Source organism: Mauremys mutica, chromosome 9 (assembly GCF_020497125.1).
Source record: "Mauremys mutica isolate MM-2020 ecotype Southern chromosome 9, ASM2049712v1, whole genome shotgun sequence".
NCBI lineage: Eukaryota > Metazoa > Chordata > Testudines > Geoemydidae > Mauremys > Mauremys mutica.
The window spans coordinates 45,363,410-45,503,954 of NC_059080.1; the positions used below are offsets into that span (position 1 = coordinate 45,363,410).

The following is a 140,545-nucleotide window of genomic DNA, read 5'->3' on the forward strand; positions in this document are numbered from 1 at the left end:
GAATATCACCTTGAGGGGGCACTGGGGAGTTGGTTTGTCCCTGCTCTGCTGCATGGCGATTTGCAGGATTATCAGACCCTTTGCAGGGTTGCCCTTCAGCCTTCCCTGGAACAGAGCAATCAATTCTCCCACTAGAGCCCAGCAGGGTGAGGGAGCCACCTCCCGCTAACACCAAACAAAGCCATGAACTAGACACATTGGTTACCAGGGCAGGGTCAGGATTACTGCAGGCAGCTGTCCCTCTGGCAGGGAGTGACTGGGTGCAGTACCCTGCAGGGAGCTGCTGCTAGTGATTTCAGGCTGAAGTGCCTGGGTCCAGCCCCAGTTAACCGTAATGACTATTAGCATTTCTCTCTGCTGCTAGGGCCCTCTCCTCTCCGCTTCACTCCTCTGAGCACTGCTACATAGTCTTGAATGTAACCCTGGAGGTATTACACCATTATCCCTATTTTACAGATGGGGAAAACTGAGGCACGGAGCAAGTTAAGGGCTGGATTCACTGTTGCCCTAGAATCCATTTGCACTACCTGCTCTGGCACAAAGGGGCCATAGGGGAGACATGGGCCCCTCTCAGTGAAGGATCCTAGCATGGACCTGCACACAGCTCTGCTAAAGCAGCCCAGGCATCGGAGGGCACGCTGGGTGGGCCAGGGTACTCAGTGATTCTCGGCCCCTGCAGCTGCCCATTGGCAAACTACCTCCCTGTGGCTGCATGCTGGGATGAACTAGACCTCATGTGACTTGGCTGAGATCCCACTGAACTTGTGGCAGGGCCAAGGCTTGATTCCAGATGTCCTGAGTCCCAGCCCAGTGCACCATTCACAGGCCCATGCTTCCTACAGCACTTCCCTGCTATAGAGGCGGCCATGGCCAGCTCTACATTTGTGCAGGGATGGAAGGACACCGGCTCCTCAACCTCATTGAATATCAGTGAGCAGCTCCCTAGCATACCTAGCTGGCAGTGGCAGGATCTCAACATCCACTGATGGTACTTTCCCTGTGTCCCTGAAACCAGCACCCTTTGCAGACTGCCCCCCTCTCCCTCCACCCACATGCCAGCCAAACCGCTGGCAAGGTGGGACAGACCCAGTCTGACCCCCTCCCTGACCGTGTCCTTGGATTCTCCCACAGATTCCTGGCCCTATAGGAGCGGGACAATCTGACCAGCCTCCCACCAAATCATCTGAACCATAGATCCAACCATTCAGCTGCCACAGATATGGCCAGCTGCAGCAGTATTGCCCTTCCACTCTCCCTTGGCAACCCCACGCAGCTGCCAGCCAAGGCCAGTGAACTGTGGCCCAGTGGCTAGGGCCCTGTACTGGCAGCCAGGAGATCATGGGGAAGTCATAGGGTGATCAGATCAGATGGGTGGGGGGGTCTGCCGGCAGAGAGAACAGCACCCCCCCCCACCCCAAAACAAAACCCAGTGCTGCTGACAGAGCGAAATATCAGGACGGTCTCCTAGGAAGTCACTCCACACCGATCCATGGAAGTTAGGAGGCTCAATATCTCTGAAGAGCTGGGCCTACCCCTCTCTGTACATCACTTTCCCCTCCCACCCTTTCTCTGCTTTGCCGGTTTTGGCTGTAAACTCTTTGGGAGTAAGGACTGTCTCTTCCAAGGTGTTCGTGCAGTACCAGACGCCCTGGGCACTGAATAAAGCTGAAATAGAGCAATGGGAAGCCAGTTTTAATTCTGTGCTAATATTCTCCAAACAGTCTTCCCAGCATGCAAAGAGTTCCAGTGGGAAGTTAGCACGTGGATTTTCAACATGATCGTCCTCACACAACATGCAGGCTCGTGCATCCATCCTCCCCTGAGCAGGCAGGGGGTAGATAAGCTGCCATACATATATTTTCTTCTAATCCAAACCCCTTGAATCTCCTGGATAATAGTTCAGAAAAACTCAGCAGCAATCAGCATGATGAAAGTCCATGGCACTACCTCATAGCCACTAGAAAATGCATCACCAAGCCCTGACTCACAACACCCACATTGGAGATATGACTATGTACTCCTTTCTTCCACAGGACAGAAGCGACTTTGTCTGTACAAAGTACAAGCTGGTCTCCATATTGCAAGAGAAGATTTGAGGTCTGGAGCAACAAGAATCGACCCTGCGTTGCATATGAGAAAATGAAGATTTCCTGGACAGACGTCTAGATATGCTTCTACGGGCACAACCTTCTGAAGAATCGGAGCAGGCTGTGCAGAGGGGAGAGAGGGACAGTGAAGAAATTTGGCAGCATGTGACGTACAGAAGAAGAAAGAAGAGCATCCGTGTACCAGCAATGGAGATACAGGTGAGCAACCATTTTCATGTTCTCTCCACAGGAGCAAATGCGGAGAGTGGACTAGATGATACATCTGAGGGAAGGGAGCAGAAGGAGACTCTACCGACTGGAAGGCATGTGATGCACTGTCCTAGGGATGGGTGTTCCACGACCACCACTCCCAAGAGAAGGAGGCGGATGGTGGTGATCAGGGACTCCCTCCTCAAGGGGACTGAGTCATCTATCTGCCGCTCCGACCGAGAAAACCGAGAGGTCTGCTGCTTGCCAGGAGCTAGGATTCACGATGTGACAGATACTGCCAAGAATGACCTTGAGCGGATCACTGCAGACTACGTGGCTCTAGGAAGAAGGATAAAGGAGTTTGACATGCAAGTGGTGTTCTCCTCCATCTGCCCTGTGCAGGGAAAAGACCTGGGTAGAGACCGTTGAATTGTGAAAGTCAACGAATGGCTATGCAGGTGGTGTCGGAGAGAAGGCTTTGGATTCTTCGATCACGGGATGGTGTTCCAAGAAGGAAGAGTGCTAAGTAGAGATGGGCTCTACCTAACGAAGAAAGGGAAGAGCATCTTCGCAAGCAGGCTGTCTAACCTAGTGAGGAGGGCTTTAAACTAGGTTCCCCAGGGGAAGGAGACCAAAGCCCTGAGGTAAGTGGGGAAATGGGATACCGGGAGGAAGCACGAGCAGGAGAGTGCAAGAGGGGAGGACTCCTGTCTCAGACTGAGAAAGCAGGACAATCAGTGAGTTATCTGAAGTGTCTATATAACAAATGCAAGAAGCCTGGGAAACAAGCAGGGAGAACTGGAAGTCCTGACACAGTCAAGGAACTATGATGTGATTGGAATAACAGAGACTTGGTGGGATAACTCACATGACTGGAGTACTGTCATGGATGGATATAAACTGTTCAAGGAGGACAGGCAGGGCAGAAAAGATGGGGGAGTTGCATTGTATGTAAGAGAGGAGTATGACTGCTCAGAGCTCCGGTATGAAACTGCAGAAAAACCTGAGAGTCTCTGGATTAAGTTTAGAAGTGGGAGCAACAAGGGTAATGTTGTGGTGGGAGTCTGCTATAGACTACCAGACTAGGGGGATGAGGTGGAGGAGGCTTTCTTCAGGCAATTAGCAGAAGTTACTAGATCTCAGGCCCTGGTTCTCATGGAAGACTTTAATCACCCGGATATCTGCTGGGAGAGCAATACAGCGGTGCACAGACAATCCAGGAAGTTTTTGGAAAGTGTAGGGGACAACTTCCTGGTGCAAGTGCTGGAGGAACCAACTAGGGGCAGAGCTCTTCTTGACCTGCTGCTCACAAACAGAGAAGAATTAGTAGGGGAAGCAAAAGTGGATGGGAACCTGGGAGGCAGTGACCATAAGATGGTCGAGTTCAGGATTCTGAAAAAAGGAAGAAAGGAGAGCAGCAGAATACGGACCCTGGACTTCAGAAAAGGATCTGTCAGGGAACTGATTGGCAGGATCCCCTGGGAGAATAAAATGAGGGGGAAAGGAGTCCAGGAGAGCTGGCTGTATTTTAAAGAATCCTTATTGAGGTTGCAGGAAAAAAACATCCCGATGTATAGAAAGAATAGTAAATATGGCAGGAGACCAGCTTGGTTTAACAGTGAAATCCTTGCTGATCTTAAACACAAAAAAGAAGCTTACAAGAAGTGGAAGATTGGACAAATGACCAGGGAGGAGTATAAAAATATTGCTCAGGCCTGCAGGAGTGAAGTCAGGAAAGCCAAATCACACTTGGAGTTGCAGCTAGCAAGAGATGTTAAGAGTAACAAGAAGGGTTTCTTCAGGTATGTTAACAAGAAGAAGAAAGTCAAGGAAAGTGTGGGCCCCTTACTGAATGAGGGAGGCAACCTAGTGACAGAGGATCTGGAAAAAGCTAATGTACTCAACGCTTTTTTTGCCTCTGTCTTCACGAACAAGGTCAGCTCCCAGACTGCTGCTCTGGGCAGCACAGTATGGGGAGAAGGTGACCAGCCCTCTGTGGAGAAAGAAGTGGTTCAGGACTATTTAGAAAAACTGGATGAGCACAAGTCCATGGGGCCGGATGCACTGCATCCGAGGGTGCTGAGGGAGTTGGTGGATGTGATTGCAGAGCCATTGGCCATTATCTCTGAAAAATCATGGCAATCGGGAGAGGTCCCAGATGACTGGAAAAAGGCTAATGTAGTGCCCATCTTTAAAAAAGGGAAGGAGGAGGATCCGGGGAACTACGGGCCAGTCAGCCTCACCTCAGTCCCTGGAGAAATCATGGAACAGATCCTCAAGGAATCAATTCTGAAGCACTTAGAGGAGAGGAAAGTGATCAGGAACAGTCAGCATGGATTCACCAAGGGCAAGTCATGCCTGACTAACCTAATTGCCTTCTATGAGGAAATAACTGGCTCTGTGGATGAGGGGAAAGCAGTGAACATGTTATTCCTTGACTTTAGCAAAGCTTTTGATACGGTCTCCCTCAGTATTTTTGCTGGCAAGTTAAAGTAGTATGGGCTGGATGAATGGACTATAAGGTGGATAGAAAGCTGGCTAGATCGTCAGGCTCAACAGGTAGTGATCAATGGCTCCACGTCTAGTTGGCAGCTGGTTTCAAGCGGAGTGCCCCAAGGGTCGGTCCTGGGGCCAGTTTTGTTCAATATCTTCATTAATGATCTGGAGGAGGATGTAACTGCACTCTCAGCAAGTTTGCAGATGACACTAAACTGGGAGGAGTGGTAGATACGCTGGAGGGTAGGGATAGGGTCCAGAGGGACCTAGAGTAATTAGAGGATTGGGCCAAAAGAAACCTGATGAGGTTCAACAAGGACAAGTGCAGAGTCCTACACTTAGGATGGAAGAATCCCATTCACTGTTACAGACTAGGGACTGAATGGCTAGGAAGCAGTTCTGCAGAAAAGGATCTAGGAATTACAGTGGATGAGAAGCTGGATATAAGTCGACAGTGTGCCCTTGTTGCCAAGAAGGCTAACAGCATTTTGGGCTGTATACGTAGGGGCATTGCCAGCAGATCGAGGAACGTGATCATTCCCCTCTATTTGGCATTAGTGAGGCCTCATCTGGAGTACTGTGTCCAGTTTTGGGCCCCACACTATAAGAAGGATGTGGAAAAATTGGAAAGAGTCCAGAGGAGGGCAACAAAAATGATTAGGGGGCTGGAGCACATGACTTATGAGGAGAGGCTGAGGGAACTGGGATTGTTTAGTCTGCAGAAGAGAAGAATGAGGGGGGATTTGATAGCTGCTTTCAGCTACCTGAAAGGGGGTTCCAAAGAGGATGGATCTAGACTGTTCTCAGTGATAGCAGATGACAGAAGGAGGAGTAATGGTCTCAAGTTGCAGTGGGGGAGGTTTAGGTTGGATATTAGGAAAAACTTTTTCACTCAGAGGGTGGTGAAGCACTGGAATGGATTACCTAGGGAGGTGGTGGAATCTCCTTCCTTAGAGGTTTTTAAGGTCAGGCTTGACAAAGCCCTGGGTGGGATGATTTAGTTGGGAATTGGTCCTGCTTTGAGCAGGGGGCTGGACTAGATGACCTCCTGAGGTCCCTTCCAACCCTGATATTCTATTATTCTAAATACCTCTGCAAATGCAGGCTAAGCAACAAAATGCAACTTGACTCAAGCAATCCCAGGGCTCATTCGATGACAGAGGGATCATGGCAAACCATTACTTCATTACTTAGGAGAACAACAGTCAAGAGGCTTAAACCCCGTGCCTGAACACTTCTACAATGGACTCAGTTACACATGGAAATTATAGGCCATACTCTGGACAGGTAACTTTTGTGCACCTAAAGAAGCTGCAACTTGCTGTGCACCTTTGAATCTCTGACTGTACCTGAATTGAATATTCACCTGTAGAGCTTCCTAGATACTTGTGGCACCTTAGAGACTAGCAAACTTATTTGAGCATAAGCTTTTGTGGGCTAAAACCAATTCATTGGATGCATGCAATGGAAAATACAGTAGGAACATGAACACAGAGAACATGAAAAAATTCCAACTATAATGAAACTAATCAATTAAGGTGGGCTATTATCAGCAGGAGAAAAAAAAACTTTTGTAGTGATAATCAGGATGGCCCATTTCCAACAGTTGACAAGAAGGTGTGAGTAAGAGTAGGGGGAAAATTAGCATGGGGAAATAGTTTTACTTTGTGTAATGATCCATCCACTCCCCGTCTTTATTCAAGCCTAATTTAATGGTGTCCAGTTTGCAAATTAATTCCAATTCTGCAGTTTCTCATTGGAGTCTGTTTTTGAAGTTTTTTTGTTGGAGAATTGCAACTGTAATTGAGTGACCAGGAGGTTGAAGTGTTCTCTGACTGGTTTTTGAATGTTATAATTCTTGATGTTTGATGGGTGTCCATTTATTCAGGGAGGCACAGATAGCTCAGTGATTTGAGCATTGGCCTGCTAAACCCAGGGTTGTAAGTTCAATCCTTAAGGGGACCATTTAGGGATCTGGGGCAAAAAAAAAAAATAGTTAGGGATTACTCCTGCTTTGAGCAGGGGGGTTGGACTAGGTGACTTCCTGAGGTCCCTTCCAACCCTGATATTCTATGTAGAGATTGTCTGGTTTGGCCAATGTACATGGCAGAGGGGCATTGCTGGCACATATCACACTGGTAGATGTGCAGGTGAACAAGCCTCTGATGGTGTAGCTGATGTGATTAGGTCCTATGATGGTGTCCCCTGAATAGATATGTAGACTGAGTTAGCAATGGGCTTTGTTGCAAGGATAGGTTCCTGGGTTAGTGTTTTTGTTGGGGGGGGAGTCTGTAAGAGAGGACTGGCCTGTCTCCTGAGATCTGTGAGAGTGAGGGATCATCCTTCAGGATAGCTTGTAGATCCTTGATGATGCACTGGAGAGGTTTTAGTTGAGGGCTGAAGGTGACAGCTAGTGGCATTCTGTTACTTTCTTTGTTGGGCCTGTCCTAGAGTAGGTGACTTCTGGGTATTCTTCTATCTCTGTCAATCTGTTTCTTCACTTCAGCAGGTGGGTATTGTAGTTTTAAGAATCCTTGATAGAGATCTTGTAGGTGTTTGTCTCTGTTTGAGGGATTGGAGCAAATGCGATTGTATCGTTGAGCTTGGCTGTAGATAATGGATCATGTGATGTGGTCTGGATGAAAACTAGAGGCATGTAGGTAAGTATAGCGGTCAGTAGGTTTCCAGCATAGAGTGGTGTTTATGTGACGATTGTTTATTAGCGCTGTAGTGTCCAGGAAGTGGATCTCTTGTGTGGACTGGTCCAGGCTGAGGCTGATGGTGGGATGGAAATTGTTGAAATCATGGTGGAATTCCTCAAGGGCTTCTTTTCCATGGGTCCAGATGAAGGGGTCATCAATGTAGCACAATGGGATATATGCCATCATGTGCCACCAATGCCCCTCTGCCATGTACATTGACCAAACTGGACAGTCTCTACGCAAAAGAATAAATGGACACAAATCAGACATCAAGAATTTTAACATTCAAAAACCAGTCAGAGAACACTTCAACCTCCTGGTCACTCAATTACAGACCTAAAAGTCGCAATTCTCCAAAAAAAAACCTTCAAAAACAGACTTCAATGAGAAACTGCAGAATTGGAATTAATTTGCAAACTGGACACCATTAAATTAGGCTTGAATAAAGACTGGGACTGGATGGGTCATTACATAAAGTAAAAACTATTTCCCCATGCTAATTTCCCCCTACTGTTACTCACACTTTCTTGTCAACTGTTGGAAATGGGCCATCCTGATTATCACTACAAAAGTTTTTTTTCCCTCCTGCTGATAATATTCCACCTTAATTGATTAGTCTCGTTATATTTGGTATGGCAACACCCATTTTTTCATGTTCTCTGTGTATATATATCTTCCTACTGTATTTTCCACTGCATGCATCCGATGAAGTGAGTTTTAGCCCACAAAAGCTTATGCTCAAATAAATTTGTTAGTCTCTAAGTTGCCACAAGTATTCCTCATTCTTTTTGCTGATACAGACGAACATGGCTACCGCTCTGAAACTAGATACCTGTGTAACTGGCATGTATAGCTGTGATCCTGTCTACTCAATTATCGAAACAATCCTTTCAAACCTGTCCATTTGTGTTTCAAAGATCTCAGTGCACTTTACCAAAGTGGATACCAATCATTATCCCTATTTCTACAGAAAAGGAAATGGAGGCAAAGGGAGGGGAAGTAACAAGGTTACATCATGAGTCAGTGGCATGAGTCCTGACACCCACTCTGATGCCCTGCCCTGGACCAAGAGGTCCCATATGACAGATGCTTGTGGGGCCTCTTGGCAATGGGTCAGACTCAGTCCCATTCCTAGTGGTGTGGTTTTCATCTGTAATTGCCCATGCAGGCCCTGTGTCCTAGGTCTGTGCAGGGCTATACCACTAATAGCACGCTACAGATAATCGCAGCATGGGTTGGGCAGTTTGCTTGGCTCTGGTCCATCATTCTGAAGACACAGGACTTCAGACCAGTGGTGGATTAACAAATTTGGCACCCCTAGACCCTCAAAAAATTGCCCCCCCCCAGCTCACCTCTGCTCCCCCATGGTAAGCCTGGAGGGATGGGGGAGAAGGGGAGTTGTGGTGCACTCAGGGGATGGCAGCTGTGGAGTGGAGGTGAGCTGGGGGGGCCAAGAGTCACTCCCGGTGCCCACCGGCCCCAGCTCACCTTTGCTCCGCCTCCTCCGATCATGCCGCTACTCACTTCTCCTCCCTCCCTCCCAGCGCTTTCGCACGGCAAGCCTGGGAGGGAGGTGGAAGGAGGGAAGCATGGCGCACCTGGGGGAGGAAGCGAGCCGGGGATTTGGGGAAGGGGCGGAGTTGGGGAGGGGGCACGAGCAAATTTGCCGCCCTAGGCCTAGGCGATAATATGCCGCTGCTTCAGACACCAACACTCTCAATGCAGCACCTTTCACCCAGGCTCCCAGCTCTTTCTAAACAGTTGGTCACCACCTCGTTCATGTGAAACGCACAGAGTGCCTGTGTAAACCTACGACTGGCTAACCAGGCCCTATCCAGACCACTGTGTGGCTCCAACAGTTGCCTAGACCAGCTGCTTCACAGGAAGGTGCAAGAACCCCCTTTTTGGATCAGATGACATCAGAATAACCTGTGCCTAAGGGAAGTTCCTTCCCAACCATCAGTAGCTGGCTGAGGCCCTGGAACGTAGTCATTAATTTCTCCTGGATTTCACTGTAGATTTTCCCCACCATTCAGGGTGGAGATTGCCTGTCTTCACCCATTTTCAGCAGTGGGAAAACAGTCCTTCCTCCCTCCCCGAAAGCCACTTGGCCTTATAATTTGTGGTCCTGGACAACACCAGCACCCTTTTCTCATACTTATCCATTTCACTGGCATAATTGAGGCCATAAGAGCTGTGATACCCCCTATTGGCAGAGGGTGGGGTGACACCTGTAGGATGCACAGCTCAGGTTCTGTTCCCTGTGCACTTCCCCATTTAACCCTGTCCACGAGGATGTCATGCAAGAGATACAGTGCTCTCCCTCATCTGGATACTTGGTATTTGTTCTTCCTTTGTCCATTTTCCCTAATGTAGCATAGAAGCCACCTTGATGGGAAATGCATGCTTTGTGAATGGAAAGCAACAGTCTGCCACCTCTGTATGAGCAAGCTACAGCAGTATGGATCTTTATTATTATTTATATTACTGTAGCAGCAAAGAGTCTCCATCACAGCCCAGGTCACTGTTGTGCAAGGTGCTGTACAAAGACTTGTGCCAAAGAGCTTGCAGTCTAACTATACGACAAGAGAGGAATACAATGAAAAACTGACATCTAAATAGATGCAGAGAGCTGGGGGAGGGGGAGAACACAGCAGCAAGTGACCATTGTGATGGCAGCAAAGGATAGGTTAGTTCCACAGTGGGAGGGTTGGAGAGGGTTAGTTAGCAAGGGATAAGCTACATAGAAAGAAGAGAAGGAGGGAGGGACAGGCAGGGTGAAGTGAAAGGGTTAGAGGAACATGGAGCAAACAGCTGATCAGCACAGGGCAGAAGCAATCAGAACTTGCTGCTTTGAAGTGAAGTGTCCCCAGCTCCCTGCACTGACTGTGTCTCTGCTTGCTGGATCAAGCCTCAGGCTGGCTCCTCAGCAGTTTTCCCTCCAAGGCCACATGGCAAAGGGGAGGAGAGACACGACACCCCCCACCACAGACTCTGGGAGACACTAGGGGCAGATTCATTGAAGTTACAAGCCAAAATACCTTTGAGGATCTGGCTGCTAGTGCCCCGGGGAGTTTCCCCTGCACAGTTCTGGGTCCAAAATCACCAGCCTGGCCAATGGGAAAGGAATAAATCCCCTTCTCCCCCCACCCCCAATACACTCTGAAGGAGAGCTGGTATTTGTGTTGCTCCCTTGTCCAGCTGTATACCTGCATTGCCCTGCCTCTGCTGGTCAGTTTTGCTGCCCCAAAGCACCCTGACTGAGCACTGCCAGTCAGGACCCATGCCAGCTTGACAGACCAGAGCTCAGCAACACACCTCTGCATTAATACTGATTGGTTGAATCTTCAAAAATTCAATGACTCATTCAATAGCTGCCTAAAACCAGACCCCCCCAGAAAGCTGGGATGACTTTACACACAACCTCTGTGTTATGAAAACCCATTGATCCATGGGTACTGAAATTCCACCCGAGGAGGGGCAGCCCTGTGCAAGCCAGCTACCCCCTGCCTGCAGCCAGAGGCTGGGGCCATAGCCACAGCCTCCTGAGCAGCGACTCCCCTTCCAGCCTCAGCACAGGGATTGCCACATCTAGTCAAGCAGCCTGTTTCCTCCTACACTGGCTGGGGCATTTAATGCAGCTCAAAGGGGCCCAGGATGGGGCAGGCCCTGGAGACTGAACTCTGCTCACAGCTGCATGGGTGCAGCTCAGGGAAAGCCTGCCACACACAGAGTGGAGCACAGGGATACTTCACTGCTGCCTCTGCTCGGAGGGACAGAAAACTGCAGGCTCCAGGGCTGGCAGCTCAGGGCCTAGCACCATTGTACAATGCACACTGTTTAGCCTCTTCTGCATTTCCTTAAGGTGGCCAAGGGCTAGCAAGAGATTATCCTGGGCATGTAAGGCAAGAGGGAATCTGAGTCGCCCTTAGCAAACCATGTCACCCCACTCAGACTCACCAGTTAGCTCTGCAATTGTCCATCTCCTGGCTCTCTTCACAGTTGAGGAGACACCCCCATCCTGCTGGGGAGAGGCTGTGGGCAGGTTCAGAGCCACTCTCTTGCCCTCAGCACTGCCATTGATCCAGAGTGTCCTTTGGCATAGCCCAGCTTTGGATATGAGCTTTGAAGCTTGGGCCTCAGTCTGTGGGTAGCCACCTTTGTTTCCTGGGTGCTGCATAATAGGGGCACCCCCCTGCTCCAGCTGCTGGGCATGTCACTGTGCCTGGTCTATGTGCTAGCTGCCATGCCTTCCTAGCTATCCCAGGAGTAAATCCCCTCACTTGCAGAGGAACGGTGTGTTGTAGGGATCTTTGCCATAGCATTCCATGGCATGGCCTTGAAATGGTGGCCAAAAATCCACATGCCAATGACCTCCAGGGAGATGAAAGAATAGTGCCACCCAAATCAACTTCCACTTCCAGAAACACAAAGCTCAGCAAACCCTCTGCCAGGGAAGCAGTCACTAACTATAGTGTCTAACTAGAGACAGCAGCCTTGGAATATGCTGAAAGGGAAAGACTAGACAGGGGCCTGGACTCAGCCCATGGGAGCTACATAGCAAGATGGGGGTCTATTTAAGAGGATGAAGATAGAGCTTTGCTTGCCTGAAGTTGTCTGCCCCCAGACTTGGATTCTTAACCCACTCCTTGCTCAGTGGAAATCTGCCACATTAGGGGTGGTTAGAAAGACCTGCCACTAGAGGAGGACAACAAGTCGCCCCCACCCAAGAATAGGCTATGATTCTCTTTAGCAAAACAAACCAATTTATTTACATGAACACTTAAATACAGCATATAATAAATAGAAAAGATCCAGGCTGTAACAGGAATTCATTAGATTATGGCAGGCTACAATCCATTCACAGAAGAGAAAGTGAAAGCCACGCAGCAGTGTAACCAGGGTTCAGTGGAACTGGGGGACACTCAGGTTGGTGCAGCAATAGGCAAAGAGGAAAGACTAGGAGAAAGGTCTCTGGACTCTGCTTTTAAGGTGCTTTGAGCCAAAGGGAAAGAAAAGAAAAAAAAAGGTTGCATTAAAGACTAAAATCTCATCCAAGTTGATCTGGGGGAGTTTTGGGTTTCGGGTAGTTCCAAGAGAGTCTAAAACACAAGTGTCTAGTAAAGGTGGGCAATTTACTAGAGATCCCAGTGACAGGGGATTAGCCAGAACTTGCTGGAGGCCTTGCATGACTGGGCCCTCGTGCTAGGAGATGAGTTGCATCACAACTCCATCAGGCCTTGCAGGGGGTTGCCTTTTTAAGCTTTAAAAAAAAAAAAAAAGTTTAGCGCTTCACTTGAAGTGTTCTTTTCTGTTCCTAGAGAAGGTCTTGTAAAAGCCACCCTTCGCCCCCCCCCCCACCCCACCCCGAGCCATGGCCCAGAAGGACACAGGGCTTTGAGAAAGTGACTTTCCAGATCCTGCACTCCCCCCATGCATTGTCTCTAGAGCCCTCTGGCCAGTCCCTATCTCACACAGACCAACAAGCTACTGATGCTGACTACAAAGGTATTTATTTGGACAGGTCAAGCGTACATGCTATCTACTGGGATTAGTGGCTAACACCAGAGCTGGGGGGGGGGGGGCGCGTGGGAGGAGAGAGACAGAGCAGATACAGAAGTCACAGGACAGTGCCAGCCTAAACTCAAATTAAGTATATGGAAGCCCTTAAAGTGAAGGGCCCACACAGAACCCAAGTCAGCACTGGTGAGAGGGAGACATTGACCCATAGGGGGAAGCCTTTGAGCAATAGAACCAATTGGTGTTATCACTCCCTGCTCCACCCATTTTAGGTTCCATTTGCCTGCAGAAGATTTAGCTTCCCTGCACCAAAATCTTCAGTAGAAGAGGCCCAAGCTCCAGATCTCACCCACAACTCCAGCCTAGCTACTAGTCCTCTAGAGAGTTCCGATAAGCACATTGCCACCTTCTCCATGGCCCCTTAGTGTGTTGGAGCCATGCCCAGTTCCCACCTGGCCACGTAGCTATTCTCAAATGGAGCAGTCTCTTCATACAAGATGGACCCAGTTCTACTTCACAAGTGGAAGCTCAAACAGCATCAGACAAAACCCAGATGGCATGACAATTAGCATGTTCTCCAGATGCCAGTCCATCTCACCTCCCTGCCAAAGGTTGAGCCATTTGACTGGTTATGGGGACTGGATGGAAGAATGAAGCTCCCTAGCAGGAAGAGGAGTGCCCCAAGGAGAAGATACAGAGTGGCAGTCCTTTAGTACAAGGCCCAGCAAACTCTTCCCTTTAAAAACTGCTATTCCACAATATTTGCATAAAAATCCATTTGTAAAATGTCCCAGCAGAGCCCAGTGTCCATTGTGCAATGGAGGGTGGAGGCAGAGGACCAAACAAAAAAAAAAAAGTTGGACAACCTTTCTTAAAAACCCAGATCCTTTTGTGTGTGTGGAGGGGGCTGTCAAAAATGCAAAAAAAATTTAGAGGCACATTGAGCTAACTAATTCAGACAGCTGGGCATCTGGTTCACCAGAGACTGAGTTGATGTGGGGAGGCCGGGTGAAGGATCACCATGTCTTCATGCAAGCACTGATGGTTGTTAGACATGATGAATGGTTCAAATGCGGAGGGCTTTATCTACAGGTGCAGGACTCTGCTATCATGTCTTCATACTCTTTGTAGAGGATGCTGCCACTAGGCTCGATCATCAGCACGCTGATGGGGCTATACTTGTAGGGCACACAGGAGGGTCGGGGGACGCTCTGGTCCACCAGCTGGTTGATGAAGTTCTGCACAATGGCATGGTTGGGGGAGTTGTAGCCATAGCGCAGGATGCGGGGGCATGTGCCCTTGCAGTACTTGGGGTTGTACCGGTGGGGGGCTATGATCCAGTGGTCCCAGCCCAGCTGGTTGAAGCTGACCCGGAAGGAGCGGAGAGCACACTCGTCCTTCTCAGCGTTGGTCTTCTGCGAGTAGCTGGGGAGATCCAGAATGAGGTTGCCTGCCTGGCGAGCTTTGCGACTCAGCACTGGCCCATCAGGAGTCTCCTTCAAGCCAGCTTTCCCCATCTTGGCCCGGAAGCCTTTCCGAGTGTCATTGAGGTAGAGCAACAGGAAAGGGTCATTCAAGGAAGCAGTCTTCTCCCAGCCAACTTCAGGCTCTGAGCCATCAGCTGGTCCCAGCCGGATACACACATGACTAAGGCGGAGCAGCTGGCTCTTCTTGGAGTCCCAGGCCCAGGGCAAAGAGTGGGAGGTGATGTCCCTCTCCTCCCAGCTGTCCATCCTAGAGGAGACAAGGGCATTCCTCTTGCCTCTTCGAGGGGGTGAGAGCTTTGGAACCCCAGCCTCCCCATCCAACTGAACCACACAAAAGAGCTGGGCATGAGCCAGCAGCAGAGTCTTCGAATAAACCACAGTGGCTCTCACCAGATGTTCCATTCCTGGCTGGACGTTCAGGTGGTAGTCGAGAGTCTGCATGTACCAGGGACCTGTGGGGGGAGGGAGGAGATGGGAGTTAGTTTTCCCAAAAGCAAGACAGAACAGCCTCAAACTTACATACAAGCAATTTTGGTACGTTTCTGCCCACGCTCCTGGAACAGCTAGTTCCCCTTTTCACCCTCCCCTCCTGGAACCGCCCACACCCACCTAGGAGGTAGCTTGAACACTCCTATGCATCTCCCGAAGGCCTCAAAGAGGCACTAAGAATGACCTGGATAGATAGGGGCTTTCTGCTCAGTTTGCTTCTTAGAAAAAGGGCCACAGGTTGTTGTTTTTTTTAAATAAATAGTTTTCTTCCTCAAGTCAGAAATTCAGGTAATTTCTACCTGGTTTTTCCTAGAAGGCTGGACAAGTGGAGATGTTTACAAGATTACAGAAATCAAGGAATTGCAACTTGATTGAGAGGGGAAGCTGTTTTGGTTAATGCCTATTTAACTCAAGTGTCCAAGAAATTGTTGGAAGAATGTTCTGTATCAAGTCTCCAGGCTGCTCCCACAGGTGCCCCAGAGAGGTCTCTAGTGAGACAGAGCCATATTCCTGATCTTCTGAAAGAGACTTTATTCCTTCTAAATTGTTCAGGCTCTTTATACATCAGAGAGTGTGCATGAAAGATTCCCCCCTCCCACCCCTCGATTTGGGAAGCATCAAGGTCACATGGAAGGCATTAGAGAAGTCCAGAAGATACAAAGCCCCAGGCAGGAAGCTGCAAGAACCAGATTAGCGTATCAGAGCATCTTGCAGCGTTGCCTGGAGGAGCAGAGACAGATGGGGAGGGAAGGGGCATGCCTGCCGGCACAAGACAAGGCTATGGCAGAGCTCAGAAGAACCTCAGCCCTCACCAAGAGGGCAGGAGTTTCCCTTGAGCCAGTGCTGAGGCACCATCTCACATGGCCTCTGGCTGAGCCTGAACCCCCCTTGCATGTGAACACCAGCCATGGCAGGAGACATGTACCATTATCCACCTGAGGCAGTAAGGCCCGTGGTTAGGACAGGAGTCAGACCACCTTGGTTTCATTCTTTAACACGCCATGGTCTGGTTGTGTGACCCTGAGAAAATTATTTCATTCCTGGGCCTCATTGCCCCGCATGGACACAGGGCTGTTCCAGGAGCACCTCACTGGTGGGGAGAGGAGCCTGCTCACTGCAAAGCATGGCCTAGGATGGCCTGACTGATCACATCCCCTTTACTAGAGGCCTGGGAAACAGCTGAGCTCTCCTGGCTCTCCATGGCCTCCTTGGCAATGGGAACAGCAGGTGCTCTGCTTGACAGATTGAGACAGCAGCCAGACTCACTCATTCTCCAGCCACAGACCAGCGGGGATACAGAGCTGTCAATAGGCTGGGCTCCAGCCCTCGAGGAAGGGGGCAGCACCCAATATCTCTTTATGGCTCCCAATTAGAGAGCTAACAGGAAGCACTGTCCTTCCTAGCCCAGACTCTGGGTTTGTCCCTATAAATAGCTGAATGAATGAAACAAGTCTCTGCTCTGGGCCTCTCCCCAGCAGACATCAGAACACACCCCCTTCCCGAGGCTCCATTTGACATGCAGACTGGACAGTCTTAGTGTGAAGCGTTACGTTCCACCCTCCCCCACAGAAGCCCCTGAGAACCAGAGTCCCAAGGTAACCAGGGTCCCTGAGCACGTGCAGCCAGAGAGCAGGAGGAGTGGAAACAAACAGCAGTTGTGTGCAGGAGGGAGTGAGATTGGCAACAGAGAGGGGACAAGGCAAACTCCAGAGTCCACCTCCTTGGCCAAGAGTACGGTACAGTTCCCATCGCACACAAGCTTGACCAACTCCAGGGACTGCAGGCAGGTGCTTTGGGCTGGAGAGGGCCAACACCCTGCAGTAACTAACATGGCTGTTTGTGCCAGTGTACAGGCCACTGCAGAGAACATAAGAACGGCCATACCGGGTCGGACCAAAGGTCCATCTACTGACAGTGGCCAATGCCAGGTGCCCCAGAGGGAGTGAACCTAACAGACAATGATCAAGTGATCTCTCTCCTGCCATCCATCTCCATCCTCTGATGAACAGAGGCTAGGGACACCATTCTTACCCATCCTGGCTAATAGCCATTTATGGACTTAGCCACCATGAATTTATCCAGTTCCCTTTTAAACATTGTTATAGTCCTAGCCTTCACAACATCCTCAGGTAAGGAGTTCCACAAGTTGACTGTGCGCTGCATGAAGAAGAACTTCCTTTTATTTGTTTTAAACCTGCTGCCTATTAATTTCATTTGGTGACCTCTAGTTCTTGTATTAAGAGCACAGCATCCCTGGAGGGGGGAACTCCCCTGTATCCAGCCTGCCCCCAGCCAGGGGGAGGCTCACTAGAACCCACACGGGAGCCAGTTCTGCACATCAAGGCCTGGAGCAACAAGACTCTGCAAGGCCACCTGCTGCTTGGGCCCCATCTGCTGCCAGAAGATCAGCTCTCCTGTTCTAGTGCCAATGGCCAGAGCAGGAGGGAGTTAAAGGCAGCATGGAGAGGGAGGGACCAGGGGTGGGGAGCTCTGGCAAAGAAGTAGAATCCTCTTGACTGGTGCCTTTACAGGCACAGTCAGGGGTTACAGTAGCAGGGTTCCCAGCTCCCTACAGCTGCCCTTCCCACTGCCATCTCCTTCAAGCCCTGGGCACTACACAGCCCAGTGCCCCCTATTCAAACACCAGGCCCCTGAGAACAGAACACACACCCCCAGCTCCAGCTATCCCCCCACCGGGTGGCTTCACGACCCCAGGAGACCCACCTGCCCACACCCCTATGCCTAGTGACTCACCTGCCCCAGGCTGCCTTGTCTTGGTAAAGGGCCTGACCAGGCGCACAGCATTGGCACCCAGCTTACGGTTCTGGCGAGGTCGCCCAGCCCGGTCTGCCACATTCTGGTACAGGTTGAGCATGTAACGCAGCGGTTGCCTGCTGGTCAGCTGCTTCCGGTGGCAGCAGGGCCAGACACTGGGGACCTGCTCCAGCAGCACCTGGATGAGGGGCAAGGAGGGTACCCTAGCCAGGGCACTCAGGGCAGCTGGCTCCTTCCCTTCTTCCCCCATACTCAGCTCCAGAGGGAGTAGTGCAACGAAGAGGAACAAGCTCCCAAGGGAGCAGAGAGGACCCACTGCAATCATGGCTAAGGGGTGGGCAGCAGGCTGTGGCTAGGTGGTGGGCAGGGAACTCTAGAGGGCTGGTGCTATGGGAGCCACAGAGTAGGGGGAAGCATTCTTCTCCCCCTCCCCCCACAAAGGCAAGCTCTTTCTCCCTAGCAAGGGCAGGGTCCCAGGGCTCTCCTGCTTTCACTCAGCTGTTCCCAGGCTGGGCCTTTAGGCAGCTTCCTTGAGGGTGGGGAAGTTTTGAGGTGAAATCAGACAATTTCTGCTCCCTGCCCTATTACCCTCCCTTGAGGGCAAACCCTTCAGGATTAAAACCAGCCCCCCAGGGACCTGGCACTAAGGGGTTCCTCTGAATGCAGTTTAAAACCCCCACTGGCCTGGGGGCCAAGCAAGGTCAGCAGGACCAGCACTCAGCAGGGGGGAGGTTAAAATCCTTAGGACCCAGACTAACTCCAGCCCCTCCTCTCTGACCCAGTCCACTAGGTTAAGAAGTGCTCAGTCCTCACATCCATTTTAAAGGCCCTGTGTTAATCAGGATTTAAAGGGCCAGGAGCTGTTCTTCACCTGCTCCCCATGCTCAGCTCTGCTGGGGCAGGTGAGGGATAGACAGATCTAGATTACAATACTAGGTGCCAGGCAGAGGAGAATAGGGTCCCCCGACTCTGACTAGCCAGAGCTCCCCACTGCTCTGCCACTATAGGAGCTGCCAGGGGAGTTGGTACAATGGGGGCAGCCATTTGCAGATTGTCCCAAAGGCATACTGGGGCCAGCGACAGCTCACGAGACAGCCTAGTTAACAATAATTGACTCCTCTCTATGGGGCTGCCCCACAGGGTCTCCCAGCTCTTCAGCATCTGGGGGAGGATCATTAGAGGCTAAAGCTTGGGTAAGGAGACCTCAGTGCTGTTCCCCACCTGCCACAGGATTCCTGGGCCACTGTCGGTGAGTCACTCACCTCCCTGCTCTGTGCCTCAGTTTCCTCATCTGGAACATGGGTTTGAGGATCATGAGCATCTCACAAGGGGTCAGGAGGGTAGATGGGCCAATGCCTATAACATGCTTGGAGATTCTTGGAGGGGGAGTGCTGTGAGAGTGGTGTGTGTTATTGGCCTTCTAGAGGGGAAGTGACTTGTCCAAAGCTACTCAGTGGGTCAGTGGCAGAGCTGAGAAAAGTTCACCTGAGTCCTGGTTCCCTGCCCCAGAAAGCAGCAAAGCTGCCATTCCTTTCCCCGCTCCCACTGATGCAGTGTGCATGGATACAGCTTCCCCACAAGGATCTCAAGTGCCTGTGAGTCTGGTGCTGGGTTTCCCATGCTGGTGCCAGGGCTGATGCCAAACACATGGAGAAGGGGGTGGTGGCAGGGTTTGCTCTCAAAGGTCCACTGCCACTGCTGTGCCACCAGACCCCATCCCAGCAGCAGTTGCCTCTCTGAGGCATCACATACTGTTTGCTTTCCTCCCCACACAGACCCCCTCTCCCCATCCCTCCAGCTTCACAGTGGGTGGGGAATCAAGGCTTCCATGGGAGGACTGGCAGGGACAGCATGAACCAGTGGTTAGAGCACTACACTGGAAGTCTGGACTCCTGGGTTCTATTCCCAGCCCTCCACTCACTCTCTGCATGAGCCTGGGCAAACACTGTGCTTCAGTTTCCCCTGCTGTACAACAGGATCTGTAGACATGCCCCTCAGGTGGAGGTGACATGCAGATTATTATCTGTGCTGCCACGAGCTCCCTGGAGAGGTCCTTAGCACAAGCCTCCTTCCCCCAGCCCTAGGCACTGAGGGCAGTGCCACAGGCCTCTCATGCCAGGGGAAAGGGGCGGGCCATGGGAGAGCATGAATGAAGGGCTGGGGACTGGTCCCCACCCACTCAGGGAGGATTTTTCCAGCAGAGTTCATCTCCTCTCAAGCAAGCATCTGAGGCCCCATAGCCTTCATCTAGGGCTGTCATTTCTCCTCCACTCACTGTCAATAGCCAGGGTCTGAGGGCATCACAGTCCTGCTGACACTAGGTGGGAGATGCTCATGCAAGTCATCACCATGTTCTGACTGGGACAGCGCTGCCTTCCCAGCAGCCACGTGAATCTTGGATGCTGCTCCCAGCCCCCGAGCATGTCACACCCTGGGTTGCCCGCAGAGTGGTGGGTCCCACATGCTCTGAGCCAGTTTAAGGGTTGAGGTCAGTGCTTTCTGCAGTCGGGGCAAAGGCCGACCTAAGCGTTAAGGCCTGTCCCAACCACAGCCCCAGCAGCAGCCACTACCTCCAAGCTTGGAGGTGGGGGATGTCTTCCGCTCCAGGACATTTGAGTGTTTCATCCGTCTCCATGTGACTGCAGTTGACCGGATTCTCCAGCAGAGGTCACCGTAAGCATTTTCAGTGATGGGGTGGGAGGAGAGGGGCCGGATTAACCTTTTGTGGGCCCGACACCAAACTTATTTGTGGGGGCCTATGGGAGCAATGGAGCATTGCACGGGGAGGTCAGTCCCGAGAGTGAGGGATCAGACAGGGGCAATGGGGCATGGCATGGCAGGGGCGGCCCAGCTACGCCCAGCCCAGTGCGAGGGCAATATTTACATACTGGCAGTTGCCAGACACACAGTGGCCTGCCCGGCCCTGTACTGTCAGCGTGCCCCTTCCCCTTGGGGGCAGGCTCATGCTGCACCACACAGCCCCCCCACCCAACATCCTCCTGACTCCCTATGGTCAGAGCCCCCCAGACCCTACCACACAAATGCCCAGCGCCCTGCACAATACCACCTCTGTCCAGCGTCTCCCTGCCCACAGCCCAATGACAACTGCCCAGCACCCTGCACAGAACCCCCACTCCCTAGTGCCCCCCAACACACACATTTTCCCTGCCCCCTCACAGCCCAGCACTGCCCCCACAAGAAACCCACTCCCCCACACCCTGCCTCCCAGCTGCACTCACTGGCCCTGCTGGGAGGCAACTGTGTCTGCCAGGCTGAGCTGGCAGTGCAGCCAGAGCTGGTCCCGGGGCGAGGAATCACTCTGTGGGAGTGGATTGAACCAGGGATCTCTGCATTTTAAAGCATGAGCATCCCCTGCATCAGTGAAAAGACCTCGCTCTGCTGGCTCATCAGCCTGTGTTTGTGCCCTCAGACACACACCAGAAAGGGGACAGAGCACCACGTGCAGTGAGTGTGGCATGAACCAGTCAAGTGGCCTGGACTTGGGTCCTTAGGGAGCCCTTCTCAGAGGCTATAGCAACCGCAGTGGTAGGGCAGCATCCCCTCCTCCTCGCCTGGTGCCATGGGAACTCCCCCTACCCCTAACTCAGGCTGTGTACATGGCTGGCCACCAGGGGGGCTCTGTAGAGATACATGGGCCTGGCAGGCAAAGGCTGAGGATCGGGGCTCAACTAGAGGCACCTGCATGATATCGTGAATGCTGCCCCTGCCCTGCTGGGCTGGCTTTGACCCCTGGGATGAGGGGGCATAAATGGCCAGAGTGGGGCACCAAGCCCAGGGCTGCTGTCAGGGAGGTCAGAGGCAAAGCTCCTGTGGGCCCCACTGGGAGCAGGATGTGCTGGCAGTAAGCGGGTCAATCCATGGGGTGGATGTGGCGAGGCTGAGAGACTGGCCAGTGCATAGACCTGGCCCAAGGTTGTGTGTGTCTGGGGTGGGATGGGGGACTTTGCACACATCTGTGTGTCTGCAGGTATGAGCAATGCTTTGTGCACCTTTGCATGGCATGGAGAGAGCTGTGCAAGGTGGGTGTCTCTTGGTGTGTGCGGGTGTGTAATTGTGCATTGGTATTGTGTAACGGTGGGTGTGATTATGCTGCGTTATAGAAGGGGATGTGTTTGGGGGTGGTGCAAGGTGTGTGTGTGAAGAGTGTGTGTATGATGTGTTAGTGCTCACATGGGACTTGGGGATTTGAGGGCCATGATATTTGGGGGCTAATCAGCTGAACATGAGCTCCCAATGTGATGCTGTGGCCAAAAGGGCTAATGTGATCCTGGGATGCATCAACAGGGGAATCTTCAGCAGGAGCAGAGAGAGTATTTTACCCCTGTATTTGGCAGTGGTGTGACCACTGCTGGAATCCTGTGTCCAGTTCTGGGGCCCACAATTCAAGAAGAAGGTTCAGAGAAGAGCTGCGAGAATGATTAAGGGGTTAGAAAACCTGCCTCATAGTGAGATACTCAAATTGCTCAATCAATTTAGCTTAATGCAGAGAAGGTGAAGGGGTGACTTGATCAGTCTGTATCTATGTGGGGAACAAATATTTAATCATGGGCTTTTCAGCCTAACAGAGGAAGGTCTAACATATCCAGTGGCTAGAAGTTGAAACTTAGAGAAATTCAGACTGGAAATAGGGCATACATTTTTAAAGTGAGATTAATTAGCCTCTGGAACAACTTTCTGAGGGGTGTGGTAGATTCTCCATCACTGGGCATTTTAAAATCCAGACAGGCTGCCTACGAGATCTGCCCTAGGGATTGGGGTGGGGGGGGCAGTTCCCTGGCCTGTGTTGTACAGGGGACTCTGGTCCCATGGCCTTGGAATGGGTGAATTAGCCCACCGAGTCCATTCTGCAGTGTTTCCCCAGCTGACTCAGCCCTTGGAGGACCCCACGTGCTGGGCTGGGTCTGGGTCTGGGTCTGGGTCCAGGTCTCCCTGCTGGTGCTGACAGGATGGGGGCTGCTTGGCTGCCCTGGGCTCCAGTGCTTCTTGTTTCAGACAATGCTGCCAGGCCTGACCTGTGCAAGTGGGAAGGCCGTGCTGGAGTGCTGTGTGCTGCTTAAATGGCCATAAACACGTCAACAGACCATAAATCACGGCAGAGCTGGGGCAGGCCCTGAAGGTGTTCTCCCCAGGGTTACTGGCTGGGCTCTCCCAGCAGCCTCTCAAAGGCACACGCAACCCCTCTCTGCTACCATAAGCCAGGAAATTGGCAGGAACAGTAACAGAGACAGGCTGACCCACAGCTTCCCATACCCCTGAGCTTTGGGCTAACCAGGCTTGGATCGGGGGTCTGGGCTCAGGTCCCTCATACCTGCACACCCCAGCCCAGATCAGCATCACCAGCCCATTCCCCAGAGTGGGAAACTGAGGCACAGAGAGAGAGGGGAGCTGCTCGCCCAGTGAGCCAGTGGCACTGCTGGGTAGATGAGAACCCAGGTGTCCTGGCGTGGAGTCCTGCCCATCACCTATCAATCATGTTCCCACCAGCAGCGGTTCTCCTCATTTCAAATGAACCTGGGCAAGTTGTCTGGGGCTGTGCTAGTCCTCAGTCCCACTGGCCACATCTAGGAGTGAATGGCCACCTAAATGCCTGCACTTAACCCCTGGGTACCCCCTTCCCATTAATGCCCCATGTGCCCACACAGCTACTCTACCCCAGAGGCATAGCCACGTGGCCAGTAGTTCTGTGCCAGCCCCAGAGGCATCACCCTCAAACACTCAGCAGATGCAGAAATGGGGTGGATAACATTGGGGTGCCCTAAACTGTTAGAGGGCTTATTCCTTTACCCTTTTACTTCCCTGGTTCTTTTTGCATGAACAGAGCAACAATACCCGAAGTCTGAAGGTGCAAACAATTTGATGTTTATTGGGGTGAACTTCCAGCAAGCATGATTCCAGTTTCCTTCCTCAGTGTCCCCCTTCCCAGTTCTGATGCCACAGAGCCTTGCCTGTGACCCTGTTCCCATTCCCCTCCCCCTTAGCGAAACATGTTTTCAATTCTCCCACCCCCATTCCCTGTTCCCATTCCCCCCTTACTTCCTGATTGACTGCAGACTATATAGTAAAATTTGAGTTCTGCTTAGCTATACCTTAACCAATTATTTTACTGAAATTTAAGTAACCAATCCTAACACATTGTAACATAATTATTTAACCAATTATATCCCCCCATCTTAATTGGTTTACACCCAACAAAATTAATTATACAGTAGACAAACAATTACAGAACCAGACCGAGATTATACAGACAAACAATAGGGAAGTGGAGACTACAGTGATAGAACAATACAGAAATGAGGATTTTAAACCACTCCGAGACTCTCCCCCCTTGATACTGGGCCCGAAGCTGCACAGCTCTCTCCAGGATGGCCACTCAGGCATTTCCATGGGGATGAGCTGTTGGTAGGGTTGCCAGGCGTCCGGTTTTTGACAGGAATGCCCAGGTGAAAAGAGACCCTTTGCGGCTCCGCTCAACACCGCTGACTGGGCCGTTAAAAGTCTGGTTGACAGCACAGTGGGGCTAAGGCAGACTCCCTGCCTGTCCTGGCTCCACACGGCTCCTGTAAGTGGCTGGTATGTATCTGCGGCCAGTAGGTGCAGGAGTGGCCATGGGGCTCCACACGCTGGCCGCTGTCCCCGCCCTGAACTCCAGCTCCGCAGCTCCCATTGGTCAGGAACCAATGAGAGCTTCAGGGGTAGCCCTATGGGTGCAGGCAACAGACGGAGCCTCCTGGCTGCCCCTGAGCCAGAGCCGGCCACTTCCCGGGAGCCACCTGAAGTAAGCATCGCCTGGAGCCTGCACCCCAAACTCCCTCCCACACCGCAATCCCCTGCACCAGCCCTGAGCCCCCTCCCACACCACAAACCCCTCATCCCCGGCCCCACACCAGAGCCCGCACCCCAGCCGGAGCCCTCACCCCCCTATACACCCCAACCCCCTGCCCCCACCCTGAGGCCTCTCCTGCACCCAGTAAGCCTGCTCCTCTTTTGCTGCTGGTAACAAAGACACAAGCCCTGTCCTGTCCTGCCCTGCATGGCTGTCCAAGGGAGGGTTGCTCGGGCTCATCTGCACTTGGGATGGAGCTGGGCTGAGAGCCAATGAGCCAGGCTCCTTTTCCCCAGCCATCGGCTAAGAACTGTCCACTAGGAAACAGTGGAGGGGCTGGTGTGGCTGGCTGGGGCACATCAGGCAAGGCATGGCAAGATGTGCTACAGCTCATGCTGCTCGCCAGCCTGGCTCCATTCTCAGCGGAATTGTTTCTCCAGATAGCAATGGAGCAGCAGCGAGTGCCTGTCAGCTGCTTGCCATGAGCTGGGACCGGGCCTTGGGACATGTCAGGGTGTCTCTCAGAACCCAGCATCTGGGCTCCCTTTGCTCCTCTGTCTGAATTACAAAGCCCCAGCCTGGCCTGGTGCTGACTGTGTGTAGTGCCAGGCCTGCTTCTGGGGGCAGAAAAGGAGTCTGGGCCTGGTTCAGCTCTATCCACGTAGCAACAGGACTCTGTGTGGCCTCTGCTGCAGGGACCTGCCTGGGGAAGGTCCTGCCCAGCTCCATTGCTCTCAACAGGCTGGCAGAGTATGGAAGGGTGGCGGCCTGCTGCCACCTGGCACTGGGCTGGGAATAATTGGGTTCATTTTTTAGCTCTGAGACTAGCTCCCAGCCCCCCGGCTTGGTACTGTGACGTGGTCACCGAGGGCGGATCACTCAGACTGGAGGATGCAAATATAGGAACTTACATGATGAGGGGGGAATGGTGAGATGGGCATATGGAGCTCTAGCCCAGCCTCAGCACACATCCGCTGCAGCACCATCACCAGAGTGCAGGGCACTGGAGCCCCCTGGGACAAAGGTGCTGTATGGAATATGGGATTGCCAGGGTGATATGCTGGTGTGGAATATGTGGTGGTTGGATTAGATGGGAACTGGAGCACTGGCAGTTGGCACCCATGGGAATCGGGGCCCCGGGCATGTACATATGGAGCCCAGGGGAATTGGGGCATGTCATAAACATACAGCTAAGGGTAGCATAAAATCCCTCCTTTACCTGTAAAGGGTTAAGAAGCCCAAATAACCTAGTTGGCACCTGACTAAAAGGACCAATAAAGGGAGAAGATACTTTCAAATCTGTGGGGGAAGGTTTTTGTTCTGTGCCCTCTTTGTGTGTCTGTTCTCTCCGGGTCAGCGAGGAACCAGGACACGGAAAATACATCTCCTAAAGCCATATCTGAACTAAGCATCTAAGATTACAAATTGTAAGTAATAGGAAGGAAATACGTTAGATTATCTTTTGTTTTAGCTTGTGGATTTTCCCTAGGTTAAGAGGGAGGTATTCCTGGGATTTTTTTGTAACTTTAAAGTTTTGCCTAGAGGGGAATCCTCTATGTTTTGAATCTGATTACCCTGTAAAATTACCTTCCATCCTGATTTTACAGAGGTGCTTCTTTTACTTTTTCTTTATAAGAACCTGATTGGTTTTTAGTGTCCTAAAAACCCAAAGGCTGGCCTGTGCCCATCTTGTTAACCTATTTGGTTGGTATATTATTCTCAAGCCTCCCCAGGAAAGGGGGTGAAGGGACTTGGGAGGATATTTTGGGGAAACAGGAATGCCAGGTGGTCCTTTTCCTGAATCTTTGTCTAACTCACTTGGTGGTGGCAGCGATACCGTTCCAAGGACAAGGAAGAATTTGTGCCTTGGGGAAGTTTTTAACCTAAGCTGGTAGAGATAAGCTTAGGGGGTCTTTCATGCGGGTCCCCACATCTGTACCCTAGAGTTCAGAGTGGGGAGGGAACCCTGACAGGGCCACACACAGAGCCCAGGGGAATCGGAGCGCCAGGGCATGTGCACATGGAGCCCAAGGGAATTGGGCCCCCTGGGGTATGTGCACATGGAGCCCAGGGGAATCGAGGCCTGGGACACGTGCACATGGAGCCCAAGGGAATTGGGGCCCTGGGGTACATGCACATGGAGCCCAGGGGAATTGGGGCCCAGGGCACGTGCACATGGATCCCAAGGGAATCGGGGCCCTGGGGCACTGGCCTCTGTCACTGGAACATGGTGACGTCAAACACCAGTTCCCTGGAGCCCTTTGTTATATGGGGGTGTTTGGTGTCCCCAAGGGGTGGATGCTGTGTTTCATGGTTGGCACCTGATTTGCTCAAGGGCTCCCTGCAGTGCACTGCCTGGAGTAGCTAACCGTGAAGCAGGTTCCTGTGCGGGGCTCAGGACAGTGCTGCCCTATGGCCATCTCCATCCCACAGAGAGGATCTGAGCCCTAATAATGCCAGCTCCTGAGGACTCCCCGTCCTGTGAGTGGGAGAGAGGTGACTTTGGCAGAGCATTGGGCAGGGAGACCCATTAGAATAACTGAGATGCTGCAAAGGGACATGGACAGAGCTGTGTGAGGATGCAAAGCAGGGGGTTGCGGGTTGGGATTGAGGGGCATTGACAGAGCTGTGGGGGAGCCCAGGGCTGGGAGAGGGATAGCAGGGGGCTGCAGGTTGGGATTGAGGGGAATTGACTGAGATGGGTTGGTGGAGCCCAGGCCCAGGATAGCAGGGGGCTGCATTTTGGGACTGAGGGGAATTGACAGAGCGGAGGGTGGGTGAGAGGGGACGGCAGGGGAGCCCAGGGCTGGGAGAGGGATAGCAGGGGGCTGCAGGTTGGGATTGAGGGGAATTGACTGAGCCGGGGGTAGGGGGAAGCCCCTGGCTGGTAGGATGGCTGCTATGGGCCAGCACTGAGGTGAATCGGCAGAGCTATTTGGGGGAACTCACGCAGCCCCAATGTACTCGCCTGGGGACTGTACTGCCAGCCCCTCCCTCTCAGCAGGATTGCCTACTGCTCGGGGTACAAATGTTTAACAGAGGCAAAGCTCACCCACAGGCTCTCCCTGTCCCTTGGGGTTACTGGCCACATTACCTGCCTCCTGCCATGTGCTGGCACTCACTGGCTGGAGCATGGCAAGGGCAGGGCAGCCATGCCATAGACCAGGGCAATCCCCTGGGGCTGGGCTGGGCCTTGTGGCTGGAAAGCAGCAGCATCTGGACTCCCTGGTGGGTTAATGATTAGCCTGGTCTCATGACCTGGGGAGGGCTCTGCAGGTGGCTGGCAGTTAATGGGGTGTGTGTGTGTGACAATGGTGCTAGTGGGGCCAAGGGGTTCCATGTGGGGACCCCTGGCCTCTCCTCTCCTGCTTGACAGGCAGTGGGGCAGGGAGCTGGGGGCGCTGTCACCCCTGCCTGAGTAGCGCATAGTTATTAATTAGTGTCTAGGACCAACTGGGAGCAGTTATAAAACTGCCCTTGTTGTTGATCCTTTGCAAACCTGGGGAAAGTCCAACTCCCTGGGACGCAGGGGGATAATTAACAGAGCAGGCAGGACACATGCGTCTCCCAGGACAGCATGGGGCTGGGAAGATGCTGAAGGTGCCAGGAATTTGCTCCCCTGGACAGTGGTGCCCTACAATGCCCCGGAGGGTTTGGTATCAGACAGCCAAGCCCTGGGCTCCGTGCTGCGGCCCCTGCCTGCTAGGCTGCATGCTCTGCTCTCCTTGAAGCAGGCTCCAGAGATTAGCGGGATGGGCAGGGAAACCAGAGCTTTGTGCCAGAGGCATCCCCAAGAAGGACCAGGAAAGGACCTCAGTGAGAGCTCAGAGCCCATGGCAAGAAGGATTCAACAACCCTACATAAACAAACCCACCTTCCTGGGCAGCCCTATGGTGACAATCCTGGTGGCCTGACAACAACACACCTGCCTTCGCCTGCAGCCCTACAATAAGAAACCTGCCCCACAAAGCAGCCCTACAATAACAAACCAGGCAACCCTACAATAATATGCCTGCCTTCCTCTGCAGCCCTACAGTAAGAAAACTGCCCCATGGAGCAGCCCTACAATAACACAGCTGGCAACCCTACAATAACACACCGGCCCCATGAGGAGTCCTACAATAACAAACCTGCCTTCCCCTGCAGCCCTACAATAACAAACCTGCCCCATGAGCAGCCCTGAAATAACAAGCCTGGCAGCCCTAGAATAAGAAACCTGTCCCATGGAGCAGCCCTACAGTACCAAGCAAAGATGTATTTGTGCTGGGGGGGGGGGTAGTTGGTAAAGGAAGCCAATGTCAGTTTGCAGCTTCCTAAAGCCTCTGAACAGGAGAGTGATAAACAAGGCTTGCAGTGTATGGCAGACATTTTGATAAAGTGCATTCAAAAGCCCTGAGCTGAGCTACAGAAGTGGGAACGGCGGGGACGCAGTCAAATGATTCCCCCAGGCCATGCAGCTTTGAGATGGAACACAACGGCCATCCCCTGCCTGATGGAACAGTTGCAGTCTGCCCCACTCCTGGCTCTGTGCCATCCTAGACCGCATGGTGCTCCCGTTCCAGAATTCCCTCTTGGGGTTGGCACTTCACATGCCACAATGCCATTTCGGAGCAACAAGAGCAGGCATCATCCCAGTGAGCTCCTCAGGCTGTGGAGTGGCATGGGGATACCCTGGGCCAGTGTTGCTTATCCATCCAATATACCCCGGAAGGACATCTCCTTGGCCTTAGCATACAGATCTTCAGGTACTGCTGCTACAGGATGTATTGACTGCAGCTTGCAGATGCCTAAAAGTCTGGGCAGTTCCACATGGGTTCAACTAGCCTGTGTGATTAGTGTGATATTTCCCATCAGTCAAGCCCTCCAGCCCTCTAATCAGTGTTCCACAGGATGCAATATTCCTTGCCATGGATGGATTTGAATGGGGAACCTCCTAAGTTAGCTCCCAGATCTTTATACAGACATGGGCAGCGAACAGAGACACAGGGACAGGTGTGGGTGCGCTTGCTGCTGATGTGCATTTGTCCACCTGGCACATCAGAGCTTGGCTAAGATGCCTTGAGATCCTGGGCTGCAGCCTGCTGGTGATGCATAGAAGCGAGATGTCTTGTGACTCCAGTTGTCTTCAAAAGCGCAGGGAGCACAATGTTGTCTCTGCAAGTGAGGGGAGAGGAACTCATCGTCCCTTTGTAAATGCAGCTGCAGACGGAACGTTTACCAGCTGGAAGCCAGTTGGTTTCAACACTGAGTATCTGAGAACTGCCACAATCCCCTGGGTTTCAAAGTGCTGTGCACAAAGGACTAACCTTTAATCTCTGGCCCTTGGTTCAAGCCTGTCATGAGGCAAAGCAATCAAAGGCCTAGGAGGAAGAGTCAGCCAACAGCAGAGATGGTGGAGGGTGAAAAGGTTCAGGACCGTCACACAAGGAGTCCTGGGCCCAAGCTAGTGAGCTGCACTGAAGTCAAGACTGTTCTTTGGAGGGCTAGGTCCTGAAATAAAGTCACCTTTATTTCTGAGCAGAGATCAGAGCCTGCTGCAGGAGCTGGGTGAGGTTTGCTTTGATGGCTGAGCTAATCAGATCAGGGCTTGCAGTGTCTGTGGGTGGGGTGGGAAGGGCCCCGCAGTGGGCTGTCATCACCTGAGGGCAAGGCCGCCCAGAGGATTCAGGAGGCCTGGGGCAAAGCAATTTCGGGGGCCCCTTCCATAAAAAAAAGTTGCATTACTATAGAATACTATATTCTCATGGGGGCCCCTGTGGGGCCCGGGGCAAATTGCCCCACTTGCCCCCCCCCCCCCGGGGCGGCCCTGCTGAGGGAGCTGTGTTTAAGTTCTTCATTCACTGGCCACAGCTTTTGCCGAGCTGGGCTGATCACACTGCAGGACACAGGGCGTCTGAGACATGAATGCAGCTATCTAAAAAGCCTCAGTTTCCTCCTGTCCCAAGGTGGACATGACATGTGGATGTGAGGTTGGAGCTGGACCTCATGACTGCTGTATGGTACTCGGCATGATGCAGTGGCTCTGTGCAGCTGTCTCTGCACCACACTTCCAGAGAATTATTAAACCTCTGACCCAGCCACAACTTCTGTGCATGACAGCACTGCATTACACTGGCCATTGTGTATGTGGAACTGCCCAGCTGTGTGTCATAGGCCCTATCCTGTTAGCACCCAAGGAGATTCTGCTCAGACTCAAGTGGCTGAGGCCTGTGTTTTCGGAGTTGGAGTGAGTGTTGTCTCCAGCCAGATTCCAGCTGTCACAGCACAAAAACACCCATGAGATGCTGGGGCTGTAGATGAGTTATTTTAAAAACACAGCGGGAGCAGTAGGAATTGGGGAGGGGTGGAGGTGGGGAACTGGAGGGGTGGACAGAAGGCTCATGAGATAGAAAGACAGTAAGGGAGGCCAAGTCACTGAAACAACATAGCCCTCCTCCAGGACCCTGTGCTCAGCAGGCCTCCACTCCCATGCCCAGAAGAGATGCGGGGCACTCGTTTGAACAGACAGAAGCCTGCGGCCCAGAGGTCAGTGGTCCACACTATGCAGAATGACCCTCTGGCAGCTTCTGGTTTCTGTACAGCATCCTCCTCCAGCCAGAGGACACAAAGTAGCAGAATCTCTAGCCTCATCCCCGTCCTGCAGCTTTGCCATCCATACCCTCCAAACAAACAGCATCCAACAGGGCAAAGCAACAACCGCAGTAGCTGGTCTGTCCATGAAGCCAGACACTATGGTGTCTGGGCAGCAGTTTGTCACTCTGAGGACGTAAACACTGTAGCTCGAACAAGCTCCAGATGGGACAACCTGCAGCAGCTCATCAGATGTCCCCCAGGTGCCACACTGCTGGATCCAGGTCCAGACCTTTGCCCTGCTCATCAATGGGACTGGCCCCTGTTACCTGAGAGCTGTGGTCTCTCCCTCCGCAGCCATGACCCCTCTGCTCCACTGGGCTGCCAAAATTGTCAAGGAGGCCCAGGAGAGCGGAGACAGGGTGTGCACAGGAGCCTGACCTATACCCCTGAACTCCCTGTCACTAGAGAAGAATTGTGCTTGGCCTCCCTGTGGGTAAATACGCAGCTGTGGAGAACACCCCTGCCACTCCTCTCATGAGCATGGTCCAGCCACCTTCTACAGGCCTGAGCCTAGCAGGCCCAGCTGCACCTGACTGGGTCAGCATGGGGGGCCCCTCCCCGCTGGGTCTCTGAACCTCCTGCTGGGAGTTAACCCCACACACTGCTGGCTGGCTGGCTGGGGCCCCTCTCCTAGGGGCCATGTTCGTGTGAAAGGCATTAGCCATCTGACGGCAACACCATGCAGTGGGGCAGGACCAGGATAAAGAATCTGTGTCTCGGTGTAACTGCAGAAGTTGTAGGGAATGATCAGACTAGCCAGGAGACCTGGGCTGGCAGGACGCTCTGTGAAAAGCATCCTGGGGTCTGGAATTACCATACCTGGACAGGTTGTGATTTTGGTATCCCCGGACAGCCAGCCTCTCCCAGCACTGGGCTGGGTGGTGGGTTCAGGCCTGACTCAGAGGGAGGAGCACCCTGCTGAGTCACTCACACCATGTCCTGCAACAGCTGGGGATTTCCCAGTGGCCTCCTGTCCCAGCACTAAGCAGGCCTGGTATTGCATAATTAGCGATAGCTAACAGCGAGACACCCCAAGGCAGCATGACTGCAGGACCAGATCAGTTTTCCCCTGTGGTCTCCCACACATCGGCATGTATTCCTCTCAGCCTGACGTCTGGCACGTCAACCCAAGGAGCGTCAGAAGAGAAACACGGTTTCATCACTTCCCCATGGTTTGGCCAAGATCATGAGAACCAGACAGGCCTGAGTGTTAATGACAATGCAGTGACCTGGCCAGGGGCACTTGGGGAGACAACAGCACCCACTAGCCAGTAGGGGGCACTCTGTGTATCCATGCACACCCATCTACCCTGAAGATGGGGAACACAGAAATGGACCACATGAGGCTGGGCCCCTTTTTGCATGGGGAGAGGTTTTCAAAACCTTGGCCTATTTAATCTGGAAAGGAAATGAGTAAGAGCAACAGGCAGGGGGCAGGACCCTGGCTCTGCTACTGATTCACTGTGTGGCTTGAGGCACTGCTCTGTGCCTCAGTTTCCCCATTTAGAAAATGGGGATAATGACACTGACCTCCCGCATATGGGTGCTGTGAGGATAAATGAACTAATGTCTGGGCTATGCTCTGAGATGCTCTGTTGAGAGGGCTGAGAGAAAGGCAAAGGATTATTATTTATGAATGAAGTCTGAGAGAACCATATATGCACTAATAAATGGCACAGCAAAAGCGAGCTGGGTGCTGCTATTTACCCCCATCCCACAATGTACAAAGGGGCAGCTGGCAAAAAGAAAAGGTGACAGTGGATTAGAATCAAAGGAATCCTAGAATCAGAGAGGAAATACTGGTAGAATTCACCTGTGGAACCTGCTGCTGCTGGATAGCACCACATTCCACTTGAGACCTTGCCAGACAGACCTGATTTACCTGGGCAGTGTTCAGATGCTATGGGCACTAGAGCAACCCCTGAGATAGACAGTGATTGATTAGGGTCCAAATCCTTTGCTGGTGAAACTCCATTGAGCTCAATTATATTACACCAGCAGAGAATTTGGCCGTAGACGTTGATCTGGTATTAATCCTCATGCTTCAGGTTTAAGCCAATCTGTGTGAGACTAGGATGAGACCTACTGTCAGGGGCAGATCTGCTACCAGAGGGCTCTCATCTCTAACATGGAGGGCAGATTATCCCACATATGCTACTGTAGGGGGCTCATACCTTCCTCTGAGGCATCTGGTATCAACCACTGTGGATACTGGGCCAGATGACTCTTGGATCTGATCCAGCCTGGCAATTCCTATATTCCTGTGAATGAGAGCAGCACCTTGCTAGGACAACCATTACAAAGGCTCTCAATCTTCATGCTTCTGGGTATGCTCTGATCCTCTGATGGGCTCAGGAAGGAATTTTGACCCCGAAGATATATCACAGGCTTTTCCAGCTTCTGCTAAGGGCCTAGCATTTGCCACTGTCAGAGCCAAGAGACGGAGATGGACCTTCAGTGCATCCAATACATCATTGGTCATGTTCCTGTGCTAGTGCACAGTGTGGTGAGTTGGCACTCTATGCTCCAGCCGTGTGATCTGTCAGCTGGAGGGTGTGGCTTGATCCCAATTCACCTAGTGCATGTGCTGGGACCTGCTCCATCCTATCCCTGTGGCTTTCAGCCCATGAGTGGCCCCACAGCGCTGCTCTTCCCCTGCTGGCATGTGGGTCTCAGTGAGGTAAGGGCAGGGACCTGTCACATGCTTTCAGTTGGCCAACCCCCTGCTAATGTGACCATGAAGGATGCAGGCAGGTGGATCAACCACATCAGAGGGACTGGAAGTAAATACTTCTGGGGTGGGCGTGGAGTGTGCTCGAGCTGGTGATGTCTCCCTTTTGCCCAGATCCTCCTGGGTATTGAACTGAAGTGAGGAGCAGATGTGCCCCTGAATGTACCACCTTGAAAACATTACTGTGCAGCGTGACCTCCCGCAGCACTTTCCCATCTCCCTCTGAGAAAGGGTACGGCCAATGTGGGAGCTTTCCTGCCTGCCAGTCACTCAGGCCTGAAGCCAAAGCAGAGCCACGTGCTAGGATCCCGTGCTCAGCAGGCACTCGGGAGAGTGAGATGATTGCTGGCTTGGGGGGTTTCCCCACCCCCGGGAAGGGCCCAGCACATCCCCAGAGAGCCCAGCTGGAGATGCTCAGGCCCGGGGCCCATGGCAGCTTTGCTAGTGTGTGGCTCACCCCTCTGGCTCCTTTGCAGCCTGTTGCCCAGGGCAAGTGGATTCACTCCACCTCAGGAGGAAGGGTGGGAAGTTTTCAGGCTGCTCCAGTTGCCCTGACAGCCCCAGGATGAGGCAATTGCTTGGTATGTCCTGAGAGCGACTCCAGGCAGGGCTGAGGTGAAGCACTGTGCAGCCAGCAGCAGAGAGTTAAACTGCAGGGGGAAACCCAGTGATTTTCAGGGTGGCCTGTTCAGGGGCACATCTGATCCTAGCTCACAAAAATGATAAACTTAATTGAAAAGAAATTGCAGAGAGGCCAGGCAACAGGTCCTGGTAGCTATGGCAACAGCATAGGGTCATTAGCCCCTGAGGGAGAACTAATGTTAGAGAGGAAGGATGGTCCAGTGGTTAAAGCCCTTGTCTGTGAGTTGAATGACCTGGGATCAGCTCCGTGCTGTCACAGGCACCCTGTGTGCCTGTGGGCAAATTGCCTAGCTGTACAATGGAGACAATGGCCCGGCTTCACTTCACAGGGATGTGGGAGAATGAATCCTTGGTGGCAGGGAGGGCAGGTACTATGCGAATGGGGGCTGGGTATGTAAGTAGCTAATTTATGCTGGCTGGCCCAGGATCAGAGGAGCATGAAGGAGGTTTGGTGCAGCATGGCCTGTCTAGGGGATCTGGGCAGGTTTCTTTCCTTCTCCAGTCAGGATTTGTTTTTGAAACTCACCGATTAAAAATTGACCAAGAAGCAAAAATACCCAGCATTACAAGGTAAGGGCCATGTTTAGAATACCACAGCAGAAAGGCAGCCTGCAGATGAGGTGTTGCCTCTTTCAGCTGGTTCTGTTTTACTCCCTGCTCATGGCCAGCTGGGACATGCGCATGCAGGATGTTCTGAGCAAGACAGTGAACATGCCATTGCAAAACCATGCGGGCGGCCAGCCTGGCAGCTGGGACTGAGTCATTATTTGCATTCCAGTAGCACTTAGACTAGACCTCAATCAGGGTGAGGGCTCCATTGTGCAAGGCACTGCAGACATGTGGGGAGGAATCTTGGCCCCATCGAAGCTCTCCCTGGGGCCAGGATGTCACTCCTGGCCAGAGACAGGCGCTGCCTTGCAGCATTTGCAATCTAATGAGAAGGGGGGAGGGAAAACAGGGCACAGAGAGGTGATATGACTTACCCAAGGACACACAGCAAGTCAGTGGCAGAGCCAGGATTAGCCAGCCCCAGGTCTCTTGAGTCCCCTCTGCCCCTGCCTGCCCTATTCACTGAACAATGACTGAGCCTGCTTCCCAGAGGTGGAGACTGGACAGTATACGAAGCGGAGATTGGTTTTCCAAGCACATACCTGCAGGCATTCCTATATATCCACACACATATATCATCATGGGGGTACACACAGTCACCTGTCAAACTTCTATTCACCTGGAGGCAGCATTATAGGTACGTGCCAAGTATCCCTGAGATGCAGGCTCTCTCCTTGCGAGGCTGGGTGCAGCCCATGGTGCACTGGAGAGGGACAGGAATTGTTCTGAGGCATGAGTAAAATATCAATGGCTTTCTGGTTATGGCCAGTTCTCCTGAGAAAGGCAGGACAGGGGGATTAGGCATGTTTCATGAGCTGTGCAAGGCTGATTTTTACACACACACACACGTGAGGATGTGCAGACGCACATGCATCCTGCAGTATACATCTCTAGACAGCCGTACCCACACAGAGCAGTGTGAATAAGGAGGTACCCACGTGCCCAGGTACATATAGCCACATGCACACATGGCCATGCACTCACACACATCACACGTGTGCTAAAGCTCCCTATGTAAATACACCCCAGGCCACGCCCGCAAGCGGAGAGCGTGTAATAGTGAGGCCGGGGCCAGCCCCGCGCCCCACCCCGGCCGCGCCTCATTGGCCGGCCCCCGGGGCTGCCTCAGCCCCCGCTAGGCCCGCGTCTCCGTCACGCTGCTGGCTGCTCCGTGTCATTTCCTCCTCCTGCCGCTGGAGCCCGAGCTGGCCGGGGGATGTGGCGCGGGGGGCCGCGGCGCTAGCGGCCATGGAGCCGCCGGAGGAGCGCACCGAGAGCCGGCTGGTCTCCTTCCAGTACGTGCACGTGCAGCTGCAGGGGGGCGCGCCCTGGGGCTTCACCCTCAAGGGGGGGCTGGAGCATGGGGAGCCCCTCATCGTCTCCAAGGTAAGAGGCGGCCGGGCGTGGCCGGCAGGGGGCGCTCTGAGCCCGGGAGGCGCCGGGGTTGCCTCGTCCCGCTGGAGGGAGCCGGAGCCGGCGGCGGGCCGCGCCTGCTGGAAACTTTTGTCTGAGAGGCGGAAAAGCGGCTCGGCAGCGAACCCGGGGCGGGGGCTCCCGCCGTGACGGGCTGGGAGCTGGTCCCTGCCCTGCTTTGTTCGCCGGGGGCGCCCTGGCAGGGGCGGGAGCGCGGGCTGTAGCGGAGCCGGGCTCCCGGCGGGAGGACGCAGGGAGCTTGGCCAGGCCTGGGGATACGAACACGCGGGGTCGCCCTGCAGAGCGGGGCGCCGGGAGGAGGCTCGGGACGGGAGTGGCCCCGGGACGATCAGACAGGCCGGGGAAGGAGGGAAGCGGCCCCGGCCCGCGCTGCGCGGCGCTGGAGGCGGGTCTCCAGGTAGCTGGGGCTGGGGGCGGCCCGGGAAGGCTAGTGGCGGCTCCGCACTTGTTGCAGTGTTGGCGGCGCGGGGAGCAGCCCAGTCCGAGCGCCCAGGGAGGCGCTGTACGGCAGGCAGGAGCACCCAGCGCTGGGGTGGGCCAGGCGGACCCTCTGCCCTTCTCACGCTGGGTCTGCGCTCTGGGGAAGCGGGGAAGAGACTCGTCACCCTTCAGAAGCGGTGCGCGGCTTCCCACCCCCCTAAGCTGGCTGTGGCAGCCCCTAGCCAGGCCCCCCTGCAGGCTGGCCTCAGGCCGCCCCTCCACTCTCAGCTCGCCCGCATAGGAGAGCTGTGCCAGGGGCTGTGCAGAGCGGGGTGGGGTGGGGTCGGCTGGTCGGAGGGCTAGGGACACTGGGGTTGGGGGAAGGTTTCCTGGGGTTGTGGCACCGGGCTGCGCTTCACTCCCTGTTAACAGGGCAAAACAATTCAAACCCCAAAGTGTTTTCTCCTTTCGGAGCCTCTCGGGAAAGAAGGGAGCAGGAGCTGGGGTGGGTGCCGTGAAGATCCAGGTCTAAGCTCTTGTCAATGCCAGAATGTGGGTGAGGGATAGATTTTAAAACAAGCTGCCCTCCGCTGCTCTGGGAACAGTGTGTGTCTGGCACGGGAGGAGGAAGAGCTAAAAGAGACTAATCCCTCCTCTCTGTCCTGTGCGAGCCGTTGCGAGGCATGGAGATGGTTGCCAATGGCTGTCTCACATGCAGTCTGCTGTCTAGCTCCCTGGGGCTTGGACAGTTTACCAGAGGCAAGGGTGAAGAGCACAGGAATGCATGCAGAAGGCCACGGTTGGGTGGATGGGACTGCTCCCTGCCACCCATGCCTAGGAATGACTGGGAACTCATTTCTGCTTGTTGCATGGGGGCTTTGTCCTTTGATGAGCGCCTCTGGGTAGTCAGTGTTTGAAGCTGAGCTTCTTTAGCTGCTTTAGTGGAGAAGGGACTTTTTCTCTTTTCCTCCTCTAGATCTGAGCTGCTTGGAGGGAACAGGGGTCTCTGTTACTCACCCCCTCACCCTATTCGCCATTATTGTGGGTCCTCCTCTCCATGTGCCTAACTTTTGATTCTGAAAAAGATGTGGGGGTGGGGTGGATAATCAGCTGAATGTGAGTTCCCGGTGTGATGCTGTGGCTAAAAGGATGCTGTGATCCTTGGCTGCATAAACAGGGGAATCTCAATTAGGAGCAGGGAGGTTATTGCACCCCTGTATTTGGCACTGGTGCACCCCCTGCTGGAACTGTGGCCACTTCTGGTGCCCACAATTCCAGTTGAATTAGAGAGGGGTCAGAGATTAGAAAAGGCTTAGAAAACCTGCCTTGTAGTGAGAGATGCAAGGAGCTTGATCAAGGTAGTTTAACAAAGAAGGTTAAGGGGGGAGCTGATCACAGTCTACAGGTACTTACATGGGGCACAATTATTTAATAAGGGGCTTTTCAGTCTCACAGAGCAAAGTCTAACACGGTTTGGCAACCTTTCAGAAGTGGTGTGCCGAGTCTTCATTATTCTCTCTAATTTAAGGTTTTGCGTGCCAGTAATACATTTTAACCTTTTTAGAAGGTCTCTTTCTATAAGTCTATAATATATAACTAAACTACTGTTGTATATAAAGTAAATAAGGTTTTTAAAATGTTTAAGAAGCTTCATTTAATATAAAATTAAAATGCAGAGCCCCCTGGACCGGTGGCCAGGACCCGGGCAGTGTGAATGCCGCTGAAAATCAACACATGCCTTCGGCATGTGTTCCATAGGTTGCCTACCACTGGTCTCACGATTGTAAGTTGTTACGGTCTGTAAGTTGAGCCTAGAGAAATCCAGACTGGAAATAAGGCGTAATTTTGTAACGGTGAAAGTGATTAATGGAACAATGTACCAAGTGTACCAATGTACCAATGTACCAAGTGTTGTGGTGGATTCTCCATCCCTGACAAGTTTTAAATCAAGATTGGGTGTTTTCCTAAGAGATTTGCTCTAGGGATTACGACGAGGAATTCTCTGGCTTGTTTTACGCATAAACTTGATGATCACAGTGGTCCCTTCAGGCCTTCGAATCGATGAACTCCATTACACCTTACCCAAGCCAGCTGCCTCAGGGTAACATTGATCATCCCAGATGGCTCTGAACAACAGCAGTGAAAATGACCAAAATCTTGTTAACATCACTGCAAATGTGGCAAAGCCATGAGGTGCTGCAGAAGCAATGGGGCTGTTTGCAGACTCAGGAAGCTAGCACTGCATCCGGTTCTGCTCAGCTCAGCTCATATGTGGAATGGTACTTTGGCTATCAGGCCAGCAGCTCTATTTATTTTATTTTTTTAAAGGAAAGTTTAGATTTAGGAATCTGGTCCCGTGGTTCCTCAACATTAGTTCCATGCGGATTGTAATGAGAAGCTGCCTCTGATCAGAGTGGAAACTTACGTAAAGGGTGCTGAAAGGGAGGTTAAATAAACCCCGAATGCTGCTCCTGGAGCGGTGGGCACATGACTCTGTTAATTCCCCATTCAGGGCTGGGCTAGCTTCCCCCCCTTGCAGTGGAAATAGCCAAACCTACTAATAACCGTTCCAGCTGGCTGATACTTGAGCTTTCTTTATTACTATTTAAAAATGCATAAGGCTACAGTGCAGGTCAGGCTGTTTAAGTGCAGTGCCCCGGGGATGCGAAAGGGAGCAGGGTGGATAGGTCCACCCGGTGGCCGCGCTGTCTAGAATGCATGTGTCAGGGGTGTCTGGGCTGCTGGATCTGAGGAAGATGCGGGCACGCAGGAGGGGGAGTTGAGAACAAAGGGACAGAAGAGGCTACCGGGGTTGATCTGGGAGTTGGGGTGGAAAATGCCCCAGTGTGGATGTCGAGCTCCCTAAGTGCCTCCTAAGCTGGGTTGGCAGCGACAGGAAGCTAAACGTGGACAAGCGAAATCCCCAAGGAGGTTAGGTGACTGGTCTGGGCTAGAGGGTGTGATGGGGGAATGGCACAAAGCTGAAAAAAGGAACAGTTTGGCTGGGTCTCAGGAAAACATTCTTACTCGTGAGATCTGTTAGGCTGTGGCCTGGCCTCTCCCCAGGGGTTACCCCTTCCTCTTGCCCCAGGTTGAGGCTAACAGTGTGGTCCCCCTGGCCTGTGTGTGGGGTAGAGAAGGAGTTTGCCCCCACTCTCGTTGGCAGCCCAAGGTGGTGGTGCCAGGGAGCAGTCTGGCAGGATTTTGGCACACACTGAAATGCCTGGGACCCGTGAGCAGGGCTGGGGTTGGGGAGGAGGCCACAGTGGTTCTAAATATCAGACCATTCTGGTTCACAGTGGGCTGCGCTGAGCCGTGTCCTCGCTGCTCTTACCCTCATCCTTGCGGGAGCCATCCTAATGAGACAGGACAGTGTCCAGCCAGCCACATTGTCTGCCTGCCCCGCAGCTCTGAGGAAGGGCAAGAGCTTCCATCGTGCACTTAGTCGGGGAAGCATCCCCTCAGATGGGGAAATGTCCCCTGGTGCTGCCTCTGGGAGCTGAAGTGGGGCAAGAAACATCCCTGCTGACCATGTTGTGGCCCCTCCACACCAGCTGCTGGCTATGTTAACAGTGCATTACCTGCAGGCCATGTTAAACTCCTCTGGGTGGCACAGCATTCCTGCAGGCATGGATGGGCCCCGGGCTCCAGGCAGCTGATGCCTGTTCTCCAGCAGCCTTGGCCCTTGCATCTCGCTGGCCATGTTCGCTGCCCTGGGTGTGACAGCAGCTGTTCTTGCCAGCGGCCTTGCAAAGGGGACTTTCTCAGGTGGGGTCCCCCACAGCTAACAACTGGATTGAGTGCATTCAGCTCTGACTGGAAGTGGACTGTAAAATTAACGTAGTGTGGGGCCCAGGGTGAGCTCTGCGGGCTTGGGGTTCTGCTGGGTTTTCATTCTGTGGGCCAGTTCCCCAGACCTGCGCTTCCAGTGTTTGACCACTGAGGAGATCCGAGCTCTGAGCCCCAATCCATGGAGTGCAGGGTCATGGGCCCTTTCTTCAGAGCCTCACTGGCGAGGAAGTGGCTTGCCCTAGTTCTCACATGTTTGTATTGCAGACCCAAGGGTTGCTAGCCAGAGCCCTGGCAGGTACAGGCAGCATGGGGCTTGGTTTCCTAAGGGGCTCGTTGTCCTGTGAGGCTCCCAGAACTTGAAGGGGTCCTGAGGGCAGGACTGGGAGAAAATCACATGGGTGCCTGCAGGTCATGGGGAGCCATGGGCTTGGTGTAGGACTCTGGGTTTCTTAGGGTCCTTCCAAAGCCAGGCCGTTCTTCTCCCCCTGGGACCTATGGGGTCTGAAATGGCTGCAGGAGCTCAGCTCCTGCTCTCCCCATGGCTGTGCTGAGCAGTGGGGCATTGCCCTCTCTCTGAGCTCCCAGGGCAGTGGGAACACAGGAGTGACTGGCAGTAGTGAGGACCAGGGCAGCCCCTCAGAGCCCCTGCAGATGCTGGTAGTGCTGTAGTGGGAGGAGGCTGCTCATGTTCACATGGGGGTGATCCAGGGCTCCTGTGCCAGTATGCTGCTGCTGCACCCCTCCACCCCTGCTCCTGGTGTGACGGAGATTGCTGGTCCCCCCCAGCTCCGTGGCCCTCTCCCCTGGCAGCGTGGCTGTGGTCTGTAACCCAGCTGCGGGCTCCCTAGCTGTGCGAGGTTAACCAGAGCCAGCGTGATATCCCCCTACGCTGGCTGGGTGAGCGATCAGCATTGGCTGCCAGAGGAGCCTCTCCCAGCTGCCTCCGGCTCCAGTTACACTTTCCCTCCGTCTTGCTGGTAATGAGAGCCAGAGGCCTCCAGGGAGGAAGGAACTTTGCAGGCCGAGGGTGTGTGTGTGTGTGTGTGTGTGTGTGATATCTCGGCATGCAGGCAGCTCAGGTCTGAATTCAGTACCCGCCCTGCCACAGGCTTAGCCTGGATGCACTCTGGAGAAGTGAGACCCATCTCCTCCCCTGGGAAGCTGTTGCCTTATTCAGAGGGGCTGCTCTGGGCTCAGGTGGGGTGTGTTGCCCTGGGGTCTCCTGACTGCCAGAGCAGGATGCATCCTCCACGTCTCCCCTGAGCTGTGCTGCGGGATGAACTGGCAGCTATGATGGGCTGGCAGTTGGCCCAGGATCTTGGCCCTATGGGAGCGGGCAGGGCTCTGGGCTGATGTACTGGCAGCATGTCCTGCACAGATGCTGCTCCCTCTAGGATAGTTGCTGGGCATGTTGGCTACTTATGCTGATCATCTCAGCTGGTGATTGCCTCCTTCCCAGCCCACCCCAGTTAGAAGCAGGGCCCTTGAGTCCAGTTCCAGGGGTCTCTTGGCTCCAGCATGCTTACATCTGTCACTGTCTATCTAGGCTGTGTCCTGGCCCTGTGACTGCTGGTGCCCCTCAGACCCAACCTGCAGCCCCTGTTATTCCAGCCTTGGGCTTCCCCCCCAGCTCCGCTGGTGCCCCTCAATCCTGACATTCAGCCTCCCAGGCGTTTCCTGTGCACAGGCTGCCGTTCATTTCAAACTGTTTGTCTTTGTGCTGTGGACAAATCTCATTATTATTTCTGACCTGGGAACAGCACTTGAGCAGTAGATGGAAGGTCAGTGTAGGAAACCTCTGCCCTACCTAGAGCCTGGTTGTTCTTGCTGTGCTTGGCTTAGTGCTAGTGAACAAAGGGCGCTTGTAACAGCACTGTGTATTCAGTGGAGAATTCCCTCCAGGCACCCTGGCTCTCTTCTCTTCCCCCCCCCCCCCCATCAGGCTGTGCGGAGCTGTGGGGTGATACCTCTTCACACTGCTCTGGAGGAGGAACTCCCCAGCATTCCTAACGCACCCCGGTGCAGGGGGCTATGTGACCCTCTGGTACAGAGAAGGGGCATGTGGCCATAGGTACTTCAGCAACAGCCCTAGGCGGGTTGGGGGAATGGGAAGCAGCGGGAAGTGGTGGGGTCAGGCTGCATTTGTCCAGCAGCAGGGGTACTGTCTATGGCCTGTCACTGCAATATCTGAGCACTTGGCAGCCACTAATGAGTCCCCCCAACACTGCTGTGCATGAGCCCTTTGTTCCAGGTGGGAAACTGAAGCACAGAGTGGTGAAGTGACCTCTCAGGAAGTCTGTGTGTGGCTGAGCCAGGGACTGAACTTAGATCCCTTGAGGCCCAGCCCTGAGATGGGCCGTTCTCTGACCGGAGATACTCTCCATTCTAAAAGGGGTCGTGCTGGACGGTGCAAACCCCGGGCTGAGGGTCAGCACCTTCCATCCCAGTGTCAGGGCTGTCTGTCTTCTGGGCCCTGCTTGCCTGGCATGGGACCCCCATTATTAAATGAGCCCCCTGAGAAGAGCCGAAGGTGGCCTATGGCTAGTGTAACCCCAGGTGCTCTGCTCCATCAGTGCAGGCTGTCCTGTCCGTAGGAGCCTTGGGCAGCTCTGCTGGGCTGGTGCTGGTCCTCTGTGATGCTGGAGGCATAGCCCTCTCCCAGGCCTTTCCCTTGCCCAGGGTTCAGTCCTGGTGCGGAGCTGCTGGCCTTCGTCATGTCTGCGAGGAAATGCCGCTCTGCGGACTGAAAAGATCTGGTTCCTTTGTGGCTCTCTGCTGGTGTGGGGCCCTCCAGAGCAGCTCAGGGCTTTGCTGGAACTGCTGCCTCCTGGCAGCTCCCTGGGCAGAGTCGGCCCTCACTCCCTGTGGCGGGGCTGGAGCTGGGCATAGATCCTAGCTGGCTCCACTGTGTCGTGTGCTGCATGGCCAGCGCTGTCCCACTTCTGCCCAGCCATGGCTCTTTGCACCCCTGTTGGTGGAGGGTTGGTCCTAGGGGTGCTGGCACACAGGGGTCTGTGCTGGGGAGCACTGAGTGGCTGCAATGGTGCTGGTCTCATGCCATGTCTGCCTGTGCCACTTCCTCTGGTGCTGGGGTCCCGGGGGTGAGGGTGGGGTGAGATGGGGAGGCCAAACTGAAGGCCAGAGCTGTGCTGGCTGGGAGTGATTGCACCTGCTGACAGTGACGAAAGGAGCAGGGTAGGGTCTGGGGAGCTGACAGCCTGTGCCAGGGGTGATGGGTAGCCCCATTCAGCATAGCCAGATGTGCCTGGCAGCTCTGGCTAGGGGTCTCCATTTCCAGTAATGCTATTCTCCCCTGTTCTCCAGATGTGCATGAAGCCAGCAGGAACGGGCCTGGGGCATGGCTGTGCTGAGGAGTGTGGGGAGACTGGATCTGCTCAGGGGGGCTGGGGCCAAGGTCTCCTGGAGCTGGGTGATCAGAGCTGAGAGTCATCCCTGAGCTGAAGCTGGGGCCGCTCTCCCTGGACTGGAGTGTCCCTACTGCGGAGACGGAGGTGGGGAGTGCACCCATGCCCCGGGAATTCCAGAGCACTGCTCTGCCTGCATCCAGCAGGGACACCCGCACTGAGGGCAGCAGATGTGATGTGTGCGGGAGGGGGCAGGGCCAGCCTTGGGGGTGTCTGGCACACTCAGCCCTTTCCACTCAAAATCATTGGCAGCTCTGTGGGGAGGCCCAGCGTCAGGGTGAGGGGCCATTGGCAGCGCCTGCTCCCTTGACTGCCTGGTGATGCCCTGGCTCTCTGGCCCCTGGGTGTGGTGGATAAGGATGGCTCTGGGGGCTGGAGCTGGCTGGTGCTTGGCCAGGAGACCTGTCGGGGAGCCCATAGTGGTACAGAGAGGGGCGTCCCATCCCAGGGCAGTGGCAGGGGGCGCTGTGCTGAACCATGCTTTGGGTGAGCTGTGAAGCTGATCCTAGGGGTTGGTATGAAAGATCCTGCGGCTCAGGGGGGAGAGGGTTGAATTCCAGTATGGGGGCCTGGGTGTGTGCTGTGTCCTCAGACTGCCCCTAGCAACAGCACGTCCGGGACGCTCCTCATGTAGTTGTGCTGCGCTGCTGTGGGAGGCTGAGCTGAGGGGAGAGGAGTTCTGGGTGCATGTTGTGGGACGGGGGGTTGTGCGCTGGGAACATGTTGCAGAGGGGTGGGGTGTGTGTCTGTCTGCATGCTGTCGGGGAGGGCACCCTGTCAGTGGGCAGGTCTCTGGGCAGAGGTTTGTCTCTAAGGCCCAGCCGAGCTGGCAGCTGAGTTGGGGCTGATGGTTGTGGGCAGCCCAGAGAAATGGCAGGCACTGTGGGAGGGGCCCTGGGAAGGGAGGGGGCAGAGAGTGGTTCTTGCCTTGAGCTTGCACAGTGGCACCGAACTGCCCTTGCAGGCTGGGTGCTTGTAGTGTGACCCCCACACTGCCTGGGGGGCTTGGCTGGAGGGTTTGGGCCCTGGGAATAGCAGGATGAGCATGTTAGCCACCTGCTCCCACCACTATGGTCAGCAGTGAAACAGTTAATGTTGATACTGAAATGCAGGGCCAGGTCCTGCTGCCAGGGAAGTCAATGGGACTTTGCTATTGACTGCTGGGGGAGCAGGCTCTGCTCTTTAAAGTGGCATTATTAGGCTTCAGTGATCATGCTTGTGCTGTGTTCGGAAGGGTTTCTCTGCAGCCGTAAGGGCAGGCCTGGGACAGAGGCTTAGGGGTGGGGGATGTCTATCCCTGGCCTGGGGCGGCCAGGGGAGCAGGCCTGCATTGGGAAGCCTCTTCCCTTCAGTACTGACGTCATTAGTGGCATAGGCAGAACAAGCCCGTTTGTGCCGGAATTGGCCCCTGCAGCAGGGGTGCCAGCCCCCGACCCTCACCCAGCGCACACAGCCCTCGTGAAACTTGCCAGACAAAGCGGTGGCCCTGTCTGGGGCTGGGCTCTCCAGCCTGCCGGAACAGCCAATGACTCAGTCCTGTTAGGTTCCAGCTGCCCTCCCTGCCCATCTGTCACAAATAACCTTCAGCTTCAGCTGGCGGAATCCTGGTATTTCTCTCTGATGGGTCTGTGCCCTTGGGGGGCGGGTGCAGGGCCAGTTGCCTGCCTATTTCCGCTCCTCCCTGGTCTCATGCATCCGGGGAGAGTTCCTCTGGGCAGCGTCCGCTGGCTCCCTAGACATCTTTGAGGAGCAGTGGGCACAGTCCAGGGTTCTCTGCCCGCCCACCTCCCAGGATTCCAATAAGGCCTGCCCTGGCTCTCCCAGCTGGTGCCAACCTCCCTGCTGCCCTAGTTAGGAAAATGTTGGGCAGGCACTAGGGCTCCTTTCTTCCCACCTGCCCCTTCCCATTGACTGCCTGCCCCCCATGAGCATGGTGCACCTGGCAGGAAGTGGGGATCTCCCCGTATGTGTGCACACGTCAACACTCTGCAGGCAGACGAGGAAATAAAGTAGGTCCTACCCAAACGGTGGCCATTGCCCTCCCCTTGCAGCTGGTCGCTGGGTGACGTTGCTTATCAGAACAGGTGTAACACAGAGATGGTCCTGTGTCTACCATACCTGACTGTGCCGCCCTTTGATCATGAGATCCACACAGCCCCAGTCCAAGTAGGAGTGCAGCACTGCTGAAATGCAGCCATCTCTGGGGTGGAGGGCAGCAGCCAGCCAGGCACAGCAGCCGGGAGAGGGGAAAGTACTGCCTGGGTAGATAACCGAGGGATTTTAGGTCATTGTCTCCCAAGGGGCTAGCAGCTCTACCTAGGGGAATGTCTGTTGGCTCCCACCCCCTGTCTGTGGCCCTCTGTCTCTGGGGCACTGGTTGGCCACGTGTGACACCTGCTCCTCTACTGCTGTAGCCCTTGGGTGGGGGCCTTTGGCGCAGCAACCTTGGGGAGCCGTAAAGTGAGCACTCCCCCTCCTCCCACCCCACATGTGTGAGAGCAGAGGCCTTGGCTCTGCCCGCCGGGCCCCATCCTGACACTAGGGCTGGCTATGTTCCCAGCAGGGGAGCTGCCGAATGCTCTTGCTGCTCCTGAGTGGGCTCTGTCCCCCTGCTGCTGGGCACAGCTGGCTTCGGGGGCAGCGGCAGGGCCGGTAAAGCAGCGTGGCTGGAGGGGAGAACATGGGCGCTGGATGCCTCCACCTAGTAACTTGCTGCTTCCTCAGCTGTGCAGAGAAATGTGAGTGTGGCTTAGCCCCCTGGAAGGGGCTGGCTGCCTTAGACCCCTGGAAAGCTAGGCACGCTGGTGAGCCGAACTGCGGTACTAGGCAAACTGGGTGAAACGATAGCAAAAAGCAGAATGATCAGACGCAGAGATGAACACAGTTTGTTGGGGAAGAGTCAGCCTGGTGTTTGTAAAGGGAAATTATACTTCACCAATCTGCTAGAATTCTTTGAGGGGGTCAAAATACATGTGGACAAGGAAGATCCAGTGGATATAGTGTATTTGGACTTCCAGGAAGCCTTTGACAAGGTCCCTCATAAAAGGTTCTTACACAAAGTAAGCTGTCATGGGATAAGAGGGAAGGTTCCCTCGTGGATCAGTAACTGGTTAAAAGACAAGAAACAAAGGGTAGGAATAAATTCAATTTTCAGAATGGAGAGAGGTAAATAGTGGTGTGTCCTCTGGCTCTGTACTGGGACCAGTCCTATTCAACATATTCATAAATTACCTGGAAAAAGGGGTAAGTAGTTAGGTGACAAAGTTTACAGACAATACAAAATTACTCAAGTTAGTTAAGTCCAAAGCAGACTGAAGAGCTACAAAGGGGTCTCACAAAACAGGATGACTGGGCTGCAAAATGGCCGATGAAATTCAGTGTTGATAAATGCAAAGTAATGCACACTGGAAAACATAATCCCAACTAAAACGTACAAAATTATGGGGTCTGTATTAGCTATTACCACTCAAGAGAGAGATCTTGGCATCATTGTGGATAGTTCTCTGAAAACATCCATTCAACAGGCAATGACAGTTGAAAAAGCGAACAGAAGGTTGGGAATCATTAGGAAAGGGATAGATAATGAGACAGAAAATAGCATATTGCCTCTATATCAGTCCATGATATGCCCACATCTTGAATACCGTGTGCAGATCTGGTCCCCTCCATCTCAAAAAAGATGTATTGGAATTGGAAAAGATTCAGAAAAGGGGCAATTAAAATGATCAGGGACATGGAACGGTTTCTGTATGAGGAGAGATTAGAAAGACTGGGATTGTTTGGCTTGGAAAAGAGATGACTAAGGGGGGATATGATAGAGGTCTATAAAACATGGCTGGTGTGGGGAAAGTGAATAAGGAAGTGTTATTTACCCCTTCTCATAACACAAGAACTAGGGGTCACTCAATGAAATTAATAGGCAGCAAGTTTAAAACGAACATAAGGAATTACTTCTTCACACAATGCACAGTTAACGTGTGGAACTCCTTGCCAGGAGATGTTGTGAAGGCGAAAACTGTAACTGGGTTCAAAAAAGACTTAGAGAAGTTCCTGGAGAATAGATCCATCAATGGCTATTGGCTAATATGGTGAGGGATGCAACCCCATGCTCTGGATGTCCCTAAGCCTCTGACTGCCAGATGCTGGGAGTGGGCAACAGGGAATGGATCATTTGCTAAATTGCCCTGTTCTGTTCACTCCCTCTGAAGCACCTGGCAGTGGTCACTGTTGGAAAACAGGACATTGGGATGGATGGACCATTGGTGTGACCCAGTTGTCCATTGTTATGTCCTGCCATCTCCCCATGTAGGATTCAGCCTTTACCTTTGTAGAAACCCGCATCGCAGCCCCCACCCCACTGCCCACCCGCCAGTCCTACCGCTGGGATCTCTGTGGCTCCTGCCACCTTGAGTCTCTGCTTCAGCAGAGGGTGTGTGGCTCAGTGCTAGAACTGGTGGGTCCGGAAGAGCTGGGTTCTGTTCCTGTTTCTGACTGGCTGTGGAAGCTCAGGCAAATTGCATTCCCAATCTGGGCCTCAGTTTCCCCATGTGTACAGGAGGGGGGGATGATACCCAGCTGCCTGGTGGGACAAGGGCTCTGGGGGCTAATCTGAATGAGTGACAGGAGGCACTGGGGAGGGACAGAATTGACTGACTCTAGTCCCACAGAGATCTCAGCTGCATGTCTCCCCTCCCAACTCTGCTGGATTGTGTACGGCATTTGGGGCTGTGCTTTGCAGGAGAGGGGCTCTCTGGAATGAAGCCAGCCCCACCGTACAGCACTGCAGGCCACTAGCTTGCTCTCCATTCAAAGTCCCAGGGGTGGGACTGGCTCTGGAGTTGGGTCTCGCTTTCCCTAGGGACTTGCTCAGGGGCTCCAACACGACCGAGCTGGGCTGCTGATGGCATGGCTAGTTGTCAGGGGCCGGGAGGGGCGTTGGCTGGGGTGCACCCTGGGCAGTGTGTGGGTTCTGTGCAGGGTACTGGTGGGTGACTTGGCTCCCAACCTCTGGAGATCTGTGCGCTGAAGCTTTCCCTCCACCAAGGGATCATGTCTTCTGGGAGAGTGTGAGCTCCTGTAGCCCCTCTGTCAGGCTCTGCAGCCAGCACCTGAGGGTTCGAAGTGCAGAGGTCTTGCTAGACAGCCCTAGCTGTGCTTTTGGTGTGGCTGACTGGAAGCAGCGGCCCCACAAAGAATGCTGATCGATTCAGCCACGCTATCTTGTGGGGTGCAGTGGGATCCGTGAGGAGCTGCGTTCTGCTCGGCTGGGTTAGCTGATAGGGCTGAGATCCTCACTCGCTCAGAGGACATGGCAGACTCTGAGCGAGCTTGTGGACGTGGAGGGCAGGAGCGCCCCCAGGCATGGCCAGGGACTGTAGGGGCCTGGAAGTGGGGCAGAGGCCGGCCCAGAGCCGGAGATGCTGGGAAGTTGCTCTTTCCCGGAATTGCAAGTAAACTGGGATCCGCTGTGCTGAAATGAGCAGGCAGCAGTGCAGCGGGCAGGGTGACCAGTGAGTTTGGAGAACAAGCCAGCCAGAGCCACCTGGGGAGCTGGTGAAATGCCAGGGGCTATGGGAGTCTCTGGCCACTGGGATCCAGGGCCAGATTGGGCCCGCTTGGAGGATCCTGGTCCACTCCCCTTACTTGGCTTCTGGCTTATAGCCCCCTGCGCCCTCTGCTAAGGTCAGGGAGAAGCTGGGGGCAGGGCATGCCCAGCAGCTGGGTGCAGGGAGTTTGTGACACTGGCTGTCTGGACCGGAAGGAGCAGCTCTGAGCTGAGTGGGCATGGGGCAGGGGGTGAGGACTCGGGACTGACTTGGGATGCACGCTCAGCCCAGTGCTTGGCTGGTTAGAAGAAATCCTTAGATGGGCATTTCTGAAACGACCTGTCGGGGCCTGTGAATGCAGGGGCTGTACCTGGACTCTTGGCAAAGCGGATGTGGCATGCGCAGATAGCACTGACCTGCCTGCACAGTCACTCAAGGCAGAGGGGGTCCTCTGTACTGAAGGATCTCTGGCCACTGTAATTCTCCGCCCAGTACAGAGACTCACTTTGTCCATCACTGAAATGCAACCACCTCTGGGCTGGAAGGCGGCAGCTGTTTAATAGCCCACAGCAATGCTGCACAGCAATTTGACAGGAATTGAATGATCCAGGGGGACTTGACCTACCCAAGCTGGAGTCTGGTCAAGACAATAGAGCTTTGGGGGTGCAAAGCACCTGTGGCTGTTTCTTAAAAGTCCCTGTGTGCTCAGGGACTCCCTGCTGTGCTGTCCAGGAAGGCAGTGCATCTGGCCCAGCGCCCTTGTGCCGCGAAGTGAAGAGCGCTCCCTGCTGCATTTCTGGCCCTCGCCAGGCTGGCTGTGAAGCGACTGGGGCTCCGCACTCCCCTGGAAAGTGAGCCCTTTTTACTGACCTTCCCCCCCCCCTCTCAAATCCAGCCGTGGCTGAGAGTCTGGGGCTGGCTGGCGGAAGAGGGGGGTGGGGAGAGGGGGAGCATGTAGAGCTGTAGGAGATCAGCTCCTAAACCCACCCTAATTAAGGCAAAGCCACTTTCTCCTCCTCGTTCCCAGGTGGGAAGGTTGCTGGGCCGGGCTGTAATTGAATTACACAGTTCCCAGGTCACCGGAGAAGACCCTGGTGATGACGTCAGCGCAGCATTTAGACTTGCCTTGTTCACTGTGTCCCACTACGACTGCCACTGGCTGTGCTTGGCCAGAGCCAGGCCTGGGTCAGTCACTCTCCCAGCCACCTCCCTTTGTCCTGGGGCTTTGGGGTAGGGGATTCTGGCCCGGGAGCTGTAACCGCTGAGATCTGGGGCCTGTTGGGGACCCAGTGTTCCCCATGGCTGAGCCATTCCGTCCCTAGAGCCTGTTGGATGGCCACGTCAGTTCTGCTTTAGTAGGAGGGGCGTGGCCCGGTTGTGTGTTTGCCAGTGGTATATGGCAGATGAGGGTGGGGGGAGTGCAGGGGACCCTCTGCTGATGCAGGGGCGGCTCTAGGCACCAGCAAACCAAGCTGTTGCCTAGGGCGGCCAAATCTAGGGGGCGGCAGGCTGGGCCGGTGGACCTGCCGCAGTCATGCCTGCGGGAGGTCCACCGGAGCCGCGGACGAGCGGACCTGCCGCAGGCATGACTGCGGAGGGGGCGCTCGTCCCGCGGCTCGGCTGGACCTCCCGCAGGCATGACTGCGGCAGCTCAAGCGGAGCCGCCGGACCCGCGAACCGTCCGCAGCCGTGCCCGCGGGAGGTCCGCTCGTCCCGGGGCTCCGGTGGACCTGCCGCGGGAGCTCAACCGGAGCCGCGGGAAGAGGGGACCCGCCGCGGGACCGAGGAAGGGCGGCGCAGCACACCGCGCTGCTTGGGGCAGCCTATTTTCTAGAGCCGCCCCTGTGCTGATGTGTGCCAGGTGGCCTGAGCTGTGTTTGCCAAGAGCGAGCCCTGCACAACGGAGCGGGATGTGTGATGGTGACTGAGCTGCTGTGGGGCGTGCGCAGGGCTGTGGCGTAGGTTGCAGGGCCCCAGGTCCTGGCATTGCTGAGTTCGGAGTGGGACATGGACCGTGCAGTGCAGCTGGGACACCAGGCAGAGGTGTGAGGAGTGCTGGCTGCAGCCCCCTCCAGGCTGGGGGATGTGTATGAGCCGGCACCAACATGACCAGCTGGGGGCAGCACAGATAGCCTAGCTGGGGGTGGTGGATGGGCTGACTTCGGGGACACCAGCTCATGGTGCGTAGGGTGAGGCTGGTCTGCAGGGCTGGGCCACAGCAGGAGGGCCAGTTCCCCCAGCAATGGGAGAACTGAGTGGAGCTGATCTCTGGGGTCAGGTGGATGTTGGTGGGGCTCCAACACCTGTGAGCACAGCAGGTATGGGAGATGGGCTGCCTCAGTCCTGCCTGTTTCGAGGGGGTCCAGTGACCCCCTGGCCAGTGCCTGACACCCACCAGCATCCAGAGAGACAAGGCCGGCATGTGAGTGGCACCTTGGCGGAGATGGCTGGCTCCCTGCATGCAGCAAACAAACTGCAGAGCAGCCCCCCCTCGCTGCTCCGTCTTCACTCAAGTGCTCAGGGCTGAGCCAGGGGGCCCTGCCCATGGGCATTGGAAGCTGCCCTTGGAGTGGTACTAGGTGACCAGCCAGCTGCAGGTCCCAGGCGCCCCTTGGCTCTGCCCCCCTACCGTCACAGTGTGTGGTGGGTGGGGAGGGCTAAGGTGACCAGATGTCCCTATAAAATTGGGACAGTCCCGATTTTTGGGTCTTTTTCTTATATAGGCTCCTATTACCCCCCCACCCCCATCCCAATTTTTCACACTTGCTGTCTGGTCACCCTAGGGAGGGCACTCGCCAGCATCCGGGGCCCCGAGAAGCTGGGGAGCTCCTAGGAGCTCCGGCAGCTGCTCTCTGAGCCCCCTTGGCTGCCCTGTGTGAAGCACCATTTACAAGCCCACGCGAGATCTGCGAGTGCTGGTTCTGTTGCACATGCCTGTGCTCCATCCCCAGGGGACTGTCTCCAGTTGCCATGGGCCCTTAGGTGTTGGCCCTGCACCCTATTGTGCCCAGGGGACCTGCTCCCCACCAGGCTCTGTTGGGGATGGGCCTGGTAGCACTGAGGTGTGTTCCCGAGAATGGGGCAGAGCTGGGGGAGGGGCAGGAGGTCAGCTGGCTGGCCTGGTGGGGAGGCAGGAAAAGAACCCAGAAGTCATGAGTCTGTGCCCCAGTATGGCTCTGTGATGACCTGAGTGGGCTCCCTATTTAGCCAAGCTGAAGGGCAGCTCACGCGCTCTGCCCTCGATGTGGATGCTCAGGAGTGGGAGCCAGGGAGCAGAGGCGAAAAGCTGCTCCTGCTGGCCAGTGCCCACTTTCCTGGGCAGTGCTCCTCATGTGGTGCAGGGTGAAATCCGATCCATGGCTCCCAGCGAGTGGCACATGTCCCAGTTTGGGTTCCTGGCTGCAGCTCATGGATGACCTCGGTCAAGCCACATGATCTCTGTGCCTCTATTTCCCCATGCGGAGCCTGGGAGGGGTGGGGGTGCGAGACCGGGATCCCTGGGGCAGGGGGAGCTAATGATCTAACAGCACCAGTAAAGCCCAGTCTGACCAGATCTGCCCCTCCTCATCCCAAGCCCTCCCCTGCCCTTGCTGTGAGTGCCTGGCTAGGGGCTCTTCCTCCAGGCTGCTGCTGCTCCTTGTCCTGCTGCCCTCAGTGCATCCCTGCGGCTGCGCCCGGCTGCTCCTTTCCCAGCTCTGGGAGGATGGGGCCATTGGGCTGCTGTTTCCTAGTGGTCAGAGCAGAGCATGAGCTGCCTCAGGCCAGGCTGTGTCCCTAGCTGGGTCACTAGCCGCCTGATGCTGGGAGTCGCTTTCCCTCACAGTGAGCTGGGGATGCTGCCTCAGAGGGAGAGTGGGGGCTTTGGCAGCCAGTGTGCTGCTGCTGAAACAGCCCTGGAGGGGGAGCAGCCTCCCGTTGGCACCGAGAGCAAAGGGATGCATGGCTGTTGCCTCCCCACGCAGTTACAGAAAAGACGGTGCCTGCTTTTCCTGCAGTGGAGCTGGAGTGTCCATGCTGTTGCTCATGCCAGTGAAGGGCTCAGAGCCAGCCTCTCCCATGGGCAGGGTCCCGCATGGGCCCCCATGCTCGGCAGTGCTTGTGCCTCTTGGAGGGCAGCCACCAAGACAGCAGAGGAGGCCCCAGGCTGTGTTGGGGGCTCCTGTTGGGTGCAATGCCCTGGAACCATCCCCTGTGGGGCCCAGGTGGTGACAGGGAGTGTCTGCTCTCTGCCCACAAACAGAGCTGCACTGCTCACCCTATGGGAGCAGTCTGCCAATTGGAGAGTGGTTCCCTTGGCACCTCTGGGGGCAATGTGGGGCACTGGTCCAATGTCCAGCCTGAAGAGCTTGTGTCACCATTCACCAGCTCCCCTCGGTGCCTGTTTCACCCTCTGCCCACTCATCTGCTGGTTCATGCCAAATGAGCCTTTACAGTGAAGGGTGCTTCATGCTCACTGGCATGGTACTGCCCCAGCTGGCTAACAATCTACCCCTGCTTCTGCTCCCTCCCACAGTGCCCCTCACCGCCGACCTGGCAGCCCCCGCTAGCCCAGCCCTGGGCTCCCCTTGCAGGTGTCTGGCTGGTGGATTTTGCCCACATACTCAGGGTCTAACTGGTCACCATGTTAGCAGTTGGGAAGCAATTTTCCGCTGGATCAGATTGAGAGAGACCCTGTGGGGTTTTCACCTTCCTCTGCAGCCTGTGGCACAGATCACATGCAGGTTTAAACTAGTGTCAATGGTGGAGTCTCTGTAACTTGAAGTCTTTAAATCATTATTTGAGGACGTCAGTAACTCAGCCAGAGGTTCAGGGTCTATTACAGGAGTGGGTGGGTGAGGTCCTGTGGCCTGCAATGTGCATGAGGTCAGACTAGTGTCACGGAGTCCCTGGGCGATGCTCTGGAACTGCTCCCCACAAAGCCAGTCAGGACTTTGGGGAGCCTCCTCTCCCTCAGAGCAGACTGTCTTCTGGGCAAGAAGCTCACACGGCTTCACTTTCTTGGATCTCTCCTTGCAGCATTCATTATGTGCCCTTCCGTGTGCTTCCCACAGCGAGTCTGCCCAGGCAGGGTCCTGGGGAAGCCAGAGGGTCCCGCACCCCCACTTCGCAGTCAGACGTGACTCTCAGCCAGCCAGTAAAACAGAGGTTTATTAGATGACAGGAACACGGTCTAAAACAGAGCTTGTAGGTACGGAGAACAGGACCCCTCAGACGGGTCCATTCTGGGGCCCAGCAAGGCAGACAACCCTGTCTGCCCTCACTTCCCATCCCCAGCCAGCTCCAAACTGAAACCCGCTCCAGCCCCTCCTTTCTGGCCTTTGTCTCTTTCTGGGGCCAGGAGGTCACCTGATCTCTTTGTTCACCTTTAGCTATTCCCTTGCGGGGGGGAAGGGCCCCAGCCATTTGTTGCCAGGATACAGAGTGTCGGCCATTTATGCACACTGGAGACTTAAGAAATGCATAGGGGAAACTGAGGCACCCACACAGTATTCAGAGGAAACATTAAGGACAGTCCCACTTCATCACAACTAGATAGTCACGATGGTCCCTTCTGGTTTTAAAGTCTGAGCTCTGCCCATGCCCCTCACTCCCAACCTGCAGCTCCCTGTTAACCCAATCCTGGGTTCCCCACGCCCCCTGCTCTGCCGTTGCCCCTCAGTCCCAATCCGCAGCCCCTCTGGGTGTGTTGGTCCTGGCCCCTCTTCTCCAATTTGGGGTCCTATGGAATCGGTGGGATGTCTTCCCCCCCTCCCCCCTTTTCCACCCCCCAGTGATTCCAGCCATTCTGGGAGAGTTGGTGGCTGAGCTGTATCTGCTGAAGTGGTGCTTAACATTGTCCTTGGGTCTCCCTGTTCCCAGGAGCAGCCCTGTAGGGGGATGAATGGGAGGCTTGACTGTGTTCTGTCCCCACCTCTGCCCAGGACAGGCAGGGAAATCCAAGCCCAGCCCCATCAGTTCTCCTGCCCTTGGGCCTGGCACTGCACTTGCACCACCCCCAGCCCAAGAGAACAGACACCTCAGATAAACCACCTTCCATGAGCCAAAGTCAGCCCTGACCCCTGTGCCTGCTTGCCTGCCCACGGGCGCATCTCCGAGCCCCTCCTGGCCTCCAGGCATTTGTGGGGAGCTCCCTGGCCTGCAGCCTGAGCAGGGGGGACATAGAGTAGGTGAGCTGGAACCCCTCTGTCCCCCCCCTGGAACCTATCTCTCCCCCCCCCAAGCCCTTCTCTCCCCCGAGGGGTTCAGCCAGGGCAGCCTGGCTGGGGGAAGCTTGTGCTGTTACGATCTCTGGTCTGTGGCTCAGCCGAAGCGGGCAGTGCCTGGGGGCAGCACCCTGGTGCCTTGTGCGCCAGGGATGGCAGTGCTGGGACCCTCTTCATGGGCTGCACAGAGCCCGGTGCCTTCTGTGACCTGGGGCTGGTGTGCAGCTCCCTCCCTGCCCCTCCCCCCAGGCTCTGAGATTCCTCCCTGTCTGGGATCTGAAGGATGAGGTGGGAGCTGTACTGGGCTGTCCCCTCATCTGGACTCTATTTCAGCAATGTGCCAGAGATGGCAGGAATCCGGCACTGGGAACTGGAGCTATATTTATTTTCTTTTCCAAATCCCAGCTCTGCCCCGGTTGGTGTGGATCAGGACTTTGTGCTGAGGCAGAGGCTGTGACTTGCTGCGCTCTGTCAGTGAGCGCCGGGGAGCAGGGCCGGCTTTAGGGCGATTCCCCCAATTCCTGGGAATCGAGCCTCGCGCCCAAGAGGGCCCCTTAGCATCCAGAAGAGGGGCCCCGCACCCTCCGCCAAAGTGCTGCCAGAAACTGCAGCAAGTGATTGAGCTGCCGCCGAATTGCCGCTGTCTTTGGCGGCATCTTGGCGGCAGCTCTTTCAAATTGGGCCCCGCGTGTCCTAAAGCCAGCCCTGCCGGGGAGCCCTGGGTGTTCTGGGGCCAGGGGATCCTGCTGTGTTCCTGGGGCCAGGGGAGCCTGCTGGGGGGGGGCTATGGGGAGCCCACTACATGCCAGGGGGGCCAGGGGAACCCAGGCTGTTCTGGGAGGCTGTGGGGAGCCTGCTGGGCCCCATGGGGAGCCCCTGTGCACCTGTGGGGTGCCCCATGGGGAGCCCCTGCATGCCCAGTGGGGGCCCCAGGGGGAGCCTGCTGAGCGCCTGTGGGGGCCCACTGTGTGCTGGGGGCCGTGGGGTTTGCGGAGCAGACATGGCCAAAGCTGCAGGAGAGGAAGTGACAAGAAACACACCTCGTCTCCTTGGCTCCTCTGCAGCTGTAGCTCCTGCTGGGCCTTGCTAGCTAAGCAGGGCCATGTCTGGTACCTCCTTGGCTGGGAGTTGCTGTCCCTAGGGACGGCTGGCATGCGTGCAGGAGCTGGCATGGGCAGCTCATAGGGGGTGCGCTCCCCTCTGAGTAGGGTGACCAGATGAGATGAAGAAAATATTGGGACACAAGAGGTGGGGGGTGTCCACCGGTGGAGCAAAAAAACAAACAAACAGTGCTGCCAGCGGAGCGAAATATCGGTCGGGACGCGGGACAACCACCCAAATATCGGGACATCTGGTCACCATACCTCTGAGTCAGCTGCCCTGGGCCCCAGTTGGCAGCACCAGGTGAGGATCTGGGGCAGGGTCTCCCCAGGCCCACCTGGCTCTGTGGGGAGCATGTGCTGTATGGGAGTTGCATTGGCCTGTAGCATCCTCAAGCCCCGCATTGTACTCTGCCATGCTGGGGCCCCACAGCCCATTCCCAGGGGGCTCGGGAACCCAGCTCAGGTTCTTTGCAGCTCGTGACAGAGCAGGGCCTGGTAGGTGCCCTGGCCTTCAGTGCAGTGCTGGGGACCACAGGTCAGAGCCTGCAGCAGCTATGCTGTCACTTTGAGGGGGTCAGTGATGTGGGGGTGCAGTAGCGAGGGGTGTTGGAATGGCCCCATGCTGCCCCTCCCGGGAGGGACTCAGGCAAGGTGCCCCTGTGGGAGCAGAGCTGGTTTACCCAGCTCCATCAGCCAGAGAAGGATCTTCAGCCTCAACCACATCCTGTTTAGGGATGAGCCTAGGTGTGAGCCAGTGGCGGGGAGCTGAGCCTGTCCCTCCCTGGCAGTGCCCATGAATGAGCTGTGGAGGAGCAGGCTGATGTGGGTGCTCTGGCACCAGAACCGGGCACGGGCAGGTCATTCAGAAGCTCCCCACTTACCCCATTTGTGCCATGGCACTGGGGGAGCTGTGGGCAGCCCTGGCCCATGGGGCGGCCCCACCCCCTACTCTCCCAGATGGAGCCCAGTGGGTGGGGGAAGCGAGTGAGAGGCGAGCTGCTGTTGTGCTGGAGTCCATCGGCTGGCTTTGGCACCGAGCATGGGATGAGCGTGTGGGATGTGGCATGGAGCTGTCCCTGGCATTGCTTGGGGATGGGGGACATTCGGCCTTCTGGGCTGGGTGGGCAGGGTGTTCTTCCTGCCCAAAGGGGGCTGGGCTTGTTGGAGATCCAGGGCAGGCCAGGGGAACAGAACCGGAGACCAAAACACAGGCCTCTCACCTGTAGGGGGCTGTGGGGTGCCCTGTGGTGGGGGCCGCTGTACCAAGAGGCAGTGAAACTGAGTAGGGCACTGGACTCCTGACTCTTTCTGTGTTTGTCACATTGGGTAAGCTCCTCCCTGTTTGTGCCTCAGCTTCCCTTGCTGCAGTGGGGCTAGTGCTACACTCCTGCCTGCCTACGGTGCTTTAAGCCCCTGAGGTGATGGTGCTGTGTCAGGGCTGGCTTCTCCCCACACTGTTCCCCTGCACAGCATCCTCTAGTGATGCACATGCACCATGCTGGGGCATGGTAGCTCCTGCCAGGGGCACAGTGGCCTCAGGGCTTGCAGTGGGCGCAGATAATAGTGATAGCATGGTGGTGCTCAGACTCCCCGCTGGGTGTTGTGCTGGGGGCTGTATGAACGCAGAGAGGAGGCCATCGCTGCGCTGCGGGCTTCCAGCCAAAGGACAAAAGTGGGCTGGGAAGGGGGTGCAAGCCAATGCATCTGGGTGAAACCTGGCCCTGCCTGGCTAGTTCTGGGGCTTGTAGCTCAGGTGGCCATTTCCATGGGGGTCACGCTGGGGGGCAGGGAAGGGGAATATAGAGCCGGGAAGAAGTTTTCCAGTCAAATTGTTGTCACAAGAAGCCTCTGCTGGCCACAGGGAGGATCAATAGGCCTCCCATTTCCTGTGAAAATGGCACCGCAGTGCCTCATGGGAACTGTAGTTCAGGTCCCTCTGGCTCCAATTCTCTGTGGATCAAGTGCTCTGGCCAGACTACATCTCCCATGGTGCACTGTGGTGTGGCAAGGGGTGCCTGTCATGTGCCCACTCCCCTTACCTCAGTGCATCATAGGAGATGTAGTCTGGATGCAGCATGGCCAACCCCAAGTGTTCAGACATCACAAGTCAGTCCCCAAAGCCAGGAGCTTTCGAATACAGAGTAAAAGGTGGGCTCTCTTGGTTTGGCTGCTGGTTGCTGAGCATCCAGGCTGGTCTGGTGAGATTTGCCCTGCACTTAGGAGAGCTAGAAGCATAGGGGGTTTTAAAATGAAGGCTGAGATTCTCCCCTTGTCACAGGACTCCAGGTGCTGGGGCTTGACTAAAAGCACCAAGTATTGCTGGGCGAAATCATGAGAGTTAGCAACCCTGTGAACTCCAGTGCCCATGAGGCACCACTGGGCATTTGGAATTGCTTTATTTGGGGGGTTCAGACCCCGTTTCCGAGAAGCTCTAGAGGAACTTGCTGAGCCCCAAGGTCAGGAGGCTGGGCTCTGTCAGCACCGTGGCTGCAGGGATCCTTACAGAGGGATCTGAAGGTGGAGGCGGTAGCAGCTGTTTGAGTTTCTTGGTGCAGAGGGGGCAGCATGGGAGCCAGCACAGTGGGATCTGGCAGGCAATCCAGGTTGGGAAAGCTGCTGAAGCAGCAGCAGGCAGTTGCTTGCCCAGATGAGTGGAGGGGGCTTTGGGCTGTCTCCTGACCCCTGATGGTTTGATGCTGGCTCTCCCCTTGTGTTGGGAATGCTCTCAGCTGCTCTGTCCCAGTCTCACTTCCTCTAGCTCCATGCTCCGGGTTTGGACTCCAATTTGTGCCCCCCTTCAGCCTCCCGCTCTGTGCTGGGCTCCATGCATCTATTACTGGTGAGATCCAGCATGCCTTTGCTACATTCCTGCCAATGCCATTGCTCTGTGCAGGGAGCCACCAGCCACCTTGCTGCGACTGTGGATTCGTCCTGCCCAGGGATTTGTACATTGGTTTACTTCAGTGCATGTCTCCCAGCCCCAGGGGCAGTCTCCTCCCCAGAGCAGGTGCAGCATGGGCATCCCCTCCGTACATACCCGGACGCTGCCCTGGGCTCGAGGGACCCCCGTGCAGGGGACAGCAGGAGTCCTGCCTCCAAGGCACGTGTAGTCATTGGCCTCTCTGTGGAGATGGGCAGCACTGAGAACCAGTCTGTGCCAATGTGGGGGCGGTTTCTGTGCAGTGACAAGGAGCCAAGGCCCCAGTCCGCGCTGCCCTCTGATCAGCGAACAGGGCTGTCGGGACCAGCACTTTCAGCCACTGATCTAGGCTGGAAATGCGCAGGAGCTGGAATGCCCAGCTCCCCTCCCCCACAGAGCCCCTTGTTCTACACCCACCACGAGGTGGATGTGCTGATGCCATGGACAGGGTGGCTGGGAGCGCTGGACGATGGGCTGGCATTTCAGCCACACAATGGGCTCTTGTGCTGCCCCGATGCCGCTGGGGAATCTGCGGGGAGAGTGAGAGACATTTTTCAGTTTCCTTTCTTTGCTGTTGAGATGCATGTGACTGGGGTGGGGGAGGGAGGCCACGCCAAGCCCAGCTGGGCTGCTCGGCTCAGCGTGCCTCCACCCCAGCCTGGCCTGTCTTGGGAACACCTGGGCCCCCTGGGGCAGGAGCCTCCTCTCCCACAGCAGATCCCCCAGGGTTGACTCGAAGGCCGCCCCAGTCCAAGATCCAGCTGTAGCCAGGTTGGTTTTGTGGGCCCGGGAGCACTGGACCCTTCGGAAAGTGGTACGAGCGTCCCTGCTGTATAACAGCCTGGTCCCTAGTGTGCTGCTTGAGGGGGCAGGAGGGGGAACCCGGCTTTCCTGCTTGGGGTTTTTAAGCCCACCAAGCAGGGTTGGGTCGGGGTGGGGAAGGGGGACTCAGCTGGTTCTGGGGGCATTGAGATGGAGAAGAGGCATTGATGGCTGATCCCCTTTGCAGATAAAGGAGCAGCACCGTTGGTGTCGGCAGAGTGGGGGGGTCCTCATCTGGGAGCGGTCCAGGTTGTGGTGTCCTCCCAGCAGGGAAGAAGGTTAAAGTCCTGGGGGACAGGAGTGCCAAGTTGATGAGTGAGGAAGGGGGCATAGTGGGGGGCGGGCACAGCTCTGCCCTTTTCCTGCTTGGCGGTGGGCTGGGGAAGGGGCCTGGGCTGTGACTGTGCATTCCTTGGAGGCTGGAGCATGGGCACCATATGCCATGCTGTGGGCAGGGTCTGTGCCCCTGCAGAGGCGGCATGTGGAATGATGGGGTGGGGTGTGTTAGCCTGGGCATCCCCCACAGGTAAATGGCAGATCCGGCCAGACTGGGGCGTGCAGAGCGAGGGCTGGGACAGGAAGACCTGCCCTGTCTAACCTGCGCAGCCTGTGCTGGGGAAGGGGGGGGTTGTAGTCCTGGGGCGGTGCCAGGGTCTGAAGTTGGGCACTGCAGGGGCTGTGTTGAGGCAGACCTGCCATGCCTTGGTCTCCTGCAGAGCAGTGAGAGCAGGACTCAGACACAGGACTAGACCTGCTGCGTGATGTGCAGGTCGGCATTGCCCTTGGTGGGTGCAGCAGACAGTGGCAGCAGCCCTGACAGCCCCCTGGGGGAGCAGGAGCACCCCGTGGAGCCGATCCCTGGCTAGGACTCAAGGCACCTTCTGGCTTCTCCAGCGTTTGCCAGAATCCCAGCTGCGCTGGTGCAGCGCGTCAGGAGGGCCAATACGGTAACACTCGAAGGATGGTGGGTGCCCACGTGCCATGGTGATGGGCACAGAGGCAGTGCCTAGCAGTGTAGAATGATGCTGTAAGATGGTGTGTTGCCAGCCAGGCTGCCAGGAGCCACGTGGGGCTGGGCCCAGGGACGAAGAGTTGGAGGGTCACTGCTGTGTTCTGCATGGCCTTTCTCCCAGGGGGTGGGGAAGGCAATACAAGGTTGTGATCCTGGCGCTTCGGGCCAGGTGGGCCTAGCCTGCTGGCCTCCCAAACAGCCCTAGTGCAGGGTTACTCACTCTGGCAGAGCGAGTTTGGGCGCTGCTAGCAGCCGGAGTCGGATCAGATCCATAGCTCAGGAATCCCAGCGGCCAGACCCGGGGAGCTGCCGTCCTGGGGTGGGAGTGCCATGCGGGGCTGGGCTGCCATCGCCAAGCTGCCAGGCTCTTTGGAGCATGCCCATCTAGCTAAGTATTGTGCTGGCCTCATGAGTGGGCACAAAGCCACCCCCACGCACACTGGTGTTAGGCAGGGGGCTCCATGGCAGCCAGGATGGGTACCCCAGTGTGAGTGAGGGGGCCTAAGGGCCTGGTCTGCCCTGGGGAATGGGGCACGTTGGCTCAGACTGACTTCCCCGGGGCAGGAGCCCTGGGCTTTGCTCTGAGGCGGCTTGTTTTTTTCTGTTTGTGCTGCAGTCATTGCATACGTGTTCTCCCCGCCTGGTCTCTATTAACCCTGGTTCCCGAGGGCTGGGTGGGGTCAGGCGCTGGCAGCCAGGTCCCCCAAGGGCTGTGTGTGGCAGAGTGAGCTGGTTGGGAGCTTGGGGCTTATGGTGGGGGCAGAGCAGGAGGGAAGTAACGTGAGCATCCACAGCAGGCTGGGGGCTAGCAGCTCCATGTGGGCCGGGACCCCCATCCACTTTAGGCCACAAGCCAGCTCTGGACAGGCTCCCTGGGGTGTGTTGCTGATGGCTGTGGGAGTTCCTACAGCTTCCTCCTCAGCCACTGTTCCTGGCCACAGTTTGAGGGGGGCACTGGGCCTTGGTTCTGATCCAGCACAAAAATCCCCATCCCCTAGAAAGCTGGGTTGAGACCCAAGACCCCCATCGCACCAGCAATCCTCTCTTGAGGCTCATAGCAGGGTGATTTTCCTTAGTGAATGTCACCAGCTAGGCTGTCCTAAGGTGGCCCATCACCATGGCATCTGGCTCCAGAACAGATGGCTGGTATAGGCTGTCCCAGGTAGAGATGGAAGCTTTCTGGCTGTGGCCCCTTCTAGCTCAGTCTCCCTCTGGGCACCTGCACAGGGGAGGCCAGAGATGGTCTTGGTGGGGTGGGCTGTGCCCCTTTAGGAGCTGGGTTGTGAGCCTCGGGCCTCGCCCGGCAGCTGTGTTGTGGCTCCAGGCAGGATGCTGAGGCTCGGCAGCGGCACCCTCCTGAGCTGGCTGGGGTTAATAGCAGACAGCCTGGGAGCTGGTGCTGGGCTGCCATGCCCTGGGGCACGGGTGGGAAGGGGATCTGCTGAGTGACACTCAGTGGAGCCGCATGCTCCTGGCTGGCCATGCTCCCAGAGGAGCACTCAAGAATGGCCTGTCCTGTCAGAGCCAGAGGAGGGGTTCCCCCAAATGGCAGTCTAGTGCCCCATCAGCCAGAGGGAGCCAGCTGCTGCCCCTCCCCCCTGCTTGCTGTGCCCTTTAACCTCTTGTGTGCCAGGTTCAGTGATAGGTTCAAGCCAAATATGACTGGGATTGAGGGAAAACCTAGGGCTGGGGAGGAGGAAACCGGACTCCTTTGCCAGAGGGGGGTGCTGTGGGCGGGGAGGGTGTCCAGCCTAGCCAGTCCATTTAGCTGTGTCTTGGTCTTCTGCTGGCTGTGCAAGGACACATTTCCCCAGTGATACGCTGGCGCCTTTCTTCAGACTAGAATGGGCCTGTTGTGCAGCATGCTAGGAAGGGGTGGGTGTGTGCGCGGACGGTGTGACGTGATGTACCAGGTGTGAGAGATGCACCATTTTGGGCTGGATTCCAGACACGTTCTGTGGACCTGGCTCTCCTGGGTTTCTTTGTTTGAGGGCTGGGTGCTTCTAGCAGCTCCGTGGTGGGGCCTGGCTGGAAGGCTGGCTCAGAGCTTCTGCAGCCGGGGGTCCCTGTCCCCTCCAGCTACCCTTGGGCTGTTGCCTGCCTGCTGCTCAGCTAGGCCCTAGCCTCAGCTGGACGAGACACCTGCTGCCAGACAGCCGGTCTCCATGTGCTGTGTCATGGCGGCATGGGTTGGGGGTCCTGCTGCTGCCTCCACCCCAGGAAATTGTCTTCCCCCATCCCCAGCTTGGATTGGCAAGCAGGTGGGGAGTCAGGGAGAGGAGCTGAATGTCATCGCCGGGATGGGGGAGGAAGAGGAATGTGTTGGGGGGGTGGATTTTGTTGGCGATGGATGGGTAGGGTTGCCAACTTTCTATTTGTAGAAAACCGAACACCCTTGCCCTTCCCTGAGGCCCTTTCCCCACCCCTTCTCTGAGGCCCCCTCCATCCCCCCCCATTGTTCACTCACTCATTTTCACCAGGCTGGGGAAGAGGTGTGGGAGTGGGTGAGGGCTCTGGCTGGGGCCAGGGATGAGGGGGTTGGGGTGCAGGAGGGGTCTCTGGGCTGTGGCCGTGGGGTTTGGAGTGGGAGAGGGGGCTCCAGGCTGGGGCAGGGGGTTGGGGCAATGAGAGGGTGTGACTCTGGCTGGGAGTGTGGGCTCTGAGCTGGGGCCGAGGGGGTTGGAGTGCGGGAGAGGACTCCAGGCTCGAGTTTGGATGCAGGAAGGGGCTCCGGGCAAGGGCAGGGGGTTGGGGTGTGGGAGGGTGTGAGGGGCGTGGGCTCTGGGTGGCGCTGCTAGTCTCAGGCAGCTCCCAGAAAGTGGCCAGCATCTCCCTCTGGCTCCTAGGCAGAGGCACAGCCAGGCAGCAACATGCGCTGCCCCGCCTGCAGGCGCCACCCCTGCAGTTCCTGGCCAATGGGAACTGCAGAGCCAGCGCTCAGGGCAGGGGCAGCGCATGGACCTCCGTGGCCATCCCTATGCCTAGGAGCCAGAGGGAGATGCTGGCCACTTCCCAGGAGCTGCGCGGAGCCGGGCAGGCACCTTGCTTGCCCCGCTGCAGGTGGCCAAACAGACTTTTAATGGATTGGTCAGCAGTGCTGGGAGGCCTTCATGCCCTGACTCCCACAGTGACTTTCCAGCCCCCACAATATATGCACCACCCTGCTCCCTACCTTACAGGGTCCTTGTGGGACATCTCTATGGGCATGGTGTGTTCCAAGCTCTGGACTTGTGGCCCCAGCACCACCACCGTTTGGTGCACCCCCAATCCCATGAGACCTCTGTCTCGCAGTCGCTGGGCCTGGGGCTCCCCTCAAAGGCAGACGGGATGCCGGGGGCGGGGAGGTGTGGTGAGGGCTGGACAGCCAGATGTGTTGAAACAGGTTCCCTGCGTCACTGGCCAGGGTGCTGGGGCATTCCCAGAAAGCAAGGGCCTGGCTGCCCCACACCCCTCTGTGCGCGGGCACGTGTGAGCACAGTGCCCGGCCCATCTGACCATCCGGCTGTCTTGGATCTGTGCCTAGGTTGAAGATGGGGGTAAGGCGGCCCTGTCCCGCAAGATGCGGCCTGGGGACGAGCTGGTGAACATCAATGGCACCCCACTGTACGGCTCCCGGCAGGAGGCGCTCGTCCTCATCAAAGGCTCCTACCGCACGCTGAAGATGATTGTCAGGAGGTAGGAGAGTGAGGCCCTGGCTGGGCTGTCCTCGCCTGGAGAGCGGGTGAATTGTCCTAGAGTCAGCCCCACTGGGGGTCTCCAGGCACTGGGGAGGGCGCCACCCTATGGGCAGAGGGGAGAGCTGCAGGAGAATCCTGTTGGCAGCAGTGTGAGGAGGGGTCTCCCCCGCTCCAGAGGTGCTGGGGGGCAGCGAGGGGCTGAGGTGACTGGGCCACGGGTTGGCATGTCTGGGTGCTGCCAGGCCCTGTCTGGCCCAGTCAAGGGAGAGAACAGAGCAGAGGGGTTTCCCCAGCAGCCTCAGACCCCTGGCACTCGCTACCCAGAGTTAGGGCTAGAGGCTGCATCTGGGGCTGGCTGGGAGCTTATGACCGGTGGGGCTGCCTGGCTCGCTGCCTTTCTGTGCGGGGGAGGGGGGGGGCATGGGACCCTGTCTCCCTTCTCTGCTGGCCCCTGCCAGGCCGCCTCACCCAGGGGTTGGGGAGGAGACGCTCTGAGCGGGGCTGTCCCAGCAGGTGAGGGCAGAGGGTTGAGGGCAGCTGTGGGGTGTGTGTGTGTGTGTGTGTGTGTGTTGGGCTTTCCCCATTCACAGAGGGGCAATGAGATGGGGGACCCCTCCCCTGGGCGTGGAGCCTCCTGGCCCCAGTTTGGTTCTACTGGGCTCCCCACAGCAGGCCCAGGCTCCCCTGCTAGCTGGGGGCAGCTCAGGGACCCTCCACAGCCCTTCCCCCCGCCCCCAGCCTGTGTCTTTGGAGGCACCTGACCCCCAAACCCAGAGAGGGGGAGCAGTGGGGGTTGGACCACCCCTTCCTCCAGCAGTCAGGTGTGTCTGGCTCCTCTCTGCCCTGAGAGCCCCAGGGCTAATCCCCAGCACCACCTTATATCCCGACCCCCGGCGCCCTGCCCTGTTTATCTCCCAACTATTTGGGGTGGGTGAGTCTAGCTGTGGGGGGTCTTACTGTCTTGGGCAAGGGTCCGGGGAGCTGGGCAGAGCTGACAGCAGACCCCCTGCCTGGCCCCCGGGGCGCTGGAAGCAGTGTGAGGACATGGGCAGGAGGCCTGGCTGGAGCCAGGGACCTTTGCCCCCTTGGGCCTCCTGATGCCCCTGCTGGGAGGGAGGCAGCCTTGGCTGAGCTCCAGCAGCAAGCTCTGGTGCATGGGGGCACAGCTGGGTCTCTGCCAGGGCAGCCCCCACAGCTCCCTGCCGGGACACAGTGGGCTCTGGGCTGTGCAGCCCCAGGGAGCCCTAAAGCCTTTTTACTGTGATGCCAGATACCCAGATGATGGGCCCTGGAAGAGGCTGGGCTGGGTGTGGATTCCTGTGTGCCGGAGACCCAGGAAAGGCCCCTGTTCCTGGCTGTAGGGGGCCCTGGCTCAGTAGGGAACCCGCCCTCCTCCCACCCGCTCCAGGCGGGGACTTGTGGGGACGTGGGCCCTGCTGTCCTGTGGTGCTCCTGGCCTGAGCTGCTGCTGCCCTCTGGTGGCTGGAATGTGTCTGTTTTCTGCTGGTGAGAAGTGCCTGGACTCAGGGCATGGGGCGGGGAGACAGCACCAGGGCCACCCAGAGGATTTAGGGGGCCTGGGGAAAAGCAGTTTTGGGGGCCCCTTCCATAAAGTAAAGTTGCAGTACTATAGACTACTATATTCTTGTGGGGGCCCCTGTGAGGCCTGGGGCAAATTGCCCCACTTGCCCCCCCACCCCCCCCGGGCAGCCCTGGACAGCACAGCCTGTTGGCCCCAGAGCCCTGGCGGTGTCTGGGATGGCTCCATGCTGAGCCCCAGACCCTCTCCAGGGGGGTTATGCCCTGGCACTCCCAGGAGGGGCTGTCTTCCCTGGGGCTGGCACCGAATCTCTGGCCCAATAGCCACCTCCATCCAGAGCCTTTCCTGTGCATTGCGGCAGCCAGGCTACTTGCTTGGGGAGAGGAGCCCCTGGACTTGGGGCAGCCCATTGGCTTCTCCTGCCAGGGCCAGGACAGCTTGGATCCCCATTCCCCAGCACTCAAACGCAGGCAGGGAGGTGGCTGCAGAGATGTGACACTGGCTGGGAGGGGATGCCCCAGGGGACCCAAGCTCTCTGAGCACGGTGCCCCCCTCCAGAAGGTCTCCCCGATGAGCCCAGATCAGCCCGCAGAACTTGGCGCTCGCTGCAGCTGTGGGGCCACTTGGTGCCAGCGACATGGGCCGGGGGCTGTGCCCCGGAGTATCACATGGGGCCAGGAGATTGGGGGAGGATGAAATGACCCTGGCCCCAAGCTCTGAGCTGAACTGGCTTTTAAGGCTTTGGCCATGTGTTTCCTGCCCGCAGCCCCCAGCCAGGGCTCCCCTAACCCACCTGGCCCTTCCCAGAGCCGAGGTTGCAGGGCTGCCCATTCATAGAATCATAGAAGATTAGGGTTGGAAGGGGCCTCAGGAGGTCATCTAGTCCAACCCCCTGCTCAAAGCAGGACCAATCCCCAGACAGATTTTTACCCCAGATCCCTAAATGGCCCCCTCAAGGATTGAACTCACAACCGCGGGTTTAGCAGGCCAATGCTCAAACCACTGAGCTATCCCTCCTCCCCTTGATCTCTTCCCATCTCCACCCCCCTGTGACCTCCCTCTTCGTGGGCTCTTCCCACGGCTTCCTGTGCAAGGGTGAGGGCCGGTGGTGGTGGGGGGGGGCGGCCAAGCCCAGCTGCTTAGGGCAGGGAAGCGGCTGCAGCTGTTGTGGTTTGTTTTGTTGCAATCAGCACTAGCTGTGGAGCGAGCCCCTGGACGGATCCCACAGGCTCCCTGACTCTGCCCAGCCCTGGCTGGGGTCTGCCCAGGACAGGGAGCTGGGTGCACCCCAACGTCAGGGCCTGGACGGCCTGGCTGGCCGGGAGGTGACCTGGCTTCTTCATGCTGCCACATGGGGCAGCCGTGGCCCTTTGCGAATGGCTGCGGGAGACTTGGCAAAGGCACCCCTGGGCATGCCAGCTGGAGACCCCTTCTCTAGCCCTGCGGCCCTTGGCATTGTGGGAAGCAGCTACCAGGGGGAGGAGGGGAGCACTAAGGCCAGGCATAGGCCCTGCTCTCCCCTGCAACTGGAAACGCTCCCTGATCCCCAGGACAGCCCGCGGGTGCAGGGGTCGTCACCCTTCCTCCGGGGTGCCAATGATGCTCGGGATCTGAGTCCCTCGCGAGGGGCAGGGCAGGGCTGACTCAGTGTGCCCAATGGGGCCCTGCTGTCCCATTTCCTCCCTGTGACTGCTCATGGAGCCAGGAAGCTCTGGGATGCTCTCCAGCCCCAGCCAGCTCCCTCCCTGTTTTCTCTCCCATGTGGCAGCAAATTCCTTGCTGTCCGGAGCTTATCTCCCCTGAACATCGCTTCCTCACTCCCTTCCTGGCTGCTGCGGGCGCCTGGGAGCAGGTAGACGATTGGCTGCTGGGCCTGGGGGTGGGGCTCTCAGGGCCAGCAAAGACTCTGGGAGAGCACTGGGATCGGGGTCGGCAGCCACGGTGCTAGCAGAGGCTGCCCAGTGTGGTGCAGCCAGCAAGTGAGGGCACCATCTCTGCAGTCTGACGTGGCACCCAGGCTCGTGGCTCCACAGCACGGGGGACTTGGGCTGTGCTTCTATGGGAGGCGTTAGGGGCAGCAGGTCGGCCACGAGGGACGCAACGCTCTAGTCTTTGGGGTCGCCCAGCCCAGATCTCTCTGGAATCCCCCATCCATGGTGAGTACGGGGCCTTAGGCTGGTGGGGCTCCACTGGCTCCTGGCACTGACAGCCCATCTCTGGGAAGCAGCCTGGTTTGCCCTGGAGGGAGCCAGGCCCAGTGGGACAATGGGAAGGATGGATGCCCTGCTCCATGGCTTGTGCCTTGTTGAAGGTGGCAACTTCTGCCAGGAGATGTGGGGCACAGCTTGGGCTCCCCAGCACCTGCAGTGCCGCTGCCCCTGCCAGAGCAGAGCATGCCATCCATTTGCCCCTCCGTCCCCAGCACTGCTCATCCTGCGGGGTTCAGACACCTCTTCTCTGGGGCCCTGCATAGCACCTGCCCCCTCTCCCACTGGAGTGTGCCTGAATCCTGACAGAACGTCTGCCTCCTGTGACTCCCACGCTGAGCACACAGCTCTGCCAGTGCCCCTCACTCCTGACCTGCAGCCCGCTGCTGTCCCAGCCCTGGGCTCCTCTCTACACAGCTCTGCTGGTGCCCTTCAGTCCCAACCCATAGCCCCTGCTCTCCCAGGCCCCTGTCAGAGCCCAGGCCCCCTCTCCACCCCCCACCCCCCCTCTGTCCCAGTCCTGCCTCCCACAACACAGAAGCAGCTGGTCTTGCCCAGTCGTGGGACAGCTTTGTGATGTAGCCAAGTTCCTGAGGTTCCTAAGGCTTTTGAAGTCCATTTCACTCGATGCCAGTTCGGGTGAAGTCAGGGTCTCCCAAAAAGTGGCACATTTCCCTGCAATGCGCCCCGTCCCTTCAGGCCTGGCAGGGGGCTTGTGGCTCCCCCATGGCCAGCTGCTGCAGTCATCTCTGTCTCCCCTCACACTCAGGGTGCAGCCTGCAGGGCTCAGCAAGACCCCTTATGATTGTGGTGCCGCCCTCGACTGGGCATCTCAGCCTTATCCCCTGAGGGCTGCAGCTGGATGAGGGGCTGCCCTCACATATCAGACCAAAGGCAACGTATGGGGCACGCAGCTGCTTGGAGATGCTTAGACTGGGCGGCTACTCCTGGGGGAGCTAGGGGCTCGGGGACAGCACTGGGGCTCCAGGCCAGGTCCCAGCAGGGGTTGTGCTCAGTGCCAGCTAACGGTGCTGGTGCAGGGCTCTGCAGGGACGGGTCAGGGCTGTTCGGGTCTGAGCCCCCAGCTCCTGTGCCATGGCACCATGTGGTCTGGCACAGTTTCCTGTGCCCATCCCTCGCTGAGCTGGGCTCCTGCTGCTGGGCTGGGCTGCCACAGAATGGCAGGCTACAGCTAAGCCCTGCAGGTATGGTGGCCCTGCTCCCCCAGAGCCAGGGCTGACCTCAGTGTGGTGCTGAGGGGCGCTGTGCTGCTGAAGCATCATCTTCCAGAGGAGCCATAAAACCTGGGTTCCTGCCCACCTGCGGTCACTAAGGTCCCGGAGCACTTTAATGCCCTGACTTGTCCGTAACCCTGGTGTCCTGGCCACATCCTGGCACTGGAGCTAGCTTCTGTTAGGACAGGCCATGGTGCAAGGAGTCGTGTCTGAGTGGGTGTTGCTGCAACCCTTGCAGAAGGGGCTCCGAGTGCTGGGGAGCGGCCAGTGTCAGGTCGTGGAGCCAGGGGACTGCTGGATCAGGGCACTGTGAGTTCTCAGGGGCAGGGATGGGGTGAATCCCACACCCAGACAGGGCCCCAGGCCTGACTGGGGTCTCTGCACTGCTGGTGGAGTTGGGCCCCTGTTGCGCTGGGCATTGCCCCAAGGATCTCACCATCCGAGAGGCCTAGGGGAACCGAGGATGCATTGGCTCTCACTGCATCTGACTAGTCTCCTGGGGCCACGACACCCCAACTCTCCCTCTAGAGAACTGGGATCACATGGTACAACTGAGCCTGCCCTCTGAGTTTCCTGGGAGTGATTCTGACCCCCCACATGGGATGCCTGCCCGGGGGCATGTATCTCCCCGTAGGAGCGGGCAACTGTGCAGCCCTGCTGTGCTGGCCTGGCACCAAGCCTGTGGAGCCCATAAATCCTGGCGTTATTGCCGCGCTATCAGCGTGCAGTCCCTGACCCCCACACAACAGCTTCCTCTGCACTTGTCGCTGGGGCACTGCCTGCATATCGGGGACTCCAGGATTGGGGTCCCAAATCCCTCGCCCCTGAGAGCAGGAGGATGGCTCTGCAGAGCCCACTTCTTCCCTGAGGGGCCAGGCTGCCCCTGGCGTGAAGCCATTCTCCCCCCCGGCTGCTCTCTCCAGCAGCACTGCGCAGCCCTGTGCTGGGAACCTGGCTGGTTCCACTCCCAGCCCTGTCCCTCTGGTGTCTGTTTCCCCTCACTCTGGTTCATTGCAGTCGCACCCTGCTGGACCCTGGTTTCTGTTCAGTCCAGCCTGGGCCGTGGGGCTTGTGCTGAGCCAGGGTGTGACGCTGCCGTGTAGGGCTCTGAGCCAATTCAGCCAGTGCATAGTTCATGCTGACTCCGCTGCCGCCTGCCAACCTGACTCCTTCCCTCCATGCTACTTCATTCCCCAGCTGCTGGGACACTCAAGCTAGGGCAGCGGTAACGTGCCATCACAGGGAATCCCTTGGCCTGGCTCTGGGAGCCTGGGGTCGAGTCCCATCATTGGCCTGTGAGTGCGATGCAGGACCCTGTACGGGTGGTGGGGAGCCTGTGTGTGCAGCCAGGCCCAGCTAAAATGCCCGTTTGCTCTGTGGGGGCAGGGTGCTGCCAGTCTGGGTGCTCTTGGGGGTGACAGTTTGGCTACCTACCCTGGTAGCCCAGGGGCAGTCAGAGGGCTCCCAGTCTCTCCATGGGATCGTCCAAGGCTGTGAATTACTGGGGGTGGGGGGAGGGAGGGCTTGCCTGAGTTCTGCCCCACTCCATCCAGACGGAGCCAGCAGCAGAGCCAGGCCTGGGCTAGTGCTATGGGGCTGGGATCTTTATTTAGGGCCCTGCCCTGGCTTCCTGGCATGAGCCAAACTTTCCAAGTTGTCCTACGTAGGATGCCCATAGAGGGTGGGGGTGGGGCTGCCTGGCTAATCCCCAGCACTCAGCCAGTGTGAGTCAGGCCCCCAGAAATCTATAGACTGGCTTAAAACTCAGGCGTTAGACCTGAAGCTGGTTCCTCCATCTCCTGGTGTTTGAGCCCGGTGGGGCCCCTTAACCAGCTCTTCTCCCCAGCCACCAGGGCTAGAAACCTGCTTTTTAAAAATCCCACACTGATGGCCGAGCATAATCCCATGACTCTGGGAGCTGGGGCTTGAGGATAGCCCAGGCTTTGGGGTACTGTGCTGGAAAGGGAGGGTGCAGTGCATGGGGAGGGTGGGGACTGAAATCCTCATCAGCCAAAGTGTGTGGGTGTGAGCATTTAGCCCCATAGCGCTGGACCCTCCTCTGCCTATTGGAATGTCATGGGGGGAAGGGGTCCCCGCATTGCTTCAGTCGGTGGGGGGGCGGATCCCTGCTCCCTGCCCCCGCTGGCAGAGAGGCAGGAGTGGGGAGTGCCGTGAGGGGCAGCCCAGAGAAAGGGCTTCCATGCCCTCTGTGGCTTCATCCTCCTGGTGGAAGGCAGCTGCTCCCCACCCCTGAGTGTCAGCAGCTCCCAGCCCTTCGCTCAGAGGAGCGTGAGATGCCATTCTCTGGGCTGGGCAGGCATGGCCGTGGGGGAGATGGCCCCCAAAGACCCCAGTGAGCTAATGGGGAACTCCTCCGGGATGTCCCCTCTGTCCTGCTAAGGAAGCCTCCCTGCGGGGGATGGGACGGGAAGCTCTCCAGGAAGTGAGCTCAGCCCAGTGCCTCAGCCTGGTTTCCTCTCCATTCTCGGCTCTGTGCTGCTCTTGGCAGGAGGAACGTGCCCGTCATCAGGCCCCACTCTTGGCACCTGGCCAAGCTCTCCGAGGTCCGGACCGAGGCTGCCACCATGCACTGTCCCTCTGATGCCTTCAGCTTGTCCTGGCACTCAGGATGTGACTCCAGGTGAGTCCCACAGCAGCTGGGGTGTAGCTCTGCCTGGACTCGCTGCCCTGGGGCACCCGAGAGCCTGGGCAGGTGCCTGGCTCTAAAATGCCCCCTTCCTGGAGCAACCCAGCCCCGATCTAGTTGCTCCCCAACCTTGGAACCCCTGCATTGGGCCGCCTCTGGGCCTCCAGTGCCGGGCCGGGGCCCAGCAATGGCCACTTGGTTGTCAGCCAGGCATTGGTGGCCCTGGGTTGACTGAGGCTGATTTTGGGCCTGGGTTCATTTGTCTTCCCTGTTGGACTGCAGAGGGCAGAGTTAAGGCCAGCCATGCTCCCCAGAGCTGCCCAAGTGCAGTTCCCTTAGATCTGAGCTTTGCTCTCACCCTGGCCCTTGGGATAATGTAACCCGCCTGTCACCGTGTCTTTAGCCCTTCAGTTCCCTGGCTGATCTCTGCCTTAGCGTTCTCTGTGCCTCGGCTGTGGGGAAAGCAGCCTTGTCCTGTTGGGACATGGAGGGCTTGGACCAGAGGGCCACATGGCCCCTCTGACGTGCCGTTGCTGGCTCTCCAGAGTGCACTTTATCCCAGCACGAGTGCATGTCTCACCCTGGAATTTTCCGCCTTGGGCTGGGTTGTCTCCAAGCCCAGCACGTTCTTCCCTTTGCTGGCTCGACTGGCTGCTGCCCTGTCTCCCACTGGGGCACTGCCGCAGGGCCCCCTCAGCCTGTTCCGATGGGAGGAGCTGCCCTGCTCCGTGGCTGAGTCTTCCTTTCTTCCCTGGGGATGGTTTCCCTTTTTTTCCAGCTTTGGTTTGTTCTGCCGAGCTCCAATTCCTGAGCAGGAAGGGTGGCGGGCCAGAGCTGGCTGCACTGTGAGCATGGAGCTAACAAATTCCAGTCCTCTTGGACAAGTGAGGGGCTGCGAATGCCGGATTGTCCCCAGTCCCAGAGGACAGGCGAGAACACACTGCAGGCCCAACGGGCTCCCCCCACCCCCCGGCCAAATCCTGCCCTTGCTTACATGTGGTCATTCTGGCCGCAACACCCCCCCGACCCCATCACCTCGGAATAGGAACTAGCATCCTGGGACTGGGCAAAGGGGCAGTGAGACGAGTGGAGCTGGGATCGACAGCTCACCTCTCTGGGGAGCATCACCTGGCTCTGCCCACCACTGAATCCACCGGACAGGGAGATTCCCTGATGCACTCAGCCCCTGCCCAGGGGACTAACTGTCCCCAGCGGGGGCAGGCGGGAGGCCCCAGCCCTTATTGCACTAGCTTCTTGCCCCGCTGCTGCCTGGGTCCCTAGGGCAATGCCCACAGGGGAGCAATTCCTTCCTGACCATAGCAGAGGAGCTGCCCAGGAGCTTGCCAGTGTTGTGTGAGCTTGCAGAGCTGGGGTGTTTGAGGGGTGCACTGGGCCAAGGAGCATCTGGTCTGTACCTGGCCTGTGAATGGCACCGCACGACACAAGCTGGGTTGGTTCTGCCCATGGCGCTGGGGCGGGGGCGGGAGGGTGTTTTCCCGGTGCTGCTCACACTTGGTGTCTCTCTCTCCAGTGACCTGTCCCTGCAGTGGGCCCAGCTGTCTCGCCATTGCAGCACGGAGAAGAGCAGTTCCATCGGAAGCATGGAGAGCCTGGACCCACCCGGCCAGACCTACTATGAGGGCAGCCTCTCGCCTGTGGACCAGAGCATGTACCAGAACAAGCGGGACTCTGCCTATAGCTCCTTCTCGGCCAGCTCCAACGCTTCGGACTATGCCCTGTCCCTGTGCCCTGAGGAGACCTCCTCCACAGACTCCATCCTCCAGGGCCTGGGCCCCAGCCGAGCCCATGAGGGGCGCTACCTGCAGACGGGTAGCGAGGGGGCAGATGTCTCCCACCAGCTGTGTGGGCACCTGGCACCCAATTCCAGGCCCTCCTCATGTCCCCACGAAAGCAACCTGTCGGGCTCCACCAAATCAGGCGCCCCTCCCCAGCCCCCCGTTAGGAGGGACAGCCTCCGGGCCTCCAACCCCCAGCCGGCTGGCACTGAGCGACGCCGGGCCTCTGCCCCCGCTGATGCCCTGTACTTTCCAGGCAGATGGACCTCGGACACCTCGCTGTGCCTGCGAGACAAGGAGCCTGAGGGGGTGGGAGGCCACCCGAAGGAGCACCTGTCTGCCGACCAGTACTACATGCTGAGCTCCCACCTGGACAGACGCCAGCCCAGCATGGAGCCGCTGTTAGGGGAGAGCACAGACCATCCCCAGGGGGCTGCCCAGGGGCAGTGCCAGGACAACAGTGCCCACGAAGGACAGCCAGGCACCAACGTTGACCCGCTCCAGTCTCCTCGGAAGGGGCACCGGCACAGTGCCCCTGAGCAGCTGCTTGCATCCCAGCTGCTCTCTCTGAATGTAGCCACGGGCAGCAGCCGCTGGGACACCCAGCTGCAGGACAGGCACCAATGGACTGTGAACCCGCTGCACTTGGAGCAGCCAGGACTCGGCCAGCAGACAGAGGATGCCAAAGAGCAGCCATGCGGGGATCCGGCCACGGGCACAGACTGTGCTGATGACCATGCCACACAAGCACAGCACTCCCCTGGCCAGGCCCAGGACTCCTGCCATAGCCAGGAGCCGTACAGGTGTTACCCAGAGCTGGAGAGATCCTGTAGCACCTCCAGCAAGTCAGCCATGCCACCACAGCCTGCCAGCCTGACCCCCGCATGCAGCTCCAAGGCACTGGTGGAGGAGGGAAAGGAGTCCGGGCAGAGCAGGCCGAGTGCCAGGAAATCGGGCCCTTCCCATCAGCGATCAGCCCAGCTGCGGCGCCGGAGTGAGCGCTTCGCTACCAACCTGCGCAATGAGATCCAGAGGAGGAAGGCCCAGCTGCAGAAGAGCAAGGGCTCTGTGGCTCTGCTGTGTGGGGAAGAGCCAGTGGAGGAGACGGACGAGCCGTGCGAGAGCCACCCCAATCCCTCAGCCCCGCCACAGGGCAGGCTGCCTAGCTCAGGGGACAGGAGCTCTGTCAGCATGGCACAAGCTAGAGCCAAGTGCCTGAGCCCCACACCAGGCACGGCGCCTGCTGGGGAACATGGCAGGAGCCCCGGCCGCCCAGCCAACAGGAGCGCCCCCACCCCTCAGCCTGCACGGAAAGGCCCCAGCACCCCTGCCCCCGACAAGGAGAAGCAAAGGGCTCCGGGGACTGGGGGCCGGTGGCGGTGGTCTCCAGAGCACAAGCTGCAGCGGGCCCTGAGCCCTGGGGAGGCGTATGCCAAGGGGCCAGAGGCGCCCGCCTCCCCGCTGCGCCTGGCAGAGGATGCCGTCCTGCTGCCCTTTGCTGACCGGAGAAAGTTCTTTGAGGAGACCAGCAGATGCGTGGCGCACCTCCCGGCCCGGCACAGCAAGCCCCCCAGCTTTCGGCCAAAGGCAGCCGAGTCGCACGCCTTTCAGTCACTGGGCACTGAGTGTCGGGAGCTGCGGCGCTGTTCCGTGGACCAGTCCTACCCGCCCCTGTCACCGGGGCGGCAGAATCTCCCCACCTATGCCGAGTGCTGCCTGGAGCCACCTGTGTGCTACGCTGGCCTCCCGCGACATGGCGAGTTCGAGTACCTGCGGCCCTTTGCCCGGGCCTGTGCCGGGACGGCCCCGGTGCTCCACGAGTCCTGCCTCTACTGCTCTGGCAACATGTGCCCCGCACTGCTGCAGAGGAACATGCAGTCCAGCCATCATGGCTACCGCTGCCACCCACATCCCTGGGTGCCGCGGTGTTCCGACTGCTGCTGTTCTGTTCCCCACAAGGCCCTGGAGGAGACCGAGCCCTGGCCTGGGAGGAAGGCGTTCTTGCCGGTAAGAGATCCTCCCTGTAAGCTGCCCCCGGTGCCATGTGGGCAGGCCCCGTGGCTGAGCCTGGCCCGGCTGAGTAACAACTTGTGAAGAGGTGCGGGGGGAGGCTGTCAGAGGGATCTGTCTGTCTATCTGTCCCTGGGGATGGAGAGCCAACCCTGCTTAAACACCAGGAGCTGCTGCCTCCTTCAGCCTGCCTCACCCTGAGCCCTTTGCCTCATGCAGGCCACTGGCACCAGGAGGCACCAGTCCCCTCCCAGGCTGTTCGAAGCTGTGGGGGGGGAGGGGGTGTCAGAGCAGGGTGTGTGGGGAGCAGGGCGGGGGGCAGAGTTCCTGGGAGGTGGCAGGGAACAGGGTAAATTGTGTATTGCGTGGCTGCATTGGATCCCCAGTGGTTCCCCAGCTCAGGGAAGGGGTTCTGCCTGTGGCTCTGTATGTCTGTTTGGCATATGCCTGGTGTGAGTGGGAGGAATCATGTACCCCTTGCCTGAGACCTGCCCACCTCTGCCAGGACAGCGACTGGCATCCCCTGCCATCTGTATTGAACTCAACCTTCTCCAGAAACGTGCCACGGGTACCCCCTTGCACCCCGCCACACATGCCCCTGCCAGGCCTGGAGCAGCCAGCTGATGTCCCTCTGGCACCCCTCAGTGCTGCTCCTACACTGGTGGAGATGGGAGGGTGAGGAGTCAGGCTCCTGGCCAGCAGAGTGCTAGTTGCGGGCCAGGGAAGCGGGAGCCTGGGAAGGGCAGTGGTGGGTCTGAGCCAGGGCAGGATGGAGCTTTGTCTCTCCTGGCCTGGGGGCACAGCTGGGGAGCATTAGCCAGGGTTTACTCACAAACAGTGACACTGTGCCCATCAGCTCTTCCTCCTCCCACCCTGCCATGTGTCCCCATGCCATTGGGGTGGCATGAGCAGGGGGGAGGGCTGTACAGCAGCCCATGTAGCCGCTGGGCACCTTGGCGTTGCTGGCTGGCAGAGCCGGCTGGAGAACGAGACTCCGGCACATGAAGCATTGTGGTTGGTGTTTATTTCCGTTAAACCCAGTGCTGGCTGCAAACCAGAGCCTGAGAGAGCCGCAGCCTGGCCTCAGGACGCTCACCGGCGGGGACCCACGTTCAAGGATGCCTGATTCAGAGCAGCCACTTGAACCCAGGTTTCCCACATCCCAGGTGGGTGCCCCACCCACCGCGCTGCTGGCTGTTCTGGCCTCTCCCAAATTCCATCCTGGACCCCCAGAGAGTTTCTGCAGGATGTTTTTGTTTGTTTGGCTAATATGCCTTTTCTGCCCCACTACCCCCCCCCACCCCTCTGCCACCCAAAATAGTAGCGAAAAATAGTCTCATCCCCATGTGCGCACCAGCTGGCACCATCCCGCCAGTGGCCTGTTCGTGGCCAAGCCCAGCTGTGTCACACGTCCCTCCTGGGGACGTCACACTCTCCTGTCAGTGCAGGCTGCTGGCAGCGGCAGGGCATTGGCGTTCCTCGGCCGGGGGTGACTGGAGAAGAGAGGGATGGGGGGGTGTCGTTTCCTGGCAGGGCCTCAGACCCCAAGGGGGTGGGTGCCCTGAGGGCTGGGTTGAGGCCCTGGTGCCCGCCCAGCTCTCCCGCTCGCACCCTCCTGCTCGCGCCCTGCCCAGCTCCGTACCTGTCAGGCTCTGACAGGACCTGCCCGGCCTGCCGCACTTTGACGGCTGGACCTGCCTGTGTGAGCCAGCGCGAGCCCCGAAGCTCCACTGCCCCGGGAGCCTTCTCCAGTGCAGTCCCTCTGCCGCAGCTAGGAACCAGCCCTGCAGCCCAGCCCCACAGCAGGAGGGCAAACAGGCTCAGCAGGTTTGTGGCTCTCCGGGGGCGGGTGCTAAGCTGGCTGCCAGGAGGATGCGTTTCCTTGCTGAGATTCTGCTGTGGCCATGGGGCTGTGAGCAGAAAAGAGCCCCTGACCTGCCCCCGTCCTGCTCCTGGGATGTGAGGGGACGGAAGGGGTGGGGCTAGAGAGCACCAGTGGGCGGGGTGGGCGGCTCATCCTGGCCATCTCACTCCTCTGATTCTTGTTTGCAGGAATTTCCTCTGGAGGAGTGGGAGCCTGGGGTGATAAACAGGAAGGGCAGCCAGTCAGTGAGGTAAGGGCCGTGGCGGGGGGTGGGGGGGGGGGAGGGACGGGGGGAGGAGGAGCCTACTTGGCTTTGATATGGGGACGGGGTGGGCGAGATCACCGATAAAATGGCTGGTCAGCCAGCGAAGGGGGCAGAGGCTGTCTGGATCTCATGGAGAGCCCTGTGCACCCCAGATGGGGTCCCCAGCACTCAGCTCACACAGACTCTTTGCTGGGATGCTGCCACTTCCAGGTGGTGGCCTGGTGGCTCGGGTGGGGCCATGGTCCTGCCCTGCAATACCTGCTCAGTTGGGCTATGTGGGGCGGCTGCTCCCATCACTCAGCCCAGGCTCCTACCTGCTCCCCCCTCCGGGGTGCTGCTGCTGGGGGAGAGGTGTCCCTCCTGGCCAGCAGGGATCAGCTGTGGTGGTTCAAGGCTTTGAAGGTGGACAAGGGCATGAGAGCCCTGAGAAAGAAGCCCCAGAAAGTGCTGGGCTCCTGAGTTAGCAGCCCGGGCAGGAGAAGAGGCAGTGGGTACCATGTGCTGCAGGCAGTGGTGGGGGCTGCACAAGAGGTGGGGGTATCTCCCAGCATGTTTTAGCTGTGCTGGAGCAGGGTCCATCCCCTGTGGCCCTGGTGTCAGGGCCCCCGCAGTGGGGAGCAGGTCAAGCCGAGCCTGGTGTGGAAGGGACATAGTCTGAGTGCAGGCTGGGGGGCCAGGCCAGGAGCAGCAGCCCATGCTAGTGCCATGTTGTAGGAGCAGGTTGAACTCAGGTCATTGAGTTGCACCAGGCTGGAGCCAAGTGAGTCGGCCAAAGCAGGGTCAGTGGAGCTGAGGCTGGGCGAGAGGGCCGGAGCGGAGCAGGGACCAGGGACATGGAACAGGGCTGGGCCAGGAACCGGGAGCTAGGCAAGGGACCAGGAGTGCACAGCAGGGTTTGTTAGCAGCAGCAAGCCAGGGATCCACTCAGCTGCACTGACAGCCTCAAGGTGTTTTTTCTTAAGCAGCGTGCCTGGGCCAATCCAGAGCACAGGAGGCTCCAGCAGCCAGCGCCTCCCTGCACAGGCAGCCAGTGGGGCTTGCACTGTGGGGCTCAGAGGAAGCTTTTTCCTGCTTTGCCGGAGCTGTGAGGTGGCAGGGTGGACACTGCAGCAGACCTGGCTTCCAGGCCCATAGATCCTCCCTGGATCTCCAGCCGGCCCGTGGCAGTGACGGTGCCCAGGGAGTTGCTCTGCATGCGGTGCTACGAGCCAGGGCACAGGGTTGGCACCTGGGTCGTGCTGCTGCCTCTCGCATGAACCCAACAACAAAGCTCTGGGCACATGGCCAGAGAAACCTGCAGCCTCGCTGCCAACTCCAAAAGGCCTTTTTTAACCCCTGGCCCAGCTGTTAGCCCCGAGGAGCCAGGAGGAGTCCATGTCCCCGTCCACACACATTCACAATCCATAGGATCACCGGAGTCTAACTAGGGCCTCTCCGTTTCAGTGTCTGGGACAGGCAGGCAGCCGGTTGTTGGGGCTTCCCAGGGTGCTGCTGCTGCAAGAGGCCTTGGGTTTCTGTCGCCAGGATTCCCTGCCAGGATAGCTGTTCAGTACAGCTCTGGCTGTGGTGATTTGTGGTGAGCTTCCACCCATCAAGGAGGTGCCTGAAGTGCTGTTTCCAGGCAGATGAGCACCAGTAAATCCCCACACTGAGCACATGAAGGCTGCACAGCGGAGCAGGGAAACACTGCAGAAGTTGTCATCTCAGGCCAAGATTTTCAAAAGGGCAATCCACAATTTAGTCCCCCAGATCCTATCGAGGTGCCTGGGCCCAAATCCCCAGAGGTACTTAGGCCCCTAATTCCCATTGACATCAGTAGGAGTTAAGTACCAAAATATCTGTGAGGACCTGGGCCCTGAATAACAGCTGATTTTCAAGAGTGCAGAGCACCAATCTGCTCCGTTAGCCTGGGTTCTGAAGGGCCTCCCAGGTACATCTACAAGGCAGATGATAGACTGTAATCCAGAGAGGCTGGCTAAAATCAGCCCTGGTATTGAGGAATTAGATTGTCCTTAGGGATTTAGGAGCAGGAGTCCCACTGAAAGTCTTGTGAAGCTCCCAGCTTTGGTGCCGAACTCTGGAGGGGCTGAGGTTTAGGCATCTGTTGGTTAAAATCTTGTCCTAAATTTCCCAGATCTGATTTTGTTTTGGAAGCGAAATCCCAAATGCTCGGCAGGCACTGTGGACAGCCAAGATAAGACAAAGCAAACAGCCTGTCCTCTGCCCTGTGCCTCCCCCCACGCAGACCCCTCCCCCCACGCAGACCCTGCTAAGAGCCGAGGGCCAGGGCTGAGCCTTTCAAGTCATATTCAACAGTTTGAAAGTAATGATGAAACATGCCTGGTCAGCGCTGGCCGCCTTGCAACATTTCTCACACAGGCATGCCTTGGGGCCCCGCAGATCTGCCTTAGTTGAACACAAGCCACTGGGCTTGGTCCAGGGGAGCTGGCTAGAGATCTACAGGGGTCCGGCTAGGTGATCTGACAGGCCCTTTTGGCCCCTCCACACTGAGCTGTGTTTGGTGCGGTGTGACGGTGCTGCCCATGGGAGCCAGCTGAGGTCACCCAATTAGGGTGAACTGCAAACAAAACGGGGCAGACAAACCCCAGAAGCTGGTGGTTATTCCAATACTTAGATTTACCAAGCCAGCACAGAACAGCTTCTACAGTACCTCACTGGTTACTCAGAAGTTCAAACACCGCAGTTCCCTTTAAAGTGCCCAGCCTCAGGCCTCCAACCAGACACACACCTCAATATGATGATGATTACTGAAAATCTTCTCATCATATAAAAAAAAGGTTCTTCCAACCTCAAAGGGTCAGCCACACACCCAGGTCCAATTATAACTTAGATCTTACCCAAAATACACGCTATAGCCAATTCTTATTAACTAAGCTAAAATGTATTAAAGAGAGAGAGAGAGAGAGTTGGTTAAAAGATCAATATACATACAGACTTGAATTCAATTCTTGAGGTTCAGATACATAGTAGAGGTGAGCTTGCAGTTGCCAAAAGTCCTTTTAGCAATAGTCCATAGGTTATAATCCAATGTCCATATTCAGGGTGACTCCAGTCAGTGACTGGGGATCTCAATCCTTATGGCTTAAGGTTTCCCCTTCTTGAAATCCAAAGCAGATCTGAGATGAAGTAGGATCGTGTCCAGCAGCCTTTTGGCCTGAGAAAACAATAGGCTTAACCCCTTCTCGCAAACATCCTGGCAAGTAGCACAGGGTAATTTATCCATTAAACAGTTCAGATACAGGTTACTACAACCTTCAAAGAGACACATAGACAATAATACTATTTCACTCAAGTATCTTCCTAAATGTTAAAATTCCTTTTTTGATCTTTGAATCAAAGCCATAGGGATAGACAAGACTTGTTTGTTACATCACAAGACCTGTGCAAACATCTACCCTTCTACCTCTAACAATGCAGACTTGCATTTCAAAGCTCTATTCATTTACAGATCTTCCTAACAAGTCTCTAAAGTTCGCCCATGGGTCAGGTCCATCCAGGGCCGGCTCCAGACCCCAGCGCGGCAAGCACGCGCGTGGGGCGGCCCTTTCCCCCGGGGGTGGCAGGCTGGGCTGGCGGACCTGCCGCAGTCATGCCTGCGGGAGGTCCACCGGAGCCCCGGGGCGAACGGACCTCCCGCAGGCATGACTGCGGAGGGGGCGCTCGTCCCACGGCTCCAGTGGACCTCCCGCGGGCATGACTGCGGACGGTTCGCTGGTCCCGCGGCTCGACTGGACCTCCTGCAGCTGCGGACAGTTCGCAGATCCGGCGGCTCCGCTTGAGCCGCCGGACCTGCGAACCGTCCGCAGCTGTGGGAGGTCCAGCCGAGCCACGTGACCAGCGGACCCTCCGCAGTCATGCCCGCGGGAGGTCCGCGGCTCCGGGGCGCCTCCCGCGCATGACTGCTTGGGGCGGCCAAAAAGGTAGAGCCGCCCCTGGGTCCATCTGTGAGTTAATTAACTCTTTCTGGTCCTGTCACCTTTCAATGAGATATTACATTACACTCATAATGTCACATGCGGCACGTGGTGTGGTGGGTCAGTCCGTGCCCTGGGGTAGCCAGTGCTCTGTTGCATGCAGTGGACTAAGGAGAGGGGGGCAGGTTAGTGAGTGCATCTGATAGGTGGCCATGCCGTGGGTTTTGAATTAGACTGTAGGGAGGGGGGAGAGGTCTGGGCTGTGACTGGAGGCAAATGGTGAGGCGATGCAGCACATTCCCAGAGGCAGCATCAGCAGAGGAGCCTCAAAGGGCTAGGCAGGCTATCCAGGGAACAGGAGCCGCATGCCAGGCGAGTCCGCTGTGCTCTGGGGGCATCTCCGCTGGGCCTACTTTGCCCGAGATTTGGGCTGATACTCACACTAAGGCTGGTATTAGGGTGATACTGTTGTATTGGGAGAAAGTGCCTTGTTCAGGTACAGCTGTTCTGCTTCCCTGTGGAGCCAGCTGGTGTGGGGTAAGCACATTTACAGCTGTGACTGTGGGGCTGGGTTACTTAGGCAGAGAGGTATGTTGATGAGGCTTTCTGGGACACTGTAGAATTGTGCCACCTCCGCTTAGACAGCTCCTGTGCCGTTGAGGAGGAAGAAGGGCCCAGGGAAGTAGAGCAGTCAATGGGAGCAGAGGGAAACCTTCCCGTAGTTGGGACCCTCCTTCCAGATGGTGCTGGGGTTGCCTCTCGCACTGAGGTTGCCTCTCCGGGGGAGGGAACTACAGTTTCTAGGAAAAGGCAGGTGTTAGTAATGGGAGATTCGATTATTAGAAATATAGATAGCTGGGTCTGTGATGACCGGGAGAACCGTATGGTGACTTGCCTGCCTGGTGCGAAGGTTGCGGATCTCTCGAGGCATCTAGATAGACTTATGTGTAGTGCTGGGGAGGAGCCGGTGGTCGTGGTACATGTAGGTACCAATGACATAGGGAAGGGTAGGAGAGATGTCCTGGAAGCCAAATTTAGGCTGCTAGGGAAGAGACTGAAATCCAGGACCTCTATGGTGGCATTTTCAGAAATGCTCCCAGTTCCACGCGCAGGGCCAGGTAGGCAGGCAGAGCTTCAGAGTCTCAATGCGTGGATGAGACGATGGTGTAGAGAGGAGGGGTTCACGTTCATTAGGAACTGGGGAAACTTCTGGGATGGGAGGAGCCTATACAGGAGAGATGGGCTCCACCTAAACCAAAGTGGAACCAGACTGCTGGCACTAAACATTAAAAAGGTTGTAGAGCAGTTTTTAAACTAGGAGATGGGGGAAAGCCGACTGCTGCAGAGGAGCGTGTGGATCGGACACAGACTTCTCTTAGGGGAGAGTCTGATGATAGAGAATCTCCAGGTTATAGTCAGGAGCAGAGGAATGAGAAGTATAATGTAAGGGCCGGATCAGATGATAAACAGTCACATAAAAAAGAATCTGGCACATCAGAAAAAGGCAGGCTAATAAACAGGGACAAGTTTTTAAAGTGCTTGTACACAAATGCCAGAAGTCTAAATAATAAGATGGGTGAACTAGAGTGCCTTGTGATAAAGGAGGATATAGATATAATAGGCATCACAGAAACCTGGTGGACTGAGAGCAATCAATGGGACACAATCATTCCGGGGTACAAAATATATCGGAAGGACAGAACAGGCCGTGCAGGGGGAGGAGTGGCACTATATGTTAAAGAAAGTGTAGATTCAAATGAAGTAAAAATCTTAAGCGAATCCACAGGTTCCATAGAGTCTCTATGGATAGAAATTTCATGCTCTAGTAAAAATATAACAGTAGGGATCTATTATCGACCACCTGACCAGGACAGTAATAGTGATGATGAAATGCTAAGGGAAATTAGAGAGGCTATCAAAATTAAGAACCCAATAATAGTGGGGGATTTCAATTATCCCCATATTGACTGGGAACATTTCACTTCAGGACGAAATGCAGAGATAAAATTTCTCGATACTTTAAATGACTGCTTCATGGAGCAGCTGGTACGGGAACCCACAAGGGGAGAGGCAACTCTAGATTTAATCCTGAGTGGAGCGCAGGAGCTGGTCCAAGAGGTAACTGTAGCAGGACCGCTTGGAAATAGTGACCATAATACAATAGCATTCAACATCCCTGTGGTGGGAAGAACATCTCAACTGCCCAACACTGTGGCCTTTAATTTCAAAAGGGGGAACTATACAAAAATGAGAGGGTTAGTTAGACAAAAGTTAAAAGGTACAGTGACTAAAGTGAAATCCCTGCAAGTTGCGTGGGCCCTTTTTAAAGACACCATAATAGAGGCCCAACTTCAATGTATACCCCAAATTAAGAAAAACAGTAAAAGAACTAAAAAAGAGCCACCGTGGCTTAACAACCATGTAAAAGAAGCAGTGAGAGATAAAAAGACTTCCTTTAAAAAGTGGAAGTCAAATCCTAGTGAGGCAAATAGAAAGGAGCACAAACACTGCCAACTTAAGTGCAAGAGTGTAATAAGAAAAGCCAAAGAGGAGTTTGAAGAACGGCTAGCCAAAAACTCCAAAGGTAATAACAAAATGTTTTTTAAGTACATCAGAAGCAGGAAGCCTGCTAAACAACCAGTGGGGCCCCTTGACGATCAAAATTCAAAAGGAGCGCTTAAAGATGATAAAGTCATTGCGGAGAAATTAAATGGATTCTTTGCTTCAGTCTTCACGGCTGAGGATGTTAGGGAGATTCCCAAACCTGAGCTGGCTTTTGTAGGTGACAAATCTGAGGAACTGTCACAGATTGAAGTGTCACTAGAGGAGGTTTTGGAATTAATTGATAAACTCAACATTAACAAGTCACCGGGACCAGATGGCATTCACCCAAGAGTTCTGAAAGAACTCAAATGTGAAGTTGCGGAACTATTAACTAAGGTTTGTAACCTGTCCTTTAAATCGGCTTCGGTACCCAATGACTGGAAGTTAGCTAATGTAACGCCAATATTTAAAAAGGGCTCTAGGGGTGATCCCGGCAATTACAGACCGGTAAGTCTAACGTCGGTACCGGGCAAATTAGTTGAAACAATAGTAAAGAATAAAATTGTCAGACACATAGAAAAACATAAACTCTTGAGCAATAGTCAACATGGTTTCTGTAAAGGGAAATCGTGTCTTACTAATCTATTAGAGTTCTTTGAAGGGGTCAACAAACATGTGGACAAGGAGGATCCGGTGGACATAGTGTACTTAGATTTCCAGAAAGCCTTTGACAAGGTCCCTCACCAAAGGCTCTTACGTAAATTAAGCTGTCATGGGATAAAAAGAAAGGTCCTTTCATGGATTGAGAACTGGTTAAAGGACAGGGAACAAAGGGTAGGAATTAATGGTAAATTCTCAGAATGGAGAGGGGTAACAAGTGGTGTTCCCCAATGGTCAGTCCTAGGACCAATCCTATTCAATTTATTCATAAATGATCTGGAGAAAGGGGTAAACAGTGAGGTGGCAAAGTTTGCAGATGATACTAAACTGCTCAAGATAGTTAAGACAAAAGCAGATTGTGAAGAACTTCAAAAAGATCTCAGAAAACTAAGTGATTGGGCAACAAAATGGCAAATGAAATTTAATGTGGATAAATGTAAAGTAATGCACATTGGAAAAAATAACCCCAACTATACATACAACATGATGGGGGCTAATTTAGCTACAACGAGTCAGGAAAAGATCTTGGAGTTATCGTGGATAGTTCTCTGAAGATGTCCACGCAGTGTGCAGAGGCGGTCAAAAAAGCAAACAGGATGTTAGGAATCATTAAAAAGGGGATAGAGAATAAGACTGAGAATATATTATTGCCCTTATATAAATCCATGGTACGCCCACATCTCGAATACTGTGTACAGATGTGGTCTCCTCACCTCAAAAAAGATATTCTAGCACTAGAAAAGGTTCAGAAAAGAGCAACTAAAATGATTAGGGGTTTAGAGAGGGTCCCATATGAGGAAAGATTAAAGAGGCTAGGACTCTTCAGTTTGGAAAAGAGAAGACTAAGGGGGACATGATAGAGGTATATAAAATCATGAGTGATGTTGAGAAAGTGGATAAGGAAAAGTTATTTACTTATTCCCATAATACAAGAACTAGGGGTCACCAAATGAAATTAATAGGCAGCAGGTTTAAAACAAATAAAAGGAAGTTCTTCTTCACGCAGCGCACAGTCAACTTGTGGAACTCCTTACCTGAGAAGGTTGTGAAGGCTAGGACTATAACAATGTTTAAAAGGGGACTGGATAAATTCATGGTGGCTAAGTCCATAAATGGCTATTAGCCAGGATGGGTAAGAATGGTGTCCCTAGCCTCTGTTCGTCAGAGGATGGAGATGGATGGCAGGAGAGAGATCACTTGATCATTGCCTGTTAGGTTCACTCCCTCAGGGGCACCTGGCATTGGCCACTGTCGGTAGACAGATACTGGGCTAGATGGACCTCTGGTCTGACCCGGTACGGCCATTCTTATGTTCTTATGAATCGGTAAGGTTTGTGTGTGGCCCAGGCCTCAGTGGGGAAGATGGCTGGGGTGAGGATACCAGGCTGCCTGACAGAGGAGACCAGCAGAGGAGTTCAGAGTCCCTTTGCCTCTCCATTTCTAGGCTTTTCCAGGTGTGTCCCACTGGTGTCCCCTCCTTGCTGCATTCCCGGGCTTGCCGCTAGCTTTCCTGGAAGGGTTAGTTTTTTCCTCTCTCCAGCTCTGCCTGCTTGTAGCTGAGAACTACGTCTCCATGTGCCCCAGCAAAGCAGGTGTTTGATCTGGCTCCAGCTGGGGGTTGAAGGGCGTTAGTGCCAGACGCCCATTGACAGGGCCCCTCCAGAAGCCCAGCCAAAGCACGCTAGAGAGTGGGGCTGGCTCTTGTATGTTACGCTGCATGGTCAGCGTGCCTCTCTGAAATGGGCCCGCTCTCTGCCTTGTCCGGTCAGGAATTTCCTAAGGCTGGTCCGAGCCCTGGTGATCTCAGCCCCGACCCTCGGGGATTCCCTGCCCCTAGCGTTCATTTTGAACTTGCCCCTCATTCCAAGAACTTGCCCCTGTTCCCAAGGCAGCCGGCAGGATGCAGCAGGGCAGTTCCAGAGGAAACAAGCCAGTTATTTTAGCAGCTCCCAGGCAAGCAGGGAATGGAGCAGAAGGTGGAGGAGGGCCCGGAGAGATGCTGTCACCACTCTGTGCTGAGAGGAGGGTCTGGCAGTAGCTAGAATGTGGGATTGAGGCATGGCCAGGGGAGCAGGGACTGTCCAGTCTCAGTCCTTGGGAGCTGGGAACATGACATGCTGCGCAGAGATGCTGAGAATTGCGTGTCTAGCCCTCCATGGAAGGATTTTCCATGGGGGGGGTATCATAGGGATCATCGTCAGCACGGCGGGAGGGGAGGCAGAGGAACTGCTCAGTGGTGGGGGTCTAGGACTCTGGAAATCCAAGCTCAGCTCCTTTCCCCATCCATGCCGTGGGGAGAACATTTCCCCCTTCCCCCCCGCCCAGGGGCATGAGATGGCCATTCCATTGCAGATGGGGGGGGGGCCCAGACACTATGGGTGGAGTCGGATAAGTACCTTAGCGAGCGGCCAGGACTCTGGGCACTGGCTGCCTGGGGCTGGAAACTGCCCCAGGGCTGGGCTTGCCACAGCAGCGGGGAGTTGGCCCATAGAGAAGGGGTTTCTCTCTGACCCCTGGCTGCTGGCTCCTGTGGCTGTCCTCAGGCCAAGCAGGAAGCGGGCTGGGATTGAATGGGTTTCGGGGGCATCTGCCCCCCAATGTTTTCCCCAGCAAGCTGGCACACTACGAGATTGGCTTCCAGAGGGAGGGTCCCTTCCGGCCCTGCTTGGAGAGCTCTGAGCAGACGTGGCCTCCTTGCTACCGGGCCGCGTCCTCTCTCGACCTCTCTTGGGATTGCGAGCGGCACGCGCCAGAGAGCCCCAGCGAGCCACTCCATCACCCGCTCCGGGGCAGGGCCTTCTCCGAGAGCCACCTCAACATGGAGCCTCCCAGCACCCGGGGCCAGGAGATGAGAGGTGCCCTCTTAGCCAAGCTAGATGAGATCCACCCGATGCCTCCATGTCTGGCCAGAAAGAGAGGGCCGCCTCCTCCCCGGCCCCCGCCTCCTAACTGGGAGAAGTACAGAACTCGCCGGGCCTCCCACCACCACCTGTACCCACTGGAGCCCACCGGGCCCGGCTCAGCATTGTTGGCGGTGCCCCTGGAACAGCCTCACCACCAAGGCGGTGGCAGCGTGGAGACCGCAAGGCAGCGCTCCCAGAGCCTTCCCCTGGACAAGCTCCCTGGGGACTCGGTCAAGCCTGTGGCCATCTCACAGTCTCGAATGCCTGGCAACCTCCCTCAGGAATCCCTGGACACTGGGCACCTGCCAGAGCAGGGGAGCAACCACTACTACTGCCATGTCTCGCCTCGGGAGCCACTGGCACTGGACATGGGCACCAGGGACATTCCCAGGCAAGTACCCCTGGTCCCCCCAGTTCCGATGGCATGGCCCATGGCCCTGTCACCACCCTCTTACCCAGTGGTGGGGCCCACAGCCCCACTTCCCCCTTGCCCCGATGGTGGGGCCCATAGCCCCGTCACTGCCCCCTTGCCCCTGAGGGGCCTCACTCACATCAGTACCATGATCTGTTCCCTCTCAAGACTGCCGCTGGTATCCCGGGTATTGTAATGGGCTCCTGGCATGCATCCTGTTCTGAGCCTATGTCAGGAGGGCTGTACCCCACTCTCTGCTGAGGAGAAACCCCATCCTCGCTGGGAGTTGCTGGCTGGGGGGCTGTGCCAAGGGCTGGAGTGCTTTGGTGGGCATTGGCCACATGTAAGGCAGGCTGCTGAGCTGGCAAGGCCTTGCACCATCCACCACCCCTGAGGTCAAGCGAGCAAGAGACCAATGGCCCTTGGGGCCATCTTAGGCGCTTCTGTGGGGTCACTCCGTGCAGCTCGGGGGCTGAGCTCAGCACCAGCACACACACACACCTCCAGCGCAGGAGCCAGGCTGGCATCCCTGCCGTGCTTGGCAGCAGGTTGGCTGACCAGGACAGGCTTGTCCCTGGGATGCTGATTCCCACAGCACCAGAGGCAAGTAGGGACTGAGGAACGGCCCCCCCTTCACCCACCCCCATTTGGCTCTCATGTCTCTTACCGTGTGTGTGTGGGAGGGGGGTTTCCCTTTCCCATGAGCGCTGTCTCTTTGGGGCAGCTTTGGACTGACTGTTCGTCCTGCCGATTCCCTGGCCCATGGCCTATCATGGCTCACAAGAGCCCGGAGCAAAGAGCTGTTGGCTCAGGCTGTCCATGTCCAGAGGTGGGTGGATCCCCTGCTGGATCCAGTCTGGTGGCAGGGGTGCCCGGAAAGACCAGAGAAGAAGGGCCAGGCCCTGGGGTGTGTTTTCCTCTGCTTGTTTGGTATTTCAGCAGTAATGAGCGTGGCCCTCCCCATCTCTGTGGGAGGGGTCCTTGGGAGTGTCTCAGCCCCCCACCGAAGGGGCGCATGTTGGACCTTTAGCTCTGAGATCCCTTCTCCCAAGTGCATGTTGGAAGTCTGAGTCCAAGGGGCTCTTTAACCAAAAATCCCAGCAAGGTGTGTCAAGCTAAATGTCACATCTGCCTGGTCCCCATGGCCCTGGATGCTGGCAGGGGAGGGTGGAACCTGACTGGGATGGGCTGAGCTCGCAGGGAGAAATGCTCCCCTCTGCCTCCCCTGACATTGACCGAACCCTCTGAAAGCCAGGCCGGGTGCGATTGCCTTTTTGCCCCCCACGAACGTGCTGTGATCCAGCACACACTCTTTTCAAGCTTGTGGCAAAGCCCCTGAGCCAAGGCTGCTCCCAGAGTCCAGTGGCCCGGAGTTGCCCCCTGAGGTAGGGGGGTTCCAGCTTCCTAGGGGGTGTCCCTCAGTACCCCAAGGGCTGGAGGCTCTGGGTGCTGCTACACTACTTAGGCTCCCTACTAACACCTTTCCTCTGGGATTGTGTTTACAGGCCAGATGGGCTCTCAGAAGTGGTGGTGAAGGAGACGCCGCGGTGGGATACGGGCAGGTCTGTAAAGGATGAACAATACCAAGTGATTAGCTGGGGCCAGGAGCGCCTGCGGCCCAGCCCCCCCTGCCTGGGTGAGTGGTACTTCCCTGTGAATTCCCGTGGCATGGGCCCATGTGGCAGACATGGCCGCTCACTCCCTGCCTCCTCTTGCAGCCCCCGAGCAGGTGGAGTTGGCCCAGGAGAGCGCAGAGGTGGAGAGCTGCCGGCTGGGCAGGCAGCCGCCCTGCCGCATGACCTCAGAGGAACTGATGCGAGACGTGGCGGGCAGGGATCGCTCCCTGGCAGGTGTGCTGAGCCCAGCCTCTAGCATGGTGACAGCCGCCGAGGTCATGGGAGAGCTCTTCTCAGCGGGGGACCGCCACTCGTGGAAGGACCATTACCAGCAGGACTGGCGGCTGGAGAAGCAGAGTGAGGTTGAGGCTCAGGAAAGGTAGGAGGCATCTTGGCTTTTCCTGGGTGGGGCCGGATTTTGATGTGTAAATAGCTCGTGGGTGCTGGTGCTGGTCCCCATGCACCAGCCCCCATTGGGGGTGTCGCATGTTCTGTGCACGGCCCCGAGCAATCACAGCATCTTCCCTCCTGCTGGGTTTTGTCCCGCAGTTGCCCATTTCCCTGTGTCCCCAGCCAAGCAGCCCCTGGGCTTGCTGAACATTGCAGGGTCACCTCTGCACTGTTTCAGCTGCAGGTCATTCCATGTGGACTTGGGGACAGGGGGTCGCTCCAGTGCGCCCATAGTGGGGTGCCAATGGCATGGGGGCACTGCAGGGTGAATTTCACACCTGCTCCCAGGGCTCAGGCAGCCAGCAGGTGCTAGGCTGGGCCCTGTGGGGGCAGAGACAGGGACGGCTGCGGGGCCTGGGCACAGGCAGCTATCAGGTGCTGGGCTGGACCCTGCAGGGGCAGAGACAGGGATGGGCATGGGGCCTGGGCACAGGCAGCTATCAGCGCTTTGCTGCTGCTCTGTCACAGGAGGCAGAACAGGAAGAAAGTGCCGTCTCTGTGCTGGCGCCCACCTGCACCATGTGGCACCAGAAGAGCCTGCTGGGGGTCTGGCCAGGTCCAGCTCCTGCTCTCCTGAGGCTGCTTAGCAAACCCATGGGCTGTCACTGGCATCTCAGCCCCTAATGTCTAACTGTCTCCGTCCATCTGGCAAAATGCAGCTTCTGTCCCCAAGCTGGAGCCGAGGGATTGGGGGATCTGGTGCCCTGAGACTGCATGTTTAGGGTTCAAAGAGCCTAGTGGAGTTAGCAGCCATTGGGATTCAGGTGCAGATTCCTCCATGTCCCCAGGGCCGCCCAGAGTGGGGGGCAAGTGGGGCAATTTGCCCCGGGCTCTGCAGGGGCCCCCAAGAGAAGGGCTGAGGCTCCTGCCCTGGCCCGACCCCACCCCTCTCCCGGAGCCTCAGCACATCCAGGAGCTTCCCTGAACAGCTGCAGTGTGTCTCCGGCGGGGCCTGAGCTCCGCCCCGCTCAGAGCCACATGATAAGGGGGCGGGGCTGGGAGCTCAGGCCCCACTGGAACTCGCAGCCCTGCCCCCTTACCACGAGGCTCTGAGAGGGGAGGAGCTCGGGCCCCACTGGAGCCACGCTGCATCGCTGTTCAGGGACGCTCCTGGATACGACGCGCTGAGGCTCCGGGTGATAGGGGGAGCCGGGGGTAAAAGGCTGGGGCCGGGGCCAGGGAGGTTGGATAAGGGGCAGGGAGTCCCGGGGACAGGGAGGGGGCAGAGGTTGGGGGGGCAGTCAGGGGACAGGGAACGGGGGGGTTGGATTGTGGGCATTCCGGGGGTCTGTCAGGACTCAGCGGCGGGGTGGATGAGGGGACAAGGAGCAGGATGGGTCAGGGACTCTGAGGGGGGCGGGCAGGCGAGGGGCAGGAAGTGGGTGGGGGTCGGATAGGGGGCAGGGCCAGGCTGTCTGGGAGGCACAGCCTTCCCTGCCCTAAAGCTCATTCAGCAGTTTGAGGCTTGCAGAAGAGACAAGCTGTTAGCTTTTCCATTAGGGCTACCATCCCTTTCACTTCTCAAATGCCAAATTATAGTTTATATTTAATTTCAGTGCCATAGGGAGATTCATGTCAGGGGAGGGTAACTTCATTTAAAATTAGCCACTGGGAGAGGGATCACATGAGAAGAGCAATATCCTACACCACCTACCTCTTTCTCAACCCTACCAAGGGAGACACCCCGTCCCCTGCATTCCCCAAGGCTCCAGAGGGGTTAATTCAGTATTTCTCAAACTTTTGTCCTGGTGACCCTTTCACATAGCAAACCTCTGAGTGAGACACCCCCCACCCCCTTATAAATTGAAAACACTTTTTAAAATATATTTAACACTATTATAAATGCTGGAGGCAAAGCGGGGTTTGAGGTGGAGGCTGACAGCTCGGGACCCCCAGTAATAATCTCGTGACCCCCTGAGGGGTCCCGACCCCCAGTTTGAGAACCCCTGGGTTAATTTAATTTTAGCACCTTGTGTCCATTCACATGCATGTGCTATTTTGAGCATTTCAGTTTTCACAACATAGGCTCATCCCAGATTCTGGAACAAGCTCAAATGCTCAGTTCGTGGAGTATGTACATAGTCTATACTAAAGACAAACCCACAGTAACCGTCCTCAGTTTGTGAGGGACCCCATGGAGCCAGTCTCTAGGAAACAGATAAATGCATGGAGGTTAAGTCCATTAATGGCTAGTAGCCAGGATGGGTAAGGAATGGTGTCCCTAGCCTCTGTTTGTCAGAGGGTGGAGATGGATGGCAGGAGAGAGATCACTTGATCATTACCTGTTAGGTTCACTCCCTCTGAGGCACTTGGCCATTGTCGGTAGACAGGATGCTGGGCTGGATGGACCTTTGGTTTGACCCAGTATGGCTGTTCTTATGTTCTAAGCTAAATGAACCCAAAGTTATGGAGACAGATATTAGTCAAGGAAGCCAGCAGAGTATCAGAAACCTGGAAGAATCTCTGACTGGATGGGCTCAGGTGTTTGGTCACAAGCTGAGGTGGTTCAAAAGTTTTCGATTTTTTTTTAAGCAGAATTTTTTTTATTGTTTCTTTAAACAATCAAACACAGAAAGCAGCAAATATTTGGCCACACACTTCTGAAACCCCAAACCATATTCAGGTTTTGGAAGACTAATTTCAGCTTTTCAATTGAAAAAACACACAACAAATTTTGAAGGGAAGCAGACATTGTCCGTGATTTTTTTTCTGCTTTTTAAAAACCCCTAGTTTTTGATCCAAAAAAAGTTTTGATGGAAAATATTTGTCCAACCCTTTTAATGAGCTTTAGTGCCTTTTAGCACTAGCTGATGCTGAGAACCAGTGATAACTTCTTTACAAGGTTTCTTAAAACTGGGTTTGTGCCGAGATGCTGAAGGTTTATTTTTCCCAGGGCCACCCGTGGCGGGGGCGGCAAGTGGGGCAATTTGCCCGGGCCCTGCAGGGGCCCCCATGAGAATATAGTATTGCAATTTTTTTTATGGAAGGGGCCCCTGAAATTGCTTTGCCCCAGGCCCCCTGAATCCTCTGAGCGGCCCTGCATGTCCCTGCCAGTAACTTCCCCACTCTGCACCTGGAAGCTCAGCTTCCCTCCACTCTGGGCTGTGTCCGACCCCGTGTGCTGTATGTGTGCAGGGAGGAGTTCCAGCGCATCTCCCCTCCCCTGGGGGGCGCCGTCAGCCCCACCTCCTACTCTGCCTATTACAACACCTCGGCGGGCAAAGCTGAGCTGCTTAACAAGATGAAGGAGCTGCCGGAGGGGACCTCAGAGGAGGAGGAGGTGGATCACGAGCTAGCACAGAAGAAGGTAAAGTTGGGCAGAGGTTATGGGGATTGTGCACTGTCTCTAGGACCTGATATTGCCAGGGATAGAACCCAGGAGTCCTGACTCTCGGGCTCCCCGGCTCTAACCACCAGCCCCTACATCCCTCCTAGAGCCAGGGATAGAACCCAGGAGTCCTGACTCCCAGGTTCCCCTGCTCCACCTCTCATGAACATGGCACCTGACATGACCCCTGGGTTTTAATCCCCTCTCTCGCCCCCTGCCCCACCTTTCTCTCCCTCTGCAGGCGCAGCTCATCGAGAGCATCAGCAGGAAGCTGGCGGTGCTGCAGGAGGCGCAGCGGGGCCTCCAGGAGGACATCAACGCCAATGCAGCACTGGGGGAGGAGGTGGAGTGCCAGGTGAAGGGCGTCTGCAAACCCAATGAATTTGACAAGTTCCGCCTCTTCATCGGAGACCTGGACAAGGTGGTGAATCTGCTGCTGTCACTGTCGGGGCGGCTGGCCCGGGTGGAGAATGCCCTCAACAGCCTGGACCATGTGGCCACCGAGGATGAGAAGGTATGTGGGGGGATGCTCTGGGGAGAGGCACAATCCTCTGTATTGGTATGCACGTGCCAGCTCGTCCACATCACCCCCTTAGCCTGGGCACCAGGACAGTGGGTCACAAGTAGCAACAAAGGTCTGATCCTACAGGATCCCCAGGAATCTGTCCTCCTCCACCCTCTTAGCTGACATGCAGGCACCTCTGGAGTAGGGCATTTAATAATGCACAGCAACGTTCTATAGGCAGAAGTGGGGCAGAATCCTCTGTTCAGCTGACCTGCAGGATGAATTTCTGGAGCAGATTGTGGTTACCCAGGTTAGAGTGTGGCTGGAACACCAGGGCTACGGGTCAAGATTTAGCAGTGCTTTGACCCCAATGCTGCATTAGCAAAGCACAGGTCAACCAGGTGCTCTGTCTCTGTTTAGGAGGGGCTGTGGCTCAGGAGTGGGGGTATCGGCAGAGCTGGTGGGGGGTGGAAATTCAGGGCTGGGGTAGTTGGGGACTGTGGGTTGAAACAGACACTGAAGTGTGTGGAGGGGAAGCTTCCCCAGCTTTCTGTGCTGTCTCCCCCCACATCCAGTTTCGTCCGATATTTTTAAATTAATTATGTGGCCTGGGCACTGCCCTGTTGTATTGGGGGGGGGGGGGGGGAGGAAAGGGTGTCTCTCACTCGGGCACTGCCCTGTTGTGTCTGTGTGTGGGGAAGGGTGTCTCACCCAGGCTATTCCCTGTTCTGTATGTTGGGGGATGTCTCACCTGGGCACTGCTCTGATGGGGGCGGGGGGTCTCACCCCCCAAGTCCGTGGTGGGTCTGCCATGTGCATTCACTGCTCCTCGCTCTGCCTCCCACAGCTGGCGCTGCTGGAGAAGAAGCGTCAGCTGACAGAGCAGTTGGAGGATGCCAAGGATCTGAAGGAGCATGTGGACCGGCGAGAGAGGGCCGTGTTCGGCACCATATCACACTCCCTGCCAGCCGAGCAGCTCCAGGACTACCAGCACTTTGTCAAGATGAAGTCAGCCCTCATCATTGAGCAGCGGGAGCTGGAGGAGAAGATCAAGCTGGGGGAGGAGCAGCTCAGGTGTCTCAGGGAGAGCCTCCTGCTTGGGCCCAGAGATTATTAGCGCCAGCGCTACCCTCCTGGTGGCTATGTGGCCACAGTCTCCTCCACAGTGGTGTGGCCTAGAGCTGACAGCCACGGCCTTCTCACGGGCTGCTGCTGGAGGACCCTGGAGCAGAGAGGGGTGTGTGGGAGCGTCCCGCCACCCCCCACGGCCTCCCAGCTGGTGACCCAAGCGAATGGTGCCAGTGCGTGTCGTTCTCCTCCCTCCCCACTGATGCACTGATTCAGTGGGAGCCCATCACGTGCCTTCCAGCTGGCAAGATCCAGCAGGGCACTGGCACAAAAGGGGGGTTCAGCCCTTCCCAGGGTGCCACAGCCTGAAGCCCCAAAGAGGGGGAGGCTGCACTAGCTATCTCCTCTAGCACCGACCTGCTGTGGGCCGGGCCACCAAAGCCAAGCAAACAGCGCTCCGGGTGGGAGGGGCTCTGCTAGAGAGTGGGCCGGGATTTCTGGAGCTGAACTGGAAGCCAGAGGAAACTGGACTCTTCAGCATGCCAAAGGGGATGTTGCTTTCGCTTCCCCAGCCCTTGCCAAGGTTTGCAGCAGGTTCTACAGCCAGCCGGGAGAGCCCCACAGCTGGCCCCCGCTGCTGCCTGCCCAAAGATCTCCCTCTCCCTTGTGCGGTGCCAGGGTAGGGCAGAGGGCATTGCTGCCCCACTGCCATGACCCCAGGTAGCATGACCAAAGAGGATCTCACACCAGTGCCTTATCCGTGTGTGTGTGTGTGTGAGATCCCTGCGAATGTTATTTATTTTTGTATTTTTAAGTTGCTTTTTTCCTATGGAGGAGCCTTGTGGGAAGGGAGAGGGGCATGCGGGAAGGGGGAGGAGCACATGTGGTGGGGGAGGAGCCAGGGACCTTAGCCCCAGGGAGAGCCTGTCCCCAACACCAACTTTCTGCCCAGCCCTGGCTTTGGGCCAAGGCGCTAGGACTGTACGTTCCACCCAAAGCAGGGCCTGGAACCAACAGCCCCCAAGGGACAGGGAATGGGATGAGCCCCTGGCCCTCTGGCTGGCTGCCAAGCTGTCTGGCTCTTCCTCAGCCCTCGCTGTTTTGGGTATGAGGGGGACGGGGGGCTCTGAACATCTCTCACTTCCTGCCAGGTTCAAGATATTAACTGAAACCTCCCCCTCCTGCAGCCAAGGTCAGCATCCAGGGTCCTCCTGCAGCCAAGGCCAGCTCCTTCACCAGCTCCACACCAGGAGTGGGCACTTCCCCCCCCCCCCACCCCCAGTGCAGGCCCCTCGCCCAGGGTTTAGCTGGGGAGGCACTGCCCCCCACCCCCAGTGCAGGCCCCTCGCCCAGGGTTTAGCTGGGGAGGCACTGCCCCCCACCCCCAGTGCGGGCCCCTCCCCTGAGGTACAGCTGAGGGGCACTGCCCCCCTGTGCAGGCCCCTTGCCTATAGTTTGTTCTGAGTCCATTCTAGGAGGATCCAAAAACCCAGGCCAGGGTCACCTGGTTTTGGGCTCACATCCAGATTCTACTGCAGTTGCGGCTCATCCCCAGCTGTTGCCATGTGGGGCAGTGGCTGGGGCATGGGAATGGAAGCCCAGGACTCTTGGGTTCTCTTCCCGTCTCACCCACTGATTGTGTGTGACTATATGCACTTCCCTGTCTGTGTCTCCCTCATGCCTGCTGTACGATGGGGTAATGCCACCTGGGCATCTTGGCAAGGAGCTGGGAGCTCTGTGCAGAAACCCCATCCCCCAGACTGTCCTGTCTCTGATAAGCTCAGACACCTGGTGCCAAATGGCCACCTGCCCTGGCTTTTAGGTCCCAGCATCCACCTTGCCCTGGGGCATGTGGGGTCTGGAGACTCATCTGTTTGTCCATGGGGCAGCTTTAGGCGCCTGTGGCCAGTGGCTTTGGTGCGTGATAGGAGGGTCCAGGCCCTGCTGTCACACCTGCTCACACTAGGGCACTGACTCTCCTTTGCCACCCTCGCCACTTGTCCCATCTGCACCTGCCCTGCTCCTGTCTCCATGGCAGAAGCCTCCCAGTGCTCTTGCACAGTGCAGGTTGGTGCAGGTGTGGCACTGCTTTGCCACCCCCTCCCCCCCCCAAGCTCTGGACCCTATGTCACCACCATGCCTATCCAGGTGGCATCTGCTCCCCTTGTCCAATTGCAGGGGGATCGTGGAGTGGAGTTCCGTGCCCTAGTGAAATGGGTTCTGGAGCATGCCCCCCTCTCAGTGTGTGATTGCTGATGCAATGTGCTGCTGCAGATCCTACAGGCGTCCCAGTTGGATACCCCCTTGTCTTGCTGGTTGCCAGTCTCCATAGAAGCTGCTCTGGCCGTCCAGCATACCTTATAAACACATCATATCACATGAGCAAGTAGCTCAGGGATGAGAGACAGCAGGAGAAAGCACTAACCGAGGAACCTCTCTGTGTCTGGGCATCTAGTGTGGCCCAAGCAGCCAGATCCCAGTCTGTCCCGGGTGCAAACCCTGTGCCATTGTTCTGGGATTTACCTCCCTGAGAACTGCACCTGGACTATAGCTATAGAGACACGGTGGCACCCTATAGTTCTGTAGAAGCAGGTTCAGGCTGGGATTTCCTGGCATTAAGGACTTGAGCTGGTCTGTTCCTCCCAGCCCCCCCACTCCAGCACTTCTGGTCGTAAAGTGTTAATCACTTCTTCTAACACACATGGCTTCTAAAGTAACCAAAGGAATTTGCTGGGGACCTGCCACAAATTCTCAGCCCCCAACATCCTCTTCCTCTCCATTGTGTTTGGAACAATAGTCTAAACCCATTAGCTGCTTAACTCTCTCAGTGCTGTGCTGGGCATGGCCCACGTCTGGGCTCAGAGCCCCTGCCCTGCTATCTGTGACGCTAGCCAGCCTAGGCTATTACTACAGAGAGGAGGCTGGTGCTACCTCCCAGCTGGCTCCTGGCAGGCCGGGCAGAGCCCTTGGGAACACTCTCTTTCTGACAGGTCAGAGGGACTGTCCCTCCCCTAGGAGCTGAGTAGGAACCTGACCAGTGGGCTGCCTCTCCCACTAGTAGCCCCTGGGGTAGATCCCTGCTGTAGCTCTGCAGCTGGGGAGTGGGGATGTTCCCAGAACACCAGGGATGCCAGCCCTGCTGCAAATGCTAGTGTGGGGTTGGAGCTGGGTGGGGTACAGGAGGAGCTCTCTGGAGACAGGAGCATGACAGCACTTGTTGCCATGGGCAGGAGCTGTGCTAGGCAGAGCCCATGCAGGGGGCACAGCTCTTCATTCACCATGGGTCAGAGAAAAGTGCAAGGGTCTGGCCACAGCTTTGGGCAGCTGCTGGTCGGAGGACATGGAGCTAAACTGGGAGACAGCTTGGTCCTGCCTATATTCTGATCCGAGAGTGTGAGGGAACCCCTATTTCCAGTGCCCCACCTCCCTGCCCGATGCATTCCCAGCCTCTTCCTGGCATGGTGCCTTCCAGGGAGGTTGGGATAGGCCGATGCATGTTGTGTGCCCAATGGGACCACACAGATCAGGGCTCGGTACTACCGGAGAGGTGCTGAGCCCTCATTGCACTAGGGGTTATGGGTGCTCTATGGCCAAGGGGGATCAGGCCCCACGTCAGAGCAGGACCAGACTAGTGCCTTTCCCTTCCCACTCAGCTGTAGGGCATGCAGTGGGCAGCTAGCTGTAGCCAGACACCCTGTCACGTGCCATTCCTCATGTGATCATGCACCCAGTGAGATACCTCACCCCTGAGCCAGGAGTGGGCCAGGGACAGGCATAAAAACAAAGACATACATTGAAAATAACCTAACCCCTTGTCGATACAAAAATAGCACTTAAAAAGGGATGGGTCATTTGCTTATGACTCATCTGGGTCACACTCTTTCTAAGGGGAAGTTTTTGAGCTAGCAATTCGGGGGGGAATAGCTAAAACACTAAACTCTTCTAATGCTCCTTAACACTAACTGCAACTACGCTAAACTTTTGACATTCTCCACCCAGGAAGAGACTGTAGCAAGGGCAGGATGTTTCCAATGTGCTCATGGCAGTAAGAGCCAACCCTGCAATAGTCTCTCTTGCATCCAGTACTAAACCCTTGAAAAGAAATTCGATATAAGCTTTTTGCTGAATTTGCACGTGCATCTTTTCCAATCAAGCCTTGGAACCTGAATAAAACTGGCTGTAGCCAAAGAGGAAATAGCTGCTTTAGAAAAATAAACAACTGATTTGCAAATAATTCAGATTGAGTAATTACAATGTTATGTGAAAATGCAGCAAAGGGAGCTCAGCGTTTTAGTGCAGGGTATCCTGTTGCCTCCAGGAGGTGATTAGAGCCATGGGATGAGAAAAGACTCCTAAAATAATACAGGAATATTGAACTGGAAATCCCATTGTTTCCATGCTGGGCTCTGGATTTCTGATGTGAATCAAATTCCTGGAATCCTTTTTGAGCAGTTAGCAGATGTGATGTTACAGCCCCATTTAAAGAGTCTCCTCCCCCAGGGTGTTCAGAAATGGAATTGGGCCATGGCACCACTTAACAATTATCTCTGACACCCCTTACATGCAATGACGAAGCCTCCTTAACACTACACAGATTTAAAAGCTCTGCTGTACTTTTCACCCTCTAGGCTGTTGGACCCATCGCACTTCACTCATCTCAGACAGTGGAACTAGCCTGGTCAAGATCACACACTGTCCATTTCACTTCCTGATTTTCATGCACTTATCCAAGGCTGCCGTGATTTGAGTTTCTAACACTACAGGGAAGGTTAAATCCACCCAAAGCTTTTGGAGCCTGAAAATGAATCATTTATATGCCCAGAGCCCAACACACACCCACGTGTACAATCTAGCAAACGTGATTGTGTATTGCAGTGGTCTCCAAAATTTTTTGATCGCGCACCCCTTGCTGTGCCGCAGGGCCAGCTCTACCATTTTTGCGGCCCCAAGCAAAAAAAAAAGCTGCCCAAACTGTCGAAGCGGCGCTCCTCCGGCCGTGCACCCTGAAGGATCCTCTTGCACACCCCCTGGGGTGTGTGCACCCAACTTTGGAGACCACTGGTTTATTGCATGATGTTAAATCACATAAGCCCCAGCCAGGCCTTCTGGTTAAATCCTCGTCATGCTGAGTGACAGGGCCTAGTTTCACCTCATCCCCCTGCAGCCTGTCCTTTCCCCATGTGGTGTATATGAGACAGGCTCTTGTCCGAGGCTAGTGGTCTCCTGCCCTTCCCTGAAGGCCCTGTAAAAAGCCAGGCCATGGGGTGCTATGCCCCACAACACAATTCCATGCCATGGACTTGAGCAGCTGGAGGTATAGCTCAAAGTGCTATGCCACTGGCCTATGGCTTCCCTATGGGTGTAGGGAAGAGTAGTGGTGCATTATCAGCCAATGGGCACACAGGTTCCCTTGCTGACAGCCTGGGGTGGCTGTGTACAGTGAGTGTAGTGGTTTGGCTGCTAGTCAATTTCTAATGTTCCTGGCCAGTGGCTTGACAGCCTCAGGCTCCAGTCCCTGCAGTGCACATGTAGGCCCCGGGGCTTGGAAAGGGCTCTCCATTGGCTTTCAAATGGCACTTTTGCTCCTTCCCGCTGCACCCCAGGCCCTGGCCACAGCCCCTGGGCTAGCTCCTCCACTCCCACCATGTGCAATTGTATTCAGCACTGGAGCCTGTCAGGGAAAGGCCTTCAGATACCCCTAACTAAAAGCCTTATTTCAATTGCCCACTAGAAAGCCACACACAGGGACTCACTCCCATGGCTACTGCTCTGTGCTGTATGTGGGAGCCCCTGGCCAGCAGGGACTAGGGGTACGTCCAGACTACCCGCCCTATTGGTGGGTAGCGATCGATTTATCAGGGGTCGATATGTCACGTCTCATCTAGATGTGATATATTGATCCCCAAACGTGCTCCCCATTGACTCCGGAACTCCACCGGAGCGAGCGGCGGTAGCGGAGTCAACGGGGGAGGAGCCGCGGACATCGCTCCCGTGCCGTGAGGACCCGAGGTAAATCAATCTAAGATACTTCGACTTCAGCTACGCTATTCATGTAGCTGAAGTTGCGTATCTTAGATCGACACCCCCCCAGTGTAGACCAGCCCTAGGAGTGCTGTCTAAGTGGGAAGGGAAAGTGGATCTGGAGAGCCCCTGCTGGTCAATGGGCGGCCTACAGGCTTTAGCAGGCAGGGCGGGGTGAGGAACGTGCTAAGGAAGGCCAGGAAGCCCTCACTGTGGCGGTGAGACAGGAGGGAAGGAACATTCTCAGTGTTGGGAATCACAAATGTGGGTGTCGGACGGCACAGAGCCCCCGCTGGCCACGTGCTGCCTGGTCTCCTGGTGTATAATCCTGACTGCCAGGCACTAGCATCGGCTGTGCTATTATAGTCCTGAAGCCTCCAACATTAACCCCTTTGTCTGATGTGCATGGCCCAGCCCAACTGCTGGTCCAGCACAGGGATGTGCTAATGTACATTTTGTGTACCATTGTGCTTCCTACACACTAAAGGCACAGTGGACTCTGTACAGCGTCCCTGAGCGGTGTTTTTTACAATGTTACATGTATTTTCTAAGCTGTTGATTACTGAGCTTGTTAGTGTCCCCTAGCTCGCTGGCCGCAGGTATGTATCCCCACCTTAGGGGCACAGGGAGGCGACTAGGCGAGGGACCCACTGCATTAAACGGTGCTAAGGACAATGAGCCACTGGGTGTCGTGTGATCATTCACACTGCTGCTGACATGTGACAGCAGGAAGATCGAGGCCTCGTCTCTACCAGGAGCCGTTTGCTGGTGTAGCTCCGCTGGTGCCCTAGCGCAACCTAGCTTAGCCTGGCCAAGCTGTCTGCTTGCTGGCATAGCTTATGGCAGCCACGCGAAGGGTAAAAGCACAGCTGGGGCTGAACTAAGGCCTTTGCTGGCAGCGCTGTGGCACTTGGCTCACACCTCTGAGCAGCTCAGACATGCTGCCAGATGCACCTGGCCTTCAAAATGACCTGGGAGCATAATGTGCTGAGCTACTGTTAGCTCCTCAGGCCTGGGCATGCTTCTGAGCCTCCCCCGCACATGTAGCCCTGCAGCTGGGCAGCACGGCCCAAAGGGTGGTGGCTCACTGGTGACCCAGGGGAGCCAGCAGCTCATGTGAAATGAGTGTGACAACCTCTGTCTTGAGGACACTGGGCTTGTCAGCTGGGGATTAGGCAGGGAGGGAGATGGAACACACTGCCCGGCAGGTTACGCTGTCGTCTCCTTCAGTGGGGCCTGCTACTCCCTCAGCTAACGGGCTTTGCATTATAAAGAAGAGCCCCTGACACCTGCCTGTGCAAGGAGCTGGGGGTGGGGAATCGCTGCATGGAAGTGATTGCTGCAGCTGCTATGTGAGCCAGTTGTGACCTGGATCTGTGTGGGGAGAGCTAGGAAGTTGCACCTTTATTTCTAGTCTCAATTTGTCTTGCTTCAGCATCCAGCCAGTGGCTCTTGTTCTGCCTTTGCCTGGGAGAGATGAAAGAGCTGAAGCGATAGAGCTCTGGCCCCTGGGGGGATGGTGAGAGCAGTATTCAGCTGGCTCGCATGGCCACAGAACTGTTAGCTCAAGTTCCCAGACAGAATCTTTACCCTCCAAAGCATCATGCCCATCTGTGGCACAACACAGTCCTGACACACAGCCTGGCCAGGTGCAAGGCACAAGGAACCCAACTGCATTCTGATCCCAGGGTGCTTGTACAAAGCCTCCCTTTTTCCTTGTCGCGGGGCTGGGTTTGCTCTGGAGTCCATGCAAGATGCTCACCCCCAAAGCCCTGTGAGGGTCGCTGTGCACAGCGTAGCCACGTCGGTTGCTGAAAGTAACCCACACATCTGGGTGTGGTGTTCTGTCCCATCCAGTGGCACCGAGACCACTTAAAGAGAGAGAGACTGAGACTGCTCTACAGCCTTAGCTGGCTTTTAGGTCATGCAGTAGAGGCTCATCCACTAAGCGCCAGAGGCCCCAGGTTCAATCCTGCCAGCCACCAACTGGGGTCTGTTGGTGTTACAAAAGTATTGGCCACCCAATTGCAGTTAACCTGTTCTAAAGCATCAAAGTAGCTGCTAAACTGAGTGGGCACGAGGTGCATCCCACTCCTGTCAAACCTGCTCTTGGAGACAGCAGCTGAGCCACAGCAACAGGCCTGCTTCAGCGAGTGACTAAAGCCCATGTTGCAGCCACTAGATGGCATGCTCTGCCTGAGGCTGGGCCCTCCAACCAACCCCATGGATAGCAACCGAGCAGCGGCCCTTTTCTCTCCGCTACCCAAAGCCTGGCCTTGCCGAGTCCCAGGCTGAGCTGTGCTGGAGGCAGCAGTGGAAGTGGTCTCTGGGCAGCTGTCTGATTGCAGGGTGTCCAGCCAGCCAGGTGCTGCCCCCGTGAGCCCTTCCCTAGGAAGCTTTGCATGGAGCTGAGATCTGTACGTGAGGCTAGTCTCACCCCTTGTCCCTCTGCATGGTGCAGCCAGCCCTGCTCCTTCCTCTGCTCTAAGTTACCCAGAATTAAACAGCCCAGCCTGGCCATGGCAAAAGCTGGAGAGATGGTGGCTATGTGACCATGTCACAGTTCAGGGCAATTGTACCTGTATTCCCCCTCGCTAGGCCTGTGAGGGCACCCACACCGGGCTTGCAACTTCCCTGCAGTTGCCTATCTCGGGCATAGGGTTGCCCCAGGAGGATACAGGATAGGTTGCAGAGGATTGCAAGGGAGAATCGAGAGGACTTGTAGCCTGAGGGAATAGGGGATAGTCCGGAGAATCACACCATCACCAGGAAAAGGCAGGTCTACGTGACTGGGGACTCCCTACTGAAAAGAATAGGCAGGCCTGTAACCAGAGCTGATCCAGAGAACAGAAGGGTGTGCTGTCTGCTGGGTGCTAAGATACGGGCTGTGGACCTGAGGCTGAAGAGGATTCCAATGGGAGCGGGAAAGAATCCGCTGATTGTCCTTCATGTGGGAACAAATGATATGGCTAGATTCTCACTGGAACATATCAAGGGAGACTATGCCAGGCTAGGGAAGACGCTTAAGGAAATCGAGGCTCAGGTGATCTTCAGTGGGATTCTGCCTGTTCCTAGAGAAGGGCAACAAAGATGTGACAAGATTATGACAATCAATATATGGCTCAGGCAGTGGCGCTATAAGGAGGGCTTTGGGATGTAAGGCCACTGGGAGGCTGTAAACGGGTCGGGACTCACCCCTGCGGCGCCTCCTGCTGGTTGCTCTGCGAATTTAGCTCAGTCCAGCCCTGGAGCACCCTCTGCAGGCTGGTGATCCACCTGTTCGTAGGCCCCCGTGTCCCTCCCTGGACCCGGTGCCCTTTTACATGGGGTGCTGCCCCCTAGCAGTAACTCCCTTTCTCTCTGGGTCTCCCCTTCTGTCTCAGGGAACCCCCACCCTCTATCCCTACCTTGCCTCAGTATTTGGCTACTGCCAGTCATTGTCTAGCCCCACATCCTGGGGCAGACTGCAGTCTCAGCCAACTCATCCCTGGCAAGGAGGGTTTGGACCTGCTGCTTTGTCCTACCCCTGGGCTGCCCTCTGCAACCCACAGTACCTTTGGCCCACTGCTAGGCCACAGCCTGGGGCTTTCTAGGCTGGAGCTCCCCAGCCTTCCCCAGCCCTGCTGCACTCAGATATTCAGCCTCAAGCTAAGCAGCCAGGCCCATCCCTCTCTGAAGGCAGAGAGAGACTGTCTGGCTTCTGGCTTCCCTGCCTTCTTATAGGGGCCAGCTGTGGCCTGATTGGGGTGTGGCCCCCAGCTGCAGCCACTTCCCTGATCAGCTCAGCCTTGAGAGCCACTGCTCTCAAGCCCTGCCAGGCCACTTTTTAAACCCCTTTGCAGCAGGAGCAAGTTCCACCCTGCTACAGAGGCATTCATGGACAGAGGACTGTTCTCTCAGGATGGACTTCACCTGACTAGGGAGGGAAATAGACTTCTAGGATGGAGGCTGGCACAACTGTTTAAGAGAGCTTTAAACTAGGAATCTGGGGGAGATGGGAGATGTCCAGGTAATCTCCACACCAGATTTTAACATTGAGAGGGAAGAAAATGAAGTAAGAAAGGATCAGGGCCAGTGCAACCATTTAGGCAACCTAGGCGGTTGCCTAGGGTGCTGGCATTTGGGGGGGTGCCATTTTCTTCAGCAGCGACTGCGGCGGCCGGATCTTTGGCTGCCCCAGTCGCCACCGGCATTTAGGCAGAGGGAGCTGGGGCAGGGGAGCGCGGGGAGGGCCGCCTGCAGCAAGTAGTGGGGGGGCAGCACGCAGGGGAACTCCCTGCCCCAGCTCACCCCTACCCCGCCTCCTCCCAGAGCATGCTGTGGCCGCTTCACTTCTCCCGCTTCCCAGGCTTGCGGCGCCAATCAGCTTAGGCGCCACAAGCCTGGGAGGTGGGAGAAGTTAAGCGGCCACGGTGTGCTCGGGGTGCTCGTGCGTGGAGTAGGGGTGAGCTGGGGCAGGGGGGTGCCTCAGGCCTGAGGGTGGGGAGCTGCCGCAAGGGGGGGTGCACTTCAGGGCGGGGGGGCGCAAGGTGGAAGTTTCGCCTAGGGCATGAAACATCTTTGCCCTGGAAAGGATACAGCTGGGGTAGGAGAATGGACATAAGGAGGAAGGGTAGTGTAGATACCAATCTAATAGGTGATACTGGCAGTAGAATGTCTGGGCCTAATCAGGTAAAGAATGTGAGCGAAGCCAAACAGCAAAAATTAAGATGTTTGTACACCAATGTGAGGAAAGGGGTAACTTAAAAAAATTAAGGAAATTAGTTAGGGAAGTGTATTGGACTGAAGAACTTGTGGATTTAAAGATGGGGGAGGCCTGGAATTACTTCAGGTCAAAGTTCCAGAAACGATCAGACGCCTGCATCCAAAGAAAGGGGAAAAAATTCATAGGCAGGAATTGTAGACCAAGCTGGATGAGCAGGCATCTCAGAGAGGTGATTAAGAAAAAGCAGAAAGCCTACAAGGAGTGGAAGAAGGGAGGGATGAGCAAGGAAAGCTACCTTATTGAGGTCAGAACATGTAGGGATAACGTGAGAAAGGTCAAAAGCCATGTAGAGTTGGACCTTGCAAAGGGAATTAAAACCAATAGTAAAAGGTTCTATAGCCATATAAATAAGAAGAAAACAAAGAAAGAAGAACAAAGAAGCTAAACACTGAGGATGGAGTGGAGGTTAAGGATAATCTAGGCATGGCCCAATATCTAAACAAATACTTTGCCTCAGTCTTTAATGAGGAGCTTGTGATAATGGTAGGATGACAAATGGGAATGAGGATATGGAGGTAGATATTACCACATCCAAGGTAGAAGCCAAACTCGAACAGCTTAATGGGACTAAATCGGGGGCCCAGATAATCTTCATCCAAGAATATTAAAGTACCTGGCACATGAAATTGCAAGCCCTTTAGCAAGAATTTTTAATAAATCTGTAAACTCAGGGGTTGTACTGTATGACTGGAGAATTGCTAACATAGTTCCTGTTTTTAAAAAAGGGGGAAAAGGTGATCTGGGTAACTACAGGCCTGTTAGTTTGACATCTGTAGTATGTAAGGTCTTGGAAAAATTTTTGAAGGAGAAAGTAGTTAAGGACATTGAGGTCAACGGTAATTGGGACAAAATACAACATGGTTTTACAAAAGGTAGATCGTGCCAAACCAACCTGATCTCCTTATTTGAGAAGGTAACAGATTTCTTAGACAAAGGAAACGCGGTGAATCTAATTTACCTCGATTTCAGTATGGCATTTGATACGATTCCACATGGGGAATTATTAGTTAAATTGGAAAAGATGGGGATCAATATGAAAATTGAAAGGTGGATAAGGAACTGGTTAAAGGGGAGACTACAACGGGTCGTACTGAAAGGTGAATGGTCAGGCTTGGAGGGAGGTTACTAGTGGAGTTCCTCCGGGATTGGTTTTGGGACCAATCTTATTTAATCTTTTTATTACTGACCTTGGCACAAAAAGTGGGAATGTGCTAATAAAGTTTGCGGATGACACAAAGCTGGGAGGTATTGCCAATACAGAGAAGGACTGGGATATCATACAGGAAGAACTGGATGACCTTGTAAACTGGAGTAATAGTAATAGGATGCAGTTTAATAGTGAAAAGTGCAAGGTCATGCATTTAGGGATTAATAACAAGAATTTTGGTTATAAATTGGGGACACATCAGTTGGAAGTAACAGAGGAGGAGAAGGACCTCCGAGTATTGGTTGATGACAGGATGACTATGAGCCACCAATGTGATATGGCTGTGAAAAAAGCTAATGCGATCTTGGGATGCATCAGGTGAGGTATTTCCAGCAAAGATTAGGAGGTGTTAGTACCGTTATACAAGGCACTAGTGAGACCTTATCTGGAATACCGTGTGCAGTTCTGGTCTCCCATGTTTAAGAAGGATGAATTCAAACTGGAACAGGTACAGAGAAGGGCTACGAGGATGATCCGAACAATGGAACACCTGTTTTATGAAAGGAGACTCAAAGAACTTGGCTTGTTTAGCCTAACCAAAAGAAGGCTGAGGGGAGATATGATTGCTCTCTATAAATATATCAGAGGGATAAATACCAGGGAGGGAGAGGAATTATTTAAGCTCAGTACCAATGTGGACACAAGAACAAATGGATATAAATTGGCCATCAGGAAGTTTAGACTTGAAATTAGATGAAAGTTTCTTACCATCAGAGGTGTGAAGTTCTGGAACAGTCTGCCAGGGGGAGTAGTGGGGGCAAAAGACACATCTGGCTTCAAGATTAAGCTTGATAAATTTATGGAGGGGATGGTATGATGGGATAGTCTAATTTTGGCAATTAATTGATCTTTGACTATTAGCGGTAAATATGCCCAATGGCCTGTGATGGGATGTTAGATGGGGTGGGATCTGAGTTACTATAGAGAATTCTTTCCTGGGTGTCTGGCTGGTGAGTCTTGCCCACATGCTCAGGGTTTAACTGATCACCATATTTGGGGTCGGGAAGGAATTTTCCTCCAGGGCAGATTGGCAGAGGCCCTGGGGGGTTTTCGCCTTCCTCTGCAGCTTGGGGCACGGGTCACTTGCTGGAGGATTCTCTGCACCTTGAAGTCTTTAAACCATGATTTGAGGACTTCAGTAGCTCAGACATAGGTTAGGGGTTTGTTACAGGAGTGGGTGGGTGAGATTCTGTGGCCCGTGTTGTGCAGGAGGTCAGACTAGATGACCAGAATGGTCCCTTCTGACCTTAAAGTCTATGATTCTATGAACTTTCCAATTTCTTAAAACTGGAGACGACAGCCCACCTCCCCTGTTCGCTTGCTCCCCCTTCTTCACCTGCCACCTGCCCATGAGATGAAGGTAGGATTCAGCCCTGGCTGAGAAGGGACTGGCACGGGTTGATGACCACGCCCTGGGCCAGGCTGACAACGGCATTTGTAGGCAGGAATTGTGGGGGGCGGGGATGTTGTCAGTCTGTCTGGATGAGCAGTGCTGGGGGAAATGCCCTTCCCTCCCTGCGCTATGTGTGTGAGCTGGAGGCCAGGTCACAATGAGCCACATGCCCTGAGCCTTAAGGGCGCTGCTCCCCTACTCTCCTGGGACAGGCTGAGCTCCCATCCAAGTGGCACAGGGAGGGAGAAGTGGGAGCTGGTGTTGCAAGGTTTCCTCTGCCCCGGGGAGAAGCGGCTGCCCCGCATGGGATCCCCAGCTCAGCTTGGTGCCAGTCATGTGTGTCTCAGAGCCCCTGGTGCGTCTTCCCACGAAGATGGGGTGTTTCTGCAGCAGGCGGGGAGAAGGAGGGGCAGAGCTGGGGAGCAGAGAGGAGCATGGAAAATAGGACAGGATCCAAACACAATCCCACGGTATGGATTGGCACCCACTCTCTGCAAGTGCCCCGATGCAGTCACATATGCTGCGGAGGCAGGGACGGCTCTACCTTTTTGGCCGCCCCAAGCAGTCATGCGCGGGAGGCGCCCCGGAGCCGCGGACCTCCCGCAGGCATGACTGCGGAGGGTCCGCTGGTCACGTGGCTCGGCTGGACCTCCCGCAGCTGCGGACGGTTCGCAGGTCCGGCGGCTCCGCTTGAGCTGCCGCAGTCATGCCTGCGGGAGGTCCAGCCGAGCCGCGGGACCAGCGAACCGTCCGCAGTCATGCCTGCGGGAGGTCCACTGGAGCCGCGGGATGAGCGCCCCATCCGCAGTCATGCCTGCGGCAGGTCCGTTCGCCCCGGGGCTCCGGTGGACCTCCCGCAGGCATGACTGCGGCAGGTCCGCCGGCCCAGCCTGCTGCCCCCCCGGGAAAGGGCCGCCCCACGCGCGTGCTTGCCACGCTGGGGTCTGGGGTCTGGAGCCGGCCCTGTGCGGAGGGCACTGCCTGGGCACCCCCATTCTGGTGCCCCCACAGGTAGTAACTGGACTTTTTGTGTACAGGTCCCCTTTCGACTGGACTTTCTGGTCAAAAACTGGACATTTGGCAACCCCACTTGGGCAGCGACTCTCCCTCCCGAGTGCGGGTTTTCCAGGCTGCACAGCTCCCTGCCAAGCCAGTAAATTCCCCAGCAAAGGCAGGCTGCCTAAGCCACCTGTGTTATGTCCCTCCTCCAAGACAGTAAACAGTGCATTGCCCCAGGTAAGCTACCACCCCACTCTTGCTAAACAAGCACAGTTATTGGTAAGGTACAAAGCATCCCAGAGAACTCTCCACACATGCTAAGAGCCTTACCGGAGCTCATCCCCCCAGCTCCACTGGGACTGTCAGGCCTTGAAACCCTTCCCTAAGGATTGGGAACCCGCTGGCCAGAGAGGCCTGTCTGGTTGCTGGATCTGAATGAAGGCACCAAGGCAGTTTGAACTCAAACTATTTACTCAGAAGTCCTTTCTTTGGCTGTCGGGCTCTGGAGAATCCCATGTGACCCAGCAGGTGTGATCCTGGCCAGGTTCCAGTACTTCCGTGGAGGCATTACAGCCTGAATGAATGTGCCTAATCCCCTCTCACTGTTCCTAATCCCTGCAGGGCTGTGGACCCTCTCCCCCATGGCAGACAGGTCCTGGCCACAATGGTACAGAAACTTCTTTCAGTGATGTTTGGCCAGGCTATTGCAGGCAGTTCCCAGCTCTGTCACACATCATAAGCAACACTATAGTTTTGCATGCACGGGGGCAGAGCTAACGACACCAGGCATGCTGCATTTTGCCTGTTGCAGCTCCCTCTAATGCAGGGGCAAGTCCCACTTGAAATGTCCCTTGTGCCGTGGTTGGCTTGGCGTTTGCAGCCGATGCAGAGAACAGTGATCAGGTCCCACCCAGCACAGCGATGGGTGGGCCACTGTGCATCTGTCAACTGCCAGTTTGTAAATAGAGCCCTTGCACTGGGCTGGGCTGGGCAGAGCGGGGCCATCCCTGCCATGGCTGACCCCCACCCCCTGCCATGCTCCATTGCCTCCATAGGGGCCCACAAATATGTTTGGGGCCGGGCCCACAAAAGGTTAATCCGGCCCTGGTTGTCCCTCTCTGATGCCTAGCAGCTCTCCAGGTAGCAGTCTGCTCTCCACCCCCACTTTCCTGCCTCCAAAGGGCCAAGCAATAAAGATGCATGACCTCCATGTCTACGCTATACCCAGGAGAGGGGGCAGGGATCATGCCTTGCTCTACATAAGGTTACATGGTACAGACTGAGGCCAATGGAGCAATGCTGAATGACAGCAGCTGGGGAGCTTGTCCCAGTGATCCAATGGAGCGCTTTTGATTTATAGCAGCAGGGGTGCTGGCCCAGGGCCGCCGAGAGTGGGTTCGGGCCCCCCAGCAAGGGCGGACCGGCTAAACAGGGCTGACGAAGCCAGGGAAGCTGGGCCCCGGGCCCCCTTCCGGACCACCAGGCCCCCGTAATTTGTACTGACTACCCCCACCCCCCCTCGTTGGCCCTGCGCTGGCCCGTAGTCCTGCCCAATGACTTCTCTTTACAGCCAGGGCACCCCGGGCTCCCTGCAAGCTGTGGCTCAGCAGGGAAGTCAGTGCGCTGGAGGCCAAGTGCTATGCTCCCATGGTATGCTCCTGGCCCAGCTCCCAGGGACAGGCTCATGGCACTTTCAGAGGGAGAGAGATTGCACTCTTTGAAACCAGGTGCCCTAGAAATGATCATGTGCCGCTGCCTCACCCAGGTGCCCTGAGAATCTGCCAGCTGCCACGCGGCGCAGCATGGCATGCCTTGGTGCAGGTGGGCAGGTGCCAGCAGCGATGCAGGCACAAATTGGAACGGGGCTTCTGACAGCAACACACAAATTCCCAGGGGCTCTTGAACCTGGCTAAAGGAGCCACTTGTGGGCATTCCTGGGGGGTGGGTTCTTTTCCCCCCAGAATGCACTGGAGCATGGATGCGTTCTCCCAGAATTCCCCCTGAGCACGGCCATTTGCAGCAGGTGTCATGTGAGCCCCTCATTTCAGTCTCCAGCGTTGGCCCAACTTATGTGACACACACTGCTGGGATTCAAATTGCTGTAGGGGTTGGACGGTTGGGATGGCTTCCTCTGCCCAGGTATGTAAGCCAGCCACAGTCTGTGTGTGATTGATCCCTCATCGGCCCAACCCACAGAGTCAACTTGATCACTGTGTGGCTGTAGTGTAGGCAGATCCAGAGCATGAATTTCATCCCTAGGCAGGTCCCACTTATGCCCTGAGGGCTCATACTGACCCTCTGCATGGGGTGAATTTCACACACAGGCCAGATGCTTTGCACCACATGGGCTCTCCCAGGCACTGAGTGGCAGCGCTGAGCCAGATGTGGGCAGCTGCCACAGGAAAGGGAAGGGCCCTGCCTGGCATTTCCAGGCCATTGTGAGTTTGACTGAGTTTTTACTGAAAGCAAATGTGATGTTGTCACGGAGTCCCCGGGCGATGCTCTGGAACTTCTCTCCACAAAGCCAGTCCGGACTTTGGGGAGCCTCCTCTCCCTCGGAGCAGACTGTCTTCAGGGCAAGAAGCTCACACGTCTTCACCTCCTGGGTCTCTCCTTGGAGCATTCAGCATCCTCTGCCCCTCCGTGCGCTTCCCACAGCGAGTCCACCCAGGCAGGGTCCTGGGGAAGCCAGAGGGTCCCGCACTCCCACTTCGCAGTCAAACATGACTCAGCCAGCCAGTATCACAGAGGTTTATTAGATGACAGGAACATGATCTAAAACAGAGCTTGTAGGTACAGAGAACGGGATCCCTCGGCCGGGTCCATTCTGGGGGGCAGTGAGCCAGAACCCCACGTCTACCCTCACTCCTCGTCCCCAGCCAGCTCCAAACTGAAAACCCCTCCAGCCCCTCCTTTCTGGCCTTTGTCTCTTTCCAGGGCCGCCCAGAGGATTCCGGGGGCCCGGGGTCTTCGGCGGCGGGGGGCCCTTCCGTTCCGGGACCCGCCGCCAAAGTGCCCCGAAGACCCGCGGCGGGAGCCCCCCGCCGCCGAATTACCGCCAAAGCGGGACCCGCCACCGAAGCGCAGCCCGGTCTTCGGCGGTAATTCGGCGGCGGGGGTGGGGGTCCCCGCCGCGGGCCTTCGGGGCACTTCGGCAGCGGGTCCTGGAACAGAAGGGGCCCCCCGCCGCCGAAGACCGGGCTGCGCTTCGGCGGCGGCGGCGGGTCCCGCTTCCCCCCCTGCCCCGGCCCCGGCCCCGGCCTCGGCCTCTTACCCGAGCGCGTCTCCGGCGGGGCCTGAGCTCCGTCCCGCTCAGAGCCGCGTGGTGAGGGGGTGGGGCTGTGAGCTCCACGCCGAGCGGAAGCAGCTGCCCCGCCCCCTCCCCACGCCGCTCTGAGCGGGGCGGAGCTCAGGCCCCGTTGGAGCTCCCAGCCCCGCCCCCTCACCACGCGGCTCGGATCGGGGCGGGGCTCAGGGGCTCGGCCAGAGACTCGGCGCTTGATGCGCTGAGGCTCCAGGAGAGGGGCGGAGGCGGGAGCCTCCGCTCTTCTCTTGGGGGCCCCTGCGGAGCCCGGGGCCCGGGGCAAATTGCCCCCTTTGCCCCCCCCTCTGGGCGGCCCTGTCTCTTTCCCGGGCCAGGAGGCCACCTGATCTCTTTGTCTCCAACACCTTCAGTTGGCACCTTTGCAGAGGAGGGGCCCAGGCCATCAGTTGCTAGGAGATAGAGTGTCAGGCATATAGGGGACACTGAAGCACCAACACCGTATTCAGAGAAAACATTAAGAACATTCCCAGTTCATCACAGATGTGAGGAGGGTGTGAGAGGGCCAGGGCCACGCAAGGGAGCTGCACAGACCATCAGCAGGGCAGTGAACTGACAGGGGAAGGCAAAAGATAGGAACACCTGGTAGACAGACAGAGGTGGGGGAGGCAGTGAAAATACAGTCCTTATTAACACCAGCCCTATGCTCTGACATAGCATGTCCCTCCCTTCCCTCCCACCAGTACAAAGTGCTTTGCAAAGGAGGTTAAGTAGCATAACCTCCATTTCACAGATGGGGAAACTGAGGCACAAAGCAACAAGCTGACTTGCCCAAAGTCACTCAGCAGGCCAGTGGCACAGCTAGGAATAGACCCCAGGTGGCCTGGGCATCACAACTAGGAGCAGACTCCAGCCCCATGCCTCCTGAGTAGATGCCCACTCCACAATGCTGGGCCCTTGTCATGTAGAACACAAGACAGGCTGTCTCATTCAACGCGAGCCCAAGTGAGATCAGTGGGACACAGCTGTGCCCTAGCTGTGAGGCCGTAGGGCTGGGCCAGAGGCCCATGCCATGCTGAACGAATTGTTCCTGGCTCTGCTACACAATAAGCTGCCGTCGAAAGGCTGAGGTCAGTGGCTGGATTCACGGCAGCACCCTGCTGGGCCGTGAGTGTGCCATAGAGCCGAGCTGAGACAAGGCACCAATCTCAATGAAGGAGGCCCGTGAGCCAGCAGCTTAGCATGGAGGTATCCAGCATCTGCCTGCCGGTGCTGGGAGGGGAAATGGGACCCGAGGAACTGCCTGACAGTCTGGCAGGTGCTGTACGGAGCCTGCCCACGCCCTGCTCCCAGCACAGCTCCATGCTGCTTGGCTCCTCTGTGACTCAGCGCTGCCATGCAGCCAGGGGCGGCTCTACCTTTTTGGCCGCCCCAAGCAGTCATGCGCGGGAGGCGCCCCGGAGCCGCGGGAGCAGCGGACCTCCCGCGGGCATGACTGCGGAGGGTCCGCTGGTCGCGCGGCTCGGCTGGACCTCCCGCAGCTGCGGACGGTTCGCAGGTCCGGCGGCTCTGCTTGAGCTGCCGCAGGCATGCCGGCGGGAGGTCCAGCCGAGCCGCGGGACCAGCGAACCGTCCGCAGTCATGCCTGCGGGAGGTCCACTGGAGCCGCGGGACGAGCACCCCCTCCGCAGTCATGACTGCGGCAGGTCCGCCGGCCCAGCCTGCCGCCCCCCCGGGAAAGGGCCGCCCCACGCGCGTGCTTGCCGCGCTGGGGTCTGGAGCCGGCCCTGCATGCAGCTCACATGGTTCGTTAAAGAGAGGCATGCTGGGGCTGAACGCACTGGGGACTCCACTAGCGAGTGCAGTCCCTGAGCCGCAACCTCACTGCGGCGCTGCAAGCATGCAGGACTGTACACCCCGTGGGGGTGGAGTTTGTGGGTGGGGCTATAAATAGCTCAGCATGCTGTTGCTCAGTATGTTGATTGTGCCTAGAGGTCCCCACTGTGCTAGGTGCTGTACAGACCCGTGGTGGAATGAGAGATACATACAGTGTAATCTAGTAGCTAGTGCGTTGGTTTGGGACACTGCCCCATGGCCATCTAAGACCAGCTTGGGTTGCCATGGAGAAGCAGTTGGCACTGGCCTCTGGCTACTGCTAGCCCCCTGCTCCTGGCACTCAAGGCTGCCTGGGGGTGGGGGTGGGGGCAGCATCTCTGGCCCCGCCCATGTTGGCTGCAGTACCAATAAGGCGCCAAATGGACTGAGTACCCTTGGCTAAGCGAGCTAGGCACCATGGATCGAGGGGAGGGGGAGGCAGACCCAGCACCCAGTGGGGTTCAGAGCCACTGACCCAGATGGAGGAGTCACTGCCCAAGTGGACTAGCAGGGCTGATGTGGAGGAGCAGTCACCTCTCGGTGGGGCTGGGTGTGATTGCTGTTGCAGGCAGGGGCAGCCCTGATGGGGCTTCAGATGTGGCTGTGGGGCTGTCATGGCTCAGTGCTGGAGGGGTGTGACGTTGCACCCCATAATGCTTTATAGAAATATGCTTATGAGTGTAAATATGACATAACTGGAATATGTTTTATGCTAGATATGCCATGTAACATATTTTTGCAAAGGTTATGATCTACTGAATATATTCATCCTATTTGTATGCATGTGTCATTTCTGTATTCAAAGTTATGAATATTGGCTGTGTACTTGCTTGAGTTTAAGTAGCCTTAGTAAGGCATTTGCTCAGCTTCTTGAGAAAGGAATGTGCAAATTAAGTGCCCAATCAAGAAACACTTAACTGACAATGGATCTTGGAAGACTCCAATCCACATAAGAAGTATTCCTGGAGACATTCAAGATAGCATGTGTGCAATGGCTGCTGCCTGTAAAAACTGAGTCATGCATGGACATGTGACTTGCCCATGTGACTCCAAAACGCCATCTTGGAGCAGGACTTTGCATAGGAGAGAGGAGGGGGGCTCTACCCACAAGAGAAAGTCTATTTAAGCCCCTGGAAGACCCCTCCATTTTGTCTTCAGCTGGCTTAGGAGATTGCCTCTCCACCCCCAAAGGATACTGAAAGAAACTGGAACAAAGGACAGTAACCTAACCACTGGGGTGTGAGTCATTGCTGGACCCAGACTAGAAGGAGGCTAGTTTGCAAAACTACTGGAACATCTCTGAGGGTGAAATTTCATCTGTAATCACTTTCTTACTGTATTAGGCATAGGCTTGTGTGTTTTATTTTATTTTGTTTGGTAATTTAATTTGTTCTGTTTGTTACTACTTGGAACCACTTAAATCTTACTTTCTGTAATTAACCCAGAGTATGTATTAATACCCAGGGGGGAACAGCTGTGCATCTCTATCAGTGTTATAGGGGGTGAACAATTTAAGAGTTTATCCTGTATAAGCTTTATACAGGGTAAAATGGATTTACTTGGGGTTTGGACCCCATTAGGAGTTGGGCATCTCAGTGTTAAAGACAGGAACACTTCTTAAGCTGTTTTCAGTTAAGCCTGCAGCTGTTGGGGGATGTGGTTTAGACCTGGGTCTGGGTTTGCAGCAGGCTAATGTGTCTGGCTCAAACCAGAGAGGACACTGAAGTCCCAAGCTGCCAGGGGAAGCAGGCTCAGGGGTAGTCTCAGCACATCAATTGGCAGTTCCCAAGGGGTTTTCTGTGATCCAACCCATCACAAGGGGTCTTTGCCCTGCATTGGGGCTGGGGGAGGAGCTGGCTCTCTCTCTCTTGGCAGGTCTCCTAGCTGGGCACTGCTGCAGCCAGTGAGGTAGGATTCAACTCCCACCACATGGGGGTGAGCTTGGGGCACTGTGGTTGTACCTGGCACAGGCTCTGTGTGGTGCTCTGTCCCCCCTCTAGTGGTGGCTGGGTCACACACAGGTTGCTGAGCATTCCTGGCCTGCACAGCAGACTTTAGCTCAGAGGTTAATGGTGGCAGATCTGGTGGTTCAAGGGTTGCAGCATTACACCACCATCTCAGCAAAGTCCCAGCTTTTCCATGTCAGGGGCAACTAGGTCCGCCGAACGCCCCCTCAGGTGCTGTCACACAGACCGCTGGGTCCCTGCCATCACGGGGGAGGGTTTGCGGGTTATGAATTTGCCAGCGACATTCACAGCCTTGCCACCTCTGTGAATAGCAACTGATCTCACTCACGCTGCCAGGCCTGCATTACAGGCTGTGGGAACACCGATATATTAAGATTCTGAGTGTGTTAAATGCTATTTGATGGTTAAAAATACATTTGTGGAGGTTTAACTAGGGCAGGGGTCGGCAACCTTTCAGAAGTGGTGTGCCGATTCTTCATTTATTCGCTCTAATTTAAGGTTTTGCGTGCCAGTAGTGCATTTTAACATTTTTAGAAGGTCTCTCTCTATAAGTCTATAATACATACAACAATAGTTTGGTTATATAAAGTAAATAAGGTTTTTTAAATGTTTAAGAAGCTTCATTTAAAATTAAATTAAAATGCAGAGCCCCCCCAGACTGGTGGCCAGGACCTGAGCAGTGTGAGTGCCACTGACAATCAGCTCACGTGCCGCCTTCGGCACATGTTCCATAGGTTGCCTACCCCTGAACTAGGGCATGTTGCCATAAATCTCAATCAAGAGACTTTTAACAACCAGCTCAGGTCTCCACTGTCCCCTTGCTGAAAGGCAGCCTCAGTGTAGCCACAGATCTGTTAGGATTTGAGCCTGCCCTATTGAAACCAGCTTCCACAATGGGAGCTAGCTTGTGCCACGAGAACACTAGCAGTGGCGGAGCAAGCATCCTAACACAGCTCCCACCAATACCTCATCCCTGCCCTGGAGGGAGCCCTGCTCTACTCATGGGAGGGGAGCTAATTCAATGATCCTTTCAGTCCTCCTCAGTCTCCCTGCTGAGACAGGGAAAAAAAAGGGGCAATTGTGATGGTGTCTTCAGTGCTTCAAAAGGCCGATTTTTACAAAGCTGAAAACAATGATCAGCTGCGAGGACGTATTTATACAGAAAAATGCAAATGATAATGAGAGACTGTTTAAGAATATTTTAATTAAGTGACCCGAAAGCCACAATCTCAGAAACAAGAAGAAAGGCTAAAAACAATCAACCTGGTTTAGAAAGGAAATGTAAGGAGCTGTATTTACCTCTCCCCACTTTATCCATCTCCCCAATATGTAACAAATAGAAAAGGGGAAGTTGATGAAAATGAATATAAATTGGAAGTTCAGTGTTGTAGAAAATTGATAAGGGAAGCAAAAGGACACAAGGAAAACTCTATGGCCAACAGACTTAAGGACAATAAGAAGGAGTTTTTAAAGTATATTAGAAACAAAGGAAGTCCTAGAAATGGTACTGGTCCATTGCTAGATGGAAATGGTAGAAATGTCAATTATAATGCAGAAAAGGCAAAAGTGTTCAATAAATATTTCTTTTTGAGGGAAAAAAAGCAGGATGTAGTATTATGATATCATATAATGGTGATTAAATACTTTCCATATAGAGAGTAACTCAGTAGCTGCTAGTTAACATCCAACATTTTTAAATCAGCAGCTCTAGATAACTCGCCTCCAAGAGTTTTAGAAAAGCTGGCCAAGGAACTCTTCGACCCATTAATGTTTATTTTCAATGTGTCTTTGAACACCAGGGACATTCCCAAGGACTAGAAGAAAGTTAATGTTGTGCCATTATTTAAAAAGAGTAAACAGGATGAATAAGTAAGAATAGGCCTGTCAACCTGACATTGATCCCAGGTGAAATGATAGAATGGCTGATAGTATAATTAATGACAATCACCATGAAAAATAGTTCTTCTCTGAGTGCTGGTCCCTACGCGGATTCCAAACGCAGGTGCGCATGCATGCATGCCATGTGCTGGAGATGGAACTGTTCATAGTTGACCTACGTGTGCATCGTGCATCAGTGACATGGCATGTCTGAGGCTTTAAGAGGTTGTGTGGGTCAATGCTGCTCCAGTTCCCTCTTACAGCCACATGGCCAGAGTCAGAACCCCTGTTCCTTAGTATTCTTAGCCAACTAAGGGTAGGTCTATACTTACCTGCCGGGTCGACGCATAGCGTTCGACTTCTCGGAGTTCGAACTATCGCGTCTAATCTAGACATGATAGTTCGAACTCCGAACGCGCTCCCGTCGACTCCGGAACTCCACCACCGCGAACGGCGGTGGCGGAGTCGACGGGGGAGCCGTGGACTTCGATCCCGCGGCGTCTGGACAGGTAAGAAGTTTGAACTAAGGTAGTTCGAGTTCAGCTACGCTATTCGCGTAGCTGAAGTCGCGTACCTTAGTTCGACCCCCCACCCTATTGTAGACCAGGCCTAAGAGTACTGTGATCAAACCTTCCATTGTATATAGTTTTCTTATCTAGTTAATTAGTTGTCCATTATTCATTGTAGTTAGTTAGGTTCTCTCCTTGGACTTCCCCTCTTGGGGACTTCTCCTCCCTTCCGGCCCAGGAACTATGCTCTGTCGAGCTGCCTTCAAAAACTATGCCTCGTGCCCTCACTCCTTTACAGTGAGTGATGAGTACACCAATTGCCTGTACTGCCTGGGTGAAGCCCATATAGTTTCCCGCTGCTCCAACTGCCGCTCATTTCCATCACAGACCCGAGCAGATCGTGAACTTCACCTCTGTAATTTTTTAATAGAGGAGGCAATGCGCCCATGTGCACAACTGGACCCGGCTCCGCTGGAACCACCGGAGCGGCACCTGTCACAGGTGGTGAGTGCCTCACTGGGTCCCTCAAATGTGGCACCAGCAGCACCGTCACATCCACCTAAGCCCCACCATGTGCACAAGAAGCATGGGCACAAAGGCAACTCCCCAATGGGAACTGCCTCAAAACACAGTCTTCCCTCCCCTAGCTGTGATAGTCGGATGAGAAATCATGCATCACAGCAGAAGGTTCAGTTTTGACTTTGGGTCTGGTCCCGAAGAGAGCACACCCAGAGCACTGCTCCAAATGCTCACCACTGGCCCCACCTTCTAGCTCGACACCGGGACCTTCTACTTCACTCCCAGCACTGTCGACTCCACCAGGACCCTTGGGCTTGACGCAGCCGGGTCTGTGCACTCTGAGCTGTTTATTGCCTCTCACATCACATCAGAGTTTATGTTGCCCTTTGTGAGCACTCCACAGTGCTCTGGACCGCCACCCGGCTCCAGACTCCCTTCTCCAGCAGACGAACCACTTGTCCTCCATCATTCTCCACTGGCTCTGGTGATGAATGAGCCCCTCTTGCTCGTCGACTGCCCTCCCACTCCACACCTGGCACCGTCGGTTACACCAGCGCCGACAGCTCCACCTTTCCTGGACCCTTCAGAGTCTGACTGGTCTTCCAGCCTGGCCCACTCCTACAGCCGGACCCTCAACACCAGTCTTACCCTCTGGACTATGGTCCTGCAGCTGACCCATGTTTCCGGTACCCATATGGCGACCCCAACTCCAGGCCTTAATGGCCCTCATGGGACACATACCATCATTGCGGTATGCATCACCTGCACCGCACATCTCCTGCCCATACTGCCACGCTCCAGGAAGAACCCCTGGATGCTCCATCTCCATCAGCGCAGCTGGCCCTGACTGCACTGTTGGAACCACCCCAACAGGCACTTCGTTGCCACCAGACGATGCCCTTACTCCACTTTCCCTCTCACCACCACAGGACCTTGCACAGTACAAGTCACCACTCCATCGCATGGCTACTGGTCTCAATGGCCCAGTGGAAGATGTTCAGGACCCCCAGGACCAGTTCCTGGGCATCCTTCAATCTCCTGGACCCTCTCGTATGGCCTTATCCACCCATGCTGCCATATTACAACTGGCCCAGATGGTGTGGCACACCTCAGCATTCTGCGCCCCTTACACCAAAAAAGGGAGAACGCCGATATTTCATTCCCTCAAAGGACACCAACTTTCTTTTTACCCACCCACGACCTAACTCCCTGGTGGTCAATGCCACCACTGAGTGTGCCCCTCAGCAACATTTGAAATCTACCCCCTCACCGTGCTGTCAAGAAACTAGACTTGATGGGTCACAAGGTTTCTTCATCAGCAGGGCTACAGTTCCGCATCGCCGGCTACAGTTCCGCATCACCAGCTACCAGGCTATTCTTGCCAAATACAACTTCCTGTCCTACTCCAAGCTGACAGACTCCCAAGACTCTCTTCCACCAGACTGACAGCAGGAGTTCCAACAGCTGCTAGACGGGGGCAAATTAGTAGCCAAGGTCACACTCCAGGATGCGGTTGATGCAGCAGACATTGCATCTCACTCCTTGGCATCTGTTGTAGCCCTCCGCCGTGACTCTTGGCTCCAGTCTAGCAGCTTCCCCAAAGAGGTCCAGACGGCCCTTGAGGACCTCCCTTTCGATAATAAGAAATGATTCAGTGACAAAATGGACTAGTCCCTTCACTCCCTCAAGGACTCCCGAGCTACCCTCCATTCCCTGGGAATCTATACTGCAGCCCCCGCCCCCCCACTGATAGCAATGGCCATCCTTCCGCCCTCAGACCATTAACCAACTGTATCCCCAGCAACCACTTGACCCACTTCGCCACCACCCTCACTCCCAGCAACCCTGACATTCCTCTTCTGCCACCTCTGCTGCCTCTCCCTCTTACTGACCCTCCAAACAACCGTTTTGACTCTTCCCTTGAGACCCACAAACTCTCCCTGACCCTTCCAGTCATGCTACAAGTCGTCTTCGGGGGTCATCTTGCCCACAACTGGGGCAGAATCACCTCCAACTGTTGGGTGCTGGACATCATCTCTCAAGGTACCTAATCAAATTTCTTTCCTTCCCTCCTTGCCTCGCACACAGGGGCTACCCTCCGAACCCTTCCCAAGACCATCTTCTTCACCGCAATCCTTCACAATGGTGCCATAGAACCTGTTGCATGATGTTACCATGGCTGTGGCCCCTATTCCCCCTATTTCCTCATTCCAAAGAAAGGAGGTGGTCTTCACCCCATCCTGGAATTCCGCTCCGCTCCCTGAACAAGATTCCAGATGGTCACCCTCCCCTTCATCATCCCACCCATCCTCGTGGAGCTGGGTTCACAGCTGTCAAGATGAAAGAGGCATACTTTCACATAGACATCCACCCCATTCATCGCAAATTCCTTCACTTCATAGTGGGCAGTGCCCATTATCAATTCCGTGTCCTTCCCTTCGGGATCGCTACCGCCCCCCCCCCACGTCTTCATGAAGTCTTTGTGGTCATGGCGGCCCACATGTGCCCCTTTTCCCTTACCTGGATGTCATGGCACCCGCTCGCTCCCACCTCCTTGCCACCATACAGATTCTATGCTCCCTTTTCCACCGTTTGACTATTTGCATCAATGAGGCAAAGTTGATCCTTGTCCCCACCCACTCACTTACTGTTATAGGGGCACACCTGGACTCTCTTATGTCCCGGGCCTTTCTCCCCAAGGACCACTTTGCCATCCTCGTGACGCTTCAACACCATCCAGCACACGCGTCCCTCAGTGCCTCTCTCTCCTGGGCCACATGGCGGCCTGCACTGCTGTTACACCATATGCCCACCTCCATATGTGCTGCCTTCAACACTGGCTCCACACTGTCTATGATCTTCAGTCAGACCAACTAAACAAACCACTCATCCTCCCCCCTTGTGTGTTAGCTTCTCTCACCTGGTGGTGCAACCCCTCTGCACTCCTAGCAGGCATGCTGTTTACACCCCCACCTTTACCACAGATGCTTCCTTGGTGGGCTGGGGCACCCAGCTTCATGACCACATGGCACAAGTCCTTTTGTCACCATGAGACATGTGGATGCACATCAACATCCTAGAGCTCCGGGCAGGCCACCTTGCCTGTCAAGCCTCCCTCCACTCCCCACATGTTCAAATACTGCCAGACAACATGACAACGGTCATAGACATCAACAAGCGAGGTGATGCCAGGTACCCTGTTCTTTGTATGGAAGCCTTTGGAATTGGTGCCTCTGACACGAGATCACCGTACATGTGGTGCACCTCCTGGGCAGACAGACTGAGACGATCCTTTGCCACAAACCCTGCATGTGAGCTCCACCACCCCAGTCCGTCTTTCGTGGATGTGGCACGCCACGCTGGGATCTCGCCACAACACCAATAAACTGCAAGCTTCCACTGTTCTACTCCTAAGGGGGCCTGGACCTGGGCTCTCAGGGCAATGCATTTCTCATTCCTTGGACTTCAGATCTTCTCTACGCCTTCACACCACTTCTCCCCCAGGTCCTATGCAAGTTATGAGGGGATCAGACAACAGTAGTCCCCATAGCTCCCTCCTGGCCTCACCAATACTGGTACACTGATCTTCTCCTCCTCTCTGCTCACCCCCAAATCCTCCTCCCCACCATCCTGGATCTCCTGACACAAGACCGCGGCCGACTGCGACACCCCAATCCATGTCCTCTTCACCTCACGGCCTGCTATTTGGTTGGGGATCACGTGTAGATCAGGCCTCCTCTGCGCCCATCCACAGCAGCCTCATTAACAGCAGGCGCCAAGCAGGGGCGGCTCTACCTTTTTGGCCACCCCAAGCAGTCATGCGCGGGAGGCGCTCCGGAGCCGCGGGAGCAGCGGACCTCTCGCGGGCATGACTGCGGAGGGTCCGCTGGTCGCGCGGCTCGGCTGGACCTCCCGCAGCTGCGGACGGTTCGCAGGTCCGATGGTTCTGCTTGAGCTGCCGCAGGCATGCCTGCGGGAGGTCCAGCCGAGCCGCGGGACGAGCGCCCCCTCCGCAGTCATGCCTGCGGCAGGTCCGGTCGTCCCGGGGCTCCGGTGGACCTCCCGCAAGCATGACTGCGGCAGGTCCGCCGGTCCAGCCTGCCGCCCCCCCGGGAAAGGGCCGCCCCACGCGCGTGCTTGCTGCGCTGGGGTCTGGAGCCGGCCCTGGCGCCAAGCCACTCAGACGTCTTTTACTAAGTGGCATTGCTTCACTGCCTGGGCACAACACTGCCATGTCGCCATTCCTACTCTCCTGGATTACCTCCTCCATCTCTGCCAATCGGGCCTACTGCACTCCTCTGTCTATGTTCATCTAGATGTGCTCAGTGCCTTCCTCCCTCCCATGGACGTCTTCTCCGTCTTTACTCACCCAACCACCTCTCAATTCCTCCAAGGCCTCCTCAATGTTTTTCTCTCCATACAAAGGCCCACCCTGCCTTTGGATCTCACCTTGGTCCTCTCTGCCCTCACCAAGCACCCTTTCGATGCATCACCTCCGCACATTGTGTCAGTGAACTGGCGGCCATCATGGCGGACCCCCCGTTTACCATCTTTCATAAGGACAAAGTCTCCTTACATCTACATCACAAGTTTCTGCCCAAGGTGGCTTCCTCTTTCCATCTCAACCAAAGTATACACCTCCCGTTCTTCTACCCCAAGCCTCATGCCTTTCCCATGGAACGTGCCTTCCACTCGCTCAATGTCTGTCAGGCGCTCGCCTTTTATCTCCGTTGCACCTGTGCCCTCTGCACGTCTCTCTGGCTTTGTAGCCATCACGGAGCACTGCCGTGGCTCAGCCCTTTCCTCGCAACGTCTCTCCAAGTGGATCTCCTGCTGCATTGAGACCTGCTATGACACTCAACTGGGAGAAGTGGTAGATACGCTGGAGGGTAGGGATAGGATACAGAGGGACCTAGACACATTAGAAGATTGGGCCAAAAGAAATCTGATGAGGTTCAATAAGGACAAGTGCAGAGTCCTGCACTTAGGACGGAAGAATCCCATGCACTGCTACAGACTAGGGACCGAATGGCTAGGCAGCAGTTCTGCAGAAAAGAACCTAGGGGATACAGTGGATGAGAAGCTGGATATGAGTCAACAGTGTGTCCTTGTTGCCAAGAAGGCTAACGGCATTTTGGGCTGTATAAGTAGGGGCATTGCCAGCAGATCGAGGGACGTGATCATTCCCCACTATTTGACATTGGTGAGGCCTCATCTGGAGTACTGTGTCCAGTTTTGGGCCCCACACTACAAGAAGAATGTGGAAAAATTGGAAAGAGTTCAGCGGAGGGCAACAAAAATGATCATATGACTTATGAGGCGAGGCTGAGGGAACTGGGATTATTTAGTCTGCAGAAGAGAAGAATGAGGGGGGAATGGATAGCTGCTTTCAACTACCTGAAATGGGATTCCAAGGAGGATGGATCGAGACTGTTCTCAGTGGTAGCAGATGACAGAACAAGGAGTAATGGTCTCAAGTTGAAGTGGGGGAGGTTTAGGTTGGATATTAGGAAAAAAACTTTTTCACTAGGAGGGTGGTGAATCACTGGAATGGGTTACCTAGGGAGGTGGTAGAATCTCCTTCCTTAGAGGTTTTTAAGGTCAGGCTTGACAAAGCCCTGGCTGGGATGATTTAGTTGGGGATTGGTCCTGTTTTGAACAGGGGGTTGGACTAGGTGACCTCCTACAGTCCCTTCCAACCCTGATATTCTATGATTCTATTGAGCACTCACTCCCACTGGTAATCATCGCCTACTCCACACAGGCATATGCTGCCACGTCAGCCTTCCTCACAGACGTTCCGTGACCGGACATATGTTGAACGGCTACGTGGTCCTTCGTCCACACCTTCTCCACTCATTACACCATTGCTTCCTCCATAACAATGGATGCAGCAGTCAGTCACGGTGTCTTACAGACTTGGTCTTTTCGAGAGCCCTCGTGCCCATCTCCTTCCTGGCCACCGCTCACTATTCTCTCGCATTTGGAATCCACATAGGGTGGGACCAGCCGTCGAAGAAGAAGAGGAGGTTACTTACTGCAACTGGAGGTTCTTTGAGATGTGTGGTCCCCATCTGGATTCCAATCCCGCGCTCCTTCCCTGTTATTTACATCTTCTCATAACACGCATAACACAATTTCATTTCACCAAATGAAATTGCTAAGCAGCATATTTAAAACAAAAGGATGTACTTCTTGACATAACACACAGTCAACCTGTGGAACTCTTTGCCAGAAGATGTTGTGAAGGCCAAGAATATAACAGGGTTAAAAACAGAACTAGATAAGTTCATGGAGGATAGGTCCATCAATGGCTATTAGCCAGGATGGGCAGGGATGGTGTCCCTAGGCTCTGTTTGCCAGAATTTGGGAATGGGCGATAGGGAATGGATCAGTTGATGATTACCTGTTCTGTTCATTCCCTCTGGGGCACCTGGCATTAGCCATTGTTGGAAGACAGGATACTGGGCTAGATGGACCTTTGGTCTGATCCAGTATGGCCACTCTTATGTTATGATGTTCCTCTCTGTTCAGGCTCCTCTGTTGCCAGGTAAGAGGGAACTGGAGAAGCGTTGACCCGCACAGTGTCTTAAAGCCTCAGACGTGCCACGTGGTCGATGCACGCGTGAGTCAATGGACACTACTATGAACAGTTCTGGCTCCGGCACATGGTGTGCATGCGCACGCGTGTTTGGAATCCAGATAATCCAGATAGGGACCACACATCTCAAAGAACTTCCAGTTATAGTAAGTAACCCTCTCATCCTGTCTAACTAACAATATCTGTTTTTTTATGAGATTTCATGTTTCATTGATAAAGGCAATAGTGCTGATGTAATATACTTAGGCTTCTATAAGGCATTTGACATGGTACTGCATGATATTTTGTTTAAGAAACTGGAATTTTACAGCCAACATGGCCCACATTGGATGGATTAAAATTTGACTTGCTGACAGGTTGCAAGATGTAACTGTAAATGGAGACTCATCACTGCTTGGGCGTGTTTCTAGTGGGTCCCACAGGAATCGGTTCTTGGCCATATGCTATTTAATATTTGTATCAGTGTCTTGGTAGAAAACATAAAACCCTTACAGGTAAAGCTTGCAGATAAATAAAAAAAAATAATTAAATAAAATAAATTAATGGAGATATACCAATCTCCTAGAACTGGAAGGGACCTTGAAAGATCATCAAGTCCAGCCCCCTGCCTTCACTGGCAGGACCAAGTACTGATTTTGCCCCAGATCCCTAAGTGGCCCCCCCTCAAGGATTGAACTCACAACCCTGGGTTTAGCAGGCCAGTGCTCAAACCACTGAGCTATCCCACAAAAATTGGGGAGTGGTAAATAATGAAGAGGGCAGACCATTGGTACAGAGTGATCTGGATCGCTTGGTAACCCGGGCCCAGACAAACAACCTGCATTTCAATAAGGCCAAATGTACAGCTAGGAAGAACAAAGAATGTGGCCACGCTTACAGGATGGGGATGGGGGACTCTATCCTGGGAAGCAGGGACTCTGACAAAGACTTGGGATCATGGTGGATATCAGCTGAGCACAATCCCAGTGTGATGCAGTGGCTAAAAAGGCTAATGCCAGCCTGGGATGTATAAACATGGGAATCTCAAGTAGAGGAGCAGAGAGGTTATTTTACCTCTGTATTTGGCCCTGGTGCAACCGCTTTTGGAATCCTGTGTCCAGTTCTGGTGTCCACAATTCAAGAAGGATGTTGATCAGTTGGAGAGGGTGTGACAAAGTGGGAATGTTCTTGATGTGTTATTTGAATACTGAGTGGGGAATATTGACCTGGGAAGGTTGCAGGGGAGTTTTGCTGGGACTGCCTTTGGGGAAGGGAGGATACCTGAGCATGTAACCTGAGAACCCAGAAGGGGGGTTGGAGGCCAGGTAACACCTCTGCCCGGGAAACTGGAAAAAGGACAAAGGTTGGGGGAGGAGCCGGGGGGAGGCTGAGTGAGAGGCTGAAGGGAGTTTCAGTTTGGAGCTGGCTGGGAAATGGAGAGTGGTGCCCCGACGGGGCTTGGGCTTCCCAATGGGGCTGTGGCCCCCCGGGGCCTCCAGAAGGACCTAACTGAAGGGGATCCTGTTGTCTGTGCCAGCAAGACCTGTTTTGGACTGTGTTCCTGTCGATTAAATAAACCTTCTGTTTTCCTGGTGGCTGAGAGTCATGGTGAATTGCAGGAAGCTAGGGGTGCAGGGCCTTGACTCCCCCCACACGCCGTGACAACTGGTGATAGCGGTGGGATCTATTGCACCCCGTGGATGGCGCTTCCTGCAGTAAGTGACTTGGGAGCAGTAAAATGAAGAAGCAGCAAAGAATCCTGTGGCACCTTATAGACTAACAGACGTTTTGCAGCATGAGCTTTCGTGGGTGAATACCCACTTCTTCGGATGCATCCGAAGAAGTGGGTATTCACCCACGAAAGCTCATGCTGCAAAACGTCTGTTAGTCTATAAGGTGCCACAGGATTCTTTGCTGCTTCTACAGAACCAGACTAACACGGCTACCCCTCTGATACGTAAAATGAAGAGGGATTGACAGGGACCAGGTGTGCTGAAGAGTCCGAGAGAGATGGTTTCAGGGGGCGATTAACCTGACCAGAGAGGTGGTGAGCTCAAGAAGGGCTGGCACACTAGGGGGTGCTCACTGGAAACTGTGGGGAGCGGCGAGCACCCAGGCCTGTGAGTGGCCAGCAGGAAGATGTATGCCAAGTGCCTTAAGAGCAATCTGGTTGAGCTGTGCAAGCAGGGGGGCTGCGCAGTGGGGGGCTCACCAAAGACCAGCTGATTGCCCAGCTGGAGGAGGGAGATCGCTCGAATGAACTGATCCCTGTCTCTGAGGGAAGCAGCCTGGCAGATGCAGCGCAGGCACCAGTGTCTGTCCCCGCTGGGAGTGGTCAGCTGGCTGCTGAGAGCTTCCCGAGACCCCTCCTTCCTATGCCTAGGGGAAGGGCGGGGAGGAGCCCAGCGAATACCAAGGGCACTGTGACACCCCCGGCCAGCAGGGGATCCTCCTGGCGAAGCTCGCTGGCCAGCAGGGGATCCTCCCGGCAACATTCAGCATCCGTGGAGTGGAAACGGCTGAAATGGGCAAGAGAGCTAAAAATGAGAGAGCTGGAGGATCACAAAAAACAGAGACAGCATGAACTGGAGGAGAAAGAGAGACAGAGGCAGCATGAAGAGAGACAGGCAGCGTGAACTGGAGGAGAAAGAGAGACAGAGGCAGCATGAACTGGAACTGGCGAGGCTGAGGGGCAGCGGGCCCCTGGCTGCGGTGAGTGAAGGGGGACCCAGGACTGCACAGAGCTTTGATAAGTGCATCCTGGCCCAGCGTAAGGAGGGGGAGGACATGGATGATTTCCTGGATGCCTTTGAGACGGCCTGCGAGCTGCACCAGGTTGATCCTGCGGACAGGCTCCGGGTTCTCACCGCCTTACTGGACCCCAAAGTCGTGGCATTTGTGACATTATTGATATAATCTGGGACCATATAGAACATAGTTTCAACCAAGGTCCTGAAGTGGCACCAAATCTTATGTAAAGGGGGTCATATAAGGTGTCTAAGACCAGGTTATGGGTTGCTGGTTATGATTATGCTGTCTATATGCATGTGTCATTTTTTAGTTGAAGTTATTAATATTGGCTCTATACTATCTGTACTTCAAACCTATGCTATGCTTCTGGGTGACATCCCAGACAAGTTGGTGTTAGCTCTGCCTAGCCTGCTTGATGGCCCATTAAGGACCATCAGCTATACAACTGACCCATTGAGAGAAGGCAGATACACCTTGTAACTCAGCAAAGTATGCAGGAACTTGCCCTTGTGACTCCAGACTCCATTTTGCTGTACTTTTCCACAGTAAGAACAAAGAGGTGTTTTTACACCAGGAAAAGACTATAAAAGGCTGATGCCTCATCTCCATCTTGTCTTCAATCATGCTTCTTACCTCTGGAGGGACTTTGCTACAAATGGAAGCTCTATGCAAAGGACTGAATGACCCATCCCAGCGGGGGATGTACTCCAGAGACTTGATTTGAACCTGCAGTTTATTTCGTCACTGCTACAAGCCTAAACCAATAACTTTGCCATTACTGTATGTAATTGATTCCATTTAACCAATTCTAGCTCTCATCTATATCTTTTTCCTTTTATGAATAAACCTTTAGATTTTAGATTCTAAAGAATTGGCAACAGTGTGATTTGTGGGTAAGATCTGATTTGTATATTGACCTGGGTCTGGGGCTTGATTCTTTGGGATTGAGAGAACCGTTTTTTCTTTTATTGGGGTGTTGGTTTTCATAACCATTCATCCCCAGGACGAGTGGCACTGGTGGTGACACTGGGAAACTGGAGTGTCTAAGGGAATTGCTTGTGTGACTTGTGGTTAGCCAGTGGGGTGAGACCAAAGTCCTCTTTGTCTGGCTGGTTTGGTTTGCCTTAGAGGTGGAAAACCCCAGTCTTGGGCTGTAACTGCCCTGTTTTAAGCGATTTGTCCTGAATTGGCACTGTCAGTTGGGTCCCGCCAGAACCACATTGTTACAGCATTGTACTGCCATCTGGACGGGGCAGAGAAAGGGGACTACGAACTATTCAAAAACGCTCTGCTACACGAATTTGGGCTGACACCTGAGAAAGGTTCCAGGGTCAGTATAAAACCCCTGAGGTCTCATATCTGCAACTAGCCGTCTGCATAGAGGGATACGCCAGCGAGTGGGCAGATGGGGCCCAGACGAAGGAGGACCTGGTTAAACTGATCATCACAGAGCAACTGTATGAGAGGTGACCATCTGACCTGAGGCTGTGGTTGAGGGACAAAAAGCCAGAGAACCTGCGACATGCAGGACGGCTGGCCGATGAGTTTGTGAAGAGCCAGTCAGGGGAGGAGTCCCAAAGGAACAGGCCCGTCATGATGCAGAAAGAGAGTCACCCTGGGACCTCCCATAGGGGAAACATGGAGAACCCCCCTCCCAAGGGGAACATCCGGCATCAGGGCCAGCCGACCAGCTCAAGGGGACCAACGGACCATGAGCTGCTATTACTGTGGCCAGAGAGGCCACATACAGACCCAGTGCCCCAGGCTCAGGGACAGACTGAGCAGACCGAACCCACAGAGGGTTAACTGGGTAGAGACCCAACCGGACGAGGGGCAGGCTTTCCAGGCAAGGGGGACTGACAGCTTATCAACTGCTCAGGAGACAGGAGGGCCCCAGGCCATCTCCTCTGCAGGGCTGGATGCTCCGGCCACCAGGTTCTCCATTTACAGGGTGGGCGCAGGGCTGTCCCTGCGGAGCGAGTGCCTTGTTCCCCTGGAGGTGGGAGGAAAGTCTATGGATACTGGGACACGGGTGCTGAGGTGACGCTGGCCCGGCCCAAGGTGGTAGCTCCAGATCAGGTGATGCCCAACACCTATCTGACCCTGACGGGGGTGGGTGGGACCCCATTCAAGGTGCCCGTGGCGAGGGTACACTTAAAATGGGGGGCCAAGGAGGGCCCCAAGGAAGTGGGGGGTGCACCACCATTTGCCCACTGAGGTGTTAATGGGGGGGGGGGAACATGGAGAACTGGCCAAGAAACCTCCAGGGTGCCCTGGTCGTGACCTGTAGCCCAAGCCTGCAAGGGACACTGTGCCTTGACCTCAGGGAGGGTACCTTGCCTGAGGTGCAGGACCTTAACCTGGTGGGGAGGGAACACCCAGAGGCACAGCTCAAGGAGGCTGCGGCTTCAGACCCAGCCAGCGAGAGAGAGCATGTCTCCATCCTTGTCCCAGCTGCTGAGTTCCAGGCTGAGTTGCAGAAAGTTCCCTCCTTGCGAAAGATAAGGGACCTGGCTGACCTCAGTGTGGTACAGACCATAGGGAGAGGTTGCTGGAAAAGGTTCCTGTGGGAGAAGGGATTCCTGTACCAAGAATGGGCTTCCCCAGGAGAAATGAAGTCAGGGGGAATCAAGAGGCAGCTGGTGGTACCCCGGAAGTATCGCCACCAGCTGCTGTACCGGGCCCATGACACCCCCCTCTCAGGGCACCAGGGAATCTGGCGTTCCCAACAGAGGCTGCTACAGAACTTTTACTGGCCTGGGGTCTTTATTAATATCCGACAGTATTGCCGATCCTGTGACCCCTGCCAGAGGGTGAGAAAGGCCCGGGACAAGGGAAAAACAGCTTTAGAACCCTTGCCCATCATAGAAAAGTCTTTCCAGAGAGTGGCCAAGGTCAAAAGGGGGGCTCTTAACCAAGAGAGCCCAAATCACAGCCCTCCAGACTGGAATGCTGGAAGACAACCCCATCCCAGTTTGAACCCTAGGGGTATTGGGGTGGAAAAAGGGCATGGGGCCACATAAGCCTTCCCATATGCGGACTATGAGTACCATCAAGCACACCTGACCTAAAGGGGGGCAGGAAACTGGCAGGGCCTGGTGTAATTCTCACCAAGGAATGGGGGGGATGCTGGGGTGTCCATGGGAACGTGAATAGGTTTGAACTTCCCCAGGTAACTGGCTGAAGTGACCCTGCTCAGTTCGGTCTCGAAGGGGGGAGAAATGTGACAAAGTGGGAATGTTCTTGATGTGTTATTTGAATACTGAGGGGGGAGTATTGACCTGGGAAGATTGCAGGGGAGTTTTGCTGGGACTGCCTTTGGGGAAGGGAGGATACCTGAGCATGTAACCTGAGAACCCTGGAGGGAGGTTGGAGGCCAGGTAACACCTCTGCCCGGGAAACTGGAAAAAGGACAAAGGCTGGGGGAGGAGCCGGGGGGGGGAGGCTGAGTGAGAGACTGGAGGGAGTTTCCATTTCCCAGCGAGCTCCAAACTGAGACTGGCGCCCCGATAGGGCTTGGGCTTCCCAACGGGGCTGTGGCCTCCTTGGGGCCCCCAGATGGACCTAACTGAAGGGGGTCCTATTGCCTGTACCGGCAAGACCTGTTTTGGACTGTGTTCCTGTTGTCTAAATAAACCTTCTGTTTTACTGGCTGGCTGAGAGTCATGGTGAATTGCAGGAAACCGGGGGGGGGGGGGGTGCAGGGCCTTGTCTCCCCCACACTCCGTGACAGAGGGGTCAGAGAAGAGCCACGAGAATGATTAAAGGGTTAGAAAACCTGCCTTACAGCGATAGACTCAAGGAGCTCAGTCTGTGTAGAGAAGAGAAGTCTTGATTACAGTCTGTAAATACCTATATGGGTGTGACGATGTATGGAATCTGGGGGACACTTTAGGATATTATGAATACCAATATTGTAAAATGGCAATGAGTTGTGCCATATATGCCATGTAAGGTACAGTAACTCCTCACTTAAAGTCATCCTGGTTAACGTTGTTACGTTGCTGATCAATTAGAGAACATGCTCATATAAAGTTGTGCAATGCTCCCTTATAAGGTTGGTTGGCAGCCACCTGCTTTGTCCACTGCTTGCAGAAAGAGCAGCCCGTTGCAGCTAGCTGGTAGGGGCTTGGAACCAGGATGGATTGGCAGCCCCCCTATCAGCTCCCCACTTCCCTAAGTTCCGTGTGCAGCAGCCGCCCAGCAGGCTATCAATTGCCAGTAGTTCAGCTGTCCCTCTCTCCACTGCCATGTGCTGCTCCTGCCCTCTGCCTTGGAGCTGCTCCCAGGAGCTGCCTGTTTGCTGTGCAGAGGGCAAGGGGGAAAGGGGTGCTAATGTCAGGGTGTCCCCCTCCCCCCTGCTCCTGCTCCCCACTTACCCCATCTCCATAGAGCAGGGGGACAAGACAGGGCTCAGGATGGGGGGAGTTTGCTGGCAGCAGCTGCTGTCTCAACTTGCTAATCTACTTTAAAAGGCAATGTACTTAGAGTGGGGTCAGTGTACTTAAAGGGGCAATGCACATCTCTCTCTCTCTCTCTCACACACACACACACAGCGTGTGTGTCTCTGTCTCTGTCTGCCTTGCTGTCTTCCCTCCCTCCATTTGTGCTGCCTTGTAGAGTGTGAGGCTAAATTAACAACATGTTAACCCTTGAGGGCTCAGCGGAGTGTTAATTCATCATTTAGCAGTAAGGCATTCCCTGGGAAATATCCCACCTTCTGACTTCACCACCTCAACCAAGCTTCGCAATCATCTTTGCTGTGTACAGTATTAAATTGTTTGTTTAAAACTTATACACAATATAGTCTTTTGTCTGGTGAAAAAAAATTCCCTGGAACCTAACCTCCCCCCTCCAGTTACATTAATTCTTATGGGGAAATTGGATTCGCTTAACACCTGTGACAGGGTCAGGCCAGATGGCTACAGGAGAATGATCCTTTTGAGTACCGGGAAGTAGGCGAGCATTAGCACTGCTGAAGGCCCCTCCTCCAGCCTAGGGAGGGGCTACTAAACCCGGAACCCAACTGAGTCTGGGGGACAACAAAGGCAATAACAGGAACAGGCGTGGAGGTCAAAGGGCCAAAACTAAGGAACCAGAAGGGGACACCAAGCAGAGAGCCCCGGACAGCGCCCACTGCTTCTCGAAAACATCGAGAGAGCCGGCAGACGCTGCCCAGAGGAACTCTGCCTGGATACGTGAACGGATGAAAGAACGAAAAATGGCCCCACAGTCGCAGGTCCCCTGGTGTTACGGACGGCCACCTTGGCCATGGCTAGGAGGAGGTTGACGAGGTGGTCCCGTGACTTTGTGAGGTCTCAGATTGGGCGTGCATAAAGAAATAAGTGCAGGGAAAAGTGCAGCCAGAACCTCAATAAGAGGTTCTGGAGGAGCCAGAAGAGGGGCTGCAGCCTGGCATACTGAAGGTACATGTGCGCCAGGGTCTCCTTCACGCCACAAAAGGGACAGGCTTCAGGGACAGTGGTAAACCGCGCCAAGTACACGCCCGTGCTCACAGCTCCATGCAGGAGCCACCAGCTGATATCCCCGGCGGGCCGTGGGACTAATGTGGAATAGAAACTGGCCCACCGGGGTTCCCCTCCCTCCACTGCTGGTAAAAAGTCCCGCCACTTGGTGTTTGGGCGGGACACGAGGGTGGGGTAATGAAGCGTGTGCAGCACAAGCGCGTACAGATGGTCCCTTGGCACGGTTTGGAAATGAACCAGCTGCATGACATGTAGCTGGCTTGAGATATTGGGGGGGGGAGGGCTGGGAAGGCTCACGGGGCCGATGGAAAGATCGGAGGGCCTGGAGTGAGGGGCGGGCGGGGCGTACCCTCTCGCAGGACCCACTTGAGGAAAAACCGAGCCGCAGGAGGGAGGGCTGCCTCCACCTCCTGGAGTACGTGCCGGGGGTTCATAAGGGTGAAGAGCCCCATGCGCCAACCAAGCGCCTGGGGATCCACCCAGCCCCCCAGGTCGTAGTTCAGGAGGTCTCCGATCTTGGTGAGTCCCGCCAGGACCAACCTCCGGCACACCAAGGAGGATGTGCTTTTTCGCCCCACTCTTCTTCTCCAGGACATAGAAGAAGCGGGAGCTGCGATCCATCTCCCACAAGAGATGGATGCGGGATCGTACGAAAGCACCCCGGGCCCGAAGATTGTCAAGGGCCCGGAGCTCTTCCCGCTTCTCCCATTTACGCTCCACAGAGGGGTGGATCTCCGGGGCTGGCGGCCAGATGCCTCTCCAGCTCCAATACCACCCGCTCCAGCTGCTCTATTACCACATCCCTCCGCCGGCTGGCGCCCCGCGTGTGGCTACGGCAGAAGAAACGGGCACGCACCTTCCCCACATCCCACCACCACTGTGCTGAGGGAAAGGCATGCCTCTGTCCCTGCCAGGCCAACCAAAACTCCCGGAAGGATGCCACAAATCCCGCATCCTTCAGTAGGCTGTTATTAAAATGCCAATAGGCCGGCCCCAGCCTCCCCAAAGAAAGAGAGGCTGTCACGGCCACCAAGTGGTGGTCCAAGAACGGGGCCGGCTGAATGCTGGAGGAGTGGGCCTGCGAAAGATGACCAAGAGAAATAGATGCGATCCAACCGGGAGTGGCTCGACCGTTGTTCCTCCACCCGGACAAAAGTGAACATAGAGTCATCGTCCGGGTGGTGGTCGCACCAGACGTCCACCAGGGAGTGATGGACACTGATCTCCCTGAGGACATCTGCAGCAGCCGGGCTCGACTCGATCCCCGTGCGGTCCCACTCCTCGAGGGTGCAGTTGAAGTCTCTGCCCAGGACCAGGCACTCGCGAGGATCCAAAGTACCGAGGAAGGCAGACGCCTGCTGAAAGAAGTACGCTCTCACTGGGCCAGATGCTGGGGCATAGACATTGACAAGATCCAACATCAGCCCCTCCAGCCGAACCCGGAGGTGCAGCAGGCGACCCGACATGACCTCGGTAATCCCTAGCACCTCAGGCTGTAGGTGCGGGGAGAACAGGGTCGCCACCCCGACCTGACGGGCTGAAAGGTGGCTAAAGTAGACCCTGTCCCCCCACTCAGCTGCCAGCTCGCTTCGGCGGCTGGGTCCATGTGGGTCTCCTGCAGGAAAATAACTGAGTACCCCCCCTCCCGAAGGAAGGAGAGCACCTGACACCTGCGGAGACCTGACCTACAGCTGGGGGTGTTCAAAGTGGCAAAGATGGACGGCAACATAAGGAGGGCTGGGGATGATCCTCGCTGTCCGGGGCGCTAGCGGCGCCCACTGGACCCAGCAGCAAACCATGACCAACCTCAAAAGCCAGCAGGGCGTCATGGAAGCTGCGGGCCCGCTGGTAAGCCGCAGCATCCCGCTTCCCGGTCCCATTGCCCTCCCCCATAATGGCCCTCACGGTTTGGAGAACAAGATGGAAATCGCCCCAGTGCTGAAGAGCAAGATGCACTCTGTTTGTGGAGCCACACGTGTCCTCCAAGAAAGAGCGCATCTCGCTCCTCTGCACGGCAGGGACCAGGGTCACGGACCCCAGGTCGTCCCCCAATTGGAACCCCCCTGCCAGCCCCATGGCCTATCGAGACGGGTGCGCAGGGATCAGAGCCCTGCTGCAGCGCCCATCCCTCTGGCACCGCACCACCCGATGCAACACTCAGCCCCAGGGACAATGGTGGAGGGAGAACTGCAGCCCCAAATGGGCCAGAAGAGGGAAAAACAAAAACCGCCTCCCGGGGGCCTCCGTAAAAAGAAAATGAGGCAATCCCGGGGGCGGCAGCAACAGGAGAGGGGATGGAAAAGAGGTTAAGGACAGGAACCAGGGCTGGAACAGGGTCAGGGACAGGGACAGGACATAGATCTAGGATGGGAGCAGGGTCAGGGCAGGGAGCGGGGACAAAATCTTGGGCCAGAGCGGCAGAGCCACCGGGGCAAAGTGCCTCTTGACCCGACATGGTAATCAAAGGGGCAGCAAGGGAGTGGGGCGCCTCCACAGCGCTAGGCTCAGGTGCCCCACTAAACGAGGCACCCACGATTACAGCGCTGGGGGGAGGCGAAAGCTGCGGCCCCAACTCATGGGGTAGGGCACCCATGGGCTGAGAGCCTGGCTGCTCGGCATCGGCCACTGCCACAATGGGCACAGTGGCGTCAGCCAGATTACCATTCGCAGCTGGGCAGGTGGTCAGGGCCCGGGGCATTGCAGAGGCCAAAACGGGGGCAACCACCTGAGGCGGAGGGAAAGGGTGGGGGGTGCCAGATAGCAATCACCCTTACCAAGGCCCTCCAACAAGGGGCAGCCACTCTCTCGGTGGTTGGGGTCAAGCCCAGGGTCTCGATCTCAGCAAAAATGGAATCAAAGTCCCCACCTGCCTCTACAGGTTCCTCCTCGACAGCAGCCGGGGCAGTAGCCATTGCGGTGCCTACAAGGGGCATAGATGGTAACAGGGCAGTGGGGGTACCGTCCGTAACTCCCTCAGGGAGGGACTCCATAGGAGCATTGGTACTACTCGCCCCCGCGGCTGAAGCGACCTCGGCCGACTCCAAACGATGAATGTCAGCAGGGGAGCCAACGGAAGGCCCAGCACCAGCAACCCCCTTCATAGTTTTACAGTGGGTCCCTTCCCCCTTGCCAACAAGGGGTGGGGGGAGTGCTGGGCCCCTGCTCCCGCTTGCGGCATCTCCTCCGCACAAGCTCCCAGCTCCCCGAAGAGGGGGCTGGTCAGCTGGGTCAGGGCCTGGGAGCGAGGGCAATGACGGAAGGGTAAAGGAAGACAAGGGCAGGACAACAGGGAAAGGGACAGACTCCCCCTGAGGCATGCCCCGCTCGAGTCCTGCTACTGGCCCCGTCGCCCTCCCCTCCACGGGCCCCGGTCTACTACCCACCTCAGCGATGGGGCCCGCATGCTCATCTGGGCACGTCAGGGGGGCCTCTCCTGAGACCCAAGCGGAGTTGACAACGGTCACGGATGGAGGAGGGGTGACCCCAGGGACTGGACAATCAGGGCCGCTGGCGACGATAGAACCGACGCCCTTCCAGGTATCGGGGGTCCCAGATGCCCCTCCGAGCTGGGTCAGGGGGCAGTCCCTCCCGACGTGTCCCCGCCACCCGGCAGAGAAAGCACCGGGCCACCTCCAAAGAAGAATAAACCCGGTACTGGACCCGTCAATGGGGCACCAGAAAGGACCCCTCCAGAGCCTCCCCGTCACGTGCCGCCGGCGGAACTTGAACCTGCATCTGCTGGCGGAATGACAAAACGTGGCGGAGGGCAGGGTCCTTACAGCCCAATGGAAGGGGGCTGAGGACAGACAGGGGCCTCCCCAGGGTGGAGAGGAATGGCAAAAGGGCGGCATTGGGGAGGAAGGGAGGAACAGAGGAGAAAACCACCCGTACGCCCAGGTCCTCCAAAGGCTCGAGGGGGACGTGAATGCCCCCCACCACCAAGCCCCTCTCCACTGCCTCCTGGGCAGTGGCCTCCGACGCCAGGAAAAACACCACCTTCCCAAACATCTTAGAGGCCACCACATGGCTGTGGGCCATACCACCCGTGCCAACGCCCGCACGTGGGTTTCCACATGGGGCGAGGCCAGCACCAGGAGGCAACGCACCCCGTGCTCCCTGGTGAGGGTGGGAAAGGGGCCCCGGCCACCGGGAATAGTATTCCGGGAGGCAGCTGGAGCAGATGGCGAGGCAGCGAGCAGAGGGGTCGCAGCTACCTGGGCGTACGCCCTGGGGGCCGAGGGAGCGGCACCCCCAGAGCTGGTGGAGGGAACGGGCAAGGGAGAAAGGGGAGCTGCGGCCATTGACAGGGCCGCAGCAGGAGAAGGAACCACTGTCACGGGGGGTTTCACCTTCCGGGCAAGGTCTTTGCCCTTCTTCGTCCCCCGGCCCTTCCCACCGGCCAAGGGAGCAGTCTCAGAAGTGGATGCCGCCGAGGTCATGGTAGCAGCAGCAGAGTCTCGGGAGCCCCTATCCGTGCCTGCCAGTGCCTCAATGGTAGCGATGGCAGACAGCCCCGCAGTGGCAGTCGAGGCAGCCATCGCAAGGGAGGGTGTGGGGAAGGGGACTGAAAGGGAACCACAGAGGCGTCCAGGGAAGTCCCACCCCCTGAATCACCCACCACAGAGAGGAAGGGAAGGGGACAGCCACTAGGGCAGGGAAATGGAAGGAAGGGGAGGGAAGAGTGGGAGGGGAGGTGGGGAGAACAGCTACCACACCCCGCCCACTAGGCTGAAAGCAGGGTGGAGGGGCACCAACAGAAAGGAACAAAG

General features: G+C 55.8%; 2 protein-coding genes across 6 annotated transcripts; one reads left to right on the top strand and one right to left on the bottom strand.

Annotated features, from left to right (window-relative positions):
* Positions 1 to 10,371: 10,371 nt before the first annotated feature.
* BMP15 (bone morphogenetic protein 15) lies at positions 10,372 to 18,569 on the bottom strand. The gene is made up of 2 exons (XM_045029071.1): positions 17,746 to 18,569; positions 10,372 to 14,954 (listed from the first exon to the last, which is right to left on the bottom strand). The coding sequence occupies exons 1-2, from the start codon at positions 18,089 to 18,091 to the stop codon at positions 14,098 to 14,100; spliced, it is 1,203 nt and encodes a 400-aa protein (XP_044885006.1). The 5' UTR covers positions 18,092 to 18,569; the 3' UTR covers positions 10,372 to 14,097.
* Positions 18,570 to 36,347: 17,778 nt separating this feature from the next.
* Positions 36,348 to 100,798, top strand: SHROOM4 (shroom family member 4). Of its 5 annotated transcripts, none has more exons than XM_045031512.1 (11): positions 36,348 to 36,611; positions 65,426 to 65,577; positions 73,071 to 73,202; positions 74,740 to 77,011; positions 79,067 to 79,128; positions 88,893 to 89,576; positions 91,103 to 91,233; positions 91,316 to 91,592; positions 94,799 to 94,970; positions 95,233 to 95,505; positions 96,344 to 100,798. In XM_045031512.1, the coding sequence occupies exons 1-11, from the start codon at positions 36,474 to 36,476 to the stop codon at positions 96,611 to 96,613; spliced, it is 4,563 nt and encodes a 1,520-aa protein (XP_044887447.1). In that variant the 5' UTR covers positions 36,348 to 36,473; the 3' UTR covers positions 96,614 to 100,798. The 5 variants fall into 5 exon arrangements, with proteins under 5 accessions (XP_044887447.1, XP_044887449.1, XP_044887446.1 ...); XM_045031511.1 differs by lacking the exon at positions 36,348 to 36,611 and adding an exon at positions 60,332 to 60,608; XM_045031513.1 differs by lacking the exon at positions 36,348 to 36,611 and adding an exon at positions 60,816 to 60,839.
* Positions 100,799 to 140,545: the final 39,747 nt, after the last annotated feature.

Excerpts from the sequence above, each read along its gene's own strand:
- BMP15 (XM_045029071.1), bottom strand. The coding sequence starts at position 18,091 with ATGATTGCAGTGGGTCCTCTCTGCTCCCTTGGGAGCTTGTTCCTCTTC. Across the intron at positions 14,955-17,745 it reads GACAAGGCAGCCTGGGGCAG|GTCCCTGGTACATGCAGACT; the intron begins GTGAGTCACTAG and ends CTCCCCCCACAG.
- SHROOM4 (XM_045031511.1), top strand. The coding sequence starts at position 60,441 with ATGCCCAGCTCCCCTCCCCCACAGAGCCCCTTGTTCTACACCCACCAC. Across the intron at positions 89,577-91,102 it reads GGCACCAGGGACATTCCCAG|GCCAGATGGGCTCTCAGAAG; the intron begins GCAAGTACCCCT and ends TTGTGTTTACAG. Across the intron at positions 94,971-95,232 it reads ACGAGCTAGCACAGAAGAAG|GCGCAGCTCATCGAGAGCAT; the intron begins GTAAAGTTGGGC and ends CTCCCTCTGCAG.